Source organism: Podarcis cretensis, assembly GCF_951804945.1.
Source record: "Podarcis cretensis genome assembly, chromosome: 9".
Taxonomy (NCBI): domain Eukaryota; kingdom Metazoa; phylum Chordata; class Lepidosauria; order Squamata; family Lacertidae; genus Podarcis; species Podarcis cretensis.
This window is the reverse complement of record NC_137178.1, coordinates 78,912,593-79,041,092: the sequence shown is the minus strand read 5'-3', so window position 1 is coordinate 79,041,092 and position 128,500 is coordinate 78,912,593. Positions and strand designations below refer to the sequence as shown.

The 128,500-nt window shown below is 43.3% G+C and overlaps 2 protein-coding genes and 1 long non-coding RNA gene across 7 annotated transcripts; 1 reads left to right on the top strand and 2 right to left on the bottom strand.

The window, feature by feature from the left end:
• Positions 1 to 13,782: 13,782 nt before the first annotated feature.
• Positions 13,783 to 15,961, top strand: LOC307224698. The gene is made up of 2 exons (XR_013842698.1): positions 13,783 to 13,872; positions 15,392 to 15,961. It is a non-coding gene; the product is annotated as an uncharacterized lncRNA (long non-coding RNA).
• A 7,603-nt stretch (positions 15,962 to 23,564) lies between these two features.
• Positions 23,565 to 37,729, bottom strand: FBXO22 (F-box protein 22). Its single transcript, XM_079991757.1, has 7 exons — positions 37,561 to 37,729; positions 32,969 to 33,101; positions 31,267 to 31,360; positions 30,436 to 30,531; positions 29,334 to 29,498; positions 27,577 to 27,742; positions 23,565 to 24,893 (listed from the first exon to the last, which is right to left on the bottom strand). The coding sequence occupies exons 1-7, from the start codon at positions 37,662 to 37,664 to the stop codon at positions 24,467 to 24,469; spliced, it is 1,185 nt and encodes a 394-aa protein (XP_079847883.1). The 5' UTR covers positions 37,665 to 37,729; the 3' UTR covers positions 23,565 to 24,466.
• A 2,719-nt stretch (positions 37,730 to 40,448) lies between these two features.
• On the bottom strand, positions 40,449 to 79,310 carry UBE2Q2 (ubiquitin conjugating enzyme E2 Q2). 5 transcript variants are annotated; one of them, XM_079991695.1, is made up of 13 exons: positions 79,009 to 79,310; positions 67,464 to 67,571; positions 63,080 to 63,184; positions 62,171 to 62,227; positions 61,105 to 61,242; positions 60,625 to 60,709; positions 53,781 to 53,841; positions 51,998 to 52,088; positions 51,697 to 51,755; positions 46,960 to 47,008; positions 44,782 to 44,877; positions 43,907 to 43,982; positions 40,449 to 42,153 (listed from the first exon to the last, which is right to left on the bottom strand). In XM_079991695.1, exons 1-13 carry the CDS (start codon positions 79,255 to 79,257, stop codon positions 42,122 to 42,124), a joined length of 1,206 nt encoding a protein of 401 aa, XP_079847821.1. In that variant the 5' UTR covers positions 79,258 to 79,310; the 3' UTR covers positions 40,449 to 42,121. The 5 variants fall into 5 exon arrangements, with proteins under 5 accessions (XP_079847821.1, XP_079847823.1, XP_079847822.1 ...); XM_079991697.1 differs by having other exon boundaries at positions 43,916 to 43,982; XM_079991696.1 differs by having other exon boundaries at positions 67,464 to 67,568.
• Between the last annotated feature and the right edge of the window lie 49,190 nt (positions 79,311 to 128,500).

Genomic DNA, 128,500 nt, shown 5'->3' with positions numbered 1-128,500 from the left:
AGTTACAATAATCCAGTCTGGAGGTGACCGTCGCGTGGATCACAGTGGCTAGGTCAGGGCGAGAGAGGTAAGGAGCCAACTGCTTAGCTTGGCGGAGATGAAAAATGCCGCCTTTGTAATAGCTGCAATCTGCGCCTCCATGGAGAGGGAGGTATCGAAGATTACACCCAAACTCTTAACGGACGGTGCTGGCACTAATTGCACCCCCCAAGAGATGGGAGTTGCCCCCCAATCCCATATCATCCCGTCCCAGCCAGAGGACCTCTGTCTTCGAAGGATTTAACTTCAACCGGCTCCCACGTAACCATCCAGCCACAGCTTCCAAGCATCTGATCAGTGTGTCTAGGGCCGAGTCAGGATGGCCATCCATCAACAGATAGAGTTGGGTGTCATCAGCATACTGATGGCAGCCCAGCCCAAAACTCCGGACAAGCTGGGCGAGGGGGCGCATAAAGATGTTAAAAAGCATCGGGGAGAGAATCGCACCCTGAGGCACTCCACACACCAAGGAGTGACGCGATGACAATTCCCCCCCAAGCGCCACCCTCTGTCCCCGACCAGAGAGAAACGAGCGCAGCCATTGAAGGACTGTGCCCTGGATCCCCATGTCGGCAAGGCAGTGGTCCAGGAGTTCGTGATCGACCATGTCGAAAGCTGCTGACAGATCTAGAAGAATCAGCAGCCCCGACCCGCCTCGATTCAGCTGTCTACGAAGATCATCTGTTAGGGCAACGAGAGCCGTCTCGGTCCCATGACCAGAGCGGAAGCCGGACTGGAATGGATCCAGAGCCGATGTTTCATCCAGAAACCTACCAAGCTGTTCAGCAACCGCTCTGTCAATCACCTTACCCAGGAATGGAAGATTGGAAACCGGGCGGTAATTGGATAGATCTAAGGAATCTAATGATGTTTTCTTTAAGAGCGGGCGCACCACTGCCTCCTTCAGTTCCCCTGGGAATGTCCCGGTGCCAAGGGACAAATTGATGATATCCCCCAGGAGGGCCCGCACCTCGTCTGGACATGCTCTAATCAGCCAAGACGGGCACGGGTCGAGAGGACAGGTGGTGGGCTTTCTAGCTCGGAGGAGTCTGTCCACATCGGCTGGGGATATCCGGTCAAAGTGGTCCAATACTGGACCCGAGGACAGTCGAGGGGCCTCCAGTTCCTTTATTGTATCCAAATTGGCAGGGAGGTCATGGCGGAGCCTAAAGCCAAAATCCTGTGCAGTCAAATCTCATTGGGTTCAATGGCAGGTGGAATTGCCAAAGTTATTTCCCCCGGAACCTTGTTCCCCTTTCTAACCTGTCTTTTTTGTTTTTTTGCCACGTGTTTAAAGCTGAATGCATAAAAGTTAAATGCATTTATGTTGCGGGCTAACGGTAAGAGTAATTTGAGGAAACACATCTACGATCATTCTACCCCTCCAGTGGCATGTACTGTAAGCTTCCCTTAGTCCCATCAGGGGAAAAGGTGGGGTACAAATAAATATATTACTAGTAGTACTAATTATTCATGACATAGTTATGTTTAGTAGCAGGGAGATGTACCACTAACTTTACCTGCATTTTGGTCTGGCACAAATACAAGGGCACAAGTTGCTATTGGAAGGACAGTGGCACTAGGATATTAATAAAGTGCTTCAGGGACACAGGTGGTGCTGTGGTCTAAACCACTGAGCCTCTTGGGCTTGCTGATCGAAGGTTGGCGGTTTGAATCTACATGGCAGGGTGAGCTCCTGTTGTTCCGTCCCAGCTCCTGCCAACCTAGCAGTTTGAAAGCACGCCAGTGCAAGTAGATAAACAGGTACTGCTGTGGCAAGAAGGTAAACACCATTTCTGTGTGCTTTGGTTTCCATCATGGTGTTCCATTGCGCCAGAAGCGGTTTAGTCCTGTTGCCCGCCTGACCTGGAAAGCTGTCTGTGGACAAATGCTGGCTCCCTCAGCCTGAAGCGAGATGAGTGCCACAACCCCATAGTTGCCTTTGCCTTTGACTGGACGTAACCGTACAGGGGTCCTTTACCTTTTACTTTACTCTGCTTCAAACAGTTGCACAAGAGTTGACTAGCCATTAGGGATGGGGTTGCCAACACTGCACCTTTATGAATTTCCTACAACCTGAAATGCCTCTGAATGCCTTTTTCCATCATCATGAAAGGTATATAGCACACAGCACAGAGCTGGAAGATACCCAGAGGGTCATGTGTCCCACCCACCGCAATGCAGGAACCTCGGCCACCCAACTTCTGCTTTAAATCCTCCAAGGAAGGAGAGTGCACAATCTTTCGTGAGAGTCTGTTCCACTGTGAATAGCTCTTACTGTCAGAAAGTTCTTCCTGATATTTAGTTGGAAGCTCCATCTGTCTAATTTGAATCCAGTGGTTTGGGTCCTACCCTCTGGAGCAGGAGAACAAAACTTTGCTGTCTTACATGCGACAGCCCTGCAGATATTTGAAGATGACTGTCACATCTACTTTCAGTCTCCTCTTTACCGGGATAAATAAACCCAATTCCCTCAGCCATTCCTTTTTTTAAAAAAAAATAATATTTATTCAAAGTTTAAGAGTTACAGAAAAAAAAAAGAAAAATACAAAATACAAAAAAATACAACAACAACAAAAAAGAAAATACACTCGCTTGAAAAAAACCGGAAAAAACCAGATTAAACCTTTGCATAACTTTCTTCCTTTACTTATTTCCTTGACCTCCTCACACCTCCCATTTTTGTATTCTAGTTCAAATCGTTATTTCTGCAAATCCTTCAACCTTATTTTCATTTTCATTTATTTTAAAAACCACTTTTACTTTATCCAATCTTAACTCTCATCCAAACCTATATATCAATACTTATTCTTAAGACGTTTCTCTAAGGTCGAAAAAGATTCCCTTCCACGAATTTCCCAACTCTCATAAAAAACAAAAAAGCAAATTATATTGTATATTCTTTTAGTTCCCAATTTCCATTCCACCCATACCCCCTTCCCGGTTTCAGTCCCCAACATAAGTCCATCAATCTCAAAAAGCCATTAGCCCAGAGATCTTACATCCGAGGCTCTTAAGTCTCTCTCATGTCCCCTCTGCCAGTCTTTTTGATAGTCCTTAGTATTGAAAGCCAAATCTCGGGGAAGCTCCAACCCAACAGTATCCACATTCCTTCCAGCCAAACCTCCGTACTTAAAAGTAAGGCCTATGGGGTATTCCAAATCTTGTTTCATTCTCCTTTCAGATCCAAATGTCCCCAAAGCTCCAACTTCCACCTGAATCAAATTTATAATCCTAGGGTCATCTGATCTCCACGTAAGGAGATCTCTCCATCTTTCACTTTCCAATTCAGGCCAAGCTTCCATCTTCAAAAAATTATTTCCCCTTGTTGCCATCATGTCAGGCCTCAAATTGCAGCTCTCCTTTCGCATCTGCAGGGTTACGGCTCCCCCATTCTTCTCTTCAGAGACAACATAATTCTCCTTCTCAAATTTCCCTGTTTGTTCAGTTGAATAAAATTCCTGTGCCGAGTTCTTATCAAGTTCAATGATGGTACTCACTCTTGTGTCCAAAGTTGTAACATTTGTAGTCAAAACACCAATTTGGGGACTTCCGGGTTAGCGCGATCTGGTTAATGGCGGATTCCCTCCGAGCTCCGGAGGGAATCGGCTCCGCTGGAGAAGGGTTCTACCGCGACGGCGACGCGGGGACCCTCAGAAACCGCAGGCGCTGAAGCCTGCGGACTTGGTGACTCGGCGGGCACCTAAAGCGCCCCCCCGACCCACAAAGAGCCTTTTTAAAGGCTGCGGAGAGGGTACGGGGAGCGGCATGGTGCTGTGAGTGGACCGCTACTGCAGTGGAGCGAAGCCGCGAGCCATGGCCGGAGACCGCTGACTTTCTTCCCTGAAATTCGGACTTTAATTAATCCGTGAGTAAAATGGAATTTGGACTTTAAAATTTCAACCTTTGAATTTGGTACGATCGGGGGATGTGCTAAAGGGAAGTCCGCACCCCCCTGCTTACAGAAGATTTAAAGCAAGGATCGGAGAACTAAGGTGGAGAGTTTTTTCTTTTTGGTGTTTTTTAAAAGATAATATTTTCATGAATTTGATAGAAGAAGATTTGTGCTGGAGAGTAAGAGTGGAATTTTAGAAGTCTTTGTCTAAACCCCCCCCAGACCCGGGAGTGTCCTGTATGTGAGCTGGAGAAAAAGGAACAAGGAGTTTGACAGCTGTCAAAGGAGCTGTCAAACGGGCAGTGAAAGTTAAAAATTTTATTATTTAACACCTTTCTGGACTAAATTTGTTATATTTGAATTAAACTGGTTGGGAACAAAGTAGTGAAATAACAAAGTAACGGACTGTTGGGAAAAAACTATTAAGTAACCAGAATCCCCCTAGGGGAAACATTGAAACACTACAATGGCTGCAGATGGAAAACTACAGGCAGAGATAGAAAGAATGTTTTTTCTCGTGGGAAAGTTGCAGGAGCAGACTACGGCTATGAGTAAACAACTTATAACCTTGAACTCTAAAATAAGTGGCTCTGCTGAATGCACAATGGATTTGACCGGGAAAAAATCTACAGCTGAATTAGAAGAGATAACTTCGGAACAGGAGGAGAGGGAACAAGGGCCAGTACAGATGGAGAGTACCAACCAGAAGCCTACATTGTCAGAACATAAAGAAGAAGACCTTTGGATTACAAATCTGCAAAAGATGCGAAAGAGGAGGGAGGAAGCCCCTGGAACACTTGGAATATTTGAATTTAAAAGAAGCAAGAAATATGATTGGGGCTTCCTCTTTGAGTATGGAAGATTAGCTGACCTTTCGCAGCAGCTGGTACCAAGCACTTTGGATGGAAGAAAATCTGACGAAATTGAGCTAGAACTCCTTTGAGACCCGATGACCAACAAAGAGGGCTACCAACAAAATCGGCAGAGAGAGACTGACAGAGATTTAAAGGCCTCAGATGTGAGGAATCCAGGCTAAAAACTGTTTTTGTGGACATGGGGACATTGGGAAGGGACAGAAACCGGGGCGGGGGGGGGGGGGAAAGATTTTTTTTAAAAAAAACGTTTATGACCTTTGTGTTTGATTATTATGACCTATTTTTAAGATAAAAGGGAAATTCGTGGAAGGAATTTGAGTCGACCTTAGAAAAGGATTTAATATTTATAAGAAAATTGGATAAGTAAAATTTGGCCAAGTAATAAGAATTAAGTATTTCTTTAAATATATATATATATAATAATAATATGTAAAGGGTGAGAGATATGAATTTGCTGAGCTAATTTAATTGAATTAGGATGTATGAAGGGGGGGTGGGGGGAGGTCAAGAACTGGGGTTAGGAAAGTAAGGATATGAAACTTTATATGTGTTGTCTTTGTCTGTGTGTGTGTGTTTGTGTTTATAAAATGTGAAAACTCAATAAAAATTTTATATAAAAAAAACAAAAAACAAAACACCAATTTGACCTTGCAACTTTGACCTTGTCCTATTCAATTCAGACTGGATTTACTTTCCAACAGCCATTCTCTGCAATATCCCAAAGCTCCCTCTAGGGGAATTTAAGTTTCTTTTTACTCCTTTCAGCACAGATCCAAAAGTCCAGTTAAATTGTAACAGTCCTTCCTTCTTTTCAAAAGCAAGCTTGTAGCAAATGTAGACAACAGAAACAAAGTCCTCTTTTTGCGTCTTGACAGCTAGCTTGACAGCTGTCAAATTGTTCTATACTTCATCAACGGGCTCTCACGGCGCTCTCCGACAACGGCTCCGCTCTCCGACAAGTCAGCGCTCTCCGACAACGGCTGTGCGGCTTCACTCCGCAAAAATAGCAGTCGATTCGAGACACTGCGCCACTCACCCCGCGTCACTTCGGAACCCCCGAAAAGGGGTTTCTGTGTGAGTAGGGGGGGCGCTCCTGGTGTGAGCCGAATCCCACATTCCCAGGCTTCCTCCGCCTGGGATTTTTAGAGGGTCTCCGCCTTTGCCGCGGCGGCCAGACCCGATTTTGGCGGAGCGGGTTCCTCTGAGTCAGAGGAATTCCGCCATTGCCGATGGCGCTAACCCGGAAGTCCCCTCCCTCAGCCATTCCTCATAAGGTTTGGTTTCCAGATTATCTTGGTTACCCTTCTCTGCACATACTCCATCTTGTGAATATACTTCTTAAATTGTGGCGCCCAGAACTGGACACAATATTCCAGGTGTGGTTTGACCAATTGGGGCAGAGTAGAGCAGGACTATTACTTCTCTTGATCTGGACACTAGACTTCTGTTGACGCAGCCTAGAAGTGTGTAGTCTACTCAGAACCAGGACATAACCCACTAACTGAAATGTCAAATGTAAATTGTCTTAAGGGGAGCCATGGAGAATGACACTCATTTGAACTGTTAGAATGTGAGACTCATCTCAGGGTCATAGGTTCAAGCCCCCAGTCCTGCACTGCAGGGGGTTGGACTAGATGACCCTCATGTTCCCTTCCAACTCTACAAATCTTTGATTCTACCGGCACAGCCAAGATTTTGCTGCTTCCTTTTTTTTTTTAATGATATTTATTAACATTTCCAATAAAAACATACAAATACCAATACAGACAACAACAATAAAAACAAAACAAACAAACCAAAACAAAACAACAGGTATAATTTCAAATCTTATTTTCGCAACCTATTTTCCCCGACTTCCTCATACCTCCCCGTTTTGTATTCTAATTTCATTATTCAATCAGCAAATCCATTCCCTTTTTCCCCAAAAGTTTTTTACTAATTAGATTCCTTTTCTTAATCGAGATCTCTGAAAACCACATTATTTTTAGTCCCCTGTCAATCTAACATTCATTAATCTTATAATATTTATTAAGATAGTCTTTGAATTTTTTCCACTGTCTCCTTCTCCTGGTCGCAGATTCTGCCCGTCATCTCCGCCAGTCCCATGTAGTCTGTCATTTTCATCTGCCATTCTTCCAAGGTGGGTAGATCTGGTGTCTTCCAATACTTTGCAATAAGGATCCTTGCTGCTGTTGTAGCATACAAAAACAAAGTTCTATCCTTCTTTAACACCACATGGCTAACCATACCCAGGAGAAAGGCCTCTGGTTTCTTCAAGAAGGTATATTTAAATACCTTTTTCATTTCATTATATATCATTTCCCAGAAAGCCTTAATCCTTGGGCACGTCCACTAGAGGTGAAAGAATGAACCTTCATTTTCTTTACACTTCCAACATTTGTTATCTGATAAGTGGTAAATTTTTGCAAGCTTGACTGGGGTCATGTACCACCTATAAATCATTTTCATAATATTTTCTCTCAAGGCGTTACACGCCGTGAATTTCATACCGGTGGTCCACAACTTTTCCCAGTCAGCAAACATAATATTGTGTCCAATATCTTGCGCCCACTTAATCATAGCTGATTTAACCATTTCATCCTGCGTGTTCCATTTCAACAGCAAGTTATACATTTTTGACAAATTCTTAGTATTGGATTCTAGCAATTCTGTTTCCAATTTTGACTTCTCCACCTGGAAACCAATTTTCCTATCCTGCTTGTAAACCTCCATTATTTGATAATAGTGAAGCCAATCTCACACTTTGTCTTTTGGATTCTCAAAAGTCTGCAATTTCCACTTATCACCCTCCTGTTCTAAAATTTCACAGTATTTTGGCCATTTACATTCCGTGTTAAGTTTTTTCAATGCCTTTGCCTCCATTGGTGACAGCCACCTTGGAGTTTTGTTCTCCAACAAATCTTTGTATTTAATCCAAACATTATACAATGCTTTCCTGACAATATGGTTTTTAAAGCCTTTATGAACCTTAACCTTGTCATACCACAAATATGCATGCCACCCAAAAAAAATATTAAAACCTTCCAAATCTAAAATGTCTGTGTTCTCAAGAAGCAGCCAGTCCTTCAACCAGCAGAAAGCTGCTGATTCATAGTAAAGTTTCAAGTCTGGCAGGGCAAATCCCCCCCTTTCTTTTGCATCAGTTAAAATCTTAAATTTTATTCTGGGTTTTTTGCCCTGCCAGATAAATTTAGAAATATCTTGCTGCCATCTCTTAAAACACTCCATCTTATCAACAATTTGCAATGTTTGGAACAAAAATAACATTCTAGGCAATACATTCATCTTGATAGCTGCAATTCGACCAAACAAGGAAAGCTTCAAATTTGACCAAATTTCTAGGTCTTTTTTCACTTGATTCCAACATTTCTCATAATTATCTTTAAATAAATTGATGTTTTTAGCTGTCATATTAATCCCCAAGTATTTTACACTCTTAACCACAGTTAAACCTGTTTCATTCTGAAACCTCTCCTTCTCCCCTACTGTTAAATTTTTCTCTAATACCTTAGTCTTAGATTTGTTTAATTTAAATCCTGCCACTTGACCAAACTCTTGAATTAATTCCAAAACCCTTTTGGTGCTAGATTCTGGCTCTTGTAATGTGAGTACCAAGTCATCTGCAAATGCTCTCAGTTTATATTGTCTCGCTCCGACCTGAACTGGTCTTTTCTTATCATGTTCAGCAAAACCTCCAGGACCAAAATAAAAAGTAGTGGGGAAATTGGGCACCCCTGACGTGTCCCTTTTTCTATCTTAAATTCTTCTGTAACTACATTATTTACAATTAACTTTGCTTTTTGTTCAGAATATATTGCGCCTATACCATTTTCAAAACCTTGACCTACCCCCATCCCATGGAGATTCTTCTTCAAAAAGGTCCAGGAAATATTGTCAAAGGCTTTCTCCGCATCCACAAATATCAGAACAGCTTTTGTGTTTATGTTAACTTCTAGCATTTCCAAAATGTCTATTATATTCCTTAGATTGTCTGATAGATGCCTTCTCGGAAGAAAGCCCGATTGGTCCCTGTGAATCTCCCCCATCAAAACTTTTTTCAGCAAATATTTTATAATCCACATTTAATAAAGAGATTGGGCGGTAGTTTTTAAGTTGAGTCTTTTCAGTCTCTGTCTTCGGTATAAGCGTGATAAAAGCCTCTTTCCACGTTTCAGGTGCTTCTTTCCCCTCCAAGATTTCGTTACAGACTTCCTTCAAAGGTTGTATTAGCCATTCTTTTAAAGTCTTATAATATTTGGAAGTCAGTCCATCAGGCCCCGGAGATTTGCCCAGTTGCATGTTTTGAATGGCACCTTCTATTTCTTGTTCAGTTATTTTCTGATTCAAAGTTACTTTGCCTTCACTTGAAATTTCCTTCATCCCATTTTTCTCCCAAAATTGTTCTATGTCAGTGTCTTTTTGTGGCCCTTGTGCATATAATTGTTTAAAATATCTCTGGAAGCAGCTTCTAATTTCAATTGGATTGTTGATGTTCTTTCCATCCACTTCTAAATTTGTCACTGTATTTAATTTCTGTCTCTTCTTCAATTGCCAAGCCAAAAATTTCCCACATTTATCTGCTGATTCAAACGTTTTCTGTCTCATTTGTTTGATTTTCCATTCTATTTCTTGGTTCATCAATTCCATGTATTGAATTTGATATAATTTAATTTCTCTCAGGATCTCCTGAGACTTTGGTTTTGATCTTAGTTTATTTTCTCCTTCTTTAATTTTTTCCAAAATTTTATCCTTATTCTTTATCTCTAAATAATGTGTCATTCATCCTCCATCTAAAAGTACCAGCAGTTGTTTGGTTCATCTCCATCTTCACGGCATTATGGTTGGAGCAAGTTTTTGGTAGATTTCCACTTTTTTTATCTTTGATGCCAGTCCTCTAGTAACCCATATTTGGTCGATTCTAGTCCAGATCATTTTGGCTTCAGAAAAAAAGGTTCCTTGTCTTTCAAGAGGATTTTTTATTCTCCAAATATCCACCAAGTCCATATTGTTAGTCATTTCAAAAAAGGTCTTTGGCAATCTTCCATCTTTAGAAATCACTTGTCTTTGTGCTTTATCCATGTTTGTAGAAACTACTCCATTCATATCTCTCATCAAGATTACATTAGTGTCCAAATGATCCAACAGAATCTCATGCAACTTCTTAAAAAATTCAGATTTACCTTCATTCGGTGCATAAATTCCTAAAATCAGAAATTTCTGACCTTGAACTTGAATTTCAATTGCCAAATATCTTCCTTGTTCATCTTTAAATATTTGTTTCGGCATCAATCTATCCTTTGCATATATGACCACTCCTCTTTTTTTCACTCTGTCTGATGAAATAAATTCCTGTCCTAATTTTTTATTAATAAGTAATTTTCTATGTTTTCTTGTCACATGTGTCTCTTGCAGGCAAATCAAGTCCAATTGTTGTTTCTGTAAAATATGAAAGACATTCTTCCTCTTCCGAGGAATGTTCAGGCCATTGCAATTCCAACTCAATAGTCGCAAGGCCATGATGGGGTTATTTACTTATTCCTCCTACTGCTCCCAGTCATTGTTCTTCATCCGTTGGTGGCTGTAGTCCAAACAATAAATTTGCTAAGTCCAGTATTCCTTTTCCTAAAGATGTTGGCTCCTCTCCAGTTTCCGCTTCCTTTACCAAGTCTTCTTCGTGGTCTCTCAGGAATTTGTCTTTGTCACTCAATGTCTTTATTCTGATTTTCTTTCCTCTGTACTTAAAAGATAGGCCTTGGGGGAATTCCCACCTGAAGAAGATTCTGCTTTTTTTCAATAATAAAACCAGGTCCTTGTAGTCCCCTCTTGCATCTAGGATGGGCTTTGGAATATCTTTAAAAATCTCCACAAAAGAATCTTCAATTTGCAATGTATTTTGATAGTGCAGATTCAAAATTTTATCTCTTTCCCCCTTTGAACCCAAAGTAATCAAACAGTCTCTTGCCTTGTTCTTTTTTTGTCTTATTCCAAGTCTGAATGCACTCACAATCTTGACCTCCTCCCCCTGCAGGCCCTCCTGCCAAAATTCAGAAAATTCTTTTGTAAGAAAGTCCACCAGCTTGTCCTGTTCACTTTCCGGCACAAATCTCAGTCTTAAGTTGCGTTCCCTCCTCTGCAGATCTATCAAAGCAAAAGATAAATCATGGTCCACCAGTTTCCTTTCAACCGGTGGTATTTTCCCTTGTGTTTCAATTGCAATCTCCTTTGCCTCCTCGGCAATCTTTCGTGTAGTAGCTGATTCTTCTAAAAGTTTCCCAATATTCTGAGCATTAGCATTAACTTGTGTTCCCAATTCTTTTAGGCTGGAAGTGTTCAAGTCAAGTTTTTTTGAGATCTCAGCTACTTGTTTACTTGTGTCTGTTTCTTGTTTCGTTAGAAGTTCCAAAGATTCATTTATTTTTCCAAGAGCTTTAGCCAAAGCATCTTCTGCAGACATAGTTTTAATTTTTATTTGCGAGGCGGCAGCTGTTCCTGTCACTGAGGCCCTTCTTTGTTGTGTTGTACTGTAAGTTTTGCCAGATCTAAGGTTTTTCTCCTGTGCCGGCTCTATCTTTCCTTTGCCATCTGCCATGTCACTATCATGCCAAGCCAAGGTCAGTCTCACACTCCAAGATTTGTTTTTGCTAGTAAATTTCCAGTGGCTCAGCTTCTAGTTGCTTAGTTGTTTCCCACAAAGTAACAAAGTCTCCTCTGGGGGGGGGGGAATTCCCAGCCTGGTTTCAAACTTTTACAAAAGATATACTGTCTCAAAATTCCCCCCCCATCTCTTCATAAAGGGAGAAAGGAAACCCCAGTTCCAACTCTTTTTCCAAGTGGTTGCAAATATGTAGCAATCTAAGTAAAAGTCTTTCAAAACTGTATCTTTCAAAGTTATTCTCAGCCTCACTCTTTTGACAGTTCAAAGATCTTTTCCCTTGCTTACAGAGCAGTCCGTCTCCGGAATACAAAAGACAGTGGGTAAAATTCAATCCTCTCCTTTTCATGCAGGATATTTAATTTAGTAGCAGTTCTCCCCCACCGCCCCTGCCAGCTAAGTGGGGGGGGGGGGGTTAAATCTTACTTTGAACAATGGATTTGTTATTCCAAAAGCAATCTTCAAAGGTTTCAGCTTAATAGTCTCTTTGCTTTCTTCTATTTACAACGCGGGAAGACAGACTTCCTTTTTATGCCTTTCCCGTGGTGGTAAATCTTTTACGAATTTAAAGTCCAATTTAAATCTTTATTCCTACTCACGAGTAGATGCTTTCAGTTCCAATTTGCCGGAAGAAATCAGCGCTCTCCGATAATGGCGATGCGGCTTCACTCCACGGACTGGGTAGCAGCTCTCAGCACCACGTTCTCCCTGACACCGTTCCGGAGCCTTTAAAAAGGCTCTTTCGCAGTTCGGGGGGATCGCAAAGGTGCCCGCCGAGCCTCCTTGCTTACAGGCTTCTCCACCTGTAATTTTAGAGGGTCCTCGCTTCGCCGTAGCGGCAGGACCCGAACCCGTAGAGCAGGCTTCTCCCGGAGCTCCGGGAAAAGTCCGCCATTAATCGCTGGCGCTGACCGGAAGTCGATTTTGCTGCTTCCTGGCCATGCTTGTGTGTCAAGACAAGCAAGTGTTGAGAAGTACCGGTAGATTAAGTATATATAAGCTGTGCCACAAGATACTCACTTAATGTAAACCTCTGTTTCGCAGGTGTGTTGAAAATTATACAGGAAATCGTTGTGAGGAAATTTTACTGCCGAGCATCAAGAGCCATCCAAGAGGTGAACTGTTTGCAGCTGTTTTAGCTTCGGTGGTCGTCCTAAGTGTCCTGGTTGCTGGTGCATTCTTCTTTCTTTGCAGGTAAAATGGTAGTGCTTATGTCAGACTCGGCCAGCCCAGCATCTTCTAGATGTCTTGGAGATGGTAGGGGTTGTAGGGCAGAAGACCTAGAAGGCCCTGGGCAAAGGACATAACGCCTCTGATTCTGTCCTGACAGAATTTAAATATTCTACATGATATAAATATTCTCCATTTATAATGCATGCAATATTAGTCTTTGAGGTTAATAAAAACATTTCACTATGGTTATGGTTTTTCACTTTTTAAAACTTTAAGGAAATATTTTGTGACACACTCCCATCTCACATTAGAACCGAGTCCCTTTCAGCAATAGAGAACTGAATGCATTATTTAAACTGCCCATTGTCACCTTTAGAAAATATTAAAAGTACAGAAGAATAGCTTAATGGGATAAAACATTTCTGCAATGTACATTTATTTATGTAATTTCTGGGACACCTTCCCTTTTAAAAATATCAAAGCAATTTAATATACATATGAAAGCAGCTTCTGTAAAACCAAACCCAACATACTGTGTATAGGGCAGAAATGATTAGCATAAACTTTATTTCAAATGTCCTGTTTCCACTAAAGAAAGACTTGCAACGACACAGCAAATAATGATGTGGACTTGTAACTTAATAATTCAGATGACTGTGTGATGTGAAAAATGAAAATTAATTAAAAAACTATTCAGATGGCCCATTCAGTGTACACAGCATTTGGTCATGTGCACAGAGGATGCATGACTAAGCCTTGACAGCCCAATCCATGTCTCTATTTCAAACTAACGGCAGATTAAATGCTACCTAACTGTGGAGCAGTCAGTCTGAAAGTTCGATGTAAAAGCCCATTAGGCTGTAATAGCAAAAGCCTCAACCGCTAAATGCAATGTGAACTCACATCCACATTTATTCTTTTTAATTTTCCTAATCACTGTCAGGAAGGGCCAGATTCCACGGACCAGTTCCATAGAGCATGGCAACAACCTGATTGAAGGGAACAGCAGTGATGGTTGCAACAGTAAGTAATTTTCAAATACAGTAATGGTAAAGGGATACAGTAAATGGTAAAGACTTTCTGCCAAAAGAGTCTTGATGAAAATAAAATTCTTGTTTTTCCCCGAGATAACTGAATAAAGCAATCAAAACAAGAATTTATGGAACAGCAACAAGCAAAACAGCTATAGACAAGCAAAAACAATGTTGGAGAATATGGTAAGAAGACTGAACAGAGAAGACAAGGTGCTGTGTAAATCAGAGGAGAGTTTTCTGTAGGAACCTATCAGGACAAAGTTATATTTAAGGTTACTTCAAAGAAAGAGACATTGTGTACAAATGTCTTATCCGTGAATCCTATGTTTTTTTAAAATGCATTTCAAGCTATTTTCTATTTAATTATTATCTAATATGTACTGATAGGTGATGGGATTCTACCACACCAAACATCTTGTTACCAGAATGACTTAATGGCATCATAGAATTGGGCAGAGTGGTACATATACAATAATCTGAATTTCTATTTAAGACATATCTTGAAGGACCTTTTTTTTAAAAAAAACACAACAACAACATTTAAATGAAAACAAGAAACTTGTGAACGATGAGAGTATTTGGGCAAAATTATCCCTAATATTAGACAAAGGGACTTTCTTGATTCTGTTCTTCCTGTCCTGAAATTTTCTTCAGAGAATCTTACTGTAGACTACTTAACCACTAGTTTAAACCTAAAAGTAGGGAACTGGGGAAATTCCAGTCCCACTGACCCATATTTAAAACAAAATGTTTCCCATCTGCTTATACTCATGAACAGTGGGGAATCACCCATATCATTCATGCCCAAATGTAGCTCTCACTCCAGTGGATTCTAATTGTGTTTTCACTGAGAAGCTTCTGGGGGATAAAAAGAAGAGAGAATGGCCATCGTTGGTCAATGATGATATGTAGATATAAGAAAAGCAATAAAATGGCTAAAACATGGGAACTCAAAATGCTGCTGTTTGAAGAGGTGTCATGCTAAACGTTCTCAGCAGAAAAACTATTCCTTTCATTAATAACAAAAATAGCAAGTTATTTGCAATAATAAATTAGGAGGCGTTTAAAACAGTACTAAAGAAGAGTATCATTGATACAGCTTCTAGAATCAGCAAAGAATAAAATGCAGAGCAGAATTGTCTTTCCTTGGAAGCACAACAGTTGAATTCAGTGAAGAGTCAGTTGAAAGGAAAATTATGAAAAAGCATACAACCCCTTAAGGGATATCTAATAGTTCTCTTTGAGGAAAAGAAGCTCACACTTTCCCCCAGAACAAACAATAATGTAATGAGATGTGGAATAAAGAACCAAAGAATTGCATGTAGGATCAGGTGGGGAAAAAAAACAAAAAACATGCAAATTGCTATCCAAAAGCAAAATATGAAAGCACACCATAAATTAAGCACTGATTCTGCTAAAAAATCCACTGTTTTCTATTTCTATGAATTCAAAATAGTCACAACTAACTTTGGGCTCATAAGGAAAGCAGATTTGCTAATTAGATTGTGTGTATCTTCATCAGCTAATTTTTACTGCTTCTATGCTCTAGGCTATGTGATTATACTTGTTTTGGAGACTATTTATATTCTTTTAATGATTTTTGTAAATCACCTTGAATAATGGTGGAAAGCCAATAGACTATTTTTTAATAATAATAATAATAATCACTTCTAATAAAGCTATTCTCTTATATAATTTTCAGGAATCCATAACACTGTTCCCAGACACTGTGAAAGAAGAAGAAATTGCTAATATTTTACAAGACCAAATATATACGCATAAATGTGCATTGCTTATGTTCTTGCAGTTGTCAGACACAGAATGTACAAGGTATGTGAAGCTTATCAGAGACGAGTTAGAACGACCTTTATGCATAGTAGTTAAAAAAGATAAAATACTGTTGAATCATGACAGAATACTGTTAGATAATATTGAGAAGCTATGTTTCATTCATCTGTATTTATCAAAGGCAAACATAGGTATATGCTTTTTCCTAGGCATGGAAAATGGTAAGGCCTTTGATTGTGTTGAACAGAACTTTAAATGGGAGGGCAGGGCTAGTAAATATATATATATAATGGACCCTATATATGGACCACAAGTTGTAACTGGCTGAAGACATGCAGAACTTTCTCAATGACTTAGTTACTCCTAAGTTTTGTTTGAACTACTCAGAGGGCTTTAGACCTGCACAAAATACAGTGGTTAAAAATCAAGGTCAGTCCGCAAAACAATTTCATTTGTAAATAAAGTTTATCTTTCTCTCTTTAAATGCCTATTCCAGGTCTCTATTAAAAAGCATTCACAAGTTTAAAATCAGTTCTTTCACAGCTTAGCTGGCTGCAAAGGTCATATTAGGAAACAAAACTGTTTTTGTTGGCCAAAAATAAAACCACATAGCATGATGTAACCTCTGAAAATCATTTGCACTTCCTTAAAAAAAACAAAACAAAACACTGCATGAAGTCTAGAGCTGGCTAATTTTTAAACACTAAATATATTGAGGTATTGTTAACTGCTGCTTTATACAGTGGTACCTCGCAAGACGAATGCCTCGTAAGACGAAAAACTCGCAAGACGAAAGAGTTTTTCGTTTTTTGAGTTGCTTCGCAAGACGGATTTCCCTATGGGCTTGCTTCGCAAGACGAAAACGTCTTGCAAGTTTGTTTCCATTGTCTTGCAAGTTTGTTTCCTTTTTATTGAAACCATGCTTTCAGGGGGTGCAGTTGCGACTTGACTTCAAGGAGCAACTCATAGCACACGGTGTGGTAGCCTTTTTTGAGGTTTTTGAACACTTTGGTGATTTTTGAAGCTTTTCCAAAATCCGTGCTTCGCAAGATGAAAAAAATCGCAAGACGAAAAAACTCGCAGAACGAATTAATTTCGTCTTGCGAGGTACCACTGTAGTTCCAGTTGAACTGGAAAACCATGCTTCCAATTTGAGGCATTAAAGAGATGGTTGATTTGGGGAAACAGTTTTCCAGACTACAATTGATTATATTTTTAACACAGAACTGTAGTTCAGGGATGACAAACCTGTGGCCCTTTAGATGTTACTGGACTACAGTCCAAGTCATAGTATCAAGATAAATACACCAAAATAAATAAATAAAATGATATAAAATCACATATACATAAAAAAGCAGTTATAGGGAGTCATTTATCTGTCAGAAAGGAAACCCTTCTGACCTAGAGAGGTCAATATATTATATTATATATAATACTAATGCTTGGCGCTAGTCATTATATGTTGTATTTTGATTGCTGCTGCACAAAATTTGGCTACCTTGTATAACAGGATTTTTTATTAAGGAGCAACAGAGTGGCAAAAAAATGATCAGAGCATCCAGCGTATTTCTGGAGTATTAGCAGAATAAGGTCAGAGCCTAAATCTCTGTAGAACAATGAAGAAGCCTGTGTTATACAGTTTCAATTTGGCCAGAGTCACAGGGGCAGCATCTCTCCAGATACGAGATCTTTCTGTAGCGTTCTCCAGGAGCAGCAGAAGGGAGAGTTCAGCATTGAGCCAGGTATAAGGTCCTACGATGTGTAGGCAGTTCCAGACTGCTTAGATATGCAATAGGAGCTGAAAGATACCTGCTGTAATCACTGACAATAAAGGAAGGAGACCTGCCCATACCTGCCAGGCGTTCTATATTGATGGATCATTACGTAGGGTGGTAGTAGAGATAATGGACTCTTTCGAGGGCTCCTTAGGCTGAGAGTCGTTAGGCATATTGTAGGAGTTATGATGTCTGCAGATATCTTCAGCAGGCTAGTTTTTCAATAATCTGTTGTTGCTCTTGTGTTGGCAAATCTTTAAAGAGCATTTCAAATGCTCCTCCAATACATAGTTGTCCTTGGTTGGATCCTCTGGTTCTGCCAACTGATCAAATCCTCTTGAATGGATTTGCTTAAGCTCTTTTGTGTTCTTTTCATTAGGGTCCTGTTATAATTATGGTGGCTGGCTGCTTTAAAGTTAGTTATTAGTGGTGATAAAATCAGGTTGTTAAAAACGTACTGGGAAAATTCCTTTGGTAGTCAACATAGACTTGGTGCGATGTAGCAGTGAGGGAATTTTGGGGCTTCTAAAGTAAGACTTTCTGAGCTTGATTGTAGTTCAGAGGCTACACACTGATTAAGTCTATGTAACCCTAATAAAATCCTCCAATGCTTCTTGGCCAGTCAAACTGTATAAAAGGATGGAACCCAGCCTTTGTTGCTGCGTATTGCAAGACTAAGCTTATTCAGTTGTAACACTAAGTGATGTTGTTCTTTCATTCCACAAACAAGCTTCTGGTTTATATTATCTCGTGATTTGGAACACGTCTCCTGGATCATATATTTAGCTCACAGTGAGTTAGAGAGAGAAGGTTCCTTTCGTACCTTGTTGATTTCTTTTCTGAGTGTCTCTGTGACCTCACTGATTAAAATGTCCATTTTAGAAAGCAATGAGCTAAGCGTTTTACAAATAGAATCAATTGTTTTAGCTGTCAACAGGATCAGATCAGCCAGGTTCTCTTTTGTTTACATATTTGTGACAGCCTCACCGATGTATAATGCCACCTATGTAGAAGTTTTAGCAAAGCTTCCTTTCTTTTTGCAGAAACTGATTTCAACGGTCTCCCAGACCACAAAGACATCCATTTTTCATTTGGTATTTGCACATCTAGGTCCATTTCCCACGGCATTTTTGTGTATAATAGATTGCCATATTCTAGTGTTATTCGAGCTTCATAAATTGAGGACGCTCTGCCCCTAGAGAGTGGAGAGAAGTTAACAAAGATGTGCTCTATTGCTGTTAGTTTTTTGTTTGCTTGAATGGAAATATCTGGGTTTAACAGGAATCTTAACAGCTGGTTGAAGTGGTACCATGGCCATTTAAGGTTTGGTATGGCTGCAATGAATTGTTCTTTTTGTAGAGGGGTACGATTCTTAGTCATGCTGGCCACATGACCCAGAAGCTGTACGCCAGCTCCCTTGGCCAGTAAAGCGAGATGAGCGCTGCAACCCCCGAGTCGTCTGCGACTGGACCTTTACCTTTACCTTTACTGTTTGCATAGAAATCTTTTAATCTATAAAGGCCCACCTGTTCCCAACCGTTCCAATCTAAGCATTGCCCTGCTTCTTTAAAAGATAGGTGAAAGCTAAGGGGAGATATTGGGGGAGCCAGTTTTTAAATTTTTGCTTTCCACACATTTAGAGTGGTGCAGAAAAAAGGGTTCACAATAGTATGGGTTTTAGTGAGTGAGGAGGGTAGATAGGGATATGCTCTATATACAGGATCTGAAATTTCTATATCTACCCATGGTTTACCTTTTTGCCTGTGGATCAGTGACATCAAATGCTTTCCTTGGAAGGCGCTGTAATAAGTTTGGAGATGTGGGATTCCAATCCCGCCATTTTGGACACTTCCATATATAATTCTAGAGCCTAGTCATGCTTTCTTTCCTGCATGAATAAACTTGTTTATTGAGCACTGCCAAATTTTAAATTGTATGGGTGTAATCATAATTGGCAACACTTGAAAGAGAAACAAAAATTTCGGTAGGATAGCCATCTTAACTGCAGCTATGCGTCCTGACCATGATAATGTAGATCTTTCCAAGACTCAAGATTTTGTCATACCTGTAGGAATACTGGTGTGAGGTTTGCTTTCTTTAGAGCGGATAGATTTTTAGTTATCTGCACTCCCAAATATTTTACTACTACATTGATTTTGAATCTGGCCACTTTACCATAATTGCTTAGTTCTTTCATTAATACAGGTGTTGCAGCTTTTGGGTTAGAGAGCATTATTACTATATCATCTGCAAAAAGGCTTATTTTATGCATTTTTTTTTTAATTATTTCAACTCCTTTTATCTCCAAATTGTTTCCAATGGAGAGGGCTAGTGGTTCAATTGAGAGGGCAAACAAGAGGGGGTGACAGAGGGCATCCCTGCCACACCCCTCTTGCAACAGAGAAAGCTTTAAAATCTATGCCATTTACCCCGAGTGTATGAATTATTGTACAGTCTCATGATAGAATTCATAAAATGTCCCATGTTCATTTTTTACAACAACCCTTCTAGGAACTACCATATCTAATGATATGACGGCTAGTGGTAAATTTTTCCTTTTGCTATGATGGATAACATTTAGTAGCTGGTCAATTGGGTCACAGATCTGTCTCTGGGGTATGAACCCAGCTTGGTCCATGGTGATGTAGGAAGAAATAAACGTGTTGAGCCTTGCAGTAAAGATTGCTGTAAAGATTTTAGCATCCTGATTTAAAAGGATTATTGGTCTATATGATTCTACTGACGCAGGATTTTTCCTGGCTTAGGTATGGTTGTCATTCAATAGAGAGGTTAATCTGTCCAGTTGGGGATCTTGTACAAGATTTAAATCCCCTTCTAATAGCACCTTGCCTCCCTGGAATCCAGATAGTTCTAGCATAGCAAGTCGGAGAAATTGTAACTGTCCTTTGTTCAGAGAGTAAAGTGAGGCTATAGTTAGTGTGATGCCATTACTTTGGCCTTTGACAAATGCTTAGTGGCCTCTCTCATCTGTCAAAGTTCTCTTGAGGGTAAAATTCAGACTGTTAGAAATCAGCAGTGTTACCCCTCTTCCTTTTGATGAGCCAGGAGATGAGATTTGGACATCAAAGCCTTTGAGACAAAAATTTTTATCCATTTGCTTCTTACAGTGGGTTTCCTGTAGGCATATTATTTTAGGTTTTTCCCATTTGAGCATTAGATTGACTCTTTGTCGTTTCACCAGTGAGTTGAGACCGTTGACATTTAGGGTGAGTATTTTTATAGTTTCCAGATCAACCATTGGGCCAGGTTAGAGTATGTTGGCTAGGAAATTGTACAAACATTTGAACGGATTGTTTTGATAGGTGGCAAAATGTAGGTCAGAGTAATAGCGTGTATAGGATAAAATTCAAGCTTCACTATGTAATCCAATGATAAAACACAAAGATCTTGCAAAGTTCTGCTAGAATGATCATGAGAAGAGGTAGTCTCTCCTTTCAATGTTTAACACCATTCATTTTCTGATAGCAAATATAAGGGGACACTGAAGTAAAAAACTTAATCAATTTAACAGTTCTCTAAATTTCCCAGTGCCAGGTTGCTTCATTTGCTTTGGGCACCTCCATGTGTCTCAATGCTTCCTTGTTATGCTGAGAGCTAATAATGCACATTAGTGGTTATTATTTCCCTATTCTTGTTTAAGAGACTAGGTATTCTGCTGACCACTGCTCTGGTGTCCTCTTCCAGTTCCCAGGATGTGGTGGGTTTCAATATGCTGAAAGTGGCACTTTTAAGAAGTTTTTACTTGATGTCACTGCTGCTGCCAACCTAGTCCTATCTCATCATCTGATGAGTCTGAGTTACAGCTGCTGGTTTTGGGGTCGCGTGGTACAGACAGCTTTAGCATGCTCTGGAGTAGTCTTGCCTCCTTGTGTGTTGATGCTTCATGCTGTACCCCATCCAGCAGCACTATCAGATGGAATGGGTAGCCCCATCTCTTGTGGATTCCAGCATTTTGAAGCATTTTTGTATATGGTTTAAAGGAACGTCTGCAATTTAAGGTTGCCAGACACAAATCTTACATAATAGAGATCTTCTGGCCTTCCCATGCCAGACTGTCAAGTATACGAAGTTCCTTTAAAATGGCCTGCTTAGTGGAAAGGAGGAAAAACCTTTCAATAACAATGTCTCTGGGCCTGTGGTTGAGTTTGCAAGCACTGGCCTGCTCTGTATGCAAACTCTAGATTGGAGGCCTTAAGTTTTAAGATTAGGGAAGATAAGAGAGTAAATCTTTGCCTTCCAGAAATTCTGGTAGGCCTCTCACTTACAGATGGAAGCGACAAGAATGTCTGCTTCATACAAAGCTGTGTTTCTCTAGTTATGGCCACCAGTTTCTTGATTTTTGCCTCCTGATTCCTAACTTTAGAACTTCATTTGCAGTCTTTGAGGCCTCAGAGATCAGGGCTTCCGTTTTGTTGAGTCTTTTCTCACTTGGGAGTCAAAGCTGCTTTTAGTTCTAATGCTAAATCTTCCCTGAGATCCTGTCTCAGCTTTCCCAGGTGGGTAGTGAGCTCAGGGAGAAGGAAACTGGCAAATGCTTCGTCTTAAGAGTTTTGCAGTCTTAGCTGCCACGCTTGAGCCTAGTTCTTCTTCCTGCTGCTCAGAAGTTTGTGGTTGATTTCCTGATACATGGCTTTTGTGACTGTTGTGGTGTTAAACGAGATCCCTGGAGCATAATCTGTAGAGATCTTGTTTCACAGAGTCACTTTTTAAGGTTTTCAGCTTAAATGGGAGGTTTGATAGTGCACAGGGTGTTAAGAGTAAGAGAGTTAGGCAGCCATCTTGCTTGATGACATCACACTGTTAAATTAAATCCTCCTGAACGTTTATCAGCATAAGCAGCTGGGGTATGTTTTGTCTGCAATTACCTTTCAACAGCTAAGGTCAGAGGAGCCTTCACTACAGGTATATCTAAGTATGAATATAAACTGTCCCTCTAATTTTATCTTGCTGGTTGTCCACAATTCAGATAGTTAACTCAAATAGATGGCATTTTTAGGGAGGTTTCCTCACTGCTGCTGCTTTGTTGTTGCCATCTTGCTCCGCAAACAAAGATATAAACTACAAGTCCCATCATCCCTAACCATTTGCTAAGACTGAGGCTGATGGGACTTGAGGGGTTGCACAGATGGCAGATGAAAAGGTTACCAATGGTTGACCAAAATAAGATTGACATCTGCTTTTATTTCTAGCAGGTTACTTAAGACTTTTATTAGTTGTGTAACCCAGAAGGAATTCACCAACACTTCTCTCACTGGTACCATCTGCACGCCAGTAAAAGCTGTACCTGTCAAAATGTTATGCACACAGCTTTTCCAGAGGAAAAAGAAAAAGAATAATCTAGAGATCCAGGTTTGCTCGTTAAAGAGAGCTAAATAATATATTTTCCATCCTGGTAAAAGAAATGTGCTTCTTCTTCTACAGCTTAGAGAATATTTCTTATATACTTTTCCCCTAGCCTTAAAGATTAAGATTTTAAAAAGGCTAGAGACAGTACAGTTATATCACATTTCTTATTGTTTGGCAAAGTTTTAAAAGTATTATTGTTGTTTTTAAATGTGGGAGTTGAGCTTTCAAATGCAGAAAGGACAGTGTTGAGCTGAAGAGAGCCTTATCTCTCTAATTAAAAGCAACAAATTAAAGGAAGCTATTGAGGTTAAGTGAATTAGCTTCTTGTGACTTCAAAAGTGGAGTGGCTAATACCACCTTGAATACTGATTCATTGTGACATAAATTTTATGGGCTACATGTTATTGGCTGGCATAATATGCATTTTAAAATATATATATATGGATGATTGTGAAATACAAAAGGTAACAGGTGGTATGCAGCATCCAAATGTCTCCAAGATCACACCTGATTTTTGAACCTATATTGTAGTAGGTTCTGACCTACAAGAGGTTTTGCCACAATAAACCTGTTAGTCTTTCAGAGTACCACAAGCTCATTTGCTATTCTGGGTGCAAATGAGCAAGATTGCAACAGTTTTCATAGCCTATAGTTGATGGGAAAGGGTCCTGCAGAAATGACCCAGAGATAGGAAATCCACACAGAGGGTTCCCCAAATATGCTGTTTATCTTACAGTGACACTGGCACTCCTGAGTAGTTCAGTGAATCAGAGCTAGCTGAACACTTCCAGTAAAGATTGCGGGCTCTTGCTTTCATGTTTTTGCTTCACCTTGTCCCCCACACCGAGATATTCCTTTCATACTGTTCCAAGGAAGCATGTCATCTGTAAGAAGTGGAATTAGTTTTGTAAATCCAACAGTAAGGGTATGGAAAACTGTCGTTAATGCCTTATCAACCCCATTTATTCATTTCCATCTCTTTGTGGGTATCTTTATATAAAGAGCATTGTCTTACATTTCAAACACATACACTCACGAGGATTTGCCACACAGCAAAGTGATTTATGTGAGCATGTGTCCAACAACAGCTTAACCTCCTGCCAAAAGCAGCTTGAGAGGTAGTGTTGCAAACAAGCCAAGGGAAGCATAAGGTTTCATTTCCAACACACCACTAAGACTGGGTGGATTGGTTTGACGGGTCTTCCTAACCACTTTTTCTAGCTCGAGAATTGTCCTGTTATTCATATGTGATGGCCCAGCCTTCTGCAAAGTAGTGTTGCTGTCACAGTAGAAAATTGTAACGTAATGTTGCTGTAAAACAGAGGCATAGCAACAGCGTTTTTCAAAAACATAACTGAAAGTTTGTTTAATGCTTAACCTGATTGTTGTGTCAAAATCTGGTCCATAAACTGCATGCAGAAATGCTAATTATGTTACTTCTAAAGATATGAGTTCACTTAACTCTGACCTAAATAATTTGCAAATTTAGAAATAAATAAATTCTTTGGGTTGTATTCAACTAACATTTAGTCAGATTACATCCAATGAAGTTAGTAGCCATCATTTAGATAGATTTCAGTGGGTCTACTATCAGCAAAAAGTTAGCTGACTAGAACCCTTTACCAGAGATCTGACAAATCTGAAATTTTAAAAAACCCTTTCTTCCTCATCAAATTTAATTTAATATTATGCCACCTAGACACCCTAAGTCAATGGTACAGTGATTACAATTGTTTCAGGATCCACTTCTGTTGGAAGTGTGTACAGTGTTTCAGATTTTGTTTTGTTTTGACATTGCTGGAATTAAAACAGCATCATTTCTCTGGTGCACATTTACAACTAAAGGTTTAAGCTTGATTTGCTTTGGCTGAACCCAGATGGATAATGGTCATTACAGTGGTGTAACCATGGAGCAAGTCATCCTTTGTGTCATTATACTCTCGGAGTATAAAATTCCCAGTCACAATTCGATCACATCCTATCTCCCCATGTCCAAAAAAGCCAAAGAGGGGAATGTTAGGAAAGAACTTCCTAAAAGCATCAGCCTCAAGATTCTGTTTGGTTTTATAATGTTGATATCCCCTGCCAACACATGCGAACATAAAACCAAGGCTATTGTGTTCAGGAATGTTTGTGGCTTTGAGGCGCTGCACTGCTGCTTCTGCTGTCCTCTCATCAATTACATCCTGATCTAACAGAACAGTCGCACTCTGGATCTGCGGTCCACTGAAAGCCAAGCCAACAACACCACAAGAATCAGCAGCCTGAGTGTTACTGAAAGAGAAGAGAAACAAAACACCATATTACAAAGGGGGGTTGTCAGAATGGAGCATCATCATCAAGACTCTATACAATACAAAACAAGAAAAACAATGTGAATATTATTATTATACATAAATACTAGGCACTCCACTGTTTCTCTCCGCATGTTCCTGCCCACGTCCCCAAAGTCTTGTTTGAAGGCTGTGAACATTTATGAATCCAGAAAATTTTAACTTCCCAAACAAGCAAATTGTTTTCCAACAGGAACTACTTTGTTATTCTGTTTATGTGTGCTTCCATTGGGAATATAATTGTAGTAGAACATAAAAATACTTATAATACATAACACAACAGTGTTGTAGCTTTTCTTTACTGAAAGCCTTCCTGGCTAAATATATCTATATACCCCCCCCCCCGGTGAATCTAAGTCTGTTACTGAGGGATCCATAATTTGTGTGCTTGACTTTACTATTTGGAAGACATTGCTAGGAATTTACAATATAAATACACAAAAATATTTAACAAACAAAAGCCCTTTACCAGCCCCCCCCCCATTTAAAAGACCATAGCTTGTTTAACCAGCCAAGGGCCTCATATAAGAGAAAGGTTTTGCCTGGTGCCAGTGAGCCTCCCTTGGGAGAGCATCCCACAAGCAGGAGCCACCGTAGAAATGGCCACCATTCTTGTAATGCCACCCTTCAGATCTCCTGTGGGAGTGGCACACAAAGAAGGACCTCAGATGATGATCACAGGGTTTTGGAGAGGCGGTCCATATGTTTGGAAGAATGGAATCTGTACCTTTCCCAACATGCTAGCAACTGGTATCTTAAAATCAGCTCAGAAACCCAGCCAGATTATCATCATCATCACCACCACCACCACACCTGCTGTACACTATTGAAGATTTTGTTCTGTGCTGATTTACAGAATGTCATTTTGGGTGGGAGGCATGCCAGGAATACTGCGAACCTACTGGCTGCCAACCCAAATAAATAATACGAGTAAATTACTTCATTATACCAACTGCAAGTTAACATTAAGGCATCAGCTATCCTGCAAGATTCCCCCAGATCAATGAGTGGTGCTTATTTCTTGAATTAAAAAGTACTGTATCCTCAGACTAGACTTCAAATGGACTGTAAGAGGTAAGTGGTGAAAGTTCTGCCTCCCTTTGGTTAATTTGCTACGAATATGTGATTTGACCATAATTCACCTGACATCATGCCTGTTCCAGTTGTACTGTACACTGAGTAAACACCATATAATAATACAGACTGATTTGAGAGGGACACTTCATTCTGACAACTGCTAGACCACTGGAATGTAAGCTGCTACATCTGTGTACAGAAGTAGCACATCACTGTTTATATTCATCCCTACACTATCAGACTTTCAGAACCCCATACATTTGCCATGGATTCATTGGGAAAGGGAGAGGATGTACATGGCTTGATATGCCATGCACAAATTAAGATTGCCAAGATTTCAAATGCAGGCCAAAAAAACACAGCAAGCTCATCTAGGAAGCTCACAGCACCTGCACTGGTGGCCCCTGTTCAGCTCAGCAACATTCTTCAGGGAAGGCTGGACTGATTAGTAACCAATCAGGAAAGCTAGGTCCAGGATGCACTTCTGATTAGCAGCCAAACAACCACATGTTGTTTAGCACCCTCTCCTGAATAATTTTCACCAAACAGAAAAGAACGAATCCAACACACAGCTGATCTCCCGCACACTCCCAAGCACAATCATGCATGGGCTGGCAGCTAAAACGATCTGCTGTGTTTGGAGCTGTGCCTTCCAAGCTTCAAGTATCAAAGCAGATACAGTTACTAGCCTCAAAAAAAGAAAAAAAAAGAAAAAGGTTTCATTTGCAACAGCCATGACATAGCTTTTATAAATAAATGCCGCAATCAGTGTTTTAGCAAAAATAAAGAGAAATCTGTAATCTAGCCACGTTTCTTCCAGGCTCAGCTGCTTCAGTTCTATGTTAAGTACAGCTATTAATTCAACAGAGGATTCAGGAATCTAAGGAGTTCCTTGAAACGTTAGAACCAGTGATGTTTTCTAGGCCTTCAAAAGGTAGTGATCCGACTCCAATAACCACGATCCAATACCCAGATAATCTATTTTCCAAGACAATGAAAAACAATGAATCCATTGTGCCCTGTTACATACCAAACCAATTATTATTTGAGACAGATGTGGCTGTTAGGGAGATCACAAAGTTCTAAGGGAGGACATGTTGTGGAAAAATTAGATAGCAGCTTTATTCCCTCTTCTAACCCAATGAAATTGACAGTAGAATGAGAACAGATCAAGCAAAGTACATGGGATGGCTAAATGCCATTGAACACTAGTTGCTGAGGAGATAACAGAAGAGAGATACTGCTTTCATGTCTGCCAGAAGGGCTCTCATATCATCTGACTGACCACTATGCGATACACAGGATGTTGGAACTTTGTTCTGATTCATCATGGCTTTTATTAAGCAATCATTACCACCTCTAGCCTCAAGAGATTTCAGCAGACCTTGAGAGTCAGAAACTTGTTTTTAAATAAACAGAAGCCGAGATTTTCAGAAATGGGTGGAAAACTAAATTAACTATCTGGTACACAAGAGATCATTAGGCAATACAGGGTTCTAGTGGACACCTGAGGGCAGAGAGATCCCCACTCTTCCAAAGATACCCACTTCTCAGAAGTTAGAGATGTAAAGCTCTCCACATGTCCGCCAGCCAAGATGATGCTTTTTTCATTCAAGCGATTGACTATTTGATGTAGAAATCGGGTTCCTCCTGACTTCCATGTGTTGTACCCAAACAAAAGAACCACTCTGAGATCGGGATTATTCTTCAGGCCTGGTTACAGAAAGAGAAGGGGGAAAGGATTAACCTCTGTAATGTTGTCTTTTGGAAGGAACAACAACAGGCAAGACAGTCTTGCATCTGGACTGGATGAACTGCATCAGTTTTGTTTTCTGGGCTACTTCTCCCTAAAGGCTCAAAGAGCAGAATGCATATCATAAAGGCAGATGCTCTATAAAGATTTGTTGTTATCATTAAGGCCCTCTAGCTGTTTATGACCTCCTCTTCAGCATATAATCCTGAAGGTTTCGTGCAGCCCCTAATTGTATGTTGTGTTTTGTTTTGCTCTGCACATGGTGATTTTAACCAGTAGCTAGCATTTTACGTGTCAGAATACACCAACCCCATAGTGCAGGAAGTAACCAACTTCCTTTGAGGTCAGGTAAACAACACACCCAGCATATCTAAGTTACGTTCCCCAAAGTTAAAAAGGCCTATAAAAACAAGTTGGACTTGTTACTCTTCACAAGGGAGATGCTCCAACCTAGACAACAAATCTATTAGATGCTTTAGGTTAAACTGCATGTCCACTGGAGGAAAGATTCTTCTTCTTTTTTCCCCTTTTTTACTGTGGCTGGTGGGGAAGATGAGGACTGTGGAGAACATTTTTAACAAAACATCTCCATGCTATTATTCCTGAGGGGTTAAAGAATATCCTTTTACAGGATAATCAGGACAACACAGAATATTTCAAAAACTCCCATGAGAAAAATACCATGGGGAAAAGAGGCTTGGGAAACAATGCAAATTTGCTTCTTCTCGAGAACTGGTTACAAAACATTTATACAAGGGTAATCAGACACTTCTAAGGCTTGCACAGGACACAGGGAAGGTCACCAAAATAACCTAGAATGATACTGCTGAGAAAGCATCCACTGCATAATTCAATCCAAGCCTATTTCCCCAATCCTGGATACTTTATATCTAAAACACCCTTGACAAGTGCCTGTTTCCTTTAGAAACACTGAAGGAGGAAGGTGGTTTATTTGGCTGCTGACCTTCACATTTAAAAAGTGTTCTCCCTGGTGTTTTGCCAGAATCCCCCTCCCTTAAGCATAAAACTATTATGCCTCTTCTTCTATCAGTTGGCAGTACAGAAAGTACCTGCCCCTTCACTCATTTCAAAGAGGCTTTTAAATATTTGAAAATGATGTGTATGCATTGTAGTCACAATCTTCTTTTCCTTTGTCTAATATAAAGTCAGTTCATTCACCTTTTGCTCATGGTGCTTGTCTCTGTGGCTGCATAATGCATACAATGGCCCCAATTCTAGCTCTCCAAAGACACTTGCATGGCACACACACATCCAAACACTTTTTGTTGCATTCACACTACAAGCACTTAGGTGTATATCTAATATCCTCTTTCAATGCACACTTAAAAACATTTATCACCCTCATAGTTATCTCCTGAATCCATAGTTCCAGTTACAGATAGGTAGCCGTGTTGGTCTGCCATAGTCAAAACAAAATTAAAAAATTCCTTCCAGTAGCACTTTAATCCATACTCAGTCAATAGCTTACATTGCAAATTTGGCTGCTAAGTTTTAATATTTTACTACTACAGTGTTTTAGTCATTAGGTACCTGCTTCAGCAAATTGGCTTTCATCAAAGACCCTGGTCTTCAAGTCTTTACAAAAGTGGAAGGTTTGAATCTTCACCCCATCAATCTTGGGGAACAATATTGCAAAGCCAGCTTCACCATCTTCAACTTCCAGAGGCCGATTGCTGCGAGACCCCATTGGAGTAACTAAGGAGGAGAGTTCAAAAGCAGGTGAATCTTGACATCTGTCTGCTGCTGCTTCCCCATCCCCTAGTCATGTAGTTCCACAAGATTTTTTTTTAAAAAATGGTCCCATTTTAAAATCAATATGACCCCAAAGCACTGTCAGCTAAACCAAGAAGGCTCTTACTAATCTCTGACACATCCTGCAGGAAGTTTTAAAAAAACCCACACATGTGACTTTAAAATCCACAGGCAAGAGGCTCACGGTGCAGCTGTTAAGAGCACATTCCTAGTAGGCAGAAGGTCCCAGGTTTACTCTCTGGTTAAACAGGATTTCAGACAGCTAGGAATGATTTGGGGTATGAGAGTTCCTAGGTTCATTTCCCAGGCAAACCTATGAGCAGAAGGGAAGTGGGGGGGGGGTGCGTGTGTCACACCTCTGGGCAAGAGCAGATGCTTTGAGTATAAAGAGGCTTGTTCCCTGACATATCTCAGCCAGGCTGCGAAGCGTTCATGCCTGAAACTGGAGAGAAGGCCAGTCAATGTAGACAGTACAGGCAACGCCCAATTTGTGCAGGGGTAGTGTACCTGGCCCCCACGCACGGCAGCAGAGCACACATAAGCCCGCCTTACTCCATTCCACCCTCTTCCAGGTCCAAAAAGACCTGCAGATCGGTGGTCACACGTCACCTGAATGTGGGCAAAATGGTTGCCGTCTGTGGCAACCTGTGGACCAATGGTCTGGCTTGGTATAAATGCAGCTGGGGGGGGGGGCATGCACTCATGGGGCCCATCAACTAGTGTGAACTGTTCCTTACTTTGTGAAGGGTCGGAATTTGCCCCTCCCTCATTTACTTTTACAGAACACCATTGTATTTTGGGCCAGTGGAAGGAGTGGTTTGCAAGTGTGCTAACATTGGGCAAGGTGCAGACAGCTGAATGCATTACTGCTGTTTCTTACCTACAACTCCAGGTGTCACTAGACCAAGGACTTGGCATCGTCTGGGCAATAGTTTTTCTAAGGCAGTGGCTGTTTCTTTGCTATTTCTTCTTCGTGCTACAAGAAAAAACAATTTGCACAAGTTCACATTGAATCAGCAGTACAGCTGGAAAAAACTGCCAGGTCTCCATGATATTTTTAATTAGCTGCTTTAGCATGCATGGGTACTCCCCAGGTATGCTTAACCACTTGGCAATCTGTCCACATTTTTTCTAGGAGTGTGAACATTAAGGTGTTGGTTCAGGCTTCTGATAGGGCCAGAATTATGAGTGGCCAAAACAGGGAGGTATCATGCCATCCAGTATAACCATGTCTCTACAAATGTCTGAAGAAAGCAGGGAAATAACTTGCTACTTTCAAAGCCTTCCTGTGACCTTGGAGGCTTCTCTGCTCTGCTCCGGAGCCAGGAAAAGAGCACAAGGAGCCTCACTTTCTGCTGGGCCAGCAAGAGGCTTGAAAAGCACCAATGTGTCTTGTTTTGCAAGCCTCTCCACAGCTTGATCTCTATCAGTGTCAAACTGTACCCCATCTCCACTGATCAGGGCCAGGACTTGTTGCTACAATGATCCTGGGTCTTGGAGCTCAGACTTTACCTCTTCCCACAGCATTGGGGGAGACTAAACCTTCTGGCTGGCTGCCAAAGCTATTCAATGCTACTTAAACACAGTACTTCATCCACTGGATAAAACCAGATCCCTCACACAAGTGCTTCCATGTATAAATGTATAAAATCAGAAAGGATGAGGAGCAATGCTTCTTCAAGGCAGAAGGAAACCCAACAGAGATGCTCACCTTTCTTCTGCCTGTGGCTTGGACACTCTTCGTGTTCACTGAAAGTCTCTGCATCTGCTATATACAACACTGTCTGGGGCAGCACCTGAACCTTCTGTAAAGTAAAAGCTGAGTATAAGAAAACAGAAACTGGAGAGGTGAATGAACAGGAACTTCTCTTTCAAAGGAAGAACAAGCAGAGCAGGAAATGGGGGGGGGGACTATTTAAATCCCCTAACATATATCTTGTCTCTTTTTAAAGTTATAGACATGCCAATACAAAACATGCTTGGTTTTGAGCATAAAGAATCCTTTTCCTTTTTGAGAGCTCCAGGGCCAGCCCTATCATGAGGTGAAGTGACTTGGCTACCTCAAGCAGCTGATTTGGAGTACCGTGACATAGTTAGTATTTAATTTATTATGGTGCTTTTTTACTGCTGAAAGGAGAGGGGAAAGAGAAGTGCTTGAGAGATTTTATGCCTCAGGTGCCAAATAACGTGACATACTTTGAGTACTGCATGTATTGAAAATGAGGGGGGGGGGGCATTGCACCATTACCTGCTCTGCCGCAGGCAGCAAAATGTACTCGGCTGGCCCAGAAGAGTCTGAAAGTGTTCTGTTTCTATATGTATTTACACCATCATTCACACACATCCTTTACAAAATATGATTCTTCAGGGCCAAAGTTTTCAACACGCATCTACAACATTATTGTTAGAGTGACTATCTAATGTCAAGAAGCAGTTCTGGATACAGTCTGCATACAAAGCAGTTTTAAGTTCTCTATGTTTTATGTTCTACCACTCTATATGGTAATCTAGGTCAGCGTATTTTTTTCTATTAAAATATTGCACACATAAAAGACTATACAGTGGTACCTTGGTTCTCGAACGTACTTTGTTCCAGAAGTCCATTCGACTTCCAAAACATTCGGAAACCAAGACTCCGCTTCCGACTGGCGCAGCTCCCCGGAAACAAGCCAACAACCGGACAGTCGGCTTCCAAAAAACGTTCAAAAACCAGAACACTTACTTCCAGGTTTTTGGCGTTCTGGAGCCGAAATGTTCCAGTACCAAGGCATTCAATAACCAAGGTTCCACTGTAAACTCTTATAGTTTAGGACTGTAATCCTAAGGACACTTGCCTATTGCAACTCCCACTGAGCTTAGCTGGACTTACTTCTGAATAGATACGTTCAGGTAAACACTATATCACATACAGATAAATGCATGGTTGCTCAGAAGCATGTTCCAGTGTGTTCAACTGGCTTACTCAAAGGTATATGTGCACAGAATTTGAGCTGAGAACCCCATGTCAGTATCAAACACCTCCTTAAATCTAAAGACCAGCTGATACTATAGGACAGGACAAGCATTTAAGAACTCAGCTTCTCCAAATCTGACAATCAACCAAGTAGCAAGTTGCAATAGGTTACAAGTATGATAAGCGCTGTCACATCTAAAGCAAAATACATAGCAATGCTACAGAATCAGCAGGGAAGCACCAATTGGATTTTAGGAGGTTGTACAGCAAGAGGAGCAGAGGAACAGTACTTGTGAGATTACCAATTGTGAATCATAAAATCATAGAGTTGGAAGGGACCTCAAGGGTCATCTAGTCCAACCCCCTGCAAATGCAGGAATCTCAACCAAGGATCCAAGATATATAGTATATATATAAAGATCCAAGTATATAACTGTTCAAAGATGTTCCATTCACTTACCTCAAGCTCCTCTGCTAACACCTGAACCAGAGCATGACTGCTTGATGGCCCTGGTTCCACTGTGGAGACCCAGACAACACTCTGCTGGGTTCTCAGGATTCTGCGGGAACACTCTCTCCATAACCGGCACACACTAAAAAAAACCCCAGAATCAGCATCACTACAGGCAGGAAGATAGCAATTTGGAGGATTCAAGGAATATGTCACCCTTGCAATAGCCCAATAAGTGAGGGCAGCATTTCCCCCCAGAAGGCAGGTGGGGGCAGAGGGAGCTAATAAAGACTCCTTATGTTGGTGGTTGAGCTTCCCCACTGCAGCTCACTGTTTCAGCAACTACCAGCTCTGTACATGCCCTGCAAGAGCAGCTGACTCCTTATCTGGAAATGTCTATCATGCACCTTCAGTGGTAGCAAACACTTCTTGCATCTTCTAAAAATGAACCGCTTTGAAAGCCCAGCTGTCTCAATCTCAGAATTTTTTTAACAGGTTCCTTTACAGGAGTCTATGGCTTCATGCAGTTCACATGGAAAACTGCTAAAATATTACGTACCCCCAGTTACCAACTCCACTGGCAATCTGAAATTCCTTTTCCTCCTAGTCACACCTGCATTTCTAAGAGAGAAGTTCAGCATCTGTCTTGGAATTTGATCACGCTTCACCTGTCACTGCCTAGAAAACAAGAGAAGGGCCAAAGCATCTCTTATGTCTGCCATCGGCTCCATTTGAAAGGCAGCATTCAGAGGAGTTGCTGCTGGGAGTCTTGCGATTCCACTCCCCGCATCAGCTGCATTGAATAGGGACAGGCATTGGCAAGCAAAGTTTCCAGGACAAGGGCAACATTTGTCCACCTCTCTTCCCCAGGAGGGACCAGGTGCTATACAGAGCATCTTCCAAGAACTCAAGAGATATATGAGACAGAAACAACTCCATTTTTTATTTCATTCCCCATCAAACACTTACCCTGATGAGTGAAGCATAAAAGCAAGGGACAAGTAATGGTAACATACCTAAGTTGTGTCAAGCTCAGCCAATTGTTTCCCTTTCCCAAAGTGAAAGCAGACGGTAACTTACATTGCAAATAAACTTATATTATTATTAAAGTTCTATATGACCTTTTGTCTGAGGATCACAGGAAGTTCACACAAATATACATATCACAACAATGAAATAACCACCCACCCAGTTTTAAAGGCCATAGATTGTTTAACCAAAGGCCTGGATGTACAGGAATGTTTTTGCCTGGTGCCTAAAGATATGGAACGAAGGTGTCAGGTGAGCCTCCCTGGGGAGAGCATTGCACAAATGGGGAGGCACCACAGAAAAGGCCCGTTTTCATGCTGCCAACCTCCGGACCTCTTGTGGAGGCACACAAAGGAGGGTCTCAGATGATGATTGCAGGATCCGGGTTGGTTCATAAGGGGAGAGGCAGTCCCCGAGGTATTGCAGTCCCGAGCCATTTAAGGCTTTATACTGTAGATCAAAACCAGCACTTTGAATTGGGCCTGGAGGCTAATTGGCAGCCACTGCAGTCAAGCCAGGATTGGTGTAATATGCTCCAACCATCTTGCCCCAATGAGCAGCCTGGCCACTGCATTCTACATCATCTTCAGAGGCAGCCCCAAAGGTTCAGTAAACTAACCTACAGGCTACTAGAGCATAGACAACAGACAATAGGTCAGGCATGGCCAAACTTGGTCCTCTAGCTGTTTTGTTAGCTAGGGATGATGGGTGTTGTAGTCCCAAAACAGCTGGAGGGCCAAGTTTGGCCATGCCTGCAATAGGCTATCCCTGTGCAGATAGGAGTGCAGCTGGGCCATCAGCCAAAGCTACGGAGGCTACCTGAGTCTCAAGCAACAACAATGGATTCAGAAGTATCCCCACATCCTTCAGAGGAAGTATATCGCCAACACATGCAGGGAAGCGCTCACCCTTCCAGTCTAGGGAACTAATAGTGCCTCAGTCTTATCTGGATTGAGCTTCAGTTTGTCCCAGACAATAGTCCCAGGCAATAGTCCAGGACAACCACTTCCTGCTTGGCTGCTATGATGAAGGGCTGCCCATTACATCGGAGCCATCTCACACAGAAGATTTTGAGGATGAGATGAGAGTAATCATCCTTCCAAACCCCGCCCGGGCTGGGGAGGGCAGCTTCACCTGCAGATTGCCCCCAATTAACACTTGCTCCCAATCTGGAAGGAATGAGGGGGCACTGGGTGGAAAGCACCATGCGTATTTTTGGCAACTCTCCAAAGCCACCGCCATGAGCAACAAAACCTGTTTTTAAAGATGGAATTTGGACTTAATTAACGGGCATGCTCTGAGCGAGGGGAGGCAAATTACACTGCTAACTGATTCAGCCACTGGGGTGCCAAAGGATTTGAGTGGAAGGATTAGCATCACTATGGGATTGGTATGTCAGAACGGAATGGGGGGTGAGCCTCCATTATTTCTTTCTGATATACTTCGTATTTGATATCTTACTTGGCAAATCTTCCTGGAAGGATTGACTGCCGGATTGCTTATGTACACAAACGGGACTGGAGAGTATTTTATTATTGTTATAATTTTGGTCTAATTATTAACTGTGTGGAAATGATTTATGAATTTGCAATTACCTTCAACAGATTGTTAAGAATAGAAGATGGAAATTATGGTTTCTAGCTAAAGTGCAGACTTATTTGTCTTGGAATGAGATAAAACAAAGAAGTTTGGATATATGCCTGGTACAATTGGCAGAAAGCCAGATTTCCTTCATCTTGGGATGTGTCGCAGTGGAAAATCACAAGAGCGAGAAAGCAAAAGTGAAATGCCACGGACAGACTGTTGGAGTACAAAGAATATAAAGAGAGAAATAAAAAACAAACAAACACCCACAGAGAAACATACGATATTGGCTTAACTCGCTTGCCAGACGAACTCAGAGGCTGTTAAAAATAAATGAAGGATTAACATCTGATTGTTTTATTGGAACTACCTGGACTAATTAAGAGAAGCATAAATGTGAGATCGTCATCACCCCCCCGAACCTCAGAGCATAGGAAGCCAACCAAAGACTTATAATTTGGCATAAAATTTGGATCGTTTGATTATTTTATAATTTGGAATGTTATTAATGTGGTTTTTATTGGATTGTTAAAATGGAAAACTTAATAAATATTATTATTATTTTAAAAAATTGTCCAGGACAACCACTGCCACACCTCCAGGTGTAAAGGAGAAGCAGAGCTGTGTGTCATCAGCAGATTGCAGACAACGTATTCCAAACTCCGGATGACTGCTCAGCCATTTCATGCAGATGTTGAACAGCATGGGGGATAAAATCAAACCCTGGGGAAATGACCATCCAAGTATGACCAGAACGACAGCAAATCAGAGCCACTCACCCCTAACTTGGACAGCTGCTCCAGAAGGATATCATGGTTGATGGTACTGAAAGCCTCTGAGAGGCCAAGGAGAGGTTAAGGATACATTTCCCCTCTCCTGACAGAGGTCATCATTCAGGATAACCAAAGCAATTTCTGTGCCAAAACTGGGCCTAAACCCTGATTGAAACAGATCTAGAAAATCAATTTCCTCCAAGATCGGCTGGATCAGGTCCACAACCACCTGCTCAAGGAGAGATCAGCAACTGGCTGATAGTGACTTAGATTTTCTGAGTCCAGAGATGGTTTCTTGAGGAGTGGTTTCAGCACTGCCTCCCCCAAGTATGTGGGAACCAACCCTTCTTGCAAGGAGGCACAAACCACTTCCCTGGTCCAGCCAGCTGCATCCTCCCTGCTAGTTTTTATCAGCCAAGAGTCCACAATGCCCTGACCGATCCAAGCACTTTGTCCACATCCTTGAGCCTTAGTAACCAAAACTAATCCAGGATAACAGGACTAGACAGTACTCTGGAGACCTCTTGAGAGTCATCTGTTGTAATTGTGAGTCAAGGTCTCAGCAGATGCAAGTGATTTTATGCTCAAAATGCTTTGCAAACACAGCTAGCTACCATCTGCTCTTTCACCTCCTTTGGGCCAGACTGTGAAATGCCTTGCACTGCCACGAAAAGTTCTGCTTTCACTATAATATGGTATGATATAATATAATGTCTTTTAAAATTGGCAATAAAAGGAAAGAAGAACAATTATAGTTTCGCTACTGCAGACTAGCACAGCTAGAAAACGAATGAATTAATTTATCTTACTTCCCTGCAACAGAAGTTCTCTAGATGGCAAACACAACAATTACATAAAATAAAAAGAGAGTTGTATCCAATGCTAGTCATACTCGGAGTAGGCCCATGGACTTTCAGTCCAAATTTTGACCCAAGAATCTGCTACAAATAAAACTTAGTTGGAGGCAAATCGTATATTTCCAATCTAAGAGAAAAGCTCCCAGGGGAGGCTTCCCCACCCGCTTCCCAGGGGAGCTCAGCACCAGCAACTAATTTGGAAGAGGCTTAGATGAATTCATGGCGGGGCTGCTTCGGGGAGCCCCTGGAGGGGGGCGGGCGGGCGCTGGGCCGGAGGGAAGGGGTCCCAGGGTCCTCTAGCCCACCCCCGCGGCGCAGGAATCTGGGCCCGCCCCTCCCCCGCCGGCCCCGCCCTCACCAGGCCGCGCGCAGCAGCGCCTTCGTCGGCAGGAAGCCCAGGATCCTCTCCACCACCTCGGCGAGGTTGCTCAGCACGTAGCCCCCTTTCGGATCGGGCTCCATAGCATCGCCAGGCCGCGCCGGTAGCCGAGCAACCAGCGGAAGCGGAGCGGGAGCCGGAAGCGACCTCGGCGCGCGTCATCAGCACTGCGACAGCCTCGGCCCCATAGAGACGGAGCCGAAGGGAATGGGCGAGCGCCGCTTCCGGCGGCCCAGGGGCTCCTCGGCGCTCTTGCCCCGCCTCTGGCGCCGGAGAGACTTCCCTGCCGGGGAAAGGCCGAGCCCGAGGCGGACGGGACGCCAGAAAGGAGTGAGGCGGAGGAAAGCAGCCTCCCGGCCGGCCTCCCTCCCTCGGGACCTGAGAGAAGGGAAGGAAAGACCATTTCCGTCTTCAGAAGGAAGCAGGACCCAGCTGGTGGGGAAATAAGCAGGGAAGGGCAAACTCAAGCCCTCCGACTCGTGGCTTCTCTTAGCAAATTCTATTAAAATAAATAAAACTCCCAGTATCACGATGTCTTTCTGAAATTCCGGGTTGTGATCCCAGCATGAAACTATTCATAGCTACCCAATCTCGCCAGGGATCCACAATAGCTCTCCTGGCCTCTTGCCATCACTTCAAAGATTAACCAATTTTCTTATGGCCTAACTTTTCCTAGAGTTCATTTCATGAGATGCATGAAAACCTCCGCATGGAGATGTATAAAACATGCCAGGCTTTTAAGGTGTCCAAAATTCTGTCTGTTTTGCTGTAGCAGACTAATACAGCTGCCCATATTCTTTGAAACTAGTATTTTTAGCCCCACTTTGAACACAGTTCTTGTTGTAGATCTCCAAATGGTAGACCTAGGAAAGGAGTACCAAGACCATGAAGGTAAAGTTGTAAGAAAAGGTTACAAAGTATGGACGGTGTATTTTAGTTCAGAAAAAAGCCCCTCTCACAGGACACTGGAACCCAGGCTCATTCAGGTAGCAGGCAAGAGATTTTGGATAAGGCAAACAGAAGTCCTTCACACAGCACATAGTTGAGCTATGAAGTTTGTACAGTGGTACCTCAGGTTACAAACACTTCTGGTTACAAACTCCGCTAACCTGGAAGTAGAACCTCGGGTTGAGAACTTTGCCCCAGGATGAGAACAGAAATCGCACATCGGTGGCAGCAGGAGGCCCCATTAGCTAAAGTGGTGCTTCAGGTTAAGAACGGTTTCAGGTTAAGAACAGACCTCCGTAACAAATTAAGTTCGTAACCAGAGGTACCACTGTAATTGCAAATTGTCATTATGGTTACAAAATTAGATGGCTTTAAAAGGGGATTATACAATTTGTGGAGGATACAACCACCAACAACTACAAGTCATGATGGCTTCATGGTATAACAGGGATCACTGGAAGTAAGCCCCTGAACAGCAGTTGCTGGGAATTTATTGAGAGGCACTTTTTATCCTCATGCTTTGCCTGTGCTCGTGTAATCTCACTGTATACAAGTTGTACAAGTGACAATAAAGTATTTCAATTTCAATCAAAGTAGAGGAAATTGTGCACAAGTGAGACTTCATGCATTTACACTTGTATCCCACTTTTCTTCCAAGAAGGTCAAGGTCTCTTCCCCCCCCCCCCAATTTTATCATGAGAACCACCCTGGGATGTAGTTGCAGCTGTGTGTTGACTAGAAAATTCCTATAAGGGATATCTGAAGGAACTGGATATATTTAGCTTGGAGAAGACTAAGAAGGGACAAGAATGCAGTCTTCAGAATACCTAGAAAAGGCCAACATTTTGCTCTCTACTGGCCTAGTATTCTGGCTCACTACTCACCTCCCCATGAATCCCAGAAACCAGTATTTCAAGGCTTGACAGTGGAGGTGTGTGTGTGTATGTATCAAAGCTGGTGGGAATAACTACCTCTTCAAGGGACAAATTGTATAGCACTGTGTGTTTGTCCTGAATCCTCAGATACTAATGCTGCATTGGGGCCCCAGGTTCAGTATCACAAGATACTCCATACACTTTCATCATGCCATACATAATTTCACACACCTCTATGATGTCCCTTTACTTAACTTTTCTTTAAATTAAAATGCCCCATATAATAAATCTGTACAGTGTTTCCTGCTGCCAAGGATTTTTCCCCCTCGGGGGCCGGAGGGAACTTTCTCCCTGCCGAAGCAATTTAGGTTTTGTGGGGCACTGAGGGGACTCCACCCTGAGTAAACTGAAGACCCCCCCCCCAAACCCTGCATGGCTCTCTGGTTTCTACTTTTGCATTCATTGTCTCAGACTGCAGACAAACAACTTCAAATATTTTCTTTAAAGCAGCCAACAAAGCTTCAAAATTACTTCAGTCACTAATGTCATGTCTATATGAATCTGTATCACAGAATGTTATGTGTGAGACTGAAAGACAAAACCAACTCTTCATGAGAGCTTTTGAGTGAGAAGTAGGTCATTTAAAATTATCACAGTGCTCTCTCACTTTCGCCAAGTTGTGATTCATGATTTTGGTTTTTTCTAGTTTCTAATTCAGTGACAAAAAGACAATAACTTAGCTTCTTCATTTGCAAATGTGAACATGCAGCTTTTATGCAGGCCCATTGAAACTAATGAGCCTATGTTAGCCATATCTATTTACTTCAGTGGGTCTACTCATGGGTTGAATACCACACTATGGGCTTAAACACCACTACTAAAGATTGGTATTATGCTTTTTAAACTATTGTATTAGTGTACAGCATAGTAGATCACCTTTTTAGTACTGTGTGCCATTTCTCATGTTTACAAAACATCAGCTGCAAGATACCACACTCAGTCACTGAAAGCAGACTCCTTCCAGAAATAAAGTGACAAAAAGAATTCTTAAAATGGTTCTTTATTCATAAACTTGATGCAAGTTTACAGATTACCGTACACTGCTAAATAATTCTGCAATGAAAAATGAAACTCAGAAACAATAAAAAGCAAGCCAAGGGTGCACCTGTCATTCTGCTTGTCCATTAGAATACTAAAGAATTCAATAATGTATTCAAAGTTTTAGCCTCAGGTTTGAAAAGGAGCTGCAGAAATGCTTACAGAATTCGGCCTCTGCCTTATGGCTGCTAACAGGATTTCACTGGAATAATATGTACAATCAAACAAGCAGGGAAGCTGGAAGTCATCCACTCCCTAAAAGACTGCATGAAACAGTCTTTGACCAGGCCAAATCCTTCTAATCCTCCAAGCTAAAAAAATCCAAACAAAAACAGCATATGTGACCAAATGCCTGGGCACAAAAAAGCACAAATTTAGGAATTTTTCTCCAAGGTCAAGAAGGAGGGCTGAGGGGCAGAGACATTTCTGGAGACCCCCCCCCTCCCTCCAAAAAAGTGCTTATGCCCTTATTTCCTGTGAACAAAAAGATCTAGTCAATTTCAGCTACCAAAAAATAAAAATCACACCTGATTTTTTTAAAAAAGGTAAGGCAATGTTATAGCAGTTCCCGACCCACAGCAGTTACAGATCCAGATTCATTTCCTAAATGGAAGAGCAGTTCCCCATTAGTTTTTCAACGAAACCATGGTCACAACTATAGCAACCTTCTTAAAAAAATTCTGAATCAAGTGATCCCTGGGACTTGTTACTGTAGCTTTTGTTTAAAAAAACATTTTTAAAGGAGTGTCTTCTTGATTTCTGCCAATTGCTTTTTAAAGTTCATTACTCTACAAATGATTGCAACAACCCGTTAATAGAATCGAATGCCTAAGAAGGTTTCTAGTATTTTAAATAACTTCAAGCTTTATATCTATGGCTCCTCCTTTCAAAGGAGCCAACAAGAGCCAACAAGTAGCAAAGTAGCCCAGCAAAAAACCGATGCCCCAGTGGATATGACTAGTCACAAAGTTCTCTTGGCACAGCCTGGCTCTGCTGCAGCAGAAGACACCTCAAGGGCATCTCTGCCCAGAAACAGTTCATATCCTCAATACAGCCATGAAAGAAGAAGGAAAGTTCTAATGATTTAACATTACGGTTCTCCTATCATCATCAAATTTGGCAATACTATGAATGCTCTCAGTTTTAGACCAAGGGGAGGAGGAAGGAGTCTGATTTAATGAGACCTAAAAACGTTGTAACATATTATTAAACTAACTTTATTCAACTTGGTTGGCTTTAAATAAAATATATTGCAGTTGCCTGCAGTTTGGAAAAACAAATAAGTGCATACAAAAGGGGGGAGATCTTAATGACTGGTATTTTAGTAAACCCCGAGAGCTCAGTTTGAAGGATTCACACTCTAAAATGGAGTGGGGATTGGTATGCTTAATTCATGGGGACAATAAAGTTTTAAAACTGTTCAGTTGAAGATACTTGACAGAAGAGCAGAATTGTACAGCTGTAGCTTATACTGGATGTGTCAGTCAACAGATTATCCACTAGTTATCTATGAGCTAGAATCTTCAGTATGGCTGTTATGGGGGCATTCATAGTTGAATCTGTGTTGGAAGGAAACTCTTTTACTGACATTGGTCCAAGTGTATGAAAAGTCCACAATGTTAACCATCTTCTTTAGGAGGTGTGAACCAGCCTGCAGGAAGTATATATAAAAAAAGATTTGGCATTAACAAATGTGCAGCAGTGGTGGCAACACCCATTTTGTAATTGCACACGTGCTTAATAACTATATAATATACCATGACACTTGGTTGAAGCACCAGTGCAGACAGGTGTTCTGAGCATCCACATAAGACAACATGAGTTGTTTAATGTGTTTCAGTCTACATATAAATAACTCGGTGCTTAGGAATCCAGTTCTGCAACTGGAAGATATTATGCAAAAACCAGCAACATTTGGAAACAACTTACTTGACGGACTGTCCTAATGATCAAACATGCAAGCAAAGAATTATCAACCCACCTTTATATTAAAAGGTAAAGGTACCCCTGACTGTTAGGTCCAGTCGCTAATGACTGGGGTTGCGGCGCTCATCTTGCTCTATAGGCTGAGGGAGGCAGCATTTGTCCACAGTTTTTCTGGGTCATGTGACCAGCATGACTAAGCCGCTTCTGGCGAAACCAGAGCAGTGCATGGAAACGCTGTTTACCTTCCCACCAGAGTGGTACCTATTTATCTACTTGCACTTTGACATGCTTTCGAACTGCTAGGTGGGCAGGAGCAGGGACCGAGCAACGGGAGCTCACCCCGTCGCGGGGATTTGAACCGCCGACCTTCTGATCGGCAAGCCCTAGGCTCAGTGGTTTAGACCACAGTGCCACCTGTGTCCCCTACCTTTATATTACCAGTATCTAATACCAGGACCAGGGACACAGGTGGCGCTGTGGGTTAAAGCCTCAGCGCCTAGGGCTTGCCGATCGAAAGGTCGGCGGTTCGAATCCCTGCGGCGGGGTGCGCTCCCGCTGCTCGGTCCCAGCGCCTGCCAACCTAGCAGTTCGAAAGCACCTTCGGGTGCAAGTAGATAAATAGGGACCGCTTACCAGCGGGAAGGTAAACGGCGTTTCCGTGTGCGGCTCTGGCTCGCCAGAGCAGCGATGTCACGCTGGCCACGTGACCCGGAAGTGTCTCCGGACAGCGCTGGCCCCTGGCCTCTTAAGTGAGATGGGCGCACAACCCCAGAGTCTGTCAAGACTGGCCCGTACGGGCAGGGGTACCTTTACCTACTTAATACCAGGACCAGGACCAGTCTTAAGGGGGCTCTCAGTACGGTGCCACTGATGGGCCTCCAGCTCCCCCCAGTGTGGGTCTGCTGGGCATTGCACTTTGCATTGCACTTTGGAGAAGCTAAATGGCAGCTGGCTGTCACAGATCGGAACAGAGAAGTGGTACCACGGCCTGCTCAATACTGAAATGGCTGTCCGGGAGCCTGGCAGGGAGAGTGGTAGGGTGGCACAGCTGGGTTGGGCCAGCGTGAGGGGCCCTGGGACAACTGTCAACCACTAGCACCAGGCCTGATAGGATCTACAATGAAACCAAATCAAAACTACAATTCATTATTAGAAAGGTAAATTTTAACTTCTTTCCCCCACTCCTTTAATTCACTAGACCTCCGCAAAAAGTGTGACCTTAAATTGCTGCCCTACCAGTCCACTGAGATTAATTAGCTGATCTAATTTTCAGATTAAACCTTGGTGGGGGTTGTGATTATGTTTATGTATCAGGGAAGTAGGAGTTAAGTTATGACCAACTTCTCAACACATTATTACACTGTTTACAGAACCAGGCTATGCACAGCTCTGGATGCCTGTGAAAAACATGCAGTGGCTTCTCTCCTCTGACGTTATACTTACACAACTATGTGTTTTACCATAGCATGCATACATACCATACATACCATTTTTCTCATGTAACTGTACTAGAGATTTATAGGATTGCTGTGCTCTTGCTAGGTTATATTGGTTCTGAAAGAAAGAGATGAATGGTTGAAGTACATATCCCAACCATGACAGAGTAGTTCTGACTCAGCCTGGATGCATGCTGGTTAGGTTTTACGCTGCTGGTGACAGGCTCTCCCCACAGTCTGCTTAAAGTGTTTTTCTTCCCCGATTTCCCAACTGGTGGGATCCTGGGGGGACATAAACGTTGCTTGGAATGGTTAAGTTCCCTGAACAGGGGTTGCCTCTTCTGCAATAAGCCCCATCTAAAAACCGCCAAAGCCCAACAACCATTCTTCAGCACACATTACATTATTTCACAGGTATGGGGTTGCAGTCAACTAGCCAAGAAAATATTGCCAACTGAGTGCCTGTTTTGATCATTTACTGTGGGTCACACACATTCATACTAGGGTGGTCTAACATAGCCTTTTTTGGTTGCCCCAGGCACGGCAGGGAGCAAGAAGCAGCTCCTGGGGCAGCAGTGGCATTGAGAAGGAGGCAGGAGGGCTCTGACAGGGTCCTTGAGGCTCCCCACCTCCCTCCCCAAGCCTAGTTAGTGCTTTTCCAGCTTTGAAAAAAAGTGCCAATCAGGCTGAGCTTAATTCATAACCACAGCCTCCCATGTTGTTCTTGCTGCGTTGGAGGCACGAAAGTGACTGGGGCGCAAGTCCTGGGCCCAGAAGACACAACCCCCCTCTTGGCCTTGCTGCTGATGTGGTCCAAAGGAAAGGAAAGCAATACATTTGGCTCCAGGACTGCTCTTACACTAGCTGTTCTACCACAATACATGAACAGCAGAAAAAGAATACTGGCGTGTATTTACCTTATTTGCTCCAAATTGTACTCTGGCTTTTCCTTTGACTAATGTGGCATTGATCTGCATGATGACAGATTCTGTTGAATAGGCACTACTCCAACCCTGAAAAAAAAGAAAATAAAATTCCAGAATAGGATTGCATTTTGTCCGCTTGTCTTGCAGAAAACATTCAATCCCAAACAGACATCTCTAAACTAAACCAGGTTAATTTGGGTTGATGTTCTAACTTTTGAAAATGGCAATTATTTGCCACAAGAGGAGAAAATATGAAATAGGAGGATGTTACAGGGGAGCAAGGAAGAGTAAAAGTCAAAGTTTCCTGGCAAGACAAAAAATAAAATCGTAAGCACATGTCTCCAAATGCCATGAAAATTCCTAACAATTACAATGTTTGTTTAATAAATTAAAAACATATTCAGAGCTCATTACTTCTAGCTGGAAAGAAAGATTTACTGTGACACACAGTCTAGTGTTCTGGTCTATCTTTCTAATTGTTTTCAGCTACTTTGTTTTGATTAGTTTCTATTTTAAACTGTTTTTGTTTTAATTATTTTTACTTGTCTTTAACCAATTTTAAATTGTGTTTAAATTCAGGACTGTTATTGGGATGTGCCTGGGAAAAGGGGAGCGGGGGAGAACCAATCACAATGGTTCAGGGTAGGGAGAGATACGGTGCAGGAGGTAAAGCAGGCCAGGTAAGGGGCACAAACGCAGGCAGTTGATGACTGTGTCGTGTGCCAGCCCCTCCTCCAACCTGAGGAACTGTGGTTGTCATATCAGCCTGCCTGGTCTGCAGCTGCTGTTGCTGAATGCCAGCATGAATGAATGCAGCTCGAAGCATTATCCGGTTGTGGATAAGGAAGCCCATCTGGTCTGTATCACTGATGCCTGGGTGGGTGAGCAGGGTGGTCTCACCCAGTTGTCCCCATCAGGCCAGACTTGAGGGTCAGGGAAGGAGAACTGCTGTGGTGTAAAGAAATTCTCTCACTGTCCAGTTGCCGGGGGGGGGGGGCAGAATCTAGAGTGTGTGTTCCAGGCGTTGGGCAATAGGGACAGAATTGGGATTCTGTTAGTTTACTGCCCACCTTCCTGCTCAGCAGTTTCCCTGCCTGAGCTGACAGAGCTGATGTTGAGGACTCTCAGATGGTTGGTTCTGAGGGACCCACGCCAAGGTGACTGGCTCTGCGGTGGCTCAGGACTTCATGGCTGCCATGATAACCATGGGACTGTCTCAACATGTCACCAGTCCAAAGCAGGTGGGAGGCCACACTCTGAACTTTGTTTTTTCCACTGGGCAGGAACAGGGTGCTCTGAAAGGGGGGGGGGGTATTGACCCTTGTCATGGTCCAGTCACTTCCTCTTGAGGCTTTCAGCATTCTTTCCCTTCCGCAGAGGTGGGGACCTATGAGGATGGTCTGTCCTTGGAGGCTGATGGATATAATGGGTTTCCAGGTGGCTTGGAGGGATTTTGCAGCTGATATGACTGGCGCTCCTGTTGAAGCCCTGGGCAATCTCGGGAATATATGAATGGCTCAGGCCATTGACATGATCAGATTGACTGCTCTCTCCCACTTTGTGGGAGCCCATTTGACTCCCTGGCAACCTCCAGAGCTTAGGGTGATTAAACAAGTTGGGAGACAGCTCAAACAACTCTAGGAAAGATCTGGCTGCATCATCGAACTTACCTAAGTAGCAGTGAAGGCAGCAAAGAAGGCATCGAGGGTGGACAAAATGCTTGGATTGGTCAGGGCATTGTGGACTCTTGCCCCTCTTGGCTGATAAAAACTAGCAGGGAGGGGACAGCTGGCTGGTGATTAATGCCTCCTCGTAAGAGAGGGCGGCCTCTGCCTGCTTGAGGGAGGCAGTGGTAAAACCACTCTTCAAGAAACCACCTCTTGATTCAGAAAATCTAAGTAACTACTGGCCAGTGCTAATCTCCCATTCTTGAGCGAGTGGTCGTAGACCCAATTTAGGCACTCTTGGAGGTAACTGATTTTCTAGATTCATTTCAATCAAGGTATAGGCCCAGTTTGGCACAGAAACTGCTTTAGTCGCCCTGTAAGATGCCATTCTGAGTCAGCTGGACATTATAAGAATTTGGAAATGGGGGTCTGTTCAACCAGCTGCAGAGGACTTCTATAGGAGCAGACAAATCTGGAGCAAGACTTTTGATTCTGCATGTACCTGTTTAGTTAGCAGCTCCATGCATAATGCACCTCCACCGAGAACATACCTGCAGGACAGAAAAGCAAGTTTAGAGTATGATTTTCAGTAAGACCTTGGAAAGACTAACATATTAATTATGAGACAAGCATTTGTGTACTAGAATCATATTCAACAGAAGGGTTATTCTGAGTTGTACAATCTGGATCTTCCCAGCACTGTTTTGTCTGCTTATGTCATTCAGATGGGAGCCAGCCATTTAGACAGCACGCTCAGATTAGGAGTATTAAAAAGGTTAAATATTGGTGAGCCAAAGTCAAGCTGTCCTCATTGGCTTGGTCTATTGGAATTATTCTGGACACAAAACAATAAAAGCTCGTGAATGTACAAATGAGAAGCTATGTGAACTCAAAGAATCAAACAGAAACAGGCTACCCGTGAGGCCAGGTGAGGCAGGTGTAGAGCTTCCCTCTCCCCTTCTTCCCTGGCAGGGAGGAGGGTGCCATTTTGTGGTTTGCCTCAGGTGCCAAAATGCCTTGGGCCAGGCCCTGGCATCCAAGCTATTCAATCCATGGCTTTAAACCCCTTTGGCTCTATAATCAGCCCTGATGTAACTGAAAGAGTTAGCGAACTGTGCATAATCACTGCGCACTCACTGTTTTGATATCACTGTTCTGACAACAATCCAGTCCTCATTTTAGTGCATTTTATTACTGTTACACTTTGCTGTTCTCTTTGTCAGCGGCTTAGAAAATACAACAAAGGAAACATTTAAAAACAATCACCATTTTTAACCTTTGTTCACTTCCCTCCAACTGGAGTAGAAAATTAGCACAGTCGTCTTTGGTTAATCTCTCACATGATTTATTCTGAAGTTATACATGTCAGAGAGTCAAGAGTGGAAGTGCTATCAGATCAACCCTTCCCCCAGCTGGCCACTACCACCAGTTACAAAATGTATGCAAACAGCCCACAAAGGAAAGCCACTTTACTAAATGACGGCCCAGTTCAGATGCAAGAGGATACCATGGCTTCCCATCATGCGAACAAATCTAGAGCTTAGTCCCCCTTAAAATGTGTGTGTGTGTTTATTGAGGCTTTCAATTAAGTACTGACAACAGATAATGTAAGAAAATATTAACATAAATAAGGACACAAGCGGAAACATAAAATGAATACAAACATTTCTTCTTTCATTGGCAACCTGGAAGCAAAGTTCTTAACCCAAGGTAATATTTCTGGGTTAGCGGAGTCTGTAACCTGAAGCATCTGTAACCCGAGGTACCACTGTAAAGAGAAATGGAGGCTTGCTTAAAACTGGATATTATTGAAGAGGAGTCCATTCACATGAAAGGTAAGTACAGGTTGCCAAGACCCCTCTTTTGTGGCTGAAGTATCAGAAGCAGCTGTTCCACTTTTAAGCAAACCTCCATTTCTCTTTACAGTGGTACCTCGGGTTACAGGCGCTTCAGGTTACAGACTCCACTAACACAGAAATAGTACCTCGTGTTAAGAACTTTGCTTCAGGATGAGAACAGAAATCGCAGTGTGGCAGCAGCGGGAGGCCTCATTAGCTAAAGTGGTACCTCAGGTTAAGAACAGTTTCAGGTTAAGAACAGACCTCCAGAACGAATTAAGTTCTTAACCCAAGGTACCACTGTATATCAGATTTTGCAAAACTGGTTTGTTTAAACTCTGGATATGGAGGACATTCCAGGCTCAAAAGCATGGTTTCAGACTTAAAGGGGGAAGCAGAAGCTTCTGATCTCCTCCCAGCAGAAAAAGGAGGCAGTGGGATTGTGAGACTGAGGGTCACTGCAGCTCAGTCACATAACAGGAAGCCATGTTGTCCTCTTACATCTGAACCAAGTCAGAGTTTAAATCATGCTTGAATTTTTTCAAGTGACACGGCTGTGCTTTTGGCATCTCTGTGACCAGAGAAACTGGTCACCAAAACATCCATCATTATGCCTCTGCTTTAGCAACTGCAGTGAAGACTGGCCTCATTATGTTCACAGTGTCATGTGCGAATGTGAGGGAAGGGGGCAAACCTTCCCTCAGAGTCAGCCGGCTGGGAGGTATGAACCAAAGTTGGAAGGAAGCAAGACAAAAACCAACTCCAGGTGGTCCTTACAGGCAACTGACAGTCACGCTGCAGTCAGAACAGTATCCAAGGTTTCCAGTAGGAGGCAAGACAAGGCGGAAGCGGGGACAGGTCACAACGCGTGGGAACTGAATTTGTGCACCTGAGCGATAAAGCTGTCAACTCTTGGCACGCGCATCAGAACTGATATGGACAGCAATGCAAAACAAACCCTTTCTGCCAAGCTTGTGTATGAAAGTAGCAATCGAGAGATTGGGGGCTTTAAGTTTTATTCTTTCAGCCAGAGAATTCCTTCTTTGGGCAAAGGGGCATCATCACTAAAGTCTGGTGCCACCATTCTCCAAAACCTTTAAATGTCAAACAAACACGGAGCTTTGCTTTGATAGCAACTCTTCTCACACAGCCGTGGGAACCACTGCTGCTCTTCTCACACCCACATCCCCCTATCAGCTGGTGGCTTTGGAGAGGTCGGCCTCACACAGTTTCTCAGCCAACAGAGTTCAGCTGGAACTCTGCCCTCCCTCTACTATTCCCAACAAGTCTGTGGGAAGGTGCAGAAGACCCAAAGGCAGCTCCTTTTGATTCCTAGAGCTCCATGATGTTGAAATGGGGATGGGGAATCATGCAAAGATGCATAGCTTGCTGGACAAGGAAAGTCCCAAGGCTCTATGACACTGAGTACTTGCAACGGAGATCCAGTGACAAAAAGACTACAGAACTGGTACAGGCTGTACCATGGCCTTAGCTAGCCCACCATTAAAGATGAAGAAATATCAAGGCCAACACTGTTCCTGGCACTGTGCCATTTGAGAAAGCAAGTATGGAGATCTCATGTTTGCATGCCCTCAGCCGCCCCATGCAAATGCCTTCTGCAAAGGAGATTAATGGACATGCTAGCTTTCCAAAGGCACAGGGCTTGACACAGTAGAAGTGCATGAGCTTGCAACTCAATTCCCTTCCGCCCTCGGTTTATGAAGTGGCATAGTCCTTATAGGGGTGAATTCTTGTCAGCTTCACTGACGGCCAAGTGGTCGGTCTGTTACTTTACGCTGACCTCCCCACAAGAAGACCAGTGTCACAAACATGGTCTCTCCCTGTCCCTGCCCCCACCCGTTTTATCCTGCCAATTTCACCAGTGGGTTTGCAGCGTGTCACCCAACGAGCTTCAAGGCTACAGGGGATTTGAGTGTGGGGTCTCCCAGGACAGAGAGAAGTTCACCACTTTCTCACCTAACACTAGAAGGTGGAGCATCCAAAGAAGCTAACTGCTGGGAGCGTTAGGATAGACAAAACCACACACCACAGTTACAGCTCTTGAACTGGCTGCTGCACAATGTGGTGATGGCTACTAGCTAATATGCCTTTAGAAGGGGACAAAGGTAATCTGAATACAAATCATGATGCCTAGATGCCTCAGAATACCAACAGCATGAGAGAGCCCCTGTCCTCATGTCTTGTTTGCAAGCTTTTCAGAAGCAACTGCATGGCCACTGGGGAAAAAAGAGGCTTGACAAGACAGGCCTTTGGTCTGATCTAGCACAACTCTTGTTACACCACAAGCAGTATGAGCCTATGGCTATAGCCTATGGCGGCTGCAAAAAAGGGAAAATGTGCTCAACACCCGCTCCAGCCTCTCAAAAGGCACAAGCACAGCAAGGGAACATTAATTAAAACTCTGGAGAGAAGAGGGCTGGTGTATAAACAACACATTTTAAAAGAGAGATTAATGTAAGTCAGCCTCATCTTCTTCTCCTCATTGCAGGCAAGTGAGGTGACTTAAAGTGACCTGGTCCCGACTGGGTACCTTATGGGTTGTTTTTTCCTACGTGAACCAGCCTGGCAGGAGAGTCAGTCAATGGAGGTCCTGTGTATGTTTTACTCCGCCCTTGGAAGAGAGGCAAGTGGCTTTCCTAGGGTTGCACTCTCAACTGTAAAACTCCCTCCCAAATGGTTTTTATTGTTGCCCTCGGTGCCACCTGATTGAATAACTGCTCATAGGCAGCCTGGCTTTAGTTTTTCTGGTGCTCCTCATGTTCTTTTTTTGGTATTGCTGTTTTAAATTATCTAGATTTGATATTGCTGTACAATTGCTGTTTCAGGATATTTGTAAGCTGCCTTGAATGCATTTGCAGGGTGGAAATACAGAAATTCCATTAAAACAACAGTTCTAGTTAGTTGGCTGCAGTCTCTGGGAGCTCATGACCAGGACTTGTAAACAGGGGTGTTTTGAGGGGGAGGTTGGGGTGCTGTCTCATGGGGTACATAGGACCAAGAGACATGGATGGCAAGGGAGCTGCTGCAGTGACCTGCAACAGCTGTACCATGCTTGTCTTCCTGCCCAAGAATGTGCACAGTTGTGGGGTTAGACTAGATGACCCTCATGGTCCCTTCCAACGCTATGATTCTAACAAGAACACTTATCCTGGTAGAGCCAAGTTAGGAAACCTCCTAGGTCACTGCTGTCTATGACAGATGTTTGCACTGCATAAGACTTCCAGTTCAACATCAGGTGGCCACAGAACCATGTGCTAAAACATAACTCCCCAAATGTTAATGTAACAGCTTTGTGATTTATTCTTAAGCACTGTGTGTGTGTGCGCATTCTTGCAAAACACTATGTTTGTTTGTATGTGTTAAAAGAAACCAACACCTACCCGCCAGTGAGCACAGGAGAGACCACTCTCACAAATGGAGGATCAAAGGGAAAGTTATCCTAAGAACAAAAAAAGTAAATCCAAAAGTCAAAACCTTTCTAAATTTGATGCCCTATTGCAAATACATCATTCTGAAGTCCTATATTTTAATTATTTTTATTTGCAATATGGGATTGTATCCAACCAAGTTCTACTCAAAGTAGACCCAATAAAATTAAAGAACATAATTCTCGTTAACTATTTGCTTTGGATTTACATAGCAATGAAATTTTTTTCACACTGGATACTATTTTCCTCTTACCTTAAAAGAGAAGTTGAGCAAAATATATTCTACACCTTCTTTTTCTTTTAAGACTTGAAGATCACTATGCAAAGGGCTGTCAGGATCAACCCTACCAATGGAGAATGAGGAAAAGCAGAAGGAGTGAGTCGCTCAGTTCTGAGTGGTTGTCACTACCTTTCGCAAACAACTAGGCCGTGTCATGCTGAGTGAAGCATTTCCTTCAGAACGAAAGGCCAGCTGTTTACAGGGTGTGGCTCACCTGCAGTTAAGGGTCCTAATGAACATCCTGGCTGCAGGCAAGTGTTTCTCTGGAGGGCAATGCTGAAGTCATCAGAGAATAGGGAATATTCCTGCACATCAGCTGCAGACTTAGGAGTCTTGAGGAACAGATTCCATATCCTAAGACTCTCTGTTTCACAGGAATCTCAAAGAATGTATGACTTGATAAAAAAAATGCCCACCAAGTCTCTAGGCTTTGCATTCTTAAAGATGGATGTGAATTAAACAGTTTAAAATTTTTATTTTCTTTATGTTTTGGTGCGTATTTTTTAAACTGTTTTTGGAAGAATTCTTTCTTGAGAACAGTTTATAAACCTGTTAGATAAATAGCAAGCAGTTTGAAATACTCCTTATGTATTTATTGAAATGTATAAGGAACAGTTTGTAGCCTTGGGGAGGAGGAAGGGCTTTTTGGGTGAGGAGAAGAATAGACGAGATGCAGCATTCAGGGCTGCTGCGTCTTGTTTAGCACCTCTTGTATGAATAAAAACAAGGTTTAGACAATATACAGTGGTACCTCAGTTTTCAAACAGCTTAGTTCGCGAACAACTCAGAACTCGAATGCTGCAAACCCGGAAGTAGGTGTTCCGGTTTTCGAACTTTGCCCCAGAAGCTGAACGTGCCCCTGAGCTTCTGTTTTCACTGTTGCGCAGCTAATTTGAGTCCTCCGCATAGTAATTAAGGTTTTTTCATCCCGTTTTACCCTTGCGCAGCAAATTTAAGTCGTCCCCCCCCATCGTAATAAAGGCTTTTTTCCTTCCATTTGTATCCTTGAGCAGCTAATTTAAGGCCCACCCCTATCAAAATTAAAGCCTTCTGTTTCTGATTGCAGTGTTCTGAGGTCATATTTGGTGCTTTTGTTTTTGCTATTTTTTGCTTTTTTGTTTGTGTGGCTTTTTCATTCTTGTGACTGTGTTTTTCATTTCATTTCATGATTGATTGATTGTGTGACTGTGGAAATGGATAAAAGCCCCCCCCCCCCAACAATGACTATCACCAGTGCAGGCAAGAAAAAAATAATAATTTTAATTTTTATCTTCTACAATATTGTCTTATTTATTTTATAGTACAGAACATTGATTATTGCTTTCATTTTATGGATCAATTATCTTGTTGGATTGTAAAAAGTTTTGGAACAGACTTGCAGAACTAATTAAATTTGAGAATTAAAGGTACCACTGTACACTGTGTCACAATGGGGACTGATTTACGTTACACAGGAAGGAATGCCTCTCCTGCAAGAGTATCAGCCCTCTGCAGTTTTATAAGCACTTAAAAGTCTGTTTTTGAAAAGAGATGCACTGGCTAATCAAGTGACCTAGCCAATTAGATCTACAAAAAAGTCTAGAGTGACAACCCTAACCTTAAGCAAATATTCTAATCTGCAACATAGTATACAACTTTCCTAGGTGCAGACATCAAATGATTATCATCATGCACCTTCATCCAACCCAGCTATCCATCAATAGCAAAACCACTCACTGATTTAGGACAGTGTTGGGGTGGGGAAAAGTGAACTTACCTTAGAAGTTTTACATGCCAGTCATATAGGCTGTCATTTACAAGTTCCACTGAATAAATCCCTGCAGAAAATGGAAATGAAAAGGGTTGCTTGCTTCCGTTGTTACTAGAAAACACACCCACACCCAAATCCAAGATAGCGATCTGGAACTCCACAAAGGTTGAATGCAAAGAGATGCTGAGTTCTGAATGAGCAAGGTCCTCTCTTTTCCTCAGCAGCACAGAGCTGTTTGGATGAAAGCAGAACTTCACAAATAAGAGCAATCTTACCTTTGTATGTGAGGGCAAAATTATATCTTGCTCCTACGTGGAACTCCTAATACCCTCCTTTACAAGACTGACTGGCTCCACATGTGCCTAGCTTCAGAAAACCTACAGCATCTGTTTTGACACTATTTACAGTACCATGAATTATATGTGCCTGGACAACCTCTTGCAGCCTTTTTCCACGGCAAGTTAGGGTTTCCATGACTCTTTCCCCACCTTTCCTCCACAAACTCTCCTCTATTTTGCAGCAGAAATTCACACCAGGGAAACCTCCTGCTGTAGGAAAGAACAGCTTGTAGAGAATGTCTCAGGGAAAGAGCTTATTGATTCATTCTACTTGCACCTTCAGTAAAATAATAACAGCAACACTCTAACGGCAGCAACTGCGCACATATTGAATGACTGCGCCTTCTCCCAGCTCATCTGCACAGCAGACACATCAGCTGAGGTTCCTGGGGCAGCACCTGCCGCTGAATCAGGCAAATAAGCATATAGAAAATCCCCAAGAATGTATTTTTAAAACGAGTGAATTCTGTGGCTTTCAAAATGCCACACACAAATATGTGGAAGAGAAGATAAAGCAAATAAAAAGGCCAGGAAAATCCCATTCAGTTTCTTTCCTGCATTTGTATTAATAGAAGCTACAAAATTTAGCCAGTTTATGCAGTCTTTCCAGTGCCAAACAGTCTATGTTGCCAGCCCCAACTAAAGAAGAAAGTCCTGGGGAGATGCTCTCTCTAGAGGCAACTTTCCTAGTTAGTTTAAAATGACTTACAAATAATAAAAAGTGGGGTCTTAGCAGAACGAGTTGTGATTATGCTGCGAAAAGTAGGCAGGCCTCTCTCTGCCTGCTCAAGCAATAATAGTAATATCTGGGAGCCGTTCAGAGTGGCTGGGGAAACCCAGCCAGAAGGGCGGGGGTATGTATAAATAAATAAATAAATAAATAAATAAATAAATAAATAAATAAATAAATACCCCGCCCATCTGGCTGGGTTTCCCCAGCCACTCTGGATGGCTCCCAACAGAATTAAAAGCACAATAAAACATCAAACATTAAAAACCTCCCTGAAGGGCTGCCTTCAGATGTCAAGGAAGTAACTATCTGACTTTTAGAAGACATCTGATGGTGTTCCAAAGGGCTGGCACCACTACTGAGAAGGCCCTCTGCCTGGTTCCCTGTAACCTCACTTCTCACGGTGAGGGAACCACCAGAAGGCCCTTGGCGCTGGACCTCAGTGTCCGAGTAGAACAATGGGGGTGGAGTCGCTCCTTCAGGGATACTGGGCCGAGAGTTTAGGGCTTTCAAGGTCAGCACCAACACTTTGAATTGTTCTCAGAAAAGTACTGGGAGCCAAAGTAGGTCTTTCAAGACCGATGTTATGTGGTCTTGGTGGCCGCTCCATCACCAGTCTAGCTGCCACATTCTGGATTAGCTGAAGTTTCCGGGTCACCTTCAAAGGTAGCCCCACGTAGAGCGCATTGCAGGAGTCCAAGAGGGAGATACCCAGAGCAAGGGGCTGCTAGGTTCCTTTAGTGAAGAACGGGTTACAAATGCATAAAAGAAGGCAGTGATTCAGGAGTAGCACTTGCCGTTCTTGTCAGTGCCATCATGCCTTACAGTTGTAAGCTGCCTTTTCTGATCTCAGATTCTGTTGGCCTTAGTTGAACACAGTATTACACTTGGGGTGAGGAGAAGAGTTTGGGAAGGGAGTTTCTGTAAAACTAAGTTTCCCATAACAACTGGTTAAGGATTAAAGGAAACAGAGTTGCAGAGGCATCAAGTGGTTGAAAGATTATTTAAAGAAATGAAGAATTTTGTCTGTGTAAGATTGCACTGGTTCATCCCACACCCACCCAAACAAATGACTGCAGTAGGCCTCCTTGAACAGGCATGGCATTCCCCCCCCCCCAACTGATTTTTATTAATGTTCCAAATTTTAAGCAAATAAACAACAAATTAATTCAAAGGGCAGGCATAGGATTAAGGGAGGTGCAAGATCAGGCCAGGCAGCCGAACCACCTGTCCATACATATAATGGTCCACTATGCAAATGATCAGCAGACAACTCCCTTGTTTGTGGGTTGTCTTCCTGGGCTGCCATCTTTTGAACTTGAAAGAATGTTTGCATCTACCTTTTCACACTCACCTTGGCGCTCTAGAGCAGGGATGGGGATTCAGTGGCCCTCCAGCTGATGTTGGGCTCCCAATTCTCCTCAGCCCCAAACTATATCTAGAGGGACACAGGTTCCCCATCTCAGCTATAGAGGGAAGAGCGGATTTGTGGTCAAGGTGGGAAAATGAATTGGGAACTTTAGTGGAGGTGGGATGCCAGAAGCACTCCTGTATTTTTAAATTAGGCTGGCCAGGCCCCTAAAAACAAGAATCCTTCCATTTTGTGAATATTTCACTGTTATCTCCGGTGTCGGTGCTCAGCTCACGACTGCTGTCTGAAGATGAAGCAGCTGGATACTGTCAAAATGCACAGCTGATAGAATCTCCACTCTCAAGCCACTTCTATTCCAAGGTGCACCAGTTCATATGGGGGCCTTTTGTAAGAGCAAATACAACACAACACTACCTCGGGATTACTAGCTAACTGTGTGTCAAGAGCTTATATCTATAGATAGCAAACACCCTGGCACTGATTAAGAATGCCGCATCTTAAGGATGCGTTCTTTCTAGCACGGATAGGTAATTCCCCAGACATGAAATGAAACCAGGAACACCCCAGGAAGCACAAATGCCATGCAAGCCTTATTAGAAGCAGATGCAATGCATTTGGATAAGTCTTTATTCCAGAGCTAGACACATTAAAGTCAAAAACTAGAGAGACTACCTTTCAACATCCCTACCTGAACCAGACTTGTGGGATCGACCAGTTTGTTTTTTTAATAATCCCAAGAGGATCATCAACTAGAATCGCGTGCAGAAACAGCAAGTGGGAAAAGTCAGGTGCAAAAATATTGCGCAAGGAACTGCGGCATTTGCCTCCTGTGTCCCATAATGCACTGGGATGAATAAACTCACAGTCCTGCCTCACAAAAACCCACTCCTGGGTTTCTCCCAAGCTGCCTTCATTTCAACAGAATGAAGGGGTGAGGGAACAACCATGTGTTCTTGCTGTTGTCAAACAGCTGGGAGTAAAAAAACCAAAACCCTTCTCCATCTACTGAGAACCATCCAGTGATCCAAAACTTTTGCTGCCTTGGGGGGCTTTGCACATGTATCCATGGCATCCTGAGTTTCCCATGGAATGTCTGTTCCTCCAATCACATAGCCCTTTTATACTTCAGTTGCCCCTTGTGCCAGGTTTTGAGATGCCACACCAATGAAGCACTTGAGATCCTCCAGCCCTGCCTAGAATGTTCTCACCAGTCACAAGTATCATACCAGGCTTGCTTCCATAAAACAGGTCTCACCCGCTGCACAAATGTAAGATGGGGGGTACCCAGCTAGTACACATGAAAAGGATCTAGGTGCCTTAGTGAACCACAAACTTAACATGAGTCAACAGTATGATGCAGCAGTGAAAAAAGCTAATGCTATTCTAGGCTGCATCAACACTAGTATAGTGCCCCAATCAAGGGCAGTAATAATACCACTCTATCCTGCCTTGGCCAGACCATACCTGGAATACTATGTTCAATTTTGGGCGCCACAAATTAGGAATACTATTGGCAAGCTGAAATGTGTATAGCGGAGGGCAACCAAGATGATCAAGGGTCTGGAAACCATGTGGAAAGGTTGAGGGAAGTGGGTATGCTTGGCCTGGAATGGAGGAGAGGGAGAGGAGATCTGATAGCCATCTTCAAATAACTCAAGGGCTATCCCATGGGAAATGGAGCAAGCCTGTTTTCTCCTCCTCTGGAGGGTGGGACCCGAGCCAATGGCTTCAAGTTACAAGAAAGGGGATTCCAACTCAACATCAGGAAGAACATTCAGCAGTGGAACAGGACTCACTTGGAAGGTAGTGACTCTTTCCTCAGAACTTTTAAAGCAGAGGCTGGATGGTCATCTGTCCTGGATGCTTTAGCTGAGATTCCTGCATTGCAGGGGGTGGACTAGATGACCCTTGGGGTTATTTCCAACTTTACAATTCCATGATTTTATGACAGGCAGGGACCCTCGGGAAAATCCTGGCTCCTTTTAAGGCTTATAAAAAAAAAATCTTAATTTTAAAGGGTTTTTAAGTTTCTAAATCCCTGAAAGCAATGCCGTTATATAAGTTATAGCAACCTTTTCCCCCACACTTCTACTCCCATTTCATATCACTTGTTAATAAAACCTTCACAAGTGTTCGAATCTAATATAAAAAATTAAAGCCACCTACAAACACGAATCATATTTCAAAGAGTAATTTTTTAAAAATGTGCACAATTAATTTAAATTACCTTTTTGTCAATATCCATTAAGAAGACTCAAAGCTCAATTCAATAAATCCAAGTATTACTCTACAAAAGCCTCTCCTTCTTTCCGTATCTTCAGTGGGCTGCACTTTCCAGTTATTATGGCTACCCTTTTTGGGCTATCTAAGGTATCTAACTGTTGGAAATGCAATAGGGATAATACTTCTCTAAAACATGTTATTTCATTGTCCTATACTGACATATTTTTGGCAGAAGGTAACTGTAACCATCAACAGAACTGTATGGAACAACCTTACATTTACAGAGCAAAGCATCCTCTTGAATATTTTCAAGCACATGGAACCCTACAAAAGGACAATATGAGTGGACTCTCCATGCCCTGACCACAACAAAAAGACAGATACTGAAGAATTGGAAAAATAAAAATGCAGCTCCCTTCTACGATTGGATTGAAGACTTATACAAACTCGCAACATAAGAACAACTTGCATATAAACACAGACTTGCCAAGGACAAATTCAATGATATTTGGAATCCATTCTTACAAATAGTGTAATAGGTTAAGATCTGGTGGAGCACAATAACAACTTTGTAAAGTATAATTTTGGGTTTCCTCCCCTCCCCCCCTTGATTTTCCCTTCTACACGGGGGCTGTTTCTCTTTTTCTCTCTCAACATGTCTCATCATGTTTAGTGCACATGTAAGTATGTACTTTTTGAACTTTCAGTAAAGATGTCTGGATAAAATTTAAAAATTCTAGCTACCCTTTTTATAAGTTAAGGTAGCCACCCAATTCAAACTCTCATAGAAGCGCAAAAGTCAAGGCCAATTTTTGACAGCCTCTGGGAACCCTTGTGATATTTCTGAATGCCACTGAGGCTCCTAGACACAGCCTGACCTTGTGAAAAAATCACTACTGGAAAAAAGCCTTAAAACTCAATATGGAGGCAGCTCAAACAATGTCTTACTCCTCTACTGTGCTATTTCAGGAACTGAACTACGTACAGAATGAAGAGGACAGTCAGATAATTGGCTGGCTGTGCTGATCTATAGGAGAAAATCTACAAGCATTTGTTTACCAAGTTAATGCACAATTTTTCTCAAGAGAACATAGGGCAAAAGCCCTGGAGCATGCCAGTTTTATATATGCTAATAAACATAGGGAACTGAAGGATTCTGCACAACTCGTTGTATTATGTTGGAAGGATATCATGCTGTAGTCTTTGAACAAGGTTTTAGCTCCGTGTTAAGGAGAGAGAGAGAGAGAGAGAGAGAGAGAGAGAGAGCGCAATGGCAGAAAATTTCAGCCTTCACCCCTCATACGCAAAGTTAGGGAGTGCTGCCTTTAAAAAATATGCAGCAGCCATGAGAGGTGGAGGAAATCAACTGGTGATTTAGACCTGCAGAATGTGGAGTACATACTAGGAATGCAACACAAGGACTTTCTGGTAAGCTGGGAGAGTAAACGGTCAACTGTGATTTGATTAACGAGACAGAGACAGAGAGAATGGTTTTCTCAGGAAAAGCATTTTCAAGGCCAGGCCATTTGTAAGCAAATACTGAGACAGACTAGATATTACACTCCAGATAAAAGCTGGGGTTTCCCACACTTTCTTTCTGTGTGGGAATTTGCAATTAATTTTTGATTCAGAGAGGGAGTCCTGTGACTGGTGGATGGGACTGTGAAATTTAAGGGTATTTGTGCTTTCTTTACTTAACACAGATTTCAAACTGTTTGATGGTTGTTTAGTATTTCACCTGAGACACTTTGATAAAGTGCACAATGTTTATAATTTCATTTAAAAAATATTCTTAAAAGTATGAATGCCGAACTGAGTGCAACAGAGGAATAGCTCAGAATCTGATAGTGCAGACACTAGGAAAGAAGACAAAACAAGCCACTTACTCAGTTTCAGATTTGGGCACATTTACAATGGAAATCTATGCATGTCTACTCATAGCTATGTCCCAGATAGTTCAGCACAAGCAAGTATACTATACATCAAGTGCAGCCACCCTGACACCCTCCAGATGTTTTGGACTCCAACTCCCAACAGCCCCAGTCAGCATGGCAAAAACATCTAAAAGGCACCACAATGGCCACCCCTGCCATACATTATATAGGATTGCAGCCTTAATTTTGCATATCGTAGCCCTGATCAGAATAGAACGTTATGATTTTGCTCATAAAAGATGCAGATACTTACCTGACTTGTAACTCTGCGACCTATATATATCCCTGAGTTCTTTCATAAGTCGATCTGAAGCCTGGACAGACCCAGAGACTGCACCCTAAAAATAAGTTAAGGGTAGCTTGATTTGATAAAACTCTTAAAAGAGAACAGTACCAGGGCCATTAAAAGGCTGTTTAAAAGAAGGCTACCAATGATCAATATTGCAAAATTGGCACAATCATTTAGGACACTAATTTTAAATATTTAACAAGTTGGAAGGTAGAAAAAAACAGTACATTTTTGGTAAAGTGATTTAAATTCTTTCTATATGTATAAGCAGAATAAGTGCATACACAGAAAGCATGGAGAGACTGTAACCTTATAACTCCCAATATAGCTATGAAATTTACGGAAGTGTGCTAAAAGTACATACATTCCTGCAAGAAACGGTGCAGAAAATGAAATGCTGTATGCATTCTACAGCATGCTCTTATTTGTTTAATTGCCTCTTACGTTTAGGTGGTCTTGCCTTTGACTCTTTCGGATTTTTTCTAGGATTGCCAGGTTCTCTTTCTCAATGCCATCATCCTCTGTCTTCTTTCCATCAACAGGTTCTTCCTCCTTCATATCATAATGATCCAGATCAATATCCTACAAGACAAAATCACTATACTACTTAAGAAGAAGAACAAGGCCAACAAAAGCAAAATTCATGTGCCTTAGTGCTTTGCATCAGTCAGGGCAGGGATGGGGGAGAACACAAGCAAGGGCAAAAATGCGGGTGTATCTCATTGGCAAAATGCTTACAAAAGCAATTGAGATTTCATGGCTGTTTCTCTCACCCTGCCCTAAATGTGCACTATTGGATCAGGTGAAAGGGAAGCACAAGCCCCCCCCCCCCCCCCGTTGCTTTGAACCCCGTTATCTCAGGAATATGCACACAGGGAGGAGAGTGCATAGGAGCGAAGGGAAGCTCTATTGCAGGGTCCCTGGCAGTCAGACAGATACACACAATGCTCTTTGGGTGGGATAAGGATTGCACACAAAGGGGTTATTGAACTTTAGGAAGGCAGATCTTCAATTGATTCCCCATGGTTTCCACTCCTCCTTCCCTAGACAGATTCAAGAATGATAGAAGCCAGAATAAGAATAACAAAGACACTGAGGTCCAGCTCTGAGGGTCTTCTGGTGGTTCCCTCACCGTGAGAAGTGAGGTTACAGGGAACCAGGCAGAGGGCCTTCTCAGTAGTGGCACCTGCTCTGTGGAACACCTTCCCATCAGTTGTCAAGGAAATAAGCAACTATCCTACTTTTAAAAGACATCTGAAGGCAGCCATGTTTAGGGAAGTTTTTAATGTTTAATGCTGTATTGTTTTTTTAATATTCGATTGGGAGCAGCCCAGAGTGGCTGGGAAAACCCAGCCAGATGGCCAGGATAAAAATAATAAAATTAATTTATTATTATTAATTATTATTATTATTATTATTACTACTACTACTACTACTACTACTACTACTACAAGGAAAGCATGCGTGTGCATGCACAGACGTGCGTGCACAGATGCGCGCACACACATACTTCACCCATATCTTCCTCCTCCTCTTCTTCTGATGTAACCTCTTCCGTTGTTCCATTCTGGAGCATAACAAAATCAGATTCTTTGTTACTATCACTTTCAGTTTAAAAAAGAAAGAAAAGAAAAAGTATGCCAGCGGCCAAGAGGCTGAGTAAGTTTAAATTCGACCTCTGCTATATCACTAGATGGCCACAACACATGCTAGCTTGAGGATCCCATTCCCAATAACAACACTCACTCACTTTTCAGGGAGGTTTCGTCCCGTAGGGTTTACAAGATAATGCACATGATATGCTTTGAACACTCAAAAGCATGTTACAAATGCTAAACACCATTACTGAAAATAGGAATTGAGCTTATGAGCTATAAAGAAGCACACACAAAGATGCAAACATATGCACACACTGACTGCACTTTGATAAATAACTATCAGTTTTGGAAAAAACATTAGAAACAGAGAGGTGTCTAGTGGCGAGAGATTAAATTCTCAATGAGGCAGCGCTATGAAGGCCACAGTGAGCTTCTTAAAGCTGGAGGAGAGTAAGCATCTTTGCATGTAAGGGAGGAACAAGAAGACAGGAAAGCTTCGCCCTCACTGGAACTGACTAAGCAGCAGAACCTGAAAGTTCTTTATAAGCCTACCCTGCTTTGCTCCATCACAAAGATAAACACAATGCTCATCTCAAACAATGAGGAATGTTGTTTTCCTTAACAAGACAATGAGTACCACTTGCTCTGCATAGAAATGATTTGTGAATTAGTCACCTTTACACACCACAAAAAATAACCCATGTTGCACTCCTGTGTGTGGTCAGCAGCATGCTTAATGGAGGTTCAACAATCTGTGCCCACAGCCCAAACATCAAGCAGACCCATTAGCACCTGTGAGTCAGAGGAACATTAGGATTTACCTGGCCGGTCGGCAATGGTTGATCTAACATTTCAACATCAGGATGCTGAGGAAGATTATATAGTCTGCAGAGGTCGCATATCAATCGTTTCAATTGTTGGAGAAGCTACAAAACAAGTAAAATGGCTTGTGAATGGTTTGTTCTCACGTTTTATTTGAATGAAAGTTTGCCGTGCTGTGCCCTGAATCCTGTGCCCAACAAAGAGGATACCCACCTCTTAAACAAATGACTATAATAAACCCTATAATATACAAAGGCTATAAGTTGTTAAGTCTTAGATTTCCTGGTACTCAGATTAATAAAGCAACAGCTTCCATCTTGTATCTATCCAGCTATTCTGGGAGGGCACGCAGGACGGTCCTCTTGACCTGCCAGCACCACCTGGAGGAACTGCTCAATTGAAAGCACATACCCTAAGCATTGAAGTGTGCACATCAGAGACAAGGATTCGCTTGAACCCTTCTCTCCATGATGTATCAGAGTTCCATACGCACAGGAGACTGAGAGGAGATATGTTAGCTATCTTCAAATATCTCAAGGACTGCCATAGGGAAGAGGGAGCGTGCTTGTTTTCTCCTGCTTTGGAGGGTAGGACTCAAGGCAATGGATTTGCAGACATCATGATATATCAGCATATTTCAGTATTCAGCCGCTGATATATCATGATGTTGAAAACCAAACATCACCCAGCCCTAGTCTTAACTGCACCGCAACAGACAGAATCATTAGCCATATGCTTCAAAAACTAACGAACATCTAGTTTGTTTACAGAAATAAATTTATAGAAATTCAGTGTCTGACAGAATATTTGGTACCAGGAATAAATTTTCTCTGTGGCTTGTGCCATCCGGACCCACCTGTCCTGCAATACCCTGGAAATGGAACACCTTGCTTACTCCAGCCTTTGCTGCCCGGATCAGGTGTCCTGCTCTGCAGAGCATTCTGCCTTGGCCTGGCAATTGCACTTCCTTCCAGCCCTATGAAAATTACCACTTTTACACACACACACACACACACACACACACTCAAAGCACCTTGAATATCTTGGCCTTAAGTGCTTTTACTTTTACCACATACACATAAATCCTAGTTTTTATCAAGTGTTAAGGGCAAGAGGAGAGCGTCCATTTGCTGGCGGCAGCCCAAAACAGACAGAATTTTGTCTCCCAATAAGCTACATGTAACCTGAGTTTTGCACCTATGGTAGCACAGATTAACAGCTGGGAATAACATGACCACCTGTGACCACCTATGGATCTCCGGCAATACATCAGTGTTTTGCTTTTTGACACCCTGCTCAGAGCCCATAGGATACTATTTTTAGCCTGCAAAATGCTGTTTCCCTTTAAATACCCCTCCATTCAAAGACAGGTTTAGGAATGGCACATTCAGCGTGGAAGTGTCAATGAAAGATCTATTAGACTGATTTGCAGATTTTTGTTTGGGCAAAATGTACAGCACTTACTGTGTAATTCTTTATGAATGTTAAAGCTGCAACCCTAAGCATGCTTACTAGATAGTTCTATCCCACTGTATTAAGTATGATTTACTTTCAAGGTTTTTCAGACTTCTTTAGGATTAGCCCATTAAACAACAAGGCAGATTTAGTGGCATCCATAAGACCCCATGTCAAGTCTGGCTTCGTCGTGCAGTGCCACTGTTTACCCAAGCACCTGAAGCTCCTTTTTAAATAAGAGTGAGCAGGTTTCAACTCCTCATTTTTACTGTGGAGAAATAATGACCAGCTACTGTTAAATGCTTAAGCAACCAACAGAAGGCACTGGCTTCTGCAACCCAAACAGTAGATTTTAACTATAGCATAGGATTCTAACGGGCAAATTAATTAAATTTGAGTACAGTTGCACCTTGGTTGTCAAACCCCCTGAAACTTGGACGTTTTGGCTCCTGAACGCCGCAAACCCAGAAATGATTGTTCCGGTTTGCGAATGCCCTTTTCAAACCTGAACGTTTGAAGGGGCTTCCATGGCTTCTGATTGGCAAAGCCGTGATTTGGTTTTCAAATGTTTTGGAAGTCAAATGGACTTCCAGAATGTATTCCATTCGACTTCCAAGGTACGACAGTATGCAGAGCATGGCAGACGGAGGAGGGAGAATTAAAGCTTCTGGATCTCTAGGTCAAGGCAGGGCCTCTACCAACACTTGCTTGGGAAGGTAACATGCTTGGCTTACAGAAGCAGAACTAGCTAAGGCCCCAGTTTGAGCTACAAACTCATGTCGTAGAAAGTTGGTCACATCCTTCCCTGCCCAGCAACCTCAGATAACCAGGAAATGTGGCTCTATTGTGGGATGCTATTAAGCAGCAGGTGAAGCCACAGGCTAGGAAACAAGCATAGAATTGTTGGATGCAGAAAGCATGATGCACTCATGGATAGGAATGAACAGTGTCGCTTGCTCATATTTAGAACCAGCTACCTCCCAGGCAGCCTTGAAAGAGGCAGAACTAGTACAGGACCAACAAGGCGAATCTGGGATAATAGTGCCAAAATGTTACAGTTATCTTTCTTGGAACTGTTTCTGAAAACACAACTTTCCAGATGAGCTTGCTACTGCATCAGGACTCTTTCCAACTCATCTGAAGCTGCAAAGCCTAACAGAATGAGTCTAGTCCAGACCCTTTGATTTTTGTAATCTATTCTTATTCAAAATATGTATGAGAAACTTAAGCAGATGCCCCAACATCTCATTTTTAGAACAGCCTATCCCGCCTGCCTGGCAATGGACACATGAACTCTGATGTCACATCTACACATCAGCATTAGATGTCCTACACAATACTGTATGCATTGGTCTAAAACATGCTACACTTATCAATAGTCCACAGTTCAGATTTAAGATGCAGTATGAAGCAGTTACAGACTGGAAAATGTTTAACCAAAAGTGTTTTAACTCCAGTAGTGCAGAGTAAGAGCGAGAGTAACATTTGGTACTACTACGTTGCTGTGGATCTATAGACAATTCAGGATACTATGAAGCAGGATGTGTCTCAAATGTTTTCAGCTTAACTGGCTTCACAGTGCTTGGCAAACCCTGAGAATGCTAAACATTGCTCATTACAAGAGACTCCAGGAAAACAGAATCTATGCTCATGAGCAGCTGGAGAGCCTTCTTGATGTGTTGGAACAAAATTAAATCATGAAGGAGTTTGCCAATAAATACTAAATATCATTTAATAGATTTTCCAGTTATAACATTCTTTCTGGAATGCTATACTTCTTTTTATTATAACTTGTGATCAACTCCAACACAATGCCAGCTCTGCTTAGACTCTTACACACTCTCTCTCTCATCCTTACCAACAGGCAAGTGTAAATGATATCAACTGGAAGACAACCTGAACAGGACAACTGTCTCCTTCCTAAAAGCAGCCAAGTAAGGGAAGCAGCAGCAACACCTGTTTCTAGATGCTCTACCATCCTACTGCTGCTCCAGAATTCCCATGGTTAAGATTTTTGGGACTGTAGCATCAAATCATGGCTGCTTGGGCTTTGCATGTGTACACCACCCATCCAGAAGACGGCAGTCCCACAAGCCAAGAATTCAGGCTAGGAAGAAATATTCTTTCCCAGTAGTGCATATTATGAATTGCCCCTTGGTTAACACCCCCAATTTGATTTCAAGAATTGGTGGTAGAAATACATACGTTGGAAAGCCCAGTAGGACTTCAGCCCTCTGCTTTGGTCACGGGTAAAGGCAGGGTAGCTTTAAAACTAAATACAAGAAACCAGTATGATTTCTTGAAGAAGCCTTTCCCAACCTGATGCCCTCCATGGTCATGCTAGCCGGGGCCAATGAGAGCTGCAGTCCCACAACAACTGGAGGGAACTGGGTCAGAGAAAGCAGCATGAAAGAATCACAATATGAAGCTCTTCTTCTCCTGCTTGGAAGTCAGAACTCAGCCAGCTATGATAAGAAAAGAGGGCAGCGCTAGTTTCAGTTTTGGCACTATGTGTTAAGACGTACTGTCACAATATCTAGAAATTATTTTTGACAGGAAAGCATGAAAAATCCCACCTGCTTTCTCCCATACAAGTGGACAATTTTGTTATTTATAACATGCCCCCCTCTCCACGCAAAGCACACTTGTTTTCTGGCTTCTGCTTTTTGCAATTGCTAAAACATTTGTGGTAGTTACCCTCCATGAGCCTTTGCTGTGACTAAATGGTTTCTGCAAACTGAAAGAGACACTATTCTAGATCAAATCTTTTTAGATGGCCAGCTGGTGAAGGAGTGCTACTTGTGAAACCACAAGCAATATTTTTGCTTAAAACAAAAAAGGCACCACCAATGGCTGTGGGATTCTGACCTAATACCTAGTTTATAACAAAATGCCAGATTAAGCAAAGGAGGACAGGTGATCACTTACCAGAGTATTGCTCTTTTTAATATCATCTAAACGCTCCAATACTGAAGTTAAGTTGGGGTCATCTGAGTCCACGAACCATATTGGCGATGAAGAGGGATAAGACTCCTGCTTTAAATAAATAAATAAATAAATAAATAAATATTATGCCTGAACTACACATTCATATTTCAAAGCTTCTGGAGAACTGCACTTGTTGAAATATAAAGTATGTCCTATTATCAAGGTGAGAGAAAGAATGCTTTAAAAAAAACCAATAAAGCAGACCTCTGCAGCTCCCCATCTCAACTCCAGACAGACACAGAAAGTCAGTTATGTAGAGTGGGCAACTGTTTTCCAAAGCAGGGAGCACACTTGGCTATGAAGATTTAACTAATTGCCTGAAGAGAAAAAGCACCAACTTCTTCAACCACCATCTCAACTTTTCCTTCTTTTTCTGAGGGTACAACCACTTTCTTCTAGGAAAGGGTCACTAAGACAGTTGTGCAAATTATGCTCACGTGAGCCACTAGCTAAGGGGTGTGTGTGGAAAATTGCCTGCCTACATATCGTAGTAATTTGTGGTAAGTGTTCCTGCTAGTCAGCAGGAAGCAGTTTGCGTCTGGCCAATTTGAGATGTGCAACCCCTCCATTGGCTTTTTGAGCATACCAGTGAACACCAGGAGCCCCATTGTCCTAGCCGAAAATGGGTGCTCCATGCATCATTATCCCCCGCCAAAGACATAAGAACTGTGAACACACACCCCTTCCTAATTTTAGCCTCACAACAATTCTGTGAAGTAGGTTGGCCTGAGGTAACCTAGTGAGCTTCAGAACAGAGTGAGGATTTCAACCTAGTTTGCTATTGTTAACCACTGTACCACACAGGCCTTGCCTCCAGCTCAGTTTGGTTTAGTGAGAATGAGCAAGAGTGAAAATTGTGCCTGCTTCACTCCTTGTCTTCTGGCTGGTACACTACTCAGAACTGTGTCAAAGTGAGCCCTCTACCGCTTCTTGCTTACTTCCCCAAGGTGAAGCCTTTTCCCTCCAGCAGGGGAGGGGAGGGTCTGTAAAAGAAAGCAGAGCAGCAGCAGAGATAGGGAGTGAATCCCAGATCCAGTTTGAAGGGGGCTGACTCCAACTTGAAATGAGACTACGCATTCCATTCGGAGCTCCTCCTCCAAGGTCTCATCCCATCCCAATTAGAGTGGTTATTTACAAGCCTATGCTCAGAAATGGCACTAATAAATGCACGAGGAATCCCAGAGCAGAGCAGGGCAGGGCTGGTGCAAGGTTTGGATGCTGGAAACAGATTAAAATCACTGGATAGCCATGAAGCTCCCCAAAGGGCCTTGGGCCAAACACTGTCCCCTCAGCCTAACAGGGTTTTTCTAAGGTAACACAGAATGTGGCTACTTTCACGGCAGCAAATTTCTTATAGGAATAATTAATATAACACTTCTTTCCATTTCAGATGAAGTTTTCAGGCATAATTAGCTCCCTCTTTGTTCTTTCCTCACCCTCCCCAATGCTAATTAATACTCTCCATACATAAACCTTCACTGGAGAGACGGAATTTGTTGGAGGAGAATCCATACTTGAGCCACTAATTACTCCAGTAAGTAATTATATAAAAACTGAACAGGTTAAGCGTGGCTAAAAAGATATGGGACTAACCTATCTTGAAGGAACTCAAAAACAACCCTCATTCCAATCAGAAAAGTATGTCATCTCAGACATACACACACTCTTCCTAAATGAGATGTCAGGCCTAATGCTAAAAGAAAAGAATCAATGAAAACCTAAAATAAGATTTGTTTGCTTTAAAAAAAAACCAAAGCAGCTTGGCTTTGTACCACATTCAAGAGACAATCCCGGCTCACCCTCATTTATAATGCAACTCTTGAGGCTTGTTTGCTCATCTGTGGACACTGGCACCCCAAAGTGAGAAGGCTCAGGAGAACACCAGACACAACGCTTGACTGACATGAGTGTAAAGAATACAGGCTGGGAGCACAGGGGAGAAGGAAGAAAAGTCCAACATTTCCACTGTCCCAACAACGAAAGGTTGCTCCCTTGAAACTGCACGCAAACAGCACCTTCAGAGCTGCCACTTTTTGTCAGGGAGGGAGAATTAAATTCATCCACCCCACTCGCTCTGGCTCCAATGCTGCCTAGGCCCTACTCCCTGGCAGCTAAAAAATATGCATCAAACGCATTCACACATCTTATGTCTAATTTGGCCCTTAGTAAATGTCTAACATACAGTATCTTAACGGCTAGAAGTGGAAGATCTACCAATAGCTGCTCACTTGGGACACAAAGCAATTGTTTCCAGAGAGATGTGGCAACTGGAGCAGAGAATCCCAGGTCAGAAGGACTGTTTTCAGTGCTTGTAATCTGCAAAATCTTCAAAGGAAGCCTCTGTCTAACACTCTGGGGAGCAGCAGCAGACAAGCTAGATAGGTCTGCTACTGGGCAGCTTCTTGTGCACAGAAATGTTGCTTTCTGGCCCTCAAAATTTTTATTTTAATTATGTATCCTCAAAAAATCCTATCTGAAAATGAATTATGACCAAGCACAAGAAGGTCTCTCCTTGCTTTGTTAGTGAACTTGTTTCCCCCACTCCCTTGCTACTATATGTATGAAATGATTTCCCAGATAAACATCTGTCAAGTTTGACACAAACAGCAGATGTGTGCTAAATCTGTTTCTGCGATACATTATATCAGATTGCAGATAGGGGACCCAAATGATCAAATGCTCCTCCATACAGAAGAATAAATAGATGAGAAAGAAGAGTTTTAGATACTTTCCTATGTGCAGGGAAATATCTATACAGAGACTGTTCCTGTACAGCCCAGTCACAAATGAACTGCTGTTTATCAGAACTAACCCCCGTTGAAGACATAACAAAAGCTCATGTTTATTCTGCAAAACTAGCATATTCTAAAACAAACATGCCTAATGACCAACAGTTCTACACACCTTTAGATCAAAGAGTTCCTGTTTCCCTCAATACTGGATTTCTGCTACTTGAATGCTGACCCTCTAAAGGAAGCATGTAACGCTTAGCACAGGTCTTAGCAAAAGTCAAGACGGTCTGCCGTTTTCAAAAAGGGAACAGATTCACGCAGTTTTTGCCATAGGTTGCACCAAGTCCCACTGTTTATATTAGAAGCAGATGGGTCATGTTGCTTGGCACCAGTTTTTATTTTGCAAGACTCCTGCCATGATTTAGGATGCTTGCTATTTATTAAAACATGTTGAAGGAAGCAGGAGCTATTTAGGGTGTCTGACAATTTAGAACTATGGTCAGAAGGTACGGTATATGGAGTCTGGTCTGTGCTTGGATGGGAAATGACTGTGAACACTGTAAGTCTCCTTTAGCTTCCCTCCCTTGTGGAAGAGAGGCAGGATGAATGGATATTTATTATCAGCTAGCAATTGCCCACTCCTTCCTTTGGAGTGAGGCGGGGGAGAGCGCTCTGCATTTAATACCTGCATTTCTTCACTGTGCAGTTCTATGGAGGCCCAGAGGCTCCTGCCAAAAAAACAAGTTGATAATACCCACTCCAGTCCACAGAGAATGTTTAGAATGCAGAAAATATATCCCCTTCCTATGGGTATAGGTAAATACAGGTATAGCTAAACATGCCAATATCTGTTCTGGGGTAGGTGCAGAAACAATCAAGGCAGCTTTTACAGATTGCTCTACACCTCTGAAGGGAAATTACTGCAACTCCGAGCTCTATAGTACTACTGATGCTGCCTACAAACTATCAAGCCTTTGGGTTCACACAAACTACCTCCAGGAGTCTCCTCTTATGAAGAAGATTAATTCCCCAACTTTTGGCTATGTGATCATGATGCAGGTCACCCTGGGCCAGTAAACACTCAGATGGCCAGCTGCTGCCAGTAGTCCTATGCCCCAAAATGCCTTACTGGCCATGAAAAAAAAAGAACACAACATTAGAATTACACCCCATGGCATAAAATGAGTCTAACTGCCTATGACAAGCTGGCACAGCCATTTTCAATTATCCAGTGTGTCAACGCCTTCATCTGTTTATTGCGTAAGGACCACATACAAACACAATTCTGTGTAGCAGGGACAGTAGTTCCAGGCAGAACAGACAATTCCCTCTTGAAGCAGCATGAGCTAAAGTACATCTTGTTTGCTGTAAACAGTACGACACCTCTGTACCAAAGGCACGCTGACATTGCTAAGGAAGTCCCAAGAACAGCTTAAGTCAGCTTTCCCCAAAGTAGGGCAGGTGCCTGACATGGCACTCAAGTTCTAGTGCGCAGTCTCCTTGGGGGAGCAGGGGAGGGACAACAGGCACCTCAAGACTATTGACTCCTTTCGCTCTTGAGACCCTCATGGGACTCACAGGGCTTTGTGCTGTTAAGTGTGGCTGCCAGACAGTGAAAGCTTTTTAGCATAATAAACCTGTTTATGGTGTCAGCACACTTACTTGGCCCTTGACTCAGAAATAAACCCAACTTTGGTTCAATGGGTTTAGAAGCACAATCCAAGTCAAATAAATGGTTATGGCTGCTTAAATCAGGGAGCTGAACTTATATTTGTGGTAGTAAACAATAATGGCTACCTCATCAATATGTTACAGATGTGTTTCTTGCACTGTTTTCTGGATCAGGTTGGCAGAACTGGCATGAACCAGTGGAAAAGTCTTGGAACACAACCAGGGAGACTCAGGTTCAAATGCCCATCCAGTCACAAAGCGAACTAGATGACCTTGCACCAGTCACTAACCTACACTCCAAGGATTGTTGCAAGGATAAAACGGGGGGAACCAACTGAGTAAAGGCAGGATTTTAAATAATAATAATAATAATAATAATAATAATAATAATAATAATAATCTGTATCACAGTATTGTTCCCTGCAGCCTTTTTTTAAGTGAAGTGCTGACTTCTCAGCTCTCTCATTCCTGGATCAACAGGAAAACAAGGGGGCGGGGAGCTACCACTACTCTCATCTCTGCCATTTCAGTTTTCACCAGCAATTAATATTTGTCCCCAAGTCCTCTGCCTATTATTTGACATCATACACTGTCCCACCCCAGTTCTACAATTATGTTTAGGGGCAAATCAGACACACATTGTGGTTCACTGGTAGACTACAATTCAAGGATTGTTCACAATATGGATTTGTGGGAGTAAATATTGGGATATGCCTCCATTAAAAATTAATTTCAGTATATTAAAAGTATATTAAAAGTTCACCTTTTGCTTTCTGTATAAGAAAGATGACAAGGCCAAGCAGGGAGCTAGAACATCTTCAGTTTGAGTACTTATAAGAGAAGTGTAACTAGCAAATTCCCAAATATGGTGGAGATTTCCATTGCTCCCTTGGCTGGGGCTGATGGAAGCTGAAGTCCAACACAGCTGGAGGGCACCAGGTTGGGGAAGGCTGGAATAAAGGATCTCAACCAGTTAAGATCCAATAGGGATTCCTCTCCTACACAAAGAGAAGCAGAGTTTCTGCATTCCTACAACAGTGATGGTTGATATTTAGTCTGTAGAGCAGCTTGACATGGCTAGAATTTCTATGTTTGTATAGAACAATCCTGAGTTTTTCCTATCTGAAACAGCTCACTTTCATCACATGTCACATTAAAACAGCACTGAGCCAAGTTGAGCATTAGTTCTATAAAACTACAGTCCTAACACACTGCAAGCAAGCAGGGACCTTTTCAGTTTCTCCTACACAATGACAGTAAGCCATCAGCATCACCACAACTGCTCCTTCCCACCCTGGGCATATCTAGGACAGGAGAAATGAACGGTTGTTGGCATGAACTTACTGTCTCCTCTTCTTCCACAAAATAAGCAAGACTCATCAAGGAAGCCCAGTGCCATACACAGCCATTTCAACCAATATGTAACCTGATCCTATCTGTGTTTAATCAGAAGCAAGCTCCACCAATTTCACTGAGGCTTACTTTGAAGTGTGCATAGGACTGCTGGCTCAAAACCCTTTGCCAGTTTACTGGTGGCATTGAATTCCTAGAATGTTTACAGCTTTGCAGGAAGGTATGGCACCAACGTGCAAGCCTGCAAAAAGAGCTATGCCACTTCACAGCTGAGTGTCACAGGGCTGTTTTACCAGTAGGGGTGGCAAGCTGTTAGCCAACATTAATTTAAATTTATGTATAATAGCATTTATATACTGCCTTCATATAAACTATCAAGGCAGCGTACAACGATATGTACACAATAGGAACCATATGACATTTGCCTTGTGGGAGAAGAAAACTTCAAAAGGGGTGGGAGCTACTATGGTGTGTGGCAATTTCGGATTCAGTAGGCTGCACTAGTGGCTCCCATCAACAGGTACCTACCACTCCCACAAGGGTTTATCAAATCCTGTAACTCTAGTGTTAGTTTTTGGCTGATAAATCTTTTGATGGTTTCAAACTTGTGTACCTCTGCTCTTACTCACCTTTGATGCTTAGTATATAGACCAAACAAATTGGAACTGAGAAAAGAGGGAGATTCAACAGGGTGGGGGGAAATCACATTTTAAATTTATGTCATATTACGAAAGTAGTAAATTTGCATGCTGTATCTAAATAACTTTTCCCCCAAGCGTGATCAGACAGGCTCCATTGCTTCAAATGGACCTTGAAAACTTATTTGTTTACTGTGGCCTTTTTGTAATTATTTTAATTGGACCTGCAATCTGTGATGCTGTTTTATTGTGGTTGCATTATAATTCTAAGGTTCTGCTGCGGCTGATTTTATTTTAATGTGTTTCATTGCCTGCATGTTCATTAGAACTTTTAATTTTAGTGCTCTGCTTTATGTTTTTATGTATGTGTGTGTATATATAGTTATACGACATAACAGTCTGAGTGATATATCTGTGTGCTTTCCTTATGAGAAAGTTGTCTTTTAAACAGGTGGGCTCTAAATCTATAAACATTAAGGAAAATGTTCCCAGCTCATAGCCCTTCATGGTCCTACATTGGGTTGCTACCCATTTCTTTCTAGTAGGGCTCCTACACCTTTAAATGCTGAATAGGAAGCAGAAATTCAATACATGTAGTTTCTCAGAGGAGAGAGAGCCAGTAGCAGAGTGTGGGTTTAATGGCAGAGAAGTCCGGCCAGGGGGCAACTCTAGCCTTCTACCTTGCCCACCTCTCTTCAATTGGGTTTTTCCTTAAGTGATCTGCTTTCTTCAGCAATCCTGGGACTGAGTTACGTCTGGGTTTTTGGTGTTCGAAAACCGAAACATTCGACTTCCAAGATGTTCAAAAACCAAAACGTTCGACTTCCAAGATATTCGAAAACTGAGGTATCACTATACTGCAGGAAGATAAATGGCGTTTCTATGTGCTCTGGCTTCCCTCACAGTGTCCCGTTGCACCAGAAGCAGTTTAGTCATGACCCGGAAAGTTGTCTGTGGACAAAGACTGGCTCCCTCAGCCCGAAAGCGAGATGAGCGCCGCACCCCACAGTCCAGACTGGACTTAATAATCCAGGGATCCCTCCCTTACCTTTTACCTTTTTACTCCAAACAGAGAATTCCTGACTTGCTTTCAAGCTAGTACCTCCTCAGCTGGTGGAGAGGCAAGTTACTCAGCTCATGCCTTGTTTTAAAAGCAGGTCACACATTCAACAATATGGGCACACTCCTTGTTCTCTCTGGGCTTCCACCTGTCATGGGTGGAGAGGAATTACTTCATCTAACTTCCAACTAATCAGGGAGGAGCACTGTGCCCACGTTCTGCTCTCTCTCTCTCACACACACCCGCCCTGCAACACTTTTGTTTCAATTTAAAGAAACAAAATCTTCTGGCTTCTTTTGCCAAAGCTGTCTGTTGCAAGCACTCCTATACTTAAAGAAGTTGAATGGCTGAAGAGGAGGGAAGTACATTTCCTTTCAGACTGCCCTTCCCAAAACTTCAGTAATGCAAATCATATTTCCAGAGAGAAAACAAAGGGAATAACAAAGAGCGAAAGAGAGGCAATATGCCTACTGCGTAGTCGAAGAAGAGCAAAGAAAGGTTCTAAAAAACAAATTAACAAAGTGATAACTGTTCAACTTTGAAGGAGAAAATGAAGTTCTGAGTAGGAAGTTTTTAACCTATGAAGATTCAGAATGTACACACAAAAAAACCAAGTGTAGCCATGTGAGATCTGGATGGTAGTAACGTAGTTCCCTTCATATTTAAGAACACAGCCTCAACAGAGCCTCTCTTGTCGCCACCTGATCTTCCGGGAGTAGCCCCCATGTATGCTCCACCACAGGACTATTGATCTTAGGTGCGCACGCGCACACCCACCCACCCAATGCTTCAAAGACCCAGTTTGGAACACCTAGAATACACACACACACACAGGCTGGGAGCCTCAATGGGGCCCCTCTGGGACATAATACCTGGCTAGTCCCCGTCCCCCCCATAGCTACGGATGAGCCACCAGCTCATCTGACTGCAAGAGGAAGGGAAAAGAACCTTGGGTGTCTTTTCTTCTCTGCTTCATTAGGAATGACTCTCTGCCTCCCCGTCTGCCACCCCATAACTAAGCAAGCCCTAGAGTAACGTAAGAAATCACCCCTCCTCATCTACCCCATATCATTCTTCCCTACCTCAAGAAAGGATGCCTCCCCCAACCCTTTCTCTAGAATGGCAAGGTCCTAAAGTCTGGGATGGGGAGGAAAACAGGATTAAATTTAAAATATTAACTGATGCTAAAGAAAGAGGAGGATTTTCACTGCCAGACTTAAAACTATGTTATAAAGCTGCCTGTATGAGTTGGAAGAGGGAATGGCTGGTACTGAAAAACAATAGGTTATTTCAGGTATGTCCAAAGTCCGTTTCGGGGGCCTAATCCAGCCGCCGGTTGGTTTAATCTGGCCCCAGTGGCAGTTTCTTTCCTTTAAAAAAAACCCTCAACAACTTCAGTCCTTAAAAAAAGGATCAACAACTTTGGTTGGCCCTCATGGCCCTTCACTTCATCAAATCTGGCCCTCTTTGAAAAAAGTTTGGACACCACTGGGTTATTTGATCTAGAAGGTTTGGGTGGCATGTATATTTATGGTATGAGAAGGGTAAGGTTCACAAAGAATTTTTAAATTGCAAGTAGTGTGTGAACCCGATATAAAAAATTATTTGAAAGGAAAACACCATTGTGGTTATCTCCAATAGAGGCATGTGCACAAAATAAATTGAATGTGGAAGCAAAATGGGGTACATATAGAGGTTTTACATATTAAGGTTTTCTGGAGACTGTTGTGAGTTGAAACAAGAAGAAGTCCAAAAGTGAGTGATGGGATGGCTCTAATATCATCAAGTAAATGAACTATGTAAGAAAGATAGGACATATGGCTTTATACAGTGGTACCTCTGGATACGAACGGGATCCGTTCTGGAGCCAAGTTCACATCCTGAAGCAAATGCAACCCGCGTCTGCACGCGTCGCGATTCACCGCTTCTCTGCATGTGTGTGACGTCATTTTGACAGTCTGCACATGCGGCGAAACCCGGAAGTAATGTGTTCCATTACTTCCGGGTCGCCACAGAGCACAACCCGAAAACGCTTAACCTGAATCAACTTCAACCCGAGGTATGACAGCAGACCAAAGATCTGAATCTGAATTAACACTGTTAAAAGGTAAAGGAAAAATGATTTTGAAAATCTACAAAATGTTATTAGAATGGGAAACGAAAGACAAATTGGTTAAGTCTGCAATGATACACTGAGCTAAAAGATTTGGGACCTAATATTGATATGGCTGTATGGGAAAAGTTGTGGAAAGTAGATATGAAATTTACTGCTTGCTACACATTAAAGGAAAACTATTTGAAAATGATATACAGATGGTATTTAATATCTAACAAACTGGCTAAAATGTGTAAGACTATATCAAGTAAATGTTGGAAATTAAAACAGTCCCAATGGTTATTTTTTTCATGTGTGGTGGACTTGTGAAAAAACAAGCTTTTGGGAGATGATACACAATGAATTAAAAAAGATCTTTAAAACAGTCATCCCCCAAAAGCCTGAAGCATTTCTTTTGGGAATAATTGGGGCAGAGGTCTCAAAAAAGTTGGTTAAATTTTTACTGCAACCAGAATATTGTATATGCAGAAATGGACAGAAGTTCCAACAAAAGAGGAGATTTAGACTCTATGGAGATGGCAAAAATAAGAGACCAAAGAGATAAAATGTTTGTGGAAGAGTGGAAGCAATTTTTAGACTATCTGATAAAATATTATAGCCAAATGAAATCACAGGCAGAACTGGAAATATAAGCAAAGGAATAAGAACAATAAAGGAATATAATGTAGGATATACGTTATAGAAATATGTATTATATCTAAGGCAGTAGATCAAAGGATATGAACAGAAACATCATGGAAGTGAGGATGGGAAATCAAAATGTGAAGGGAATATTGTATGAAAACTGAATTTGTTAAATTGTATGAAAATCAATAAAAAAATTATGTCAAAAAAGGGTTGGACCATCACCAGTCTCATTCTAATCCCCAGAAATTGAGGCCTTCTCCAGACTCTGGAGTGACTCAGCCTCACAATCTGAGCTCATGGCTCTCTACCCCACCCTGACTCTTGGGCTGCCTCCTACTCCCAGTCCCCAAAGCTCCCTTTTCTAGGAGGCCAAATCAAACCACTGTGGGGTGTCCCCCCCCCCCCAAGCAGAACTCTTGCCCAAACCTGGGCCAGCCCCAATCTCCAACTCCCAGGATTTCTCCCTGGCATAGTAAACCTAGCCTGTCTCAAATTAATAATCCCCCAGGTCCCTTGAAAGGGTATGTCCCAAACCTGTGGCTCTGGCCACCTCCCAACCCCATTGCTCAGTTCTTGGACTCTTCCCCACCTCCTGCCCCTTCTAGCAAGGCTCCCTAGATGGGCTGAGGACACAGCACCCACCAAGCCTCCTGGGGGCTCCTTACCCCACATCCTGGAGAGTTACCCCTCTTCTGAACATTTGGGCAAGCAGGTGAGAGAGCCAGCGCAGTGTGGTGGGAGAGACCAGGGTTCAAGTCTCCCTTGGTGACCCTTGGGCCAAGCGCTGCCTCTTGCACTGGGGAGAACCAGGTACCCCACCTGGTGCTCCTTGGGAGGAAGAGGCTGGGATATAAATGCCAAAAGAGAACAGAGAAAGTGAGGAAGCCCCAGTCCTCAGCTCCTGGGTTGCCTTCACCTCTTACACGGTCCCCAGTTTCTCACACTCCTGGGGGGCGGCGGGGAGGCAGCCAGAGCCTCTCTTCCCTCCTAAGTGCTCCTGCCCCTCCTTAACTGCCCCGGAGCAATTACTCCAGAGGAGGAACTCTCCCTCCCCTCCAGACGGGGGTTCCAATACCCACTGGGGCAAGAAGCTCCGGGGGAGCCCAGCAGGGCTGTTGTGAGGATGAGGAAGGGGAGACCCGGGTCAAGGGGGGAGGGAGGGAGAAATGCAAAACAAGGCTGGGCAAACCCCCCTCGGTGTGTCCCGTCCCCCCCCCCGCAGGCTATGAGGCCTCCCGCGGCTCCCCTTGGCCCCCCGAGGCGCGGCGGCGGCGGCGGCGGCACCCACCGTGATGTTGCAGTGGATGGTGAGCGGCGGCGGCGGGAGTGGCGCGGGGAGGCTGCCTCCCCCGGCGCTGGCGGGGCTGCTGGCGGCGGCCGTGGCGGGGGGGGCGGCGGCGGGGGGCCCGGCGGGGAGCAGCAGGAACTGGCAGTGGAGCTCGTCGAGCTTCCAGGAGACGATGCGGAAGCGCTCGTGGTCCTTGTCGAAGATGGACTCGAGCAGCTTCAGCTCGGCCTTCAGCCCTGACACAGACATCCTGGCCGCATCTCCGGGGCCCGCCGCCCGCGGCCTGCCCGCCTCGCTGCCGCCCGCCTCGCGGCCGCCCGGCCTGCGCTTCTTGCGGCTCGGCCTCGAGGGCGGCGGGGGCGCCTCGGCGAAGCCGGCCGGCCCCGCGGGAGGCCCCCGCCCGCCGGGGAGCAGCGCAAACACCGCCGCCGCCGCCGCCGCCGCCTCGGCCCGCTGCGCTGAGGGAAGCCGCGCTCTCCGCCCGCCCGCTCGCCCGGCCGCCTTGTGGCTCTGGAGGACTAGGCCGGGGCGGCTGGTCTCCGTGCTCCTGGCTGGCTGGCTCGCTCGCTGGCTCTCTGGCTCTCGGGCTGGCTGGCTGGCTGGCTCGCCCTCTTGCTGGGCCGGCCCCTTCCTCCCCGGCAGGGTCAGACCCACCCACGGGGCAGGGTTTGGGCCGACCCCGAGGAGCCGGCGGCGCGCCGCCTTCCCCCCAGCATCGCAAGGGGTCTCTCCCGGGGGGGGGGGGAGGAGGAGGCCGGGCTGCTTCGCTTTTTCGGGGGGAGACGGGGAGGAGGTCGGAAGCCCCACCAAGCTGAAACGAAGCAGATGGGGAGGAAGAAAGCGGCCTCTTCCCGCGGGGTGGAAATGTTACAGAATCAGAGCCGGGTCATCTAGATTCTAGTCCGACCCCTACAATGCAAAGCATCCAGGACCGATGGCCATCCAACCTCTGCTTAAAAATCTCCACAGCCTCCCAAGGGAGTCCATTCCACTGTCGAACAGCTCTTACTGTCAGAAAGTTCTTAAGTGAGGTTTAGTCGGAATTTCCTTTCTTATAACTTGAAGCCTTCCCCCAAGCAGGAGAAAACAAGTTTGCCCCATCCATCATGTGACAGCCATTTGAAGATGGCCATCGTATCTCTTCTCCAATCTCCTTTTTTCCATGCTAAACATACCCAAACTCCCTCAACCATTCCTCAGCGTAAGGCTTGGTTTCCAGACCCTGGATCATCTTGGTTGCCATCCACTTCACACCTTCCAGCTCATCAATATCCTTCTTAAATTGTGGCACCCAAAACTGGACACTGGACTCCAGGTGTGGCCTGACCAAGACAGAATAGAGCAGGACTATGACTTCCTGTGATTGGGACACGATACTAGTCTTGATGCAGCCCAGAATAGCATTCACATTTTTTGCTGCTGCCTTACACTGTTGTGTGTTGAGCTTGAGGTCTGCCAAGACCCCCTAGATCCTTTCCATACTGTAATGGCTTGGGTCCTTCCCACACAAGTGAGACGACTCTGGCAGTTAATTGTTTCAGATTTATTAGTCAAATCAAAAGGTCTTGGTCAGAACTCAGCTGATGTCCTTCATCCTCAGAAAGCACAGTTGCCAGAACTGAGGTCCGCCCCTGTTTCCCCCAACAGGAAAACTCCCCACCTTCTCTTCCTGTCCCTTTTGCGCTTCTTGGCCAATCTCCTGATCCTATGAGGTTTTGGAGAGGGCACTACATGTATTCCTGTGTCTGTATCACTGTCTGAGCTGACAAGTTGCATTCTTTCACTTTGGCTCTCTCTTTCATTTTCCCTGTGTCAGAGATCAGGTTAGGCTGCTCCCTGCTGCTGCTCCCTCCCCTCTGCATTCCACTCTTACCTGCTCTCTTTCTCTAGGCCTGCATTCTCATTCCCTGTCAGTGAAGGAACGGAGCTGACACATATGTACTCCTGGCAAGCCAGGTGTCCCCCATCGTATATTTTTACAACTGGTTCTTTATGTCTCACTGCAGAACCTGACATTTGTCCCTGTTGAAATTCATTTTGTTAGTTTTGGCCCAGGTTGTCTTCTGTGGCATTGGCTACCCCTTCCAGTTTTGTGGCACCTGCAGTTTGGATGAGCATCCCCTCAATGTGTTTATCCAAGTTGTTTATAAAGATGTTAACCAAAAACAGGCCCAGGAAAGAACCCTGCAGCACCCCACTTGTCACTTTTTTCCAAGATGACAAGGAACCGTTGGTCAGCACTCTTTGGGTTTGGTCAGTCAACCAGCTGCAAATCCACCTAACAGTTATCTTGTCCAGCCCACTTTATACCAGCTTCTCCGCAAGAATATCATTTGTCAAAAGCCTTACTGAAATCAAGATACACTACATCCACAGCATCCCCGTGATCCACCAAGTTTGTAAGGCTATAAAGAATGAGATTCATCTGGCATGACTTGTTTTTGAGAAACCCATGTTGGATCTTAGTAATCACAACATCCTTTTCTAAGTGCTCACAGACTGACTGTTTAATTATCTGTTTTTGAACCTTTCCTGGTAACAACATCAAGCTCACCAGTCAGTAGTTACCTGGGACTTCGCCCCCTCCCCTTTGAAGATGGGGACAACATTTGCTCACCTCCGGTCTGCAGGGACCTCACCTGTTTTATAGACAGAAACTCTGGGGTTACATCCATAAGCTCTTTTAGTACCCTTGAGTGTAGCTCATCAGGCCCTAGAGATTTGAATTCATTTAAAGTAGCCTGGTGTTCCCTTAACACCTCTTTTCCTATTTTGGGATGCAGCTCCCTCCTTGCATCATTTATTATGTTATCACCAGGTTGGGCATTGCTTTCCTTTTGGGTGAAGACAAAGTAGGCGTTGAACAGTTCCACCTTCTTTTTGTCACCTGATAATATTTCTCTGTATTTTCCATGCAAGGGACTTACTACTTGCTTGATCATATTGTTTCAAACATAGCCGAAGAAACCTTTTTTATTATTTTAAACTGCTCTTGCAAGCCTAAGTTCATTCTGAGCTTTGAGGAACTATTTTATTGCATTGGGGTCTCAGGGGGAATTGGATGAGAGTTTAAAAGGGTGTGGAAAGGACTCTTCCTCATGCCTCCTAGAAGCTGTCAGCATGCCCCACACCCTAGGAACAGCTTTCACTGGTGTCTTAAGCAGGTGAGGGTAGCCACTGGGTCTCAAACCTTCAGTGAGCTAGGGACTTCCTCTGCGGAGAAAGACAGGCTCCAGCCTATTGAGCGGAGGCGACCAGTAGTGGATCCAACGACTGAGAAGGCGGTTTCTGTACGTTCTGTAGAGGGAAGTGAGGGACAGGTGGGGCTTATCAACCTGGTAAGGTATCCCATCTAGGAGAAGGAAGATTCTGATCCTAAACCTCCACTACTTTGCGGGATATCTTCAGGAGAAGAAAAGGCTAAGAAGTAAACTCTACACAAATCCTGAGTGGAGTCCCTTAGTGGGAGGGTGCCTTGTAACCTCTTTCTGGCAATTCCTGCAGTGAGGACAAGAGGCGGCCTTGTTGTCTGGGCAGCCCAGTTCACACTGCCCAGACTTAGGCCCTTTGGGAGGTAATTTTGGTGCTGCTAATGCAGCAGTTTGACTTCACCTACAAAAGTGCACTCCATTTTCTTTTGAGATAGATGGATGCCAACAACAAATGTGTGTCTGTGTGTGTTAAAAAAGGGGTGTCAGAAGAAACCTTTCAACTTCAAACTATGCAAAGTAAACAAAGTAACAAACAATGAAACAAAGGGATAAAGATATTATGACACAAACTCATCCAGGAAGGCCCCTCCCCTCACAATAGGGTAGCATTGGCTCAAAATAACGTTTAAACTGCATACTTTTAAAAGTGGTATTATGATGATGATGATGATGATGATTAATAATAATAATAATAATAATAACACCCTTCATCCAAAGATCTCAGGGCAGTTCACAAGATATTGATACATATTATACATCATATGGATGTTGAGAGAGAAAAATAGATAATAAGGATGTCCTAGGGTTGCCAATTTTGAAGGGCAAAAAGAGCATTTGCTGGCTCCTGGGGGAGGGGGTGAAGGAGCGGGCGCGTTCTACAATGTCCCTTCAAAATATACAGAAACAAGGACCTGGTCCTTTCCTGCATAATGCAAAACTCATACAGTACTGTATGTATATGTTTTGCACTTGGTTGTCTAGTACTGCATATTCAACATATAAAGTGGCCCACTCCCGCACTCCCGGACATTTTGGCAAATTTAAAAATCCACCTGGACAGAAATTTTACCCCTGAAAAAGAGGCCATGTCCTGGAAAAAGAGGACATGTGTTAACCCTATGTTCCTACTGGTTTGGGGTTGCTATTATTGAAAGAAAAGCAAAAATGGTGAGTCTTATTACAGATCTCATGCAGCATGCCAGATTTGTCCCTTTCTAGTGGCCTTTGCACAACACCTTGTGCACAGCATTTGTCTGTTTATCACATAAATATATAAATAAGTACCACATAGTGTTAATGGACACTAGTTGTTTTCCCCCTCATTAATTATTTCAATGCATTTTTATCCTGCTCTTCAGCTGGAAAGGCTCCTCAAAATATCAGTAAAAGTGAAAATATCAGTTTTCAAAATATCGGTGAACAAGGTGCCTTTGGGCTTACAGTCTAAAACTTCAATGAATAAATTTCCATAAATTAAATACAATCTATAAGTATTTATATTGCGTCTGTCCTAACAATGAGAGATGGAGGGGGAGGGAGAAAAAAACTATCAATTTTTTCCTACTATGAAGTAGCCCTTGGAGGCACCTTCTGCCAGCTTTATGTTTTCATTCCTGAACTGCAAAAGGTGCTGGGGGAAAGGAACACAGCCTGGTGCTGTATTTATCCATTCTTCCCCTTCAAGAGGAAAATGAGACTTTATACAAGTTCATTCTGTCCTGTTGTTGTTGTTGTTGTTGTTGTTGTTGTTTAGTCGTTTAGTGGTGTCCGCCTCTTCGTGACCCCCTGGACCAGAGCATGCCAGGCACTCCTGTCTTCCACTGTCTTCCGCAGTTTGGTCAAACTCACATTGGTAGCTTCGAGAACACTGTCCCACCATCTCGTCCTCTGTCATCCCCTTCTCCTTCTGCCCTCCATCTTTCCCAACATCAGGGTCTTTTCCAGGGAGTCTTCTCGTGAGGTGGCCAAAGTATTGGAGCCTCAGCTTCACGATCTGTCCTTCCAGTGAGCACTCAGGGCTGATTTCCTTCAGTTTCCTTCTGTCCTCTAGTGAGTATAAAATACTTGTAATGAGGGAGATGCCAAAAGACCTGCCCCTTAGTGGTAGGTGGTGCATCTGCTTTGTTTGCATATGCATAAAGCGTTCAATGTTTGATCCCTGGCACAGGGGCAACCAGGCACACTTCCATATCAAGATGATATGGAAAGGTGCTGCCCCTCATACACACTGCATGCCCCCCTCGCTTGTGAAACATGGACAAACTCCACCTTCAGCTCCTCAAAAGATACCATCAACTGTGTCTCTGAAAATTTTTACACATCACTTGGGAAGACAGGCGAACTAATGCCAGTGTACTGGAAAAGGCAAAGATCACCAGTGTCGAAGCAATGATTCTTCAACATCAACTTTGTCATGTTGTGTGGATGCCTGATTATTGTATTCCAAGCAACTATTCTATTCCAAACTTAAAAATGGAAAGCGTAATGCTTTTAAATAAAAGAGGTTTAAAGACTCTCTCAAGGCAAATCTAAAAAAAATGTAGTATAAACACTGACAACTGGGAAACACTGGCCTGTGAGTGCTCCAGTTGGAGAACAGCCTTTACCAAAGGCATGGTGGACTTTTAAGACGCTTGAACTCAGGATGAAAGGGGAAAACATGCTAAGAGGAAGGCATTTTTGGGAAACCCTCAACGTGATCAACTCCTGCCCGGAAACCTATGTCCCCACTGTGGAAGGACGTGTGGATCCAGAATTGGTCTCCAAATCACTTACAGACTCACGGCTAAGACTGTGATCATGGAAGACACTCGGCTACGAGTGATTGCCAAAGAAAGGAAGAAGCCCCCCTCTCTGCCACCAAAGCCTTGCTTACCAGGGTCATGCAACAGTGGCTTCCAGGTTCAAGCAAAATCTTTCATGGCTCTCATGAGTTCTTGCCAGAATCCAGAAGCCATTGCAGTCGCTTCTCCTCGTTTCTCCAGCAGTGGTGAAGGGCGCCTGCTCACGGAGGCACCCCTTGGATTCCACTGCCTCAGTTTGCCTCCTAGATCACGGAGCAACCCTGCCCTGGCATCTTCAGACCCCCCCCCCAATGCGGCTCTCCAGACCACATGGCCAGGTCCCATCTTTCACCTGCCCAAACTGTGATGGGGAGATGGGTGTATACTGTAGAAACCAAACACATTTTGTAGCAGCAGTGTAAACTTCTGTTCGAAGGTAAGATGTACACCCACTGCCCCACCCGCCTTGCTTCTGGCCCCACCCTAAACCAGCATGTAGCCCCTCAAAGGTCAAGAGGGAATGCTGCTGCCCTCAGATTGATAAAGGTTTCCTACACCTGAGTTAGAAGGATCTGCGGCAGCAGAAGGGAAGCTGTATTGGGGACTATGGTATGGCTGCCCAGGACTGACCTGCGGGGAGCCACCCTGCCTCTCTCCCCCTGGCTTGGGGCGGGGCCTGGAGGGCTCCATAAAGGACGCTGCTGCTGCTGCTGCTGCTCAACAGAGATGTTTTTATTTTAAATTGTTTTTATTTTTTATCTATGTAGTTTAAATTGTTATTGATATTAATGTTGTATTTTTTAGTTTTAGATTTTATGATTTATGTGGAAATTGTTTTCCATTAGGTTGTGTGCCTTTTGATGTGTTTTATTTATTGTTTATGACTTTTGTTAAGTTGGTAATTATGTAAATCTTGTCATGCCGTAAGCCCCCTTAAGCATTGTTTTCACTATGGAAAGAAGGCCTACAAATTGATGATGATGAGAAACCTCCATTAAAGACTTGGGGGAGTCACTGCTGGCCAGAGGACGAAGACATTCCTGGGCAAGATAGTGAGCAACCCCCCTGAATCTGTCCCCTCCTATGATGCCGTGGTGTCATGCAGAACTGTCGGGGTTTGGAACTGCATGGCCTGGAGGGGGGGGGTGGGGGGTCTGCCTTTGGGGACGGTGTGGATCCTTCCTGGAAGTTTTGCCATTGTTTTCTACTGTGTGTTTTTTGTTTGTTTTTTTGAAATGCTGTTGACTTGTTTTTATTTAATGTTGATGATGATGCGATCCACTTAATGGTTTTTAAGGAATTGTTCTGACAGCTACAGTGGTACCTCAGTTTTTGAACAGCTTAGTTCCCAAACAACTCAGAACTCGAACGCTGCAGACCCGGAAGTAGGGGTTCTGGTTTTTCAATTTGCTGCGGAAACCGTACATGCTCCTGAGCTTCTGTTTTCACTGTTGCGCATCTCATTTGAGTCCCCCACATTGTAATTATGGCTTTTTTCATCCCGTTTTTACCCTTGTGCAGCTAATTTAAGTCCCCCCATCATAATTAAGGCTTTTTCCTCCTGTTTTTACCCTTGCGCAGCTCATTTGAGTCCCCCCCCCCCATCGTAATTAAAGACTTCTGTTGCCAATTGCAGTGTTCTGAGGTGATATTTGGTCTGATACTGTCTTATTTATTATATAGTACAGAACATTGATTATTGCTTTCATTTTATGGATCAATGGTCTTGTTTGATAGTAAAATTCATGTTAAATCGCTCTTTTAGGGGTTGTTTTTAAAAGTCTTTTAAAAGTCTGGAACAGATTGATCCGTTTGGCATTACTTTCTATGGGAAAGTGCACCTTGGTTTTGGAACGCATTGGTTTTGGAAGGGACTTCTGGAACGGATTAAGTTTGAGAACCAAGGTACCACTGTATGTTTGTGTGTTTGAAAGCTGCTCTGTGCTGTGGGAAGAGGAAGGCCTGAAGTTACAGTGATGGGATGGAAATTTGCATGAAAAGAATAAGCTGTTACTGTGCTGGTATTGGGTTAAAGGTGTGATTGTACTTTCTTATCATTCATGATGATGTGTGTTCTAATGTTTTTGCTAGACTACCTGTTATTTTTCTGCAGGGAAGCAGTGTTTTGTTTCCTCATCTGGGACAGATGTGTCTCTCTTGGGAGGGTGTAGTATTATGAGTTTGCAGGTGGGTCAGACTCCCCTAGTTCCTGAAACCATTAAAGGGTTAGAATTTAATCTAGCCACCTGAATCCACAGATCAAGCAGAGATTCAATTGCTGAAATAGCCAAGCCAGCCTGATAATGGCTGAGCTGTTAAACCAACAAAGGCAAGGATATGAGCCATTCCCCAGACCCTTGGAGTGTTAATGCTGTGAACCCCTGCACCCCGCTTCATTTTCCACAAGAAAGTACAGAGCCTGGGTAGGTGCAGCACCTGGCACCCCTGGAACCTGGTAATTAGGGTCGCCATATTTTGAAGAGCAAAAGGGAGGACACGTTTGCCAACTTCTGCTTTTAACTATGTATAGCTATGATGACTCTCATTTTACGTACCCAGTGAAAAAGAGGGTGTATCGGGGAAAAGAGGACATATGGCAGCCCAGCTATGGTTCAGGTGGAGCAATTGGTCAGGAGGTGGCAGCAGAGTGACAGTAATACAAACGTTTTTAGTAGAATGAGCCCAGTGGCTTCAGTTCCTTGATCACTTGGTTTGCCTTTCCCAGCACATCACAGTCATTTCTGAAATAATGCAGAAGCTGCCACCCTCTGCTTGCTGCTCTCCAGATGTTTTGGAATGCATTAGTTGTGAATTGAGCGGGGCCTTGGTAAGAGAGGCCGAATGTGGAAGGGGTCATAAATAAAAGCAAACATGCTTCAAAATGTGCTGCTGTGTTTTTGTTTATTTGTGGCCATTTTATTGTTTTTAAATGCATCAGACTGTAGTTTTGTTTGATTTTGCATTGTATTCTATTAAAGAAGCAAAATACCGACGCTAGCTTAAAAGATTTTTCCTTAGACAAGCCTATCTAGGGCAACATAGATGTTGACATGTTTTAATCTTTTGTTGATAATTCATCTTTATTCATTTATTTCATATTTTTATGCATTGCTTGATACTCAATAGTCACTAACTGCTTGCAAAATAAAAAACACAATATAAGGAACAATGAACCCAAGAAACTACATTTAACAAAAAATATCTATCACTCCTTGTAGTAAAATCTCTTAAGAGGTTTACATGAAAGATTAAAATTATCAATGGAAAAAAGTTAACAACAAACAACAACTTTTTAAAATAATTAAAATTAACTTCAAAAATGTTCCCTATAATAAATATTAGCTTTCTTCTTTTCCAAAACTCTGTGTAAACTTTGTGCAAGCAAATCAGGATGAAAGCACCATAAATATGTCAGAAAGAGCCATTGGACGGACACACAGACACATGAATTTGTGTGTTTGTCAGATATCATACTAAATAAGTGTTTTTAGTGATTAACTGCATCCTTCCCAGATCTAGAGGAAACTGGCAGGTTATGAAAATCTCAATACCAGACCCAAGTTGCTCAGGCTGAGGACCAAGGTTTAGAGGCCTGGTGGGCAGAAGGCCCTATAAGGATGGCATCCTTCGAACACGGAGCTCAGTTGGCTGCTCCTGGAGCTAGACTGTGGGGCGGCTCAGGAAACGAGGTGCTGAAGGCTGATCCCAGGGAGCCCCCGGTCAAAACCCTCCTCCATCACCCAATACCTTCTAGTCCAATGGGGTTAATCGGAAACAGGGTTTATTCCTGTGATTTGTTTTAGTGCTGCAGCTATGCTCCGGAAAGGTATGAACTCATTAGAAAGAAAGAAATGTCTCTGAACATGTGCAAAGTGCCTTTTTCTCACCATTGGGAGCTGTAGTGTGGAGATCAATATCAGTCAGAACACTTGTCTGTTCAGACAGTACTCTCTGCACAGAAAGCTGTGCCGTTTTTGTTATATACTTTGCCCAAATCCACCGGAAATTGATCCTTGGGTGGAAAGAACTGGCAGTATTTTCTAATGCTATTACATTTTTACGTGGGTGGATATGGTCTGGGCATTTCTTCTCATCTTTCCTTTGACTTGAGTACACAGGGAATAAAACCACTGATTAAATTTGTAACATACTTTAAAGCATTTTCCATTAGAGGAGAACTTCCTCATTGCTCCTTTCTGATACTTAATGATTTTCTTTTTTTGTCTGACTGTTTCTTTTCAGAATTCTGAAAGGGCCAATAAAATAAATAGCTGTTCTATACAATTTACAACTCACCAAATTGAACACAGCCCACCAGTTGTAGTTGGAGCTGCTCCAGCAGTTCTTCGGGGAAACTTGCTTTTGGACTTGAAGCAGAGCTCTTGATGGGGAAAGAGCGGCTGGGGCAAGCCAGTCAGATGGGTGGCACAGAAATAATGCATTATTATTAGTATTAGTATTCATGGAATCTGCATTCCTACCACTCACTCTCATTTTGCTGTCTCCATTGCACGTTCATCATAGTCATGGTGACTGCAGCTCCTGCTGCTTTTGGCAACATTTTTATTTACAGCTTCCTAGCCAGAAGATGCTTTGATGGAGCCATAAAGGCTACATGGAAGCACATGTGTGGGTCCAGCGTTGCTGGAGAGCCAGGAAAAGGTGGAAAAGCTCCTATATAAGTTCCTAGTCTGAGCTGCCTCCTTGCTGAAGCAGCAGCTCTAACCACAGCCCTGACCTGGGGAAACAGACCACAGAGGGCTTACAGGGCATTGAGGTGACTGGAGAGAGGACACAGCTGCAGAGTCTGGTTCTTCTGGGCTCAGGTGCCAAATATTCTTTCTATGGGCCAGCAGAGGAGTCTTCCGGACACCGGGCCTCAGGTCTGCTTGGCATTCTGCAGCTCTGCAGAGGTCTGAGACATTGTACCACCCAGAAAACAATGCAGTCCACAAGGAAAAGCAGAAGGCAACCAGCTGTGCCTTTCTGAAGCAGGGATGAGGAACCAGTGGTGTTCTGTATGTTGTCAGACTCCAGCTCCCATCAACCCTTGCCAATGTGGTCCATGGGACTAGCAACACAGCTGCAGGTTTGCCGTTCCTGTTATGAGTTTGCAGTGGACAAAGATCCCTGAAAATTCCTGGGTGCTAGGTCCTCCCCATAATTTCTGAAAGGGGTAAATGTGGAAGTTGAAGTCAAGCCAGAATCCTCAGGAGCTGGACTTAGGGAGGTGGCATCCAAGAACAAAAACAACTGAGACCAGAGACAAAAACAACTGAGACCAGAGACATTCAGCATCCGACAAGAAAGGGAAGGCTGCCAGGATTACAGGGGGCGTGAGGTCCCACAGGAAAAAGTGCCTTTTGCAGGAGGCTTTTGAAATGGAGGTTGCCAAAGTGACGGGGGGGGGGGGTGCTGGAAGCGGAAGAGTTGTTTTCTGCAAAGGCTGCTGGGAAGAAGGAGAAGAAGGCAGAACTCCATGCAGCGCTGGCTGGAGGAAACTGCACTGGGAGCAGGGGCCATGACTGGCTGCTGATTGGGGCCCAGATGTTCACCACCCTTCACCCCCTCCATTTACACTTTAGGTGTAACTATATGTAAAATGAACCATATTTCTTAAAGACACTTGAGTCTCGGTTTTCCAGTGGAAGCACAACCCTGAGTGCCTGGAACTCCCTGGAATCTTGCTATCACTTGGCAGAGATTGGGGGTGGCATGTAACAATACTATAAATAGAACATTAACAACACACAAAAATAGCCTTCTCATGATGCTGCTCACAGGCCTTCTCTGCAGCAGCTTCCAAGGGCAGGGAGTGGGGTAGATGGAAACATCCCCCCACTAAATGCAAGGGAGGGAGTGCCAATAGCAGCCCTCTCTTGGGGCACCATGGGGCAGTGGGGGTCTCCAGATAGTGTGGACTCCAACTCCCATCTTTCCTGATGGTTGGCCATGTTGGGATGAGGAGGGCACCATGTTGACTATTCCTGGTCTAGTGTCAGCTTTGGGGGTGGGGGTGGGGGTAGTGGCAGCATGGCCCCAGAATATTCTGGAAAGGCAGGAGACGTCAACCCTCCAAGTCACCCACCCATTCACCACCTGAGGAAAGACAGGTAGGTCCCCCCAACCTCCGTCAAAGCCTGAGCGGTGGCAGGGGCAGGTGGGGCACCCACAGGGGCACCACCCCACAAGATTCTGCTCCCCACGGTGGCTGCTCCAGCCCACCTCGTAGGCGTATTTTTTGGAACTGGAGATGAGGAGACAGTGAATTGCTTCTGTCCACACCTCTATTTCCTCATCAGCTCCTGGTAACAAGTCAAGCAGTCAACTAACTAATAACTGAAGAATTGCTTGCATTCATTATTTATTGGCCTTTGGGATTTCCATGCCGCTCAGAATTAGTCTGCATTCCCCATAAATCATTCAGCTTGTTACAGTTCAGTGGTGCCACGTACAGATCAGAGCACGTACATTTCACATAGGAGATGCTCACTTGAGCTTTCTTTGCAGCTAGCCCTACTTCCACAATGTTCTTCTCAAGCATCCCCCTTTGGCAGCTGCTCAGCCATCTGAATTTTAGAGATTTAATTCAGCACTTGCAGAATGTGGTAGATCTGCAGCTGGGCTGGAGAGGCAGGAGCCTTGCCTTTCTTTACCGCAGCAGAAGCTTGGCCAGCTTGGCCGCCTGCAGAGACCACTGGACTGCAGCTCCCAGTATCCCAGAGGGAGAGGGGACTAGGAGGGTCCAACAGCATTTGGAGGGTTGGATATCCCTATTTTCAATGCCTATACACCGCGAGGGTGATAATTTTGCCAGCTGACACTCTAATAGTAAGTTGAGAAATGGAAGTGGGGGCAAGAAGAGTATACCTGTCCTTAACTGTTTGTGTGTTCATTCCTTGTGAGCACCGAATGAAGGTCCTTGTTAAAGCTAGCAGAGCCATGATAACCAACTACTGAAAATCTGGGTTTAAAAAAATATTTCTTGTTATGGCATCGTAGTGGGGAAAGGAGGGGCTGTGAGATGAACAATTCCTGTATTTCATAGAATCATAGAACTGTGGAGTTGGAAGGGACCACAAGCATCATCTCGCCCAACCCCCTGCAAGGCAGGAAGCTTCTGCCCAACACTGGGCTCAAACCCACAACCCTGAAATTAAGAGTCTCATGCTCTACAGACTGAGCTACCCAGAGTTTCCTGCCCATTTCTCACCTTGTCCATACTGCAAGTTGAGAGTTTGAAAGCAAGTCATCCTAGTGGGCTGTGACTGAACTGGCTGTCTTCAATCTGCTTTCTGCCTGATCATTACCTTGACCTTGATGGACCCCATTTAGGAGTTTGAATATACTATACTTGGCAACAAAATTTGCATTTGTTGACCTCTACAAGGTGTGAGGAACTCAGGATGTCTCCCTGAATGTCTTCAGGACCCTTTTAGAGAGGACACTGGTATCAGGCTTGTACCAAGGCCAAGAAAGATTAATGATGGAAACTCTTAAGTTATGTCAATCTTTATACTTATGCTATGATCTACAGCAGACATGTCCAAGGCATCCATCATGATCGACCAGTCAATCCTGGGATGAATTTTGGTCAATTGCCACACCCCCTCCGCTGGAGTCGGGCCTGAGCAGCCACACCTCCTCCTGAGCTCAGGGGAAGCAGGCTGTTTGCAACCACCCCTGGCATGGTGGGGGGAGCAGCCAGCGCCCACCTGCCCACCTGGCACCCATCCCTGGGGGGGGGGGGTAGATCACTGCCAGTTTTTATATTGGATCGTAGATCACAGCCTACTTCAAGATGGACATGCCTGATCTACAGAAATAAACCAAATAAATATGGTAAGTTCATTCACACATCTGTTCACAGGATGGCTGTTCATCCAGGTATCTATCTGAATTATAGAATTGTGGAGTTGAAAGGGACTCCAAGGGTCATCTAGTCTGACCCCCTGCAGTGCAGGAATCTCAGCTGAAGAATCCCTGACAGGTGACTGTCCAACCTCTGTTCTAAAGCTCTCACTGGTGCCCTCGCTTTCTTAAGCTGATCAGGCAACAAGTGGAGTGAGGGCCTTCTTGGTGGCGGCGCCCCAGTGACCCTCTCCTGACACTGGCTCCATTAGTTTTTAGGTACTGGATAGATATTTTTCTTCCAAGTGGGTGTTCAGTGGATGCTGGAACTAGAAGTCCTGCCAATCATTCACCAATTATCTGTTGGTTGGAGAAGGAACTGCAGGCAGTTTTCGTTGGGACATTTGCACAACAGCACTTAATCCTCTTGGCCTGGGAAGTCAGGTGATACCAAAGAACCGACGTGCACCCTGTCATATAAAAGGTCCCAGATTTGCTACCTTTCCTCAGTATGGGTAACTTGTCCTTAGAGAGAGCACTCAATCTTTTTGTGTGAGGGTGTCTACACTTTGGAACTCCCTGCCTATTGATATCAGTCAGGGGCCTCCACTATACTCTTTTTGGTGCCCACCAAAAACATTCTTGTTTAGATGCCTGGAAAGTCAATGCAAGTTTTAATCTGTTTTTTAGTCTATTTTAACTTTTTAAATGTTTTAAATTATTGTTCATTTATTGTGATAATTTTGTGGTTTTATCTTTTAATTGCTTTGAGGTTTGTTTGTTTTTTGTAGTTGTTTTCTACAATCATGCAGTGTATGTATAAATCTTATGAAATAAAATAAATGAATTCCCTATTATTTGAGCACTCAGATTCTCCCTCTTCACCACCAGCAGTCTCCCTTGCAAACTGCCTTTTTGTCCCAGGCCTGTCAGTAACAGAGGGATGGATTGACTCTAACCCTCATTCTTGGGCTCCAGAGTCTTTAAATACAGATCCATTCCAGCATCCTTTACTGACTTTATTCCAAAAGCCATAAACTCTCCACCCAAGCGTGGAGCATGAAACCATGTATTAAATTGTCCTTCTGCTGTGCAGCAATCATGTGTGAAGCCTCTCCCTTTCAAAATAGCTGCATTTGACAAGAGCCCGCTCAATGTTTCATAACTCAGCGCAGCCCATTTCAACGAAGGAAGCGTTTCCCCCTTTGTGCCTCCAAACATCCCTCTTCTAAATATTTCATTAGGGATCTGTCCCTCAAGTGGTGGTAAAAGGTTGGATGCCAAGCGACGCGCAGCAAAGTTACCTCCTTGGAGAACAAGAACAGCCCAGTTAGGATTCATGGAAGAGTTTTCTTCTTGGTTTTGACATGTCTGTGTGTTTATAATGGTGAATTATTGAAATGTGCAAAGTGAGGAATATATGAGGGATCAGATCCATCCCAAGGTGGCAGTGCGTGCCTTTTGCTTTTTGTTTAAAGAGGAACTAGTCCTCATGATCTGCAAGGCAACGGTACTCAGGGGCTGAGTGCCAATGGTTATGTAGCCAACTTGGGGATACCGAGGAATGAAAGGAGACATCAGCAGCAAGCCTGAGGGGGGACCCCAAGGTTTGCAGACATGGGGCACCAGAAAAGAGGACTGAGCATGCTCAGTGGCCATGGATTGTTAGTGACTGTTGGGGAAGGACCAGAGCTCAATGAGAGAGTGTCTGCCATGCAAGCAGATGATTCCAGGCATCTCCATATAGGGCTGGGTGAGACTCCTAGCTTATCTCCTGGAGGGGTGCTGCCAGCCAGTGTAGCCTATACTGAACTAGATGGACCAAAGGTCTGAGTCCATATAAGGCAACTTGCTATGTTCCTATGGGCGAGAGGCGGAATGGAAAACTAGGTGGAATGACTCCACTTGCAAAATATGCAAGGAAATGAAATTGCCGATTAGGAATACGTAGTGGGATTTGACAGGGGCATTGCAGCCCTCCTCTTCGTCTCTCTCCATCCCTCTGTGTGTGTTCCAATAGAAGGAGAAAATGTCCCAGAGAGCTACACTTGATTACCTGCAGGAAACTGAAAGACAGCCCATGCGGTTTTCTTTTGGTGTGCTTCCCAAGCAGAGTGGTCCCATGTTGGTGCTTAGGATTCAGATGGGTATCTTAATGCTAAACGTCTCTGTGATACTAATGCACTGAATGATAGCTGAGCAAAGAATCATGCATAACTAAATGCTATGCCCAAAGTACTATAACTGATCTCCCAAACTTCCATTTAAAAAACCCAAAACAAACGAGAGCAATGCAACTACAGTGCAGAAGGCTGCTTTCCCCTCTGCATCATTTCCCATAATTTAAAGCTCCGATTTGGTCCACAGGAAAAACATACGCACCATAATTTCTTCTTTGTGCCAACAATGCAACTCTCCTGCCTTTGAGCAGAGTCGTAGTTACGGGGTGGGGTGAGGGGGCTAGCCAGCTTTTCTGCCCCGGGTGAAGCCTCCAGAGGGCCACCACTGAGGCCCCCGGCCTGTGCATGCGTGTACACAAATGTGCATGGGTGTGTGTGCCAAACTGGGTCTTTGACCTGCGTGAAATAAAGCCTAGTTTCACCCCAGCCTTTGAGATCTATAATTTTCTGCCACGGAAGGTGACTGGACTGAGCATGCAAATCTTTGGTGGCTGGGAAAAGACAAAAGCCTAAAGGCTGGGTAGTCAACATGGTGCTCTCCCAACAGCTGCAGCCAGCATGGCCAATGGCCAAGGAGTTGTATTCCAACATCATCTGGAATTGCCTACCCATGGACAGATGTTTTCTCCAAATTGTATAGCCATTTGTTGTGTTAGAAGATGTGTGTGGCCTTAGAAAGGCCCACCTCTGCCTATGGAGTGGCTGGCGAGGGAAGCCAGCTGAGGGCTGAAACAGTGGGAGTCACTGAGCATGTGTTGTGACCATGGTGCTCCTCTCTTCTTTTGCCCGGTCACACGTTGTCATCAGGGCAAGGTGCTATTTGCCCTTAACCTGCCTCCTGGGGCACATGTTCTTGCTCCCCCCCCCCATGCCACTGCCAGTTAGTTATATCAGCTATTTCACCCGGGGTGTGGGCCATCCCTCCCATTATCCCTGGCCTTGGACTGTGCTGAGTAATGTCTGAAGGTCCACAAATTAACTGCTCCCAGTGCTGGCTATTCTGAACTAAAGAGACCAACGGCCTGATTCATAGAATCATAGAACTATAGAGTTGGAAGGGACCTCTACTCTAACCCCTGCATTGCAGGAATCACAACTAAAAATCCCTGACAGACGGGATCTTCCTATGTTCCTGTTATAGCAGGGGGGAAATGGCATGGCCCAGATATGAGCTCTATCTGCACTGAAATCTTTGATTCCAAGGGTATTCCTCTTACTTTTTCACTTGTTTTCTCTTTGTTTAGATTATCTGCCTTTCTACAGCACATTTGGACATTTCCCTCTGATTTCCATCATGAGCTGCTGGAACTCTCTTGTCTTTGGGCTGTTTTGATAGTTTCCACCATGCTAGGTTGATAATACATTTTAATAAATAAGCTGGAATTGTTGGTGTTCTAAAGATGTTAAATGGTTCCATACTCAAAGCTTTGGTGATAAATCGATGCTGTCGGGGTGGGGTGGGGTGGGGTGGGGGACACCTTGAGTTTATTAGGAGGTCAGAATTCAGCACCTTGGGAGGGATACGGAAATGGTTTTGTATTTGCCAAAGGATTACTAGATAAGGAGGGAAAGATCACTGAGAAACGTAGGGAGCCTTGTTAGCTGAGCTCTCCCTCTGCTGCAAGCCAGTTCTGAGAGGAGCCCCATGGAAGCTGGTCCCACGGAGCCAATGAAGTGAGCCTCTCCCTCTGAGGCAGATGGCTATCCATAGATGGTGGTCCATAGATGGAGGCTCAGACAACAAAAAATAATATTTAGAATATACTGGACCCCATTATGTTTGTTTAAAAAAGGGCTATCTAAGGTATTTAACTGTTGGAAATGCAATAGGGATAATACTTCTCTAAAACATATGTTATTTCATTGTTCTATACTGACATATTTTTGGCAGAAGGTAACTGTAACCATCAACAGAACTGTATGGAACAACCTTACATTTTCAAGCACATGGAACCCTACAAAAGGACAATATGAGTGGACTCTCCGTGCCCTGACCACAGCAAAAAGACGGATACTGAAGAATTGGAAAAATAAAAATGCAGCTCCCTTCTACAATTGGATTGATGACTTATACAAACTCGCCACGTAAGAGCAACTTGCATATCAGGGCCGTCTTTACCCAGGGGTGCAAGAGGTGCGGGGCACCCGGGTGCCAAATTCTGGGGGGCGCCAGGTGCCCGCTGCTGAAGCTGCCTAAGCTCTTAACTATCTACCTGTTATGAAATAATAAATAATTTTGATCAAGCCAGAAAAACAAAATACATATATACCTAGGTATTACTGAAATGTATACCTACTGTTTCACTAAAGGACTTTCAACTTTGTGTGCTCATTTACCAAAGACGCGCCGCGTTAGCAGCGGCGCTTGTCATTTACAACGGCGGCGCTTGTCATTCTCAATGGCAGCGCTTGTCATTCTCAACGGTGCAGAGCACATGAAATTAACTCTTACATATTAACATATTATGTTACGTATTGTGTTGAGCTGCTACATGGCAGCGGGGTCAACAGCACCTTTGATACCTTTGGGGGCGCTGGGCGGATCTTTGCACCCCCAGCGGCGCATATGCTAAAGATGTCACTGTTGCATATAAACGCAAATTCAATGATATTTGGAATCTATTCTTACAAATACTATAATAGGTTAAGATCTGGTGGTGTACAATAACAACTTGGTAAAGTATACAGTTTTGGGTTTCCCCCCCCCCCTTTATTTTCCCTTCTACACGGGGGCTGTTTCTCTTTTTCTCTCTTTTATTTACGTCTCATCATGATTAGTGCTCATATAAGGATGTACTTTTTGAACTTTCAATAAAGATGTCTGAAAAAAGTTCATTAATTTTTTTAAAGAATTAATCAAACTAAATAGGTTTAATTGGCTTCTGAAGAAATGTGCAATTGATTGTTATGGTTTTGAAATTTATTGTGCTATTACCTTCCTTTGTGGGTTGTGCAAACTGCCCTTCTGCATAATGCTTTTCATGGGGCAGGGGGCACTGGAGATGAGTTCATGGAACCAAGGAGGTGATGGCACAAAAAAATTTGGGCACACTGTTTCAAATTGTTTTGAATTGTTCCAGAATAAGCACTTTCAGCTTAGAAAAAACAAAACAAATTCAATTATATTGTAGTTTGACACCATTACTCCCTTGTGCCATTAAAAACAAAATTAAAAACCACAGTTGATTAATTTCCCATGCTCATCTGCTGAACCATAAAGTGCAGATAGACTTTGTACATCAGCAATACAATGCAAAGTCCAAACAGAGGTCACACCCACAAGCACAATACATTTAAACCCCTCATTATACCATTTTAGCAGTTGTGGCTTTCCCCAAAGAAATTTGAGAATTGTAGCTTGCGAAAGGAGCTATAATTCCTAGCAATAATAATAATAATAATAATAATAATAATAATAATAATAATGTATTATTTGTACCCCGCCCATCTGGCTGGGTCTCCCCAGCCACTCTGGGCGGCTTCCAACAGAACACTAAAATACAATAACCTATTAAACATTAAAAGCTTCCCTAAACAGAGCTGCCTTCAGATGGTAGTTGTTTATCTCTTTGACAACTGGTGGGAGGGTGTTCCACAGGGCGGGTGCCACTGCCAAGAAGGCCCTCTGCCTGGTTCCCTGTAACTTGGCTTCTCGCAATGAGGGAACCACCACAAGGCCCTCGGCGCTGGACCTCAGCGTCCAGGCAGAACGATGGGGGTTGCTACGGCAAAATCTGGGTGCAAGGCTGCTCTGCCACCCAGCTCATCGGACTAAGTCCGTGGGTCCCTGCGGAGGAAAATGAGCTCAGCCGGAGACAGGAGCAAGCAGCAGGAGATCCAAGTTTATTGCGCAACAGGTTCAAGGCGAGATTGAACAGCGAGAAAGGGGTGACATGAGTTTTTGAAACTCCCTCCATGTCCCAGAATACAATGCAAAACACGTCATGAATACATTAAAGAGAGGTTTGGTTACACAGATTACATCATGAATATATTAAAGGGAGGTTGGGTTACACAGATTAACATATGGAGGAGGGAGGGGGGAATATGCAGAGCTGGAGATATGCACAGATAAACACTTCCTGGGGATGAGAAAACAATGGTCCCAAATATGCATAGTCTGCCACCTGACATTGCCTGGAGGAAAGGCTGATCAGAGCGATTTGACAGGATTAGGGTCTTAACACCTTGCTTGAGGGATTATGCTGGACAGGGGAGGTGTGATGGAGTCCTAGAGAAATTGAGCAAACTGGCACGTTGATTTTCTATGAATTTTATAGATTTTAGTCCCTTTTGACATTGACAATTGGAAATAAATGGATATATTGTAGCGAAGAAGAAGGTGAAGAAGACATGCCCCCCCCCCTTCCGTATCAGTCCCCCATTCGGAGATAGATTTGCATTAAAGTTCTGTAAGAACTTGCAAATCTTTTCTCCGCACCCTAAATCTCGGTGAAGGTAGGGGTGCCGTGTGAGTGGGAATAGGCCCTAATGGAAAAGGAGGTGGGTTGAGCAGGGCAGCAAAGGAGGGAGCAACACTGACCAATACAATGTACATGCGTGTTATAGATATGCGCTAACTAATAACTTGGTATCTACCGTACCAGATGTGTGGGTTTAAGCAAACCTGAAAGGGACTTGCAAATCATGCCTCTTAAGGCCATTTGCAAGTATAGTAGTGCAGATAGCTGGATATAGGATATCGCATAAAAGGACACCTGTTGTATTTTGTTCAATAGTGGTCTATGCTTCACATTTAGCAGGAAGGTCCACTACTGACTGAAAAAAAAATGCAGTTTGCTTTGCCCCCCGCCATTTTGTGTTCTCAGGTGTCAAGGTAGCTCTTCTGTGGTCTCACGTGTCACAGTAGTGCCAATCCCTGGTGAATCCACTTAGGGCTTTCATATTAGCCATGTTGCCTGGCACCCATCACAGCTGGCACAGGTTTGGACACGTCCTGAGGGAAATGTCTTTACCTTGGCCTTTCTATGGGGTTTTATTATTAGAGGCTTTGGTCTTGCAGTCATGGGAAGTTGCTCACTTGCACTTAAAAGGACCAAAAGCTAATTGCAGCCTGGATACACTTGCCCAATTCACACTGGGTCCAATTTGAATTTATCTTTCCCCATGGTTCTCAACTCTTCAAACCAATCTGTTAAAAGAAAACCATTCTTAAAAGGGCACTTGTCGAAATAAGTCAATTTAACTCTATAAAGGATCATTCCTGCTAAACCAAAGCATACCCACCTTCATGTATCTTAGAAGCTTCTCCTTGGTAAAGTGAGTTTTAGCACATTTTTAAAATGGGTAGGGAAGTTGGCAGAGTGCCAGGTGAAACAACGAAATATGGTTATAAATTTATCTAAGTCTAAACATTGGACTACATAATAGCCTGATCTGTTAAAAGGCATAAAATGTATGAGGATCCTCCACTGGGGTGTAAGGAATAAGACATTAGACATAAAACACTTACACACAAAAATAGCCACAAAAATAGCCCCCCCCCCATTTGTGGAAATGACACACTGTCAGACACATTTCAACATTCCTACGTAATAACACATAATACAAAACAAACTAATTAAATATCAGTTGCATATCTTGAGACAATGGGGATATTTTATGTATGTATCTTGAGGTTCAAAAGTCAGAAAATGTCCTTGTAATTCAACTCCACCCCCCTTTGTCAGCCCCACTCCCCCGGCAGTCTATATCCTTTGAAAGAGATAGCTGTGGCCACTTTGAAAACTTTGGTGTCTGTTGTTGTGGTGGCGAAGCTTTTCATTGGATCTGTAGTAACACACTTGTAGAAGTGATATCCTGTAAGGGCAGGGTGGACTTAAAAGACACAGTTAAAATAATAAAACACACACACAAACACACACACACACACACAATGACCTATGAGGAACCAAAATAAATAAATGCTAAGACACAGAATTTTAAGAAATCTGAAGTAACAATGAAAATAAAAGAGTGTTTCTTGATGTGACAACATCGGCTAGAATGTTAATAGCAAAATACTGGAAAATGACTTAATGGCAATTTAAAGTTGTGCAAGTACCTTGAACTAGCCAAAATGACAGAATTAATAAGAAATGCTCAGGCAAAAGGTAAACAAATACCATTCCACAAACAATGTTTGGTTATGCTTCGATTAATTTCATAGACATCATGGAAAAACGGATTAAATAAATGGAAACAGATTATTTGTAACTTTAAAAGTGTCAAAGCCACAAAGAGATGGAAGTCACTAATACAGCAGGGATTTCACAGAACAGAAAGAAAGTTGTTGTGGGAGGAAAAAGGGACAAACACTTTGTTATCGGGGTTCACATATCCTGTTAAAAGGGAAAATTATTTCATGTGAGAAGCCTGTCAGGAAATGCTGTTCCTAAAATGCACACAAACAAAGTCTGTGACTTAAATCCCATTGAGGGGTGGAATGCGTTGATATTTACCTGTGAAAAGAATTTGGCATGTTAAGATTTCAAACTTGGGACACATTAAGGGTGATTTCTCTCAATGGTTCCAAGTTTTACATAAACCTCCTCTCCCCCCCCTACAGTTCCCCGTCCTTCCTCTCTCTCTCTCTTTTCTTTTCCTATCCTTTTTTTTTTTTAGCTGATCTAGTCTCTGTGCATGTGTGGAGTTCATGTCTCAGCAAACCTTTTATACTATTGAAATGTTGCATTTTTTGGCAAAATTAGAATTTGAATAAGGGAAGGGTAAGGAGTAGATTTTAAAAGAGGGTTAGATTTAAAACAAAAAGGAGAAATTCAGCAATTGAAGTATTCACCAACAAAAGCTAGCAATTTCAGCCCAAGCAAAGCGGCTGCTTCCTTTATGTACAGGAAAGGGCTAATATCCCTCTGACCATTCGCGGAACAATGCCACGCCCTTATATATGAGGAAAAAGGGCCAGAGAGTCAGAATTCATAGGATTTTTATTTTTTTTTAACATTCTAAGTTATTTCAGCCTTACCATTTGCAGACAAAATTTTTCCTGCCCCTTTATTTACAGGATTGGTCAAGGCCCATATGTATTTGTATGTGTTTAAACTTTGAATTGACTTTGAAGTCTGATTTTTGAATAGTAGACAAAATGATAAACACTGTAATCACTCAAATGCTTGATATTACCAGTTGTGCTTCAAAACATCACAGCTTCACCTCTCACCTTTTAAAACTAAAGAGCAAAGCTAGGCTGAATTTCAACTCCATCACCACACCAGAATTTAAGAATTACCCTGCAATGCTTGCGGACACATGTCCTTCCACACAGCCACAAATTGGGAGAGTTGAAAGGGACCCTGGGGTCATCTAGTCCAACCCTCCAAAATAAAGGTTCACAGCAAGATTTGTACTACACACACATACTTATGTACACAGGCACTACTGGGGAAGAGAGCACAATCAATGCTCCTATCATGTACTAGGGAAGAGGAAAATAAAAGTACCCAGCTTTATACAGAACCCTCTAAAGGAAGAACAGTTTTCCTAAGATAAGATAGGAAGAGAATCTGGGAGAGAATATTTTATAAGCATAGGGTTATTTCAGTTGATATAACCACTCAAATAAAGCAAGAGGTGGGGTAAACATTTGCACCCTTCATTATCATTTTGTCTTATTTAGGACTGATAAGGTCCAGCATGGCTTCCTTAGATTTAAATTTTGAAGCAAGCTTGCAGTTTAAACTATGCGCGCTTAAGAAAGGCAGTCTGTCAGAGACAGAAGGAACAGACAACACACATAACAGACAACATGTAAACATACATATTCTCATATATGTATTAACACACAACACACATAACAGACAACATGTAAACATATATATTCTTATCCTTTAGTTGGTTATTGCAAGGAGTTGGGCGCTTCCTTTAGCTTCATTAAGTGAAATTAGTAGGAAGGTCCCACATGGTTTTAAGAGCCTCCTTGCCTCTTCAAACACCACCAGTTAACCAAACTGGCAGGGCTCACAATGCTTAGTTGACTGGGTACCCCTTTATATATAAGCATGTGTTGTTGTTGTTGCTTTTGTTGCTGTTTTCTTTTTTTTGGGGGGGGGATAGAGAAGGGAGAAGGAGAGGGGTTGATTAGGATTTGGGTAACTTGTACAGGGGGCTATTTAGGGTTTTTTCTTTTCCTTGTTGCTTGGCAACTTCCTAACAATTTAACGAGCTCTACCTACCTGGTTCCTTTCTCTGTTGTTGTTTAGTCGTTTAGTCGTGTCCGACTCTTCGTGACCCCATGGACCAGAGAACGCCAGGCACTCCTGTCCTCCACTGCCCCCCGCAGCTTGGTCAGACTCATGCTGGTAACCTCGAAAACACTATCCAACCATCTCGTCCTCTGTCGCCCCCTTCTCCTTGTGCCCTCCATCTTTCCCAACATCAGGGTCTTCTCCAGGGAGTCTTCTCTTCTCATGAGGTGGCCAAAGTACTGGAGCCTCAGCTTCACAATCTGTCCTTCCAGTGAGCACTCAGGGCTGATTTCCTTCAGAATGGAGAGGTTTGATCTTCTTGCAGTCCATGGGACTCTCAAGAGTCTCCTCCAGCACCATAATTCAAAAGCATCAATTCTTCAGCGATCAGCCTTCTTTATGGTCCAGCTCTCACTTCCATACATCACTACTGGGAAAACCATAGCTTTAACTATACGGACCTTTGTTGGCAAGGTGATGTCTCTACTTCTCAAGATGCTGTCTAGGCCTGTCATTGCCCTTCTCCCAAGAAGCAGGCGTCTTTTAATTTCGTGGCTGCTGTCACCATCTGCAGTGATCATGGAGCCCAAGAAAGTAAAATCTCTCACTGCCTCCATTTCTTCCCCTTCTATTTGCCAGGAGGTGATGGGACCAGTAGCCATGATCTTCGTTTTTTTGATGTTGAGCTTCAGACCATATTTTGCACTCTCCTCTTTCACCCTCAATAAAAGGTTCTTTAATTCCTCCTCACTTTCTGCCATCAAGGTTGTGTCATCTGCATATCTGAGGTTGTTGATATTTCTTCCGGCAATCTTAATTCCGGCTAGGGATTCATCCAGCCCAGCCTTTCGCATGATGAATTCTGCATATAAGTTAAATAAGCAGGGAGACAAAATGCAGCCTTGTCGTATTCCTTTCCCAATTTTGAACCAGTCAGTTGTTCCATATCCAGTTCTAACTGTAGCTTCTTGTCCCACATAGAGATTTCTCAGGAGACAGATGAGGTGATCAGGCACTCCCATTTCTTTAAGAACTTGCCATAGTTTGCCATGGTCGACACAGTCAAAGGCTTTTGCATAGTCAATGAAGCAGAAGTAAATGTCTTTCTGGAACTCTCTAGCTTTCTCCATAATCCAGCGCATGTTTGTAATTTGGTCTCTGGTTCCTCTGCCTCTTCTAAATCCAGCTTGCACTTCTGGGAGTTCTCGGTCCACATACTGCTTGAGCCTTCCTTGTAGAATTTTAAGCATAACCTTGCTAGCGTGAGAAATTAGTGCAATTGTGCGATAGTTGGAGCATTCTTTGGCACTGCCCTTCTTTGGGATTGGGATGTAGACTGATCTTCTCCAATCTTCTGGCCACTGCTGAGTTTTCCAAACTTGCTGGCATATTGAGTGTAGCATGTTAACAGCATCATCTTTTAAAATTTTAAATAGTTCAGCTGGAATACCATCACTTCCATTGGCCTTGTTATTTGCAGTGCTTTCTAAGGCCCATTTGACTTCACTCTCCAGGATGTCTGGCTCAAGGTCAGCAACCACACTACCTGGGGTATATGAGACATCCGTTTCTTTCTGGTATAATTCCTCTGTGTATTCTTGCCACCTCTTCTTGATGTCTTCTGCTTCTGTTAGGTCCTTTCCACTTTTGTCCTTTATTATGGAAATCTTTGTACGAAATGTTCCTTTCATATCTCCAATTTTCTTGAACAGATCTCTGGTTCTTCCCATTCTATTGCTTTCCTCTATTTCTTTGCATTGCTTGTTTAAGAAGGTCTTCTTGTCTCTCCTTGCTATTCTTTGGAAATCTGCATTCAATTTCCTGTATGTTTCACGATCTCCCTTGCATTTTGCTTGCCTTCTCTCCCCCGCTATTTGTAAGGCCTCATTGGACAGCCACTTTGCTTTCTTGCATTTCCTTTTCATTGGGATGGTTTTCGTTGCTGCCTCCTGTATAATGTTACGAGCCTCCATCCATAGTTCTTCAGGCACTCTGTCCACCAAATCTAAATCCTTAAACCTGTTCCTCACTTCCACTGTGTATTCATAAGGGATTTGACTTAGATTGTATCTTACCGGCCCAGTGGTTTTTCCTACTTTCTTCAGTTTAAGCTTGAATTTTGCTATAAGAAGCTGATGATCTGAGCCACAGTCAGCTCCAGGTCTTGTTTTTGCTGACTGTATAGAGCTTCTCCATCTTTGGCTGCAGAGAATATAATCAATCTGATTTCGATGCTGCCCATTTGGTGATGTCCATGTGTAGAGTCGTCTCTTGTGTTGTTGGAAAAGCGTGTTTGTGATGACCAGCTTGTTCTCTTGACAGAACTCTATTAGCCTTTGCCCTGCTTCGTTTTGATCTCCAAGGCCAAACTTGCCAGTTGTTCCTTTTATCTCTTGACTCCCTACTTTAGCATTCCAATCCCCTATAATGAGAAGAACATCCTTCTTTGGTGTCACTTCTATAAGGTGTTGTAAGTCTTCATAGAATTGGTCAATTTCAGTTTCTTCAGCACCAGTAGTTGGTGCATAAACTTGGATTACTGTGATGTTAAAAGGTCTGCCTTGGATTCGTATCGAGATCATTCTATCATTTTTGAGATTGCATCCCAGTACAGCTTTTGCCACTCTTTTGTTGACTATGAGGGCCACTCCATTTCTTTTACGGGTTTCTTGCCCACAGTAGTAGCTATGATGGTCATCCTTTCTCTACTCTTTCCTATTTCCTATTTGATAACCTGGGGTCCTTTTCCACTCTGCCGATCCCGCCCAATTCCTCATGGGCTATCCCTCCTGGCAACCTCCTACCTATTGTCGTAATCTCAGGAAAAGGGGCCCTACTGAACGCCCACGCCGTGCAGTGCCAGATCGGGTGATCCCTGGATAGAATTTCGAACTGAAAATCCCCCTTGCTTTTGGAAGCGGGCTCATGCACGATACACGTGTTACGTGGCACCGACCAGTGCGGCTGGGATTGATACAGAAAGCCAGACCCCTTCCTGCCCCCTCCGTAAGGGCGCTCGGGAAGTTCGGAAGAAGAACTCCAGCCCCTTGCTTTCAACTGAGATGCCCGTTGCGGAGAGTCGACTGTTTTTCAAGTCGGGTCTCTCCGTCTTACTTTCGGACTCTCAGTTGGTGTGGCTGACTGGAGGGTTTGAGAGGAGAAAGAGATAGAGCTCAGAACCCCCCTTTCGGGTTGAGCAGCAGTCCACGGTCTCTCTCACCAATTGGACCAAGAGACAGGCGAGAAGGAGCGATAGAGAGGAGGGCAGAGAATTCAGTTGCCAGGAGATTTCCACCCCTTTCCCACCAGTGCACTGGATTTTCCTTTTCCTTATACTCACGCGTCTTCTATGATGATCCCGGGATCGATGAATAAGCCGGCTGGATCCCTCTTTGCTCCCCGGCTGAACTCCTGGGGCTTTCGATTACCGCCCGGAAGATGGCCGGGGGTCCAAAGGATCTTCCCAGGCAAAATGGCCTGGTGCCGGCTGAAGATTTCGGGGCCCCCGGTCAGCAACACAGGAGAACCACAAAGCCCCACGTGGGGCGCCATCTGTTACGGCAAAATCTGGGTGCGAGGCTGCTCTGCCACCCAGCTCATCGGACTAAGTCCGTGGGTCCCTGCGGAGGAAAATGAGCTCAGCCGGAGACAGGAGCAAGCAGCAGGAGATCCAAGTTTATTGCGCAACAGGTTCAAGGCGAGATTGAACAGCGAGAAAGGGGTGACATGAGTTTTTGAAACTCCCTCCATGTCCCAGAATACAGTGCAAAACACGTCATGAATACATTAAAGAGAGGTTTGGTTACACAGATTACATCATGAATATATTAAAGGGAGGTTGGGTTACACAGATTAACATATGGAGGAGGGAGGGGGGAATATGCAGAGCTGGAGATATGCACAGATAAACACTTCCTGGGGATGAGAAAACAATGGTCCCAAATATGCATAGTCTGCCACCTGACATTGCTTGGAGGAAAGGCTGATCAGAGCGATTTGACAGGATTAGGGTCTTAACACCTTGCTTGAGGGATTATGCTGGACAGGGGTGTGTGATGGAGTCCTAGAGAAAATGAGCAAACTGGCACGTTGATTTTCTATGAATTTTATAGATTTTAGTCCCTTTTGACATTGACAATTGGAAATAAATGGATATATTGTAGCGAAGAAGAAGGTGAAGAAGACATGCCCCCCCCTTCCGTATCAGGGTGGAGACGCTCCTTCAGGTATACTGGGCCGAGGCCGTTTAGGGCTTTAAAGGTCAACACCAACACTTTGAATTGTGCTCAGAAATGTACTGGGAGCCAATGTAGATCTTTCAGGACCGGTGTTATGTGGTCTTGGCGGCCGCTCCCAGTCACCAGTCTAGCTGCCGCATTCTGGATTAGTTGTAGTTTCCGGGTCACCTTCAAAGGTAGCCCCACATAGAGCGCATTGCAGTAGTCCAAGAGGGAGATAACTAGAGCATGCACCATTCTCAGATTCTCTGGGGGGAACCATGGCTGTTAGAATGGTACAAGAGTGCTTTAATTGTATGGTTTAATTTTAATTTCTCTGTACATGCTCTGCACATGCTTCCATGAAATTAAACTAAGGAGTAACCTACGCTTTTGGCAAAACTTACAAGCAAATGCCTTTGGGGGGCTGCCATTTGAAACTGTTGGCAGAGGGAGGAAGCACACTTTTGAATCCTGCACCGCGTATGGTTTTTTAAAAAACAACTCGCTGCACGTTGAAAACCAGCACATCAAGGAAACTGCTAGCCTAGAAAAATCTCTATTTGATTTCTTTAGTATATTCAATTGCTGCATTTAGTAAAGTTTCAGACCAACCTCCATCCATTCTGTTTCTCAGTGTGTGTGTGCAAATAATATCATGGACAATTACTATATCCAACCCAAAAAATAAATAATTTAGGTAAAATAGGTACAACACAGCAGCAAAAATTTAAATTAAATTTGTAACTCGTTTTTTAAAAATTATTGCACCAGCGAATAATTACACTAAGAACACAACAAGAGGCGCACTGCGGTAGTCCTCAACTTTTAAAGAACTCCTGAGACCAACCTTTAACCTGACTATGCATTTGGAGACCCATTCCTTAATTTAAAAAAAATCATTTGGTTTATATGCTAATGGTGCTGCTTTTGTGAAACCCTTGCTTCCACTTGTACAAAGAGGCTCCCACCAGGCACCCCCAAAATAGGCTCAGGGTGGTGGTGGTATAATGAAGCACTTGCCACAGAGCAATGCTGATTTCCTCCCCACGAATTCCTGGAGTTGTCTTGGTTTCAAATTGTCTTGGTGTCAGTTTAATTTTGTATTTGTCTAACTCTTAGTGACATCTTTTCTCATGAAAAGCTGATTATAATTAATAAACCACGCCTTACGAGGAAGGGTTGAGGGAACTGGGTACATTTGAGCTGGAGAAGAGAAGAATCACAAAACTAGATTTGGCGGGCCATCCAGTCCACCCCCTGCACTGCAGAAATCTCAACTAAAGCATCAGAGGTGATATGACAGCCATCTTCAAATATCTGCAGGGCTGTCACATGGAAGATGGAGCAAGTTTGTTTTCTTCTACTCTTGGGGATTGGACTGGATTCAAATTGCAAGGAGGACGATCCTGGCCAAACATTAGGGATAACTTTGCGACAGTTACAGCCATTCAGCAGTGGAATGGACTCCCTTGGAAGGTGGTGGACTCTCCTTCAATGGAGGTATTCAAGCAGTGGTTGGAGGGCCACCTGTCAGGGATTCTTGAGCTGTGATTCCTGCTTTGCAGGGGTTGGACGATGACCCTTGGGAATCCTTCTCACTCATGAATCTATCACAGCAATGGGCACCAGCCTTGTCTGGGTTTGCTTAGCTTCAGCATGGCTGATTCATCGTGTACCACCACACCACACCATGGCCTGGATTGTATTTTTACATGTCTTATAAACAATTCTCACTGCTTCTTTAAAACACAGCTATAATTTTTTTATCTTCTATTAAAGATCTTTGGAACAGCTATCACATGGACATGAATAACGTCACTGAAACACAATTTTGCCAGTTATTAGAATGAGTCAGAAAAGCATCCAGGGGACAAGCAAGAGCAGAACCACTTCTCCTCTAATAGCCTATCCTTCATGCTTAGTCCTTCCTCAAGAGTTCCCATTATGCACCCAATAACTCAAGTGAAGGACTGGAGAGCCATTTAGTCTTTGGCCATGATATAATAGAAAAGGTGAGATGAAGATTAAAAACATGGCACTGAAACGGCGGCTCTTTTCCTGTGCAGGAGGGCATGGAAGATGGATAAATGAAGCGTGAGGAGCAGTCCATGATCTCCTGCCAAGAGACTTTATTTTAAATGCAAAGGGTGCAAGGAGGTGACAGTCAGAACGAGGGGAAGTTGGGAGGCAGACTTCTGGACTGATGCGACGCAGACTTCACTGTGATACGAACCCAACATTGTTGTCACTGCAGTTGTTACATGTACACCCAAGACGTAGGGTTGACAGACCTGGAAGGAAAGGAAAAGACAGAGCCAAACTAGAACAATCACTTTTGCTGGTAAATCCCAGCGGATGCGACCCACTGTTGCATTCTGAAGCAAAGGAGCCTTTTCATTTAGAATGAAGGCAGCCTTCTGTTGCTGGAATGCTGACAGCTGCTTTTCAAGGTCACTGGGCTGAAATGTCACATGAGTGCAGGCAAAGACGAAGTGTGGCGTTTTGAAGGGACATAAGGGACCAATGGACCCATATCACCCAGCATCCTGCTCCCTACAGTGGCCAGACAAATACTCCTAGGAAGCCCGCAGAGAGAAAGGCCACAGCCCTCAGCCATAGCTGCTTCCTGAAAGCTGGCATCTTTGTTTGGTGGCACAACTGCAGCCATTTCTGGACTGGGATAGCTTGACGACTGTGATCCAGACATTGGTACCTCAAAATTAGAGGTACCAATGCTTCAATGTTCTGTAGGGAGGGCTTTCCTTGTGTTTGGTCCAGAAGCTGCAGTTGAGTGCCTAATGTGCTTCCCATCAGCAATATATGACACCTTTGTTTAAGGATCTCCACACGCTGCCTCTATGCTACTGAGCTAAATTCAAGGTCTTACTCTTAGTATATAGAACTCTGAACAGCTTGAGACCAGCTCACTTGAGGGAACCACTTTGCCCCCTGTATAGCTGCCCACATAAAACATAGACTTAATGACATAATTCAAATAGCATATAATGAAAAATTATGTATAGCTCAGTCCACATCACTATCCTGATGTTACGCATTTTTGTGCTGTTTTATGGGTGTGTGATGTTCACCATCTTAGCATATTTGGGGTTTTGTTTTCTGTTTTGTTCTTATTATGATATGTACTTTGTGTTTTTATTTTGTGAACTGTCCTGTGATCTTCAGATGAAGGGTGGTATGCAAATTTAATAAATAATAAAAATACTTCATTGTTCAGTTTATAGGAAATAAACAAACAAACCAAGCCTCTGAACATGACACTTTCAGAAATTCATCAAGACTAACAACCACTGATAGACTAATCTCCCATGACTTTGTCTAATCCCCTTTTAAAGACGTCTAAGCTGGTGTCATGCCCTTTCTCAAGGCAATAAATTCAAATTGATTGTAACAAGAACAAGGGTTGACAAATATGCCTAGAGAAGTTGGAAGGCTGGTGAACTGTCATCATTTATTAGTAGAATCAAATGCACAACTCAGCTGATAAGCAACAGTTTTAGAAGCTCAGGCACAATGTGATAAAGCATGACTGAGTTCATGCAAGTCACCAGTCATGGGTTGACTCAGATAGGCAGGTTGTCGCTCAGCTTTGCTACCCAGCTCCTGCTACCAGACACTGTTGGGCAGCACTCTTGCTGGTCCAGATCTCCTGACTCAGTTCCTGTTCTTGCTGTCCACATCCTGTTGGACAGTTCTCCTAGCTGGTTTAGGACTTCTGCTTGATGCTCTCTTCTGGCACCCGTGTCTTCCTGCATTGCTCAGGGTTGTTGGAAAGGAAGGCCACCTTTGCATCCAGATTCCTTCCCACCCTCATACTTTGGGTGATGAGCAAACTCCATCATTGAAAATAAACAGAGTGAAGGCAGGTCATAACTCCAAGATATCCAATATCCTGTCATGGCTGCAGCCTGGAACTGAGAATCAAGCGTGGATAGACTGGCAGGGTCCAGAGGTTCAGAACCACCAGATGATGAACTGGACCCAAGCTCCTGATACTGAACCTGAGGCTGGTTGCCAGTTGCCTGTGGAACCTGAGCCAGTACCTTCATAAATGCTTTCCCTGAAGAAGGACGTGCCCTCTGCTGCCCAAATGTTCATTGTGGAGGCCACAAGAGTTGTTTGTTTTCAGGCAAAGGGGTTAGCCCTTGAAGGATCCACACTCTTCAGCCGGCCATGTTCTCGTGGAATGCCAGAGCCCACAGAGAAAGAGGCCAGACTGGAGGCAGCTCAGAAGTTGCAGGACCTCAGATAGCGCCCAGAGAGCAATGTGCTCTTGTAAAGGTTGTCAGCGGACTGAAAGCTTGCAAGCCTCTGTCTCCAGACTACCTCCTCCAGGCCCCACCCCCTCATGGGGAACTTCAGAACCTTAAAGGGCAAACCCTCTGACCTGAAGATGGACACGCCTCCTCTGTTGCAGGCTGGGCTGGCCATGTGCAGTGGGGGTTCCTGTCTGATGGCCCCAGGGACAGTATTTCCTTGATCACCATCAGACAGTTCAGAGGCCTGAACTTGAACCTGGTGCTTCTGCAACGTCCAACTCTGTGTCTGCTAGATTCAGAGGTAATGGCATCCCGACCTGGTTAGGCTTGGGAGGGATGCAGCGATGCTTCAAGACAAAACACACCTCCAGCCTTTGTTGCTCACTCAGAGCTTGTCCTGGCTTCTGGCTCCTGGAGGAAAAAATGCAAGGCAAAAAATTTTTCCAATGGTTTTTATATTTAGGGTAAGGTAAAAGTTAAAGGGACCCCTGAGCATTAGGTCCAGTCGTGACTGACTCTGGGGCTGCGGCGCTCATCTCACTTTATTGGCCGAGGGAGCCAGCATACAGCTTCCGGGTCATGTGGCCAGCATGACTAAGCCGCTTCTGGCGAACCAGAGCAGCACACGGAAACGCCGTTTACCTTCCTGCCGGAGCGGTACCTATTTATCTACTTGCACTTTGACATGCTTTCGAACTGCTAGGTTGGCAGGAGTTATTTAGGGTACTGCAATACATAAACAGATTAAGGCAATTCAGGCAATCACACAGTGCTAATCCTATTCAGTGCTACACAAAGGTGAGTGCCCTAACTAGCTTGAGGCCTCAGAAGTTGATCCAGTGCTGGGCAAACTTTCCCCTTCTGGGCTGACACAGCTGTAGCCAACCTCTGGCTGCACTGGGAGACTTATTGGTGCACAACTCATGCCCATCTGGAAAGTCTGGCAGGGGCTGAAGGACAGGAGGGACACACCACAAAGAAGACTGGAGTGAGGGAGTAGATTCAGAAACCTTCCTTGGATTCCCACCCTCCCCACCCCTCAGGCTCCCCACAACCCACTGGATCCCTCCCTTGAGTCATTGTAATCCTGACTTGGCCAGCCCATGACAGAACTATCCATGGCGCTGCAGCTGCTTTGGGGGCACCTACTAAGCTGCATAAGAACAGTCCCTTGTTTTGCTAGACAGCCCCTCTCCCTGAAACTAGAAGCAATCATGTATTCTTAAATACTTTATAGGCACAAAAACACTCTATTCACTAAATGCATAGACCAGACTCAGACTTACAGACACAATCCAGCCAAGGGAGATCCAGGCACAAAGCCAGCTTGCACTCATGCAGTGGATACGGGCGCAGATGGACACCTGCAGTGTTGCTCTGACCCCTGTTGAACGAGCTCAATGAATCTTCAGGCGCTGATGGGAATGGTCATCTAGTCATTGCACAGGAAGGTGTGCAGAACTTAGCACTGGATCGTGACCAGGCTCCACCATACAGCTGATTATGCAATGGAGCAGTGATAATGATATGGTGATGACAAACCTGGAGCCATGTTGTAGCACCCTGCTTGTGGTTAACGCTTAGCTGGAATGAAATATTCAACGCAGCAATAGAGAAATTAAAATAATAATTTATTTGTCAGACAAATAAATGAGAGGCACAGTGGTATATGGTTACCAAGCTCTGGCCTGCTCTCCTGCCATTATGGCCAGCACTTATATTTCCTTAATCCAGCCCCCTTGCTCCTCCTGTGGCTGCCTCTGTCCAATCAGCCTGGTTGAAATTCCTATTGGCTGTTTGCTAGAACCAATCACAAAAGATACACCCATTTCCTTTTTGCCTTTTATGGGAAACAAAAAGCTATATATTCTTCTATCTATAAATGACAAATAAGTAGTCATATATCTTACATTTGTCTCAACAAGAAACCTTAATTACCAGCTCACCTCTTGCCCTCCTTGCCCTATTGCCCTCCAAAACAGATCGTTTAATAGTTTTAAATTTTTATCTTAAACAGATGTCAAGGATCTTGAGTTCACATCAACATTGAAAGATCTCCTTCTTTTGGAGGTCTTTAAACAAAGGCCTGACAACCATATGTGTGCTCTAATGATGTTTCCTGCTTGGCAAGGGGGGCTGGGCTGATGGCCCCTGTGGTCTCTTCCAACTATATGAAATAAGAATCTAGCATAAGGATTTAACATTTCTTGGTTTCTAAATCCTTTGCATAATTACATTTAAGCTAATATATTTCATACATTATCATAGATAGCTTTTTAGAAGAATAAACCTTCTCAAAGTAAAAAAGGAAGGTTTACAGCCTCAAAATAAAAATAGGAAAAAACCTCTCCTTCTGTTTACACCTCCCTTCTCCAGCCAGCTGCTTTTCCATTTGCTCTTGGCCTTTTAACCTTAGGAAAATATGGCTCAAGTTTAATGGGAGGCACATGGTTTTATTTTACTATTTACCAACTCTTAATTATGTTTTCTCAGCCTTTTTTATATTCTGTAATATGTAGGGTCAGTGTAACCTTGGCTCTCAGCCTGTAATTCCCTTTTTACGACTTTGAGAATTGTTTTCTGCTATAAATCAGGGGGCCCCCTTGTCCAGGAGGATAAACATCTTGCCAAAGTACTTAGGCAGCTGGTCTTCTGCCTGGCATGAAACATTTGAAAATCTTTAAGCTCATTTTAAAATGCAGGCCCTGATAAAAAATATAAGCCTAAGTAAAATGCAGGCTATGATTAGATGCCTCAATGTAATTTTAATCGCCAGGCTGACTGCCAAATCCAGAAGACAAAATGGCTCCAGTTAGGTTGCTTATCTTGCAAAATTAGAATGAATATAAATAATCAGACTGTACCCTGAATGTCCATGAAAATTCCGCATGTAAAAATGAAGACACAAAAACAACGCAAAGGATAATCTGTTAGGATCTGCCGGTGATCATTTAGCATGAAATTTGTTACAACGGTATAGGCAAGGCTGAAAGAGAAAAGAGAAGACATGATAGCTGTCTCCAAATGCCTGAAGGGCTGTCCCATGGCAGACGGAGCCAGCTTGTTTTCTGTTGCTCCAGAGGGTGGGACCCAAACCAATGGAGTCAAAAGACAAGGAAGGAGATTCTGGCTAAACATTAGGAAGAATTTTCTGATGGTCAGAGCTGTTTGACATGGAAACAGAAACCCTCAGAAGGTGGTAAGCTCTCCTTCCTTGGATATTTTAAAACAGAGCCTCTGCCAGGGATTCTTTAGCTATGATTCCTGCGTTGCAGGGGCTGGACTGCTGTACCTTCCAACTCTATGATTCTATATTGCAGAGAGAACGGAAGCTTTGGACACACCTGTGGACCTCCAGATGCTGTTGGACTCCAGCTCCCATCAGCCATGATGGCCAATGGTCAAAGATGGTGAAGTCCAGAGACATCTTGCAGGCCAAGAGTTACCAATCCCTGGATTTAAACAAGGAACGAGGGGGGGTGGCATATTAGAATCTTAGAATCATAGAATCATAGAGTTGGAAGAGACCACAAGGGCCATCGAGTCCAACCCCCTGCCAAGCAGGAAACACCATCAGAGCACTCCTGACATATGGTTGTCAAGCCTCTGCTTAAAGACCTCCAAAGAAGGAGACTCCACCACACTCCTTGGCAGCAAATTCCACTGTCGAACAGCTCTTACTGTCAGGAAGTTCAGATGGTGGGTGGTGAATAACCTAGAAGGGGGTGGGGGGGAACAAAGATTAGCATAAGGTTTTTGCCACTTCCTTATATTCTGCATTCTTGTACCAGGGCATGGTGTGGAGACACCTGGTCTCAGAGCCTGTGAGGGGCCAGGAACCCAGAAACACCCCTCTCCCTTCTTCAGCATTGACTGGCCCTCTTTTAGAAGAAAGGGCTGCCAGCAGCAATGCTCATACCATCTGGCATGTGGAGAACATCAGGGTCAAATGCAGCCCTCAGGTCTCTTTTTGGCCCTTTCGATCCTCCCCAGGCAGCATCTCCCCCCCGCCAAAGGCTAGAGCCTCCTTGAGTGCTTTTGCCTGGATGCAATGTGTCCCTGGGCTCTTCCTTGCCTGGAAGGAGATGCAGAGGGGGGTGACTTTTGCGTGGCAATAATGCAAGCTATTGCACAAAGGAAAGACTCAGATCTATTGTTCTGCCTACTTTTGCATCTGGCACTGGCCCCGAGAAGGCTGCCCATGAAGGAATGTAGCCCTTTGGTGGAAAAAGATTCCCAACCCTGGCCATATGTTCAGTTCTCCAACTATACAGGCCTAGATGTACAATAGGAAAACATCAGTGGACTTGGGGGGAACCCCCAGGGCTTTGCTGAAGAACAGAAAATCTTTAGAAAAGAAAGCTTCAGGGGAGGCAGACTCACAAAAGCAGGCCCAGGAGCACCGCGTATGCTCAGTGGTGACAGAAGAAGGCTGGGGGGGGGGGAGAAGAGAAAATGGAAAAACACACTGCAACATTTTGTTGCAGAGCCCACTTTTAATTACTGAAATATTTATCCCTGTAAGCCAGGAGAGAAAGTGGTCAGCGTCTCCCATGGACTGTTGTGCTCTTGCGAAATGGCTTACTCACACCTTCAGCAAAAGTGGCATATAGTGGAAAATAAGACCTGCAGCATGCTCCCAAGGAGGGGGGTGGTGTGATACCTGCACTGGGGCTGTGGGGGATGAGTGCTTTTTGCAGTAGGTTGGAAGCAGATGTAGCTGCAGACCCTGGAGCACAGGCAGCCTTATAGAGAATCAGACTCTTGCTTCACTGAGCTCAGCACTATCTGTCAGACTGGCTCTCATACAATGCTTTCAGACATTAGTCTTTGCCAGCCTCATTTGGCTAGGCCAGGAATCGAACCTGGAGCCTGCTGAGTGCAAAACAGGCACCTCCCACTGAGCCACGGACATTCGCCTTTCAGAGTTGGAGTCCTTTTCCAGTTGTGTATCCATTAACCCTAAAAGTAAGTGTTCCATGTTAATTCAAACAATACTGACAGCTTCCAGGAGCCACAGCCAACATCCCTCAGCCCTCTGCTCCTGGTTTGTCTTCAAGATAGCCTGGCTTTCAGGCAGCCCTAGTTGTTGTTGTTGTCCTGCTTTTTCTCCAGTCCAGGAGTCGAGGCAGCTTACATAGATGAAACAGAACAAGCTAAAAACATAGAAAGGATAATCATTAAAATGTAATTAAACATTAATAGAATTGAAATCATATTTAAAAATCCCTTAAACACAGACAATAACAATATCACAGCACCATCCATTTCCACAAAAACAACGAGTTCCCAAAGGCATGTTGGAAGAGAAAGGTTTCCACTTGCCAGCAGAAGAATAGCAAGGAGGGAGCCAGTCTGGCTTCTCGAGGAAGGGAGTTCCAAAGTTGTCTGGGAGCAGCCACCACTGAGAAGGCCCTCTCCCACGTCCCCCCCAAGCCCCAAAACGCTTGGTTACTTTTGCTGTAACAGACTAACCTGGCGACCTGATCTGGAAAAAAAACAAGCAAACAAAAAATGTTGGCAGTCTTTATTGGAAATCTTGCATGACAGGTAAGAGTATTCTGCCCAGGAAGACTGTTCTAGGTAGAATCAAGCCAACTAATGGGTTAAGAAATGAAAATAGCAGTGTATACAGCTAGCCTGGCCCACAAAATGCAATTTATTGCTCTTGATAATTCACTGCAAAATCAGTCTAGCTGACAGCTCTGAAAGCAATTAAATTTCAGATTTGTTTAGCCTGCCTTTCCATTTGCAAGGCAAACTATATCTCAATGAGTTCCATGAAATAGTCTGTAAGCTGCTTGAAATCCCATGCACCACAGATATATAAATTATAAACAATGCTGGAGGGGAAAAGAGAGATAACTATATTGAAAAAGCACAAGTGGGCCAAAGTATTGTTTGAATAAACATGGAAATGGCATTTGGAGAAAGCAAGCAGCCAGCAGCAATGCAGCAAAGCTCAGAATCCGTAATTCAGGTTATTTCCTGCTGCCCCCCGCCCCGCAATATTCACACAATATGTGTTCTTAACCCCTGGCCTGCCTGGCAGCAAGTCCCACTGGCCTATGCAGTATGCCAAGTCCAAACAGGAGCACCATGGGGGGGGGGGGGGAGTTTCAAGGCGTGTGTCAGGCCCCCTTGACATCCCATGGCTTGCTTTCGAAATTCTGGGGCTGTCCCTGGAAAACTGGGACACTTGAAGGGTATGAGAGGCACTAGTCAAATGCAATGCAAAACAATTCAGGGAAGGCAAATGTATAAGCCCCATGAACTCTGCACTATTGAATTTGTTTCCTCCTCCCTCCCGTCCCCTCTCTTTACCACCTTCTTTTTCATTTAACATCATTAATACCAGGAGCTATTTGCAATTCTGCCCATCCCTTTAAGTTAGGAACCAAGGAGCAGGAGCTGGAGTCCCGTCAATCTGGCAGTTGGTAAAAATTAATGGGCAGTGGAAAGGTTGCCAGTGATAGATGACACTTTCATGGAAAGAAAATTGAAAACGCAAGCAAAGAGAGGCAGCTGAGCATGCCAGGACTGAGCTGGGGTACTGCCAACAACAGAGTGAGAAATATCCACCCTGCACATTTTTACAACTTAGAGGGATCCGGCCCAACAGTGGCCAAGCACTGACTGCTCCACAGCAGCCAGAAACTGCTCAGCATGTGGAAATGTCACAATGGAACAGGCAGAGTTTATTATGAGGCTCAGCCAGGGTGACAGGGATAAGGAGCCAGTGATTTAAAGAGGAAGTGTTTGGGAAGCAGGAAGATGGAGCTGTGAGAAGCTCCAGGGGCAACAGCAGGACACATTTCCTTTCAAGGAGAACACTGGCCAGCAAATGGGAAAGCCTGGCCACAGTAGTCCATGCACAGGAGACTTTGAGACTGGATGACTGCAATGCACTGTAGGTGGGGCTTGTACTTGAGCCAGAAGCTGCAGGATTGCTGACAGGAGCGAGGCCTTGGCAGCATGTAATGCCTGGGTCTGCCAATTTGCTACCAGGCCAATTTCAAGGTGTTACTATTACAACTGCTGCTGTAGCACCCTGCTTGTGGTTAACGCTTAGCTGGAATGAAATATTCAACGCAGCAATAGAGAAATTAAAATAATACTTTATTTGTCAGACAAATAAATATGAGGCACAGTGGTATATGGTTACCAAGCTCTGGCCTGGCCTCCTGCCATTCTGGCCAGCACTTATATTTCCTTAATCCAGCCCCCTTGCTCCTCCTGTGGCTGCCTCTGTCCAATCAGCCTGGTTGAAATTCCTATTGGCTGTTTGCTAGAACCAATCACAAAAGATACACCCATTTCCTTTTGCCCTTTTATGGGACACAAAGAGCTATCTATAAATGACAAATAAGTAGTAATATATCTTACATGTGTCTCAACAAGGAATCTTAATTACCAGCTCACCTCTTGCCCTCCTTGCCCTATTGCCTTCCAAAACAGATGGTTAATCTTGAATTTTTATCTTAAACATATGTCAAGGATTTTGAGTTCACATCAACATTGAGAGATCTCCTTCATTTGAAGGTTTCTAAACAAAAGGCCTGACAACCATATATCAGGAGTGCTCGATGGCGTCTCCTGTCTGGCAGGAGGCTGGGCTGGTGGCTGACTTAATTTCAGGATAGTTACAACTCTTACAACTATATGAAATAAGAATCTAGCATTTCTTAAATCCTTTGCATAATTATATTTAAACTAATATATTTAATACATAAATAACCTTTTAAAAGGAAAAGAAATCTTAAAAGGATCTTAGTTTAAGAAAGAAACAGCTTTAGAAAAGACTTCCCAAAAATGCTCTCTTTCTGCCAGCCAGACCAGTTGCTTTTCAATTTGGCCTTTTTAACCTTAGGAAGAAGATATGGCTCATTTTACTATTTATCAACCCTTAATTTGTAGGGTCAGTGTAACCTTGGCTCTCAGCCTGTAATTCCCTTTTTTACGACTTTGAGAATTGTTTTCTGCTATAAATCAGGGGGTCCCCTTGTCTAGGAGTAAAAACATTGCCAAGGTTCTTAGGCAGCTGCTCCTCTGCCTGGCATGAACATTTGAAAATCTTTAAGCTCATTTTAAGATACAGGCCCTGATCAAAATATATAAGCTTTGATAAAAATGCAGGCTTATGATTAGATGCCTCACTGCTGCTGCTGCTGCTGCTGTTGTTGTTAATTATTATTATCATTTATACCCTGCCCATCTGGCTGGGTTTCCCCAGCCACTCTGGGCGGCTCCCAACAGAATATTAAAACCACAATAAAACATCACACATTAAAGACTTCCCTGAACAGGGCTGCCTTCAGATGTCTTCTAAAAGTCAGGTAGTTGTTTATCTCTTTTACATCTGATGGGAGGGCGTTCCACAAGGTGGGCGCCACCACTGAGAAGGCCCTCTGCCTGGTTCCCTGTAACCTCACTTCTTGCAATGAGGGAACTGCCAGAAGGCCCTCAGAGCTGGACTTCAGCGTCCGGGCAGAACGAAGGGGGTGGAGACGCTCCTTCAGGTATACTGGGCCGAGGCCGTTTAGGGCTTTAAAGGTCAACACCAACACTTTGAATTGTGCTCAGAAACATACTGGGACTTTCAGGACCGGTGTTATATGGTCCCGGTGGCCACTCCCAGTCGCCAGTCTAGCTTCCACATTCTGGATTAGTTGTAGTTTGTGGGTCACCTTCAAAGATAGCCCCACATAGAGTGCATTGTATTTCTATATTGCTATAGAAAGCCCTTAACAACTTGGGGCCAGTTTAAATGAAAGATTGCCTTTCCCCATATGCACCTACTCAAACACTTAAATCTGCAGAACTGGTATTACGGGTGCCACATAACACCCATTCTGCAATCTTCTAGTGTAGCAGCTCCTACATTTTGGAACTCCCTGCCTATGAACATCAGGCAGGTGCCTTGCTTGTGTAACTGGCGGAACTCTCTGCCACTGTATCCTCACTCTTTTTAGCCATTAATGAGAAGGCAAAAGGAAGGAAGGAAGGAAGGAAGGAAGGAAGGAAGGAATTGAAAAAGCAGTTTATTTTGATGTTGCAATATCAAGATGACTCAGTGGGATCTCTTTGCAAAGACTGAGCTACACAGGTCAATTATAATGTTAAAAATGTGTTATAAAAATATGACACCAGGGGGTGGTGTACAGCAGTCAATGGAAATTTGCATTGAGAGCTATATACTGTAACCGTTTTTCCTTAGCGTTTTTTTAGATCCATGTAGATCCAGCCTGAGTGCCTGTTAGAAATACAAGACACATTTTATACTGTTGTACAACAATGTCCCCCCAGTCAGTCCCCTCCAGTTGGTGGAATTGATAAAATCAGAACAAACAGAGCTTAACAGTCCCTTTCTATGGCTTGGTTTCCTGATTTAATCATGTTCTAGTCACTTAAGCAATTTAGTGCTTTTCATCTAATCAGCTGAGATAGGCCAGCAGGTCTCTATGTGTGCACTTGCGTCCCAAAATAATTCCAGATAGGCTTGTGGTCACTCTTCACCTGACCCCCTCCCTTAGGGCACTGCATTCTTGACACAACACAGGAATATTGCTTGATCAGTGTTTGCCAGATGCAGATCTACCTTTGTAATGGTTCTAGGGGTTGCTCGTGCGTAAGCCGGTGCTTATCTCCCCAGCTGGGTGCAAACACCTGGCAGGAAACACCATCAGAGCACTCCTGACATATGTCAAGCCTCTGCTTAAAGACCTCCAAAGAAGGAGACTCCACCACACTCCCTGGCAGCAAATTCCACTGTCGAACAGCTCTTACTGTCAGGAAGTTCTTCCTAATGTTTAGGTGGAATCTTCTTTCTTGTAGTTTGGAGCCATTGCTCTGTGTCCGCTTCTCTGGAGCAGCAGAAAACAACCTTTCTCCCTCCTCTATGTGACATCCTTTTATATATTTGAACATGGCTATCATATCACCCCTTAACCTCCTCTTCTCCAGGCTAAACATGCCCAGCTCCCTTAGCCGTTCCTCATAAGGCATCGTTTCCAGGCCTTTGACCATTTTGGTTGCCCTCCTCTGGACACGTTCCAGTTTGTCAGTGTCCTTCTTGAACTGTGGTGCCCAGAACTGGACACAGTACTCCAGGTGAGGTCTGACCAGAGCAGAATACAGTGGCACTATTACTTCCCTTGATCTAGATGCTATACTCCTATTGATGCAGCCCAGAATTGCATTGGCTTTTTTAGCTGCCGCGTCACACTGTTGGCTCATGTCAAGTTTGTGGTCAACCAAGACTCCTAGATGCTTTTCACATGTACTGCTCTCAAGCCAGGTGTCACCCATCTTGTATTTGTGCCTCTCATTTATTTTTGCCCAAGTGCAATACTTTACATTTCTCCCTGTTAAAATTCATCTTGCTTGTTTTGGCCCAGTTCTCTAATCTGTCAAGGTCGTTTTGAAGTGTGATCCTGTCCTCTGGGGTGTTAGCCACCCCTCCCAGTTTGGTGTCATCTGCAAATTTGATCAGGATGCCCTTGAGTCCATCATGCAAGTCGTTGATAAAGATGTTGAATAAGACAGAACCCTGTGGCACCCCACTAGTCACTCTTCTCCAGGATGAAGAGGAACCATTGATGAGCACCCTTTGGGTTCGGTCAGTCAGCCAGTTACAAATCCATTGAGTGGTAGCATAGTCAAGTCCGCATTTTACCAGCTTCTTTACAAGAATATCATGGGGCACGTTGTCAAATGCCTTGCTGAAATCAAGGTAGGCTACATCCACTGCGTTCCCTTCATCTACCAGGCTTGTAATTCTGTCAAAAAACGAGATCAGGTTAGTCTGACATGACTTATTTTTCAGAAATCCATGCTGACTATTGGTGATCACAGCATTCCTTTCTAGGTCCTCACAGACTGTTTGCTTAATGATCTGCTCCAGAATCTTCCCTGGTATTGATGTCAGACTGACTGGGCGGTAATTATTTGGGTCCTCTCTTTCCCCCTTTTTGAAAATAGGGACAACATTTGCCCTCCTCCAGTCTGCCGGGACTTCGCCTGTTCTCCAGGAATTCTCAAAGATGACTGCCAGTGGTTCTGAGATCACATCTGCCAGTTCTTTTAATACTCTTGGATGCAGTTCATCTGGCCCTGGAGACTTGAATACATCTAAACTAGCCAAGTATTCTTGTACTATCTCCTTAGTTATTCTGGGCTGTGTTTCCTCTGCTGAATCATTTGCTCCAAATTCTTCAGGTCGGGCATTGTTTTCCTTATCAGAGAAGACTGAGGCAAAGAAGGCATTGAGGAGTTCAGCCCTTTCTGTGTCCCCTGTTTGCATTTCACCATCTTCTCCTCTGAGTGACCCCACTGTTTCTTTGTTCTTCCTTTTGCTACGAACATACCCATAAAAGCCTTTTTTGTTGCTTTTAACCTCTCTAGCAAGCCTGAGTTCATTCTGTGCTTTAGCTTTTCTGACTTTGTGTCTACACGTGCTGGCTATTTGTTTGAATTCCTCTTTGGTGGTTTCCCCCCTTTTCCATTTTTTGTACACATCCCTTTTTAATCTTAACTCAGTTAAAAGTTCTTTAGATAGCCACCCTGGCTTCTTTAGGCACCTTCCATGTTTCCGTCTCATTGGTATTGCCTGAAGTTGTGCTTTTACTATCTCCCTCTTAACAAACTCCCAGCCATCATGAACTCCCTTTCCTTTTAGTATTACTGTCCATGGGATCTCACCCAACACTTCCCTAAGTTTTATGAAGTCGGCTTTCTTAAAGTCAAGAGATTGAGTCCTAGTATGCTTGGCTGCTCCTTTCCGCTGTATAGTAAACTTCAGAAGAGCATGATCACTCGCGCCTAATGATCCTTCCACTTCTACCCCACTAACCAGGTCATCAACATTGGTTAGGACCAGATCTAAAATGGCTGTTCCTCTTGTTGCTTCTCCCACTTTCTGGACAATGAAGTTGTCTGCAAGGCCAGTGAGGAATCTGTTTGACCTTATGCTCTTGGCTGAGTTTGACATCCAGCAAATATCCGGGTAATTGAAGTCCCCCATTACTACTATCTCCCTTCCTTTTGCATGCTTGGCCATCTGTTCCACGAAGGCATCATCTATGTCCTCTGTTTGGCTTGGGGATCTATAGTAAACTCTCACAATGAGGTCACTGTTATTCTTCTCTCCCTTAATTTTGACCCAAATGCTCTCACTTTGGCTTTGAGGTTCTAAATCTTGGATCTCTTCACAGGTATACACATCCCTGACATATAACGCCACTCCTCCTCCTTTCTTGTCTGGTCTGTTTCTCTGAAATAGATTGTATCCCTCCATTATTACATTCCAATCGTGGGACTTATCCCACCAGGTTTCAGTGATGCCTATTATGTCATATTTAGTTTGCTGTACCAAGAGCTCAAGCTCATCTTGTTTATTTCCCATGCTTTGCGCATTAGTGTACAGACATTGAAGTCCATTAATCATTCCCCCGTATCTCTTATTTAAGGTTTTTTTCCTCCCACCACTAGGTCTGCGTGCTGTTTGCTCCATTTGGTCTATGACATTTGGATGACCATCTTCATCAATTGATAGACTCCTACCTTCAGGAGCACTGTCTCCCTCCCCCACATTAGTCAGTTTAAAGCCCTTCTGATGATGTTTCTGAGATTTTTGGCAAAAACATTCCTCCCAACCGTTGTGAGGTGCAGCCCATCGCTTGCCAGAAGTCCATCTTCAAGAAACTGCAGTCCGTGATCTAAGAATCCAAACCGTTCCTGTTTACACCATTTGCGAAGCCAGCTGTTCACTTCTACTATTTTTCCCTCTCTCCCTTGGCCATGTCGTTCAACTGGGAGGACAGATGAGATGACAATTTGTCATCGCTCACTCCCAGACAGTGTTCTAAGCAGTAAGCTGACCCAAAGGTGTGTGACCGCTGATGCCATGACACCACTGGGTCATGTATTGCCAGCCAGCTCATTCCCAGTATTATTGGGGGTCCTGCCAGCGTGGCCATGTGAAAGGCAATGGTTTCCGTGTGCCTGGAAACACTCATCCGCATTGGCGGTGTCTGGTGTGTCACTTCCCCTCCCAGTAGTTCCCTGCCATCGATGGTGGTCACCTGCAAGGGAAAATCTAGTGGCAACAGGTGGAGTTGGTGCTCCAGAGTGAAGTCTCTGCTGAAGAAATTACACGAGCTGCCAGAATTCAGCAGCCCCTCCACTTTGACTGGGTGCCCATTTGGGAGTTCTAGCACCACCTCTATGGCTATAGCTGCCCTGGGAGGGTCAGGCTGGGGCACTTCTATTGGTTGCTGGCCTGGCTGCTGCCCCTGCTGGTTGGCCGCCAGGCTTTCTCGTTTCCCTGCACCAGCCCTTCCTCCCCCTTCTCGTCGTGGCCTGCAGCCCCCATCATGCCTTGCCAGTCCTTTTGTTGAGGATAGACCTTTGCAAAATGTCCTGGCCGCTGACAGAGGAAACACTTCTTGGTAGTTTTCCACTCCTTCCCCTCCCTTTTCCAGCCTTCACTAGCGTTTGAAACTTTTTTTAAAAAAAAAATTTATTCCAATTTTAAAGATTACAAAAAAGACAAACAACCAAGAAAAAACAACAACAACAAAAACAGATCAAACCTTCCCACAACTCATTTTTCGTTCACTTGTTTCCTTGACCTCCTCACACCTCCCTTTTTCATCTTTGATTTTATCCTAATAATTTATCTTAACATACTGTAATTTTACACTCTCTTCTTTCACCAATTAACTATCTATTTTTACTTAATCCTTTATATCATTTCTGCTAAGACCACATAACTTCATTCCAACATCCTTCTAACATTCCTTAATTTTACAATGTTTCTGTAAATAAACTTTAAATTTCTTCCAATCTTCTTCCACCAACTCTTCTCCTTGGTCTCGGATTCTGCCAGTCATTTCCGCCAGTTCCATATAGTCCATCACCTTCATCTGCCATTCTTCCCGGGTGGGTAGATCTTGTGTCTTCCAGTACTTTGCAATAAGTATTCTTGCTGCTGTTGTGGCATACATAAAGAAAGTTCTATCCTTCTTTAACACCAGTTGGCCGACCATGCCCAGGAGAAAGGCCTCTGGTTTCTTCTGAAAGGTATATTTAAATACCTTTTTCATTTCATTATAAATCATCTCCCAGAAAGTCTTAATCCTTGGGCATGTCCACCAAAGGTGAAAGAATGTACCTTCAATCTCTTTACACTTCCAACATTTATTTTCGGGCAAATGATAAATTTTTGCAAGCTTGACTGGCGTCATGTACCACCTGTAGATCATTTTCATTATATTCTCTCTTAAGGCATTACATGCCGTAAACTTCATACCTGTGGTCCATAACTGTTCCCAGTCAGCCATCATAATGTTATGTCCAACATCTTGTGCCCATTTAATCATAGCAGATTTAACCGTTTCATCCTGAGTATTCCATTTCAACAACAAGTTATACATTCTTGACAAATTCTTAGTTTTAGGTTCTAACAGTTCTATTTCCAATTTTGATTTTTCCTCCTGAAAACCAATTTTCTTATCCAAATTATAAGCCTCCATTATTTGGTAATAATGAAGCCAATCTCACACTTTGTTTTTTAGTTTTTCAAAACTCTGCAGTTTTAATATGTCTCCTTCTTGTTCCAAAATTTCCCAATATTTCGGCCATTTGGCCTCCATACTGAACTTTTTCTGAGCCTTTGCTTCCATTGGTGACAACCACCTTGGAGTTTTGTTTTCAAGCAAATCCTTATATCTTATCCAGACATTAAACAGTGCTTTCCTGACAATATGGTTTTTAAACGCTTTATGTGCTTTGACCTTGTCATACCACAAGTATGCATGCCATCCAAAGACATTGTTAAAACCTTCCAAGTCCAAAATGTCCGTGTTTTCAAGAAGCAGCCATTCTTTCAGCCAACAAAATGCAGCTGATTCATAATAAAGCCTGAGGTCTGCCAGGGCAAATCCACCTCTTTCTTTAGCATCAGTTAGTATCTTAAATTTTATTCGAGGCTTCTTGCCCTGCCAGACAAATCTAGAAATATCTCTCTGCCACTTCTTGAAACAATCCATTTTGTCCAGAATTTGCAGTGTTTGAAACAAAAACAACATCCTTGGCAATACATTCATCTTTATCACAGCAATTCGGCCTAGCAATGATAACTTCAAATTTGACAATATTTCTAAATCCTTTTTCACTTCCGTCCAACATTTTTCGTAATTATCTTTAAATAAATTCACGTTCTTAGCAGTCATGTTAACCCCTAGGTATTTCACCTTCTTAACCAATGTTAATCCTGTCTCCTTCTGAAACCTCTCTCTCTCAATCACTGTTAAATTTTTCTCTAAGACCTTAGTTTTCAGCTTATTCAACTTAAATCCGGCAACCTGACCGAATTCTTGAATCAATTCCAATACTCTTTTAGTACTAGATTCTGGCTCCTGTAATGTCAATACCAAATCATCAGCAAATGCTTTCAATTTGTACTGTTTAGCTCCGACTTGTATACCTTTAACCAATTGGTCCTTTCTAATCATATTTAGCAAAACCTCCAGGACCGATATAAAAAGCAATGGAGAGATTGGGCACCCTTGTCATGTTCCTTTCTCAATCTTAAACTCTTCTGTAACTACATTGTTCACAATTAATTTAGCTTTTTGTTCTGAGTAAATTGCACCTATACCGTTTTCAAAACCTTGCCTACCCCCATTCCCTGTAAATTTTTCTTCATGAAACTCCAAGAAATATTATCAAAGGCTTTCTCCGCATCCACAAATATCAAAACTGCTTTGGTGTTAATCTTCACTTGTAATTTTTCTAAAATATTAATTATATTCCTCGTATTGTCAGACAAGTGTCTCCCCGGGAGAAAGCCCGCTTGATCTTTATGGATTTCTTCTACTAGTACCTTTTTTTAGTCTTTTAGCCATAATGTCAGCAAAAATTTTGTAATCCACATTGAGCAAAGATATGGGGCGGTAGTTCTTAAGCTGTGTTTTCTCAGTCTCTGTTTTCGGTATAAGTGTAATATAAGCATCCTTCCACGACTCTGGTGCCTTTTTCCCTTCCAAAATTTCATTGCAAATTTCCTTTAAAGGCTGTACTAACCATTCTTTCAAAGATCTATAGTATCTTGAGGTCAAACCATCCGGCCCTGGGGATTTGCCTAGTTGCATGTTCTGAATGGCTCCTCCAACCTCCTGGTCTGTTATTTTATAATTCAACATTAGCTTATTTTCTTGAGAGATTTTTTGTAATCCATTTATTTTCAAAAAACGATCAATGTCCATTTGTTTCTGGGTTTCCTGTGTATATAGTTGTTTAAAGTACCTCTGAAAGCACTTTCCAATCTCCACTGGATTCTGTATAATTTTTCCTTCTACTTCCAAATTTGTAATAGTGTTAAGTTTCTGTCTTTTTTTCAATTGCCAAGCCAGCAGTTTTCCACATTTATTTGCCGATTCAAATGTCTTTTGTCTCATCTGTTTAATTTTCCATTCTATCTCCTGGTTCATCATTTTCATATATTGTACTTGATGCAACTTTATCTCTTTCAAAATCTCCTGCGACTTTGGTTTCGCTCTCAATTTCTTCTCTCCTTCCTTTATTTTCTCCAAGATCTTATTTTTTTCCTCATTTTGAATTCTCTTTTGAATCGTATTCTGTTGTATCAAAAATCCTCTCATAACCGCTTTGCTTGCGTCCCAAATTACTCTTTTTTCAACAGTGGTGTTCATATTTATCTCAAAATAATCTCTCAAGGTTTTTTGGGCCTTCTTAATCATGT

Excerpts from the sequence above, each read along its gene's own strand:
- FBXO22 (XM_079991757.1), bottom strand. The coding sequence starts at position 37,664 with ATGGAGCCCGATCCGAAAGGGGGCTACGTGCTGAGCAACCTCGCCGAG. Across the intron at positions 33,102-37,560 it reads GCGCTGCTGCGCGCGGCCTG|TGTGTGCCGGTTATGGAGAG; the intron begins GTGAGGGCGGGG and ends GGTTTTTTTTAG. Across the intron at positions 24,894-27,576 it reads ACATCTCTAACTTCTGAGAA|TAACACTCAGGCTGCTGATT; the intron begins GTGGGTATCTTT and ends CTTCTCTTTCAG.
- UBE2Q2 (XM_079991695.1), bottom strand. The coding sequence starts at position 79,257 with ATGTCTGTGTCAGGGCTGAAGGCCGAGCTGAAGCTGCTCGAGTCCATC. Across the intron at positions 67,572-79,008 it reads CCATCCACTGCAACATCACG|CAGGAGTCTTATCCCTCTTC; the intron begins GTGGGTGCCGCC and ends ATTTATTTAAAG. Across the intron at positions 52,089-53,780 it reads TGGCATGTAAAACTTCTAAG|GGTTGATCCTGACAGCCCTT; the intron begins GTAAGTTCACTT and ends CTCCATTGGTAG.